The 125,138-nt window shown below is 42.7% G+C and overlaps 2 protein-coding genes across 2 annotated transcripts; both read right to left on the minus strand.

Annotated features, from left to right (window-relative positions):
- Positions 1 to 12,075: 12,075 nt before the first annotated feature.
- Positions 12,076 to 68,351, minus strand: LPCAT2 (lysophosphatidylcholine acyltransferase 2). Its single transcript, XM_006273016.4, has 14 exons — positions 68,172 to 68,351; positions 54,324 to 54,463; positions 52,044 to 52,261; positions 47,897 to 48,009; positions 45,037 to 45,097; positions 42,885 to 42,943; positions 34,817 to 34,851; positions 31,126 to 31,180; positions 25,558 to 25,640; positions 24,890 to 25,015; positions 22,068 to 22,221; positions 17,100 to 17,198; positions 14,534 to 14,675; positions 12,076 to 13,788 (listed from the first exon to the last, which is right to left on the minus strand). Exons 1-14 carry the CDS (start codon positions 68,334 to 68,336, stop codon positions 13,541 to 13,543), a joined length of 1,698 nt encoding a protein of 565 aa, XP_006273078.2. The 5' UTR covers positions 68,337 to 68,351; the 3' UTR covers positions 12,076 to 13,540.
- On the minus strand, positions 20,169 to 22,061 carry CAPNS2 (calpain small subunit 2). Its single transcript, XM_006273015.3, has one exon. The coding sequence runs from the start codon at positions 21,271 to 21,273 to the stop codon at positions 20,530 to 20,532; it is 744 nt and encodes a 247-aa protein (XP_006273077.1). The 5' UTR covers positions 21,274 to 22,061; the 3' UTR covers positions 20,169 to 20,529.
- Positions 68,352 to 125,138: the final 56,787 nt, after the last annotated feature.

Raw genomic sequence — 125,138 nt, forward strand, 5'->3', positions numbered from 1 at the left:
ATATATTTCAGTTGGCAGACTGTTCTATGACATGGTCATGAAAATTATTAACAAATTTATAAAACAATAACTCCCAATTTCACCTTGGGAAGAAAAATCCGCAGCATGCTTATAGGCTCAGCAGTGCTATGTTTGCTAGCACCATGGCTGAAAGGGACTTGGGGGTCATGACTGACCACAAGATGAATATGAGCCACCAATGTGATGCTGCAGCTGGCAAAGCAACCAAAACTCTGGCTTGCATCCATAGATGCTTCTCTAGCAAATCCCAGGATGTCATCCTCCTACTGTACTGGGCCTTGGTGAGACTGCAGCTGGAGTACTGCATCCAGTTCTGGGCTCCAGAATTTTAAAAGGATGTGGAGAAGCTTGAGAGAATCCAGAGGAGAGCCATGCGCATGATCAGAGGGCAGGAAAACAGGCCTAAGAGAGGCTGAGATCTATGGGACTCTTCAGCCTGGAAAAGCACAGGCTCGGGGGGACCTGGTGGCAGCCTGTAAGTATATAAAGGGTATACATCAGGATCTGGGGGAACGCCTGTTCATCAGAGCTCCCCATGGGATGACAAGGTCAAATAGTCACAAACTTCTCCAAGACCATTTCAGGCTGGACATGAGGAAGATCCTCTTTACAGTTTGAGCCCCCAAGACCTGGAACAGACTGCCACCAGAGATGGTGCAGGCACCTACTCTGTACTCCTTTAAGAGTCAATTGGACGTTTTTCTTGCTGTGATCCTGTGACCCCAGCTAACTTCCTGACTCCGGGGCAGGGGGCTGGACTCGATGATCTTCCAAGGTCCATTCCAGTCCTAATGTCTATGGACTCTATAAACCCCTGCACACCTGCCAGACCATGTATTGGTATGATCTAGTGCACAAGGCCTTGTCATTTATCCTGCAGGGCCCTGCATGGGTCTGGAAATTTGGCAGGAGAGGTGGCAATTAAAGCTACCATTACACTCTTGCCATCAAATTTCCAGATCTGTGGGGCACTTCACGGGCCAGGTGACAGGGCTGTGTAGGCTGGATTTGGCTCTTGGCTGGAGGCTGAGACTTCTGGTCTCAACTCTATACTATGAAAACACTTGAAGTTTTGTTACCTACCTTTGAAAACAAAAATGCTAAGATTGGAAAAACTAAGCTTACTACTTACGTTGAAGAGTAGTACTTACTTTTGAAGACTTATAAAATATATCTAGGTGGGAATCTTTTTACTCACAAAACTGAGTCTCGGAACGCAATATATTTTTAAAAAATCCATAAACTGATATCAAGGTAACACCAGAAAACAACCCGAAACAAAACCCAAAATGCTCAAGAGAAAAAAAAAATCTTAAACATCTTTTCTTTCAATGTAAGTGCAAAGTTATCAGCGTGTTTATACTCAGTCATCTTTTTTGTCCAAGGTGCTCACGTTGTCACTTTCATAGCCTTCTGGACAGATTTGGCTTCTTGCATTTGGGGCTGTTTCTGACACTGGGGTTTTACTCTTTGCAACTGGTGTATGTTTTGCTTCTGAGGACTTATAGCTATCTTCCTCTGAAGTATCTAACTGGCACCTCTGTAGTTCTAGGTATGTAGTAAATAATGTGGCATATTCTGGAGTCAGAACTAATCAAGGAATGTGTTCATACTGAACACACCAGAGTTCAAATTATACAGGGGTAAATGCTGAAACATCTCTCCCCATTGCTGTTTATATTTTGGAAAAACGTGCATGTTCCCTTCACTTTTTTGTTGCACAGGACATAGCTATGAAGCTGTCAAAGAACTGTAATTAAAGGAAGTCTTTCAAGGTTGACGTGTTTTCTTTTAAAGAGTAATGTATAGAACCTAAGCATTTAGACTACTTCTACTTTGAATAGGGGTGTACTTCAGGGATGTTTTTCTCCAGGCTGAAGAAAAAGACTTCCTGCATTGAGGAACACAGCTGCCTTTAAGCTGCCGACAGGGCTGAACTACTGGTTTTAATCTCCTACACTTTTTCCTTCCTGTTTTCTTTCTTCTTTTACATTTTAAGAAAACATTTTGAATTATTCTACAATCTTTGATATTGGGGAGGTATAAGCCTTACACAGTTTTAGGTATTTAATTGTGCACTTGGCCTTATCTTTGTCTGCAAGGCTAATGTTTACCTCTGAAGAGGAAATTGTTCTTGAACAATTACAGGCTCAAAGCAAAGCCTTTGCTTTAATTCTGTCTTTTATCATGTTTAGGACTTTGCTTGTAGATACTTAGTAAAGATTTAGTGAGGTAATGTCATAAAGCAAAAAGAAAGTCATGATCTTTTTAAAGAAAGCTACACACACCTTCTTTTTCTATATTTATCTTTCTTTAAAAATAATATATTTATTATAACTATGCTAGATATGTATCTATATCAATATGGCCTGCTTTAAATCACAGGCTCAGATCATTAATATTGTGGCCTGATCATGGTGGGGACCACCATTTTTACACTCAGATTGTGGCGCCCCCCCCCCCCCAACCCTCTGATTGGCTGAGGGGGCAGGTTTAGGGCCAGGTTTAATTGCAGCAGCAGAGGCTTTGCTCCCAAGGCCTCTGATGGCTGCTAAAAAGCCCCTGCCCTCCCCACCCCTGCCTTCCTGGAAGTAGCAGCAACAGCAGTAGTGGCTGTTTGCCCTGCATTGTTTCTGACGGGCAGGGTGGGAATTCCCTTTTCTCTCCATGTGGTTGGCCTGCTGCTGCTACTATCCATTGAAGGTAAGAGGCTTTTTCCTGGACTTGGAAGGTGCTGCTGCCTTAGGCAGAAAGCCCTGGTGCTGGGTAGGGGAGGGATTGTTTGCTCTTTCACACTTGTGTTCTCTCCCCCCACCCCTGGTGCCCCAGTTTTCCTGCCTGGAGGAGGAGACAGCCCCTCTCCTACCCAGTGCCAGGGCCATTTGCCAAGGCAGCTGTCAGGTGCCCAGGCCAACCTGTGACACCCTAGTTTTCCCACCTGAAGGAGCAAACAGGCTCTCTCCTACCCATCCCCAAGATCTCTTCTCCGTCTGTCCCTTTTGTGTTACCCCTTCCCCCCTTCTCTTGGCTGTTAGGCTTCTGTTGCTGGTTGGGGAATGCTTTCCCCAGCCTGCAGTAGCCATCCTGTTGCAATGAAATGCCATGATATGGCTGCTTGTCAGAGAACTCCCCAGCAAGTGGCCATATCTTGATGTGAGGGGATGTGGGCATTAAGATGTGGGGAGATGTGGGCGCACTAGCAGGGAGGAATAGGCTGCAATTGGACCTAGATGGGTTACAGGGGTGGGCAGATGAGAACAGGATGGGTTTCAACCCTGACAAGTACAAGGTGCTGCACCTGGGGAGGAAGAACCCGTAGCATACCTACAGGCTGGGGAACGCCCTTCTCATCAGTGCAGAGGCAGAAAAGGATCTTGGAGTCATTATTGATGCCAAAATGAACATGGGCCAACAGTGTGGGGAAGCGGTCAGGAAGGCCAACTGTACCTTGTCATGCATCCACAGATGCATCTCAAGCAGGTCCAAGGAGGTGATCCTCCCCCTCTATGCAGCACTGGTCAGGCTTCAGTTGGAGTACTGCATCCAGTTCTAGGCACTGCACCTCAGGAGGGATGTGGACAGCATTGAGAGGGTCACCTGCATGATCAGGGATCAGCAGGGCAGGCCCTATGAGGAGAGGTTAAGGGACCTGAACCTGTTCAGCCTCCACAAGAGAAGGCTGAGGGGGGATCTAGTGGCCTGTTACAAACTAGTCAGAGGGGACCAACAGGCATTGGGGGAGTCCCTGTTCCCCCGAGCACCACCAGGAGTGACTAGAAATAACGGTCACAAGCTGGCAAAGGGTAGATTCAGACTAGACATCAGGAGGCGCTACTTCACAGTTAAGGCAGCTAGGACCTGGAACCAACTTCCAAGGAAAGTGGTGCTGGCTCCTACCCTGGGAGTCTTTAAGAGGAGGTTAAATGAACACCTTGCTAGGGTCATTTGACCCCAGTACTCTTTCCTGCCACGGCAGGGGGTCGGACTTGATGATCTGCTCAGGTCCCTTCTGACCCTACCAACTATGTAACTATATTGTGGCATTTTGTTGCAAATTGTATTTTTTGTGAAAATCACTTAATTTTGTGATTTTCTTGAAAATGCAAAATTGCATTTAAACCAGGCCCCATATATAAAGATGAACTGGTCTTTGTGTTAAATATTTAGGGATCTATTGTGCCACAAGGATACAGGCAAGAAAAAACATGTCAGGGTTTCAGCTAACTCTCAGTTGTTAGAAATCAAGTCTGTATGTCACAGTATTGTGCTGTACTCCAAAGATTTTATTAGGCTATAAACTTCATCCAAAGCCACTTGAAGTAGCCTAGAGATCAGTAATATCTGCTTTGCATAAAATGGTAATTGTGGATTATACTTCATGAATTATCTGAAATAATTAGAATAATATAAACCCCTCTATCCTATTGCTGCTCCTGAAGTTGAGAAATGGTCTCCTCTTACTACGCACAGAACATGATGCTAATGATCAAAACTGATGATAGTTGATAATTTTGTATAAATATTAAAGTACTCATCATTTTACTCTTCCAAAGAATAAAAAGCTCAAGCACATTCATTCCAGAGTAGGGTGACATGTTGTTCCAACAAACATAATGTGCAAAAACACATACAGCTGGATTTTAAAGAGTGCAAACCTATTTTTAATCTGATATTACATGTAAAACGCAGAGAACATTATTCAGATAATATGAGTTTAGTAATGGAAAATTTTGACCTAACACAATGATTTGATATTTTCAGACCATCTGACTGAAACCCTGAAGAGCTAAAAGTAAAAGTCTGAAAGATTAGGAAAACTGAGATTAATTTTGGCCTTTATCTACCTTTGAAAATCTTTTGGGGGGAGAACAATCCCCAAAATACCCACCTGCTGTAATACAATATTTCTTAATCATAAGAACATCATATATTGTATTAGTCATGTTGCAGTAACTAGGAAAGATTTAAAACTAAATGGAGGAAATTATAAATCAAAATGTTGTTGGTATTCAGTCAATTAATTTACTCTTAGATTTCATAGATTTCATAGACATTTGGGCTGGAAGGGACCCCGAAGGATCATGGAGTCCAGCCCCCTGCACCAGGGGCAGGAAGTCAGCAGGGATCATAGGATCCCAGCAAGATAGACATCCAAATGTGTCTTGAAGGCATTCAAAGTAGGTGCTGGAACCACCTCCAGCGGCAGTCTATTCCAAACTTTGAGGGCTCGTACAGTAAAGAAGTTCTTCTTTATGTCCAGCCTGAATTGGTTGCAGAGGAGTTTGTGACTGTTCGATCCTGTCATCCCTTGGGGAGCTCTGGTGAACAGACATTCCCCCAGATCCTGGTGAACACCCCTGATCTGGTGGCCACCAGATCGCTCCTGAGCCTGCGCTTTTCCAGGCTGAAGAGTCCCCTTGCTCTCAGCCTCTCATTATAAGGTCTGTTTTCCTGACCTCTGATCATGCATGTGGCTCTTCTCTGCACTCTCTCAAGCTTCTCCACATCCTTTTTGAATTGTGGAGCCCAAAACTGGATGCAGTACTCCAGCTGCGGCCTCACCAAGGCCGAGTACAATGGGAGGATGAAGTCCCAGGATTTGCTTGAGAAGCATCTATGGATGCAAGCCAGCATTTTGCTTGCTTTACTAGCTGCAGCATGACATTGAAGGCTCATGTTCATCTTGTCATCAATCATGACCCCCAAGTCCCTTTCCTCTGTAATGCTAACCAGCGTAGCACTGCCGAGCCTATAAGCATGCTGCAGATTTTTCTACGCAAGGTGGAGAACCTTGCATTTTTCAGTGTTAAACACCATCAGGTTCTCATCTGCCCATTTCATGAGCCTGTCAAGATCTGCCTGGATCACCCTCCTATCCTCAGGTCTGGACGCTTTACCCCAGAGTTTGGTGTCATCAGCAAACTTGACCAGCCCGCTGCTGACACCAATGTCTACATCATTGATGAAGATGTTAAAAATTATAGGCCCTAGGACAGAGACTTGAGGGACCCCACTGGTCACTGCGCACCATGACGATTGACTTCTGTCAACCAACCACCCTCTGGGTCCTACCTCGGAACCAATTCCCCAACCAGCGGATCATGGTGTGGTTGAGGCCGCAGTTAGCCAGTTTTGCCAAGAGGTGATAATGGGATACCAGATCAAAGGCTTTTTTAAAGTCAAGATATATGATATCAATCTCTTCCCCCTTGTCCAAGTGATAGGTCACCTGGTCATAAAAGAAAATGAGATTGGTCAAGCAAGACCTACCCGCAACAAACCCGTGCTGGGTATCCCTCAAGATATTGCCGTCAGCTAGTCTGTTAAGGATGGCCTTTTTGATAATCTTTTCCAAGACCTTCCCCAGGATAGAGGTCACGCTGATGGGCCTGTAGTTTGCCAAAGCCACTTTCCTCCCTTTCTTGAAGATAGGCACCACATTGGCCTTCCAGTCTTCGGACACTTCACCAGAGCACCAGGAGTTCTCAAAGATCCGTGCCAGGGGCTGAGCTATGATGCTAGCCAGCATCCTTGAGTACTCTTGGGTATAAACCATCAGGGCCAGCTGACTTGAAGGTATCCAGCCTGTCAAGGTGTTCTTTCATGAGGTCAGCTTTGATGGAGGGTAAGGAGTCTCTCTCACCCAGGTATCCCTGACCCACAGTGAAAAACTGACACAAAGTACCCATTTAGCAAGTTTGCTTTTTCTTGGGCTTCGGTTGTCAGTTGTCCCATGGTTTAGCAAGGGTCCAATGTTGCCCTTGCTTTTCATCCAGCTCCCCACATATCTAAAAAAGGACTTTTTATTGTCCTTGATATTTGTAGCTAGCTGGAGTTCCATCACAGTCTTGGCTTTCCTGGTTTGCTCTCTGCAGGTCCGGACCAGAGCAGAGTATTCCTCCTTCGTGGTGGTTCCAGTCCTCCATCCTTTGTAGGTCTTCCTTTTAAGATGCAGGAGGTCCACTAGTTCCCTGGAGAGCCAAGGCGGCTGCTGTGCTCTTTGGTTGCCTTTCCTCTGAGACGGGATAGATTTGTTTGTGCATCCAGGATTGCTTGAGCAACCACTCATCCTGAACTCCCCCCCTCCTCTTTGTGTTGTGGCCCTTTAGGGCCTCACTGATACGCTTTCTGAGCTTGTCAAAGTCAGCTTTCCTTTAGTCAAGGACTTATGTATTACTGACTGACTTGCCAGCTTTATGGCGGATGGTGAAAGTGATCAGCTAATGGTCACTGTCACCCAGCTTCCCTTTGATCATTAGGTCGCTGATTAGGTCACCCCCGGTTGCCAGAACCAGGTTGAGCAGCATTTTACCTCTTGTCAGAGCCATAGACTTCCTGCATTAGAGGTCATCCATGCACGAGAGAAAGCTTTACGACCGCTCAGATTTGGCTAAGCGCTCCTCCCACGAGGTGTCTGGGTAGTTGAAGTTTCTCATGACAACCATGCACCGGGAGCACGTGGCCTCAGCTAATTCCCTGGCAAACTCCTGGTCAAGGTCTTGAACCTGGGTAGTGGGGTCTGTAGTAGACTCTCACCATAGTATCCCCCGTGCCCTGTTCTCCACGGATTTTAACCCAAAGGGTCTCAGGTCTTCCACTGTGGGTGCCAATGTTGAGTTGCAGGGATGCGTAGCTTTCCTTGACATGGAGAGCTACTCCCCTGCCCTTTTTGTCCACTCAATCCCTCCAGTACAGGGTATAGCCGTCTATCCCTGTCATCCAGTCATGGGTGGAGTCCCACCCGGTCTCCGTTATTCCTATGACATCATAGTTATTTGCGTTTAGCAGGAGGACAAGTTCCTCCTATTTATTCCCCAGGCTCCTGGCATTTGTGTAAAGGCAGGCAACTGTCCCCTTGGGGGCCCTAGTCTTGCCTACAGTTCATTCCAGAGCTGGGTCAGAGGTGGGTTCTCTTAAGTGCCTTGGCGTGCTGGCTTTGCAAGGGTTGCTCAGTGGGCCAGCAGTGGCAGAAGTCCCCCCCATCCCCCGGCAAGATTAGTTTAAAGCCCAGTAGAGCAGGTCAGCCAGTCTGGCTGAGAAGAGCCTCCTCCCCAGCAGTGAGAGGCGGAGGCCGTCCCTTCCCAGCAGCTCACTGCCTCTCTCACCAAAGAGCAGACTGTGGTCATGGAAGCCAAAACCTTCCTGATGACACCAGCGCCGCAGTCTTTGGTTTACTACCTGGATCCTCCTCTCCCTTCTCCACCTGTAACCTGAGACTGGGAGGATTGAAGAAAACACCACCTGCACCTCCAGACCCTTTAGCCCCACTCCCAAATCCCTGTAGTGCTTCATGACCCGGCTGGGAACGCTCCGAGCCATGTCATTGGTGCCCACATGGATAAGGAGCATGGGTAGTGGTCAGTGGGCTGGAGATGCTTAGGGATCTTATCCACAATGTCTTGGATACAGGCTCCCAAGAAGCAGCAAACTTCCCGGGCTAAGGGGTTGGGGCGGCAGACTACCCCCTGTCCCCCTCAGGGTGGAGTCTCCCACAACAAACACTTTGCGCTTTGTCTTGGAGAGAGCGTGGTTGGTAGCTACAGTAGAGCCTGTGTTGCCTGCAGGATGCTATTTTTCTGATTGTTTGTCACCATTTATAACTGCTTGTCACCACAATATTTTATATTTTGTACTTTATGGTTATGGTATACTTGAGTAAGAGCCCAATTCAGCAAAGCACCTGGTTGAAGTCAATAGGGACAAGTATATAGTTATAATAAAGCACATGCTAAAGGGTTCTGCTGAGATGGAGCCTTCTTTACATTCTCTCTCAGTGCTAACTGTACCACGCTTCTTGAACTTTATATGAGTAAGTGCTACATACAGTATTTGTCAGATTCATTTTTTTTGTTTGCATTTTGGCTTTTTGAAATGTCAGAATCAGGCTTATACTAATGAAATCTCCAAATTCCAACCAAGCTCTGAACATAGCTACTAATCCTAAGAGATGTTTACTTTCTGCCTCTCTGGCTATATATAGTAACAAAATGTCTGATGACAAACTTCACCCCACGGTTAATCAATCCTATAAATGTTATTGCATTGAAAAGGGTACTCTGGGTTTAAAATGAACTAATTAAATTTCATTATAAATGTATATATCCTCTGATTTAAGTGTGACTTTACTAAGGGCTCTTACCTATGAGGGCTTGAAAGCTTCCTGAGAATTTATAACTATCAGATGCAACACATCTGCTGAATGCTGTATCAAGGTCCTGCAGATGATGGTTGGTTATCCCTTTCTGCGTAGATTTTGGTCAGAGGAACTGGGTAAATTTCTCTTTAGCCTTAAGACTGTTTTGTATGAAATTCTGAGTATATGTGTTTCATTGTACTTGCTACTGAATGTGTCTGTTATGGAGCATGTTTAAGGAATTGTGGCCTGAACTGATGCTATTCTATTCTATTCTGCTGTCAACAGTGGATATGACAACCGGTTGTCTCTCTCTCTCAGACTGGAAGGTATTACTACTTTTAGAGTAAATCTCTGGCACTAAGTAATAACAATAGAAAAAGCCTGAGGCTGAATAAATTCAATTGATTCATTTTTTGGTTCTGGAAATGCCCCACATGCCTGCAGTGGCTCAGGCCAGAAGCTGGGGGGTACTAGAGCACGCCTCCCTTGTCTGCTGAGTCAGACAGCTTGGGCCGAGGCTAGACTGCCCACCCTGTGAGGTGGGGGGGTGGTTTGCTGGGGAGGTGCAAAGCATCCTGAGATGCTGGGGGACTCTGAATTAACTTGAATCTGGAGGGGATCTGGGACAGAAATTCAATAAACCAGTTTTACCTAAATCAGTTAAGTCTGATACTACATCCATCCAGGTTTGTCTTAAACTGGTTTCAGCTATTTTGAAAGCAGTTTATGTACACTGAACTTCTGTTGGGCTACATATTTGAACCGGTTTCCTTATACCAGTTTGCATGTAATTTTTTTCCCTAGCCTGGATGATCTAGGTGGTATCCCCCCCCCCCATTGATTTATTTACCCCTAGCCAAGGTTATAGGATTTACAGCATCGATGTCCTTTATACTACAAGAACAGTGGAAGCCTAGGTATCCTAGATAGCCAAGAAAGATAGATATTTATGACGGTATTCTGAGCTGCAACCTGTCCTCTAGAAAAGAAACTGTCTGTGGTGATTCTGAATCATCTTGGCTAGCTTGATTTATTATATGACACTTAAATTATTAATTACAGCTACTGTAGAACCAAATACAGTAATCCATAGGTTTCTGTCCTCAGCATCTACTAATACTTTTCCCTTGCATTGGTTACTGATAGACTTACAATTGTGGTTAAATTTCTTGCTAATAACATGTAACCTTGAAAGTCACGTGAAATCTAAATACTCACAAGAAGCACAACTGCAACTGCTATGTCAGTGTTTCTATACATGTAGATATTTGAGGCCTCTTACTATAGTATTTGAGGAAGGGAAATAACTCCCCTTACAGTAAGTCAGAAAAATTAAAATTACTTTCCCTAGAAGCTTGTGGTAGTGCCAGAAACAGAATCAAAGATTTGTAGACCTCAGGCTAGTGCCTTTATTCACAAGACAAGCCCTTCAAATGTAACAGTCCTATGGCACATCCTTGAAAAATAAGATCTTATTCATCAGGAGTCTGCTACTGGTAAATTCTTATCCTGTACATAAACATAACAGTGCCATGCTTCAAAGCTTGAGAATGGTTTTCTTTATTTTAGGATTTAACCTTCTTGTCCTAGCTGGTTCCCACACAGCCACTTAGATGTATTGCCCAGTTATTGTAAACTGCTTTTAGCTGCTTCTTAAAAGCACCCTGAGGCACAAGGGTGCCTAGAAATTAATTTATTCTCTGCCTGCCCATCAAGCAGATGTGCACATATTGAGTTAGCATGTCTAGTGCTTGGCTGATTCTTTCCAGTGGATAGTGGAACCATTACTACATCTTAAACCCATTTGTGTTCTTTTCCTTTTACTACAGGGCTGAGGTATCCTTTGAGTTTTTAGTTGCTGTATTCTCCCATATGTGTGCTGTGCAGATGTGTGTAAATCCATAGTTTCTATGCACTATGCTAGTGTTGTTGTTTTACATCATAGCATTCTAGGAGATTGCAAAAGCCACTCTAAGCATTTGAAGACACTGAATGGACAACACAGCTTTTACTCCAGTGTATTTATTTTCCCAACCTATCTTACCTTAGTTTTCTGGATAATGCCTTATCATAATGCTCAAATTCATTGATCATTTTTAATATTGCCTTTCCTAAAGAATTTCATTCAATTTGCAGTAAAATACATATGAGGTAATCTATAACCATGTTAGGCTGAAACAAAACATATTGGGGTGAGACCTTTTTTTTAAACCACAGGTAAGGCCTAAGGATGGAAGGGCAAGCCAAAATCTGTAACATCAGTAATGTACTTAAACAAAATTGTATGCTACTAGTCAAATGAATGCACTGGGGAAGGAGGCTCTTATGGTACTTAGATGCACATAAGAACATAACATACTAGGATCATGGATCATCTTATTACTGATAGCTTTGACTGGTCTTAGTTGTTCTGGGGTGAGAGAAAGCATTTTCCTAAAATTCAGCTTGCACATGTATGTTAAGGCTGTGAATCAAAATCATAATTCATATATAGACTCCTTTTTACCATCCATGAATTGCCCTTGTTTACTGCCAATGGACAAATGGGCATCTCAAAGACTCTGAAGTGGTAACTGAAAAATCCCTTTTCATCTGTGCCATATTTTTTTTTCTTCTGAGACAGTTGGCAGGAAAAAAAAAAATCTATGCCACTACCTGGGAAAGAAGTGACCATATCTATCTCTCTAGCCCTACAGTAAGTAAAAGCACTAAGAATGTCAGTTTCAACTTACACCATCCCATATCATGCTAAAACATTTGAATGAATGGAAATTTCCTGGAAATTTCCTGGAAATGCCCAGTAGACCAGTTTTAACAGTAGTCAGCGTTTCCTTTCTCCACTGGTAATATAGCATATCATAGATTGTTATAGAGATGTAAGGCTGGAAGGGACCTCAAGAGATCATCTACAAATAGCACTCATTAAAAAAAATATTTATTTAAAGGATACATAACATATGGCAAATTACAGTATTCTAGAAATACACAGGGAAAATTAAACATTAATGCACCATAAATAGGACATTGCAATCAGTTGTCCAAAAGTCAGAAGCCACTACTGCTCCTGAACATTTAATTAGCAGGACATGTCTTTTGTTGATATTTGCACTACACATTCCAGACTTTTCAGATTATATTCCTAAACCTCTTCATCTCCTAGCAGGTATTTTCCTATCATTTCCCCCTTGGAATCAGAGTAGTTATGCAAGTAACTCTTTCAAAGGTTTAGGATTCAGAATATAAACCTATTACAGATTTATGATAGTAAAGATACAGAGGCAAAAAAGCTGGTTCTTAAAATCACATATGCAGAATAAGGGTCTGAGGCAAAGCATTCTGAAATCAACTGAACTCTGTCCCTTGACTTCAGTGGGCCTGACCCAAATGCCAAACGAGTGCAGTAAGTAATGACATAGTAATGCAAGTGCCATTCCTAAAAACGTATTTTACAGTGGGGTTCTAACTATGGGAACCATGGCTTGACAATGCAGATAATGTTTATCTGGCAAGATAAAGCTTGCCAGAAGGGTAGTTGTGATCCTCTATTGAGAGAATTTTCACTCAAATATTCATTGAAGTCTAGTGTCCATTAGAAATAAAAGTTTTCTTATTTACCTGGTATTTTTTCACATGGAATTTGACTCGTTATTTAAAAAGGACTGTTTTTTTCACTTTCCCATTCAAATAATTATCTGCTAACTTTAAACCCTAATTAAATTTTCATAGTTACAAATACAGTCTATTATATCTTTAGTAGACTTTGTTGATTCCAATCTGTGAATCACCATATATTATGAAGTTATTTGAACTTTGACAGCAGGTTAAGGAAGGTCCCAGAACAGCAGATAAGCAATAGTAGCTTTGGCACCAATTTGTCTTGGATTTTTATATCTGATATTATTTTGAAACTTCAGTAATGGGCTTTTGTATAAGCAAAAAGAGACTGGCATTTTTACTGAAATGTTCTATTGTTTACAGTTTTTCAGGTACTTCCACTAATGGATTCCTCATCTTTGGAAAAGGTCACTTTTCCTCCTCAGTAGTCAGTAAGCTAGCCTAATAATAACTGCTACCTTTTGAAGGCTTTACCTGGAACACAGCAAGCAACATTTTTAGTCCTGAGATACTGATACCAGGGATCAAGTGGCTACAGTATTTGTTTCACTTTGATCTGGTATTATTATAAAATATACCTAGGTGGGAATCTTTTTAACCACAAAACTGTGTCAGAACACAACATATTAAAAAACCCCCATAAACTGACATTAAGGTAACACCAAAAAACAATTGTAAACAAAATCCAAAATGCTCAGCAGAAAAAAAAAAAAAATCTTAAAAATCGCTTTTTTCAACGTAAGTGCAAAGTTATCAGCATGTTTATACTCAGTCATCTTTTTTGTCCGAGGTGCTCAAGTTGTCACTTTCATAGCCTTCCGGACAGATTTGGTTTCTTGCAATTGGGGCTGTTTCTGACACTGGGGTTTTACTCTTTGCAACTGGTGTATGTTTTGCTTCTGAGGACTGATAGCTATCTTCCTCTGATGCATCTAACTGGCACCTCTGTAGTTCTAGGTATGTAGTAAATAATTTGGCATATTCTGGATGCTTGAGTGCGAAGTCTTTAAATTCATCTGAAAATAGAGACAGACACTGTAAAACATACTGTTTGGCAGGAATAATGCAAAAGACAGTATTTTATCACTGACAATGGCCAACGACAAGATGCTTCAGAAGAATGTGCAACATTGTCCAGAACAGATGATGTTGGAATTGCTACGTATATTACTACAGTCATTAATACTTAATGTAAATAATAAGACCTGCATCTGTAATGAGCACAAACTGAACCTCCAAAAGGGGAATTCACCTGGTGTGAAACTAGTTTCTTACCAGATACTTAGCAGATAGTTTAGGTTTTCCTACTATGGCAGATAGAAAGACCAGAAACTGCACTACTTTAAAAAACAAAAGTTTGATACCTGCTGTATCAAACAGTTTCCCATAAAACCGACAATTAAAGTAGAACAGAAGTGGAAGGGGAAGAGAAAAATAAGTAAATATAGCTGTGATTGCTCAAGGTTAGGACAGAAGAAGTTAGTCCTTTGGCTGCTTTTGGTGGTGATCTTTCTATAAGAAGCTGTGCTGTTATATTGATGCAGATGGTATAGAAACCAATGACAGTGAGAGTGCATGTTCTCTTAATGAGAAATGTATTAATACATCTCTTTGGTCCATGCTTCAACATATATATTCCTGCTTTTAACAATGTAAGAGCGGCCTATAATCCTCAAAAAATCAGAAATCAATACATTTTAGAGTAGCAATCTTAAAGCTCTGTGTTGACAGCAAGTGTATTAGTTTTATGTAAATACTTACTATAGGAGAGTTTTCTAGTTTCATCTGCATCTATTTCTTTGAAGAGTTTAGATACATCAAGGTCAGGCACTCCCAGAGATGACCGGAGAATACAAGCAAACTCATCTTCTGTTATAATGCCATCATCATCCATGTCAAAAAGCTGAAGACAGTGGGGAGAGAGAAGGAGAAAACAGATTTATAGAAACACCATTGTGGTAGTGTCCCTATGTGGAAGTACAGTACTTTCAAATAAAATCAGCCTTTGAGAACCTATAAGATGGTCCTTGCCATTCAAGAATGGCACAGTGACTGTCATGGTGATTTGACAAGACTAGAGTCCTACTACCTGTAAACAGGAAGGCAGGCAGGAAGAGTTAAAAGTTTGGAGGCCTGAAGTTCTGTGAAGGGTAGCAGCATATATCAGAACATTTGGGATCTATTCAAGAATATCTGGAGATGGATGCAATCAGTACGGCCTGCATATAGGGTGGTATGACCAAGCCTGAAACCATACATGCATAGGGGAGTTCATTAATCCGTAAATTGTAAAGGTGCATGGCACCACACAAGATTTATCATGAGGGAAACAGGTAGAAAGATGCAACCAAAACTGGGTCCAATAAACGTAAAGACTAAATATAATTAATCAGCAATTAGTGATATGCTATGAAGTATGCCTGATGTAAGCACTTCTAGTGTGTATGTGTATAAGTAGAATTAAAATATACTTTAGATTTGTGTTTAACCCTGCAGTATCCCTGCTGTTGGCCAGTCTGATCACCTGACTGACAGTATGAATAAAGGCTATATTGAATTTATACTCGTTGAATAGCTGCTGCATACTTATTTGAATAGTGTTGCAGTAGGACCTAACAGGTCCCTGGGTGGTCCTGTTTTCCATCAGTTTTTGTCACAAATAATGAATCCCATTTTTCCTGTAGGATAAGATGAGACAGTTCCATGAAAATACTGGATTTTCAAAAGGATGCATGGTGGACAAATGCCTAGACTGGATTTAAGCCTGCTCTACTGGAGAATGCATTCAGCAACCTTTAATGGAAAATACCACTGAATTAGCTTCTTCAAAAACAGGGCCTAGACTTTTATGTTTCTTGTCAAAAAGAGCTACATTGAAAATGGAAGTTACATTCTATAAACATGTTCCACGTCTCGCACCAAAATATAATCCCAGGAGCACTAGTCTTGTCACTTCTTCCAAGTGAAATGCCTTTATGAGACCTGCTGAACTTGCAACTGTTTCCACTAGGATATTATGTAGTCTGACAGAGGAAAAAACAAAACAAAACAAAAAAATCCCCAAAGCTGTGTGCACACAAATTACAGAGTGATGCATCATTTACAAGGAATTTTACTGACTTTGGGTGGTGTGGATGGTAATGCAAAAGGACTGTTTCATTCTTTCTGGCATGGTGGTGGTGAGGAGCTACACTAAAATCACCCACCTGCGAAATGCATTAGAATCAGAAATGAAAGGAAGAATGGCTTTAATCCTGCAAAAAAGGTTGCCATGAATAACATCATGGCGTCCAGGTGGGACAACTGCAAATGAAATTGTCTTCAATGGAAGCCAACAGAAAACTCACTGCAGTCAAAATAAGGCCTTAGTGAAAAGAACAGAATATTTTCTACTGAGGACAGTAATAATCTCCCAATTATGTACTTTGAAGTAAATGCAACTGTTAATACACTATTGCTAATTGCTCTGGTTTGGAAGCCAAAGACAAAGTGTTTTTTTTAGTTTTGCTTCAGACAATCTTGAGCAACAGAACAACTCTGAGAAGTATAGCTTAGTTACTGGAACATGGCTGAAGGAGCTAATTTGCTGGAATACTCTATTAATACACAGAAGCAATAGGATATAACAGTTTTAACACAGGAAAAAATACTGGCTCTTTTTGAATGAACACAGGTATTTCTTATGAGAATCCTGTTCGGGGTAAAAGTACATCAAGTTCCAGTGTACTGCTAATACGTAAACAGCTGAACTGCAGACATAACGGATGGACATTGAAAACTGTATGTCTATGATCTTAAAAAACAACAGACAAAAATGCCTGATAACTATGTATGGATTTACTAGCCTTGCTCAGCAATACCATTTGGTTTTGAGAACAGCTAGACCAAGGTAGAGCTGATAGACTGAAGCCATACTGGACTATAGACCTCTGTATCACCCAGTCTTCGGGCACACAAATAAGATACTACCAAGTAACCTTGGGGTACCACCTTATGTTAACTTGCTTTTTTGCCCAAGCTTTCATTTGCTACCCTAGAATATTGGCAAAAGCACTTTGAAAAAAAAAATACAGTTGCTGCCGACTCATTCTTGGAGTTAGTTAGCCAGTTTTCAGTGGATTCCTTAGCACCATTGTGGTTTCTGAAGATTTCTCTGAGATTGACAGCTCTTTTCTTTTTCTGCTCTAAATGTCAATTGGTTTGATAGCATTACTCACATTTGCATGACAGATTGAATCTATAAATTCATGTTTGGATTTAGAAGATAACTTATTTACAGTCAGTCTTGATTTGTCAGGTTTCCAGTCCTGTACTAAATTGAACTTACCTTAAATGCCATCTGAATAGTCTCTTCTGTGTTGGCAGGATTACAAATAACAGACAAACCAATCACATATTCTCTGAAATCTATAGTGCCATCTCCATTCTGTAACCAACAAGGCAGATAGAAATAGTTGAAGTTAAAAGGTCCATTGTATAATTCAGCTATACAATATGTAATAAAGCTTAGTTTAGTGTTTTTTCAGAAAAAATAAAAATAGTAATTTTGTACAATATAAAGAAAAAGATCTTCAATAGTGTAGTTTGAGAAACCATTTCTACAGATACATAAATAGGAACCAAAATTCAATTTTTAGGTGCCAGGTCACAAAAGGGTTACCAACTAAGAATAGACAGGTTTATTAGCAGGTTATCAACTGAAATTATTTTTCAGTATCAAAAGGGGACTTCCTCAAAATAAATGCAACAGTCAATATACTTCAGGCATTTGCCATCCTTTGAAGACCAACACAATGTCTTTGAACAGAAAATCAAAACTGTAAGAGCATTGCTTTTTTGAGCCAATTGTTTCCTGGAAGTGTTAACAACATAACAGTTTTCAGCAAGCACAAAATAGTCAAGAAGTTAGTCCCCTTTCATTACCATGGTTTGAAGTAGGTTCTATATTCTATATCATGAGCTAAACTATAGAGATACTGAAATTAAAAGATAAGGTTCTATTTTATATTTGCAATTTTAGTCTACAATTAATCAGAATGATGGTATTATTAATTTAATTATTCATCAGAGGTCCTCTAAATATTCTTACTGCACACAGGACTATAGACTATATCACCAAGTGAAGAACTGCTTACAATTTCACTGTAACTATTATTTCCAGAAATTTATAATGGAATGAGTTTAACTTCAGTATGACTTGGCTATTTTTAAAGCTTATTTAAGAATGAAAGCTGATTTAGGAAAGATCCAAAGGTGGAGAGTATGAATGAAAGAATTGTCAGGTTATGGAAAAGGAAAGTACTGTAAATCTATTTTAAAGTAAATATAGACCGAGTTGTAAAAAATGGAATCAGAAATGGTTCATAAAAAATGGTTCATAAAGGGATTAATGCTTTAATTTTAAGTTGTGAACGACAGTGTTAATAGGTTGTAAATTATTTCCAACCATGTGCAAACAAACAAGAATTAAAATTCTTTGCAATTAGAAACATCTGATTTTAACCATTTGAAGTGTAGGTAAATACAAATATTTTTTTCTTGTGACTCTGTCATACTAACCCCCACGATGCTGTATAATTTCCAGGTGTTTGGGGATTTTGTTGGTGACAGGAGAAACAGGAAATATATTGTTTAGGAAACTAAAAGGAGCTGAAAATACAAGATGTCTGTGGTTGCTGACCAGGGAATGGCCAAGAGGAAAAGGTGTATTTGGATAGTAACAGTCAGCATCATTGGTCACAAGTACAAATTAGTAACCCCCTTTTTTACATCTGAGATTTAATTTTGCATGTCATGGTAGAAAGCAGAAACTCTTTACCTTACCTATTCCTAGAGGGGACTTGTGAACCAAACCTCAAATGCCTAAATAGCAAATTATGACATTTAACAGATGCAAAATATATCAAATTTCATCTGTCCTGCTTTTAAACCAAACGTTTTCATTCCACTGATGCTGCCATTTTCAACATATAGTATTCTATATTCAACAAGTATTTCCATATTTGGGTTACAGGCATGAGTGAAAATACATCCATGGTTAATCTTGGACATGAGGAAAAGTGAATCTTTTACCAACATACATGATCTCCTTAGAATTCCATTACGGGGTAAAACCATTTCATTGGCAGAGATGAATGTGGCACTGGATAGCAAGTTTAAGGTGCCACTGTATCTGTATTGTGTATTATATGAAGGCACTATAGCCAAAGGGAAAAATGTCCTTGTTACAATTATTTCTAGCTCTAAAAAAATGTTTCATGCTTGTCAAAGGAAAATCATTATTAGTCACATATGTTGCAACGGAGAGAAGCTCCTGCCAGATTCATCAAGAGAAGACTTGCCATTACCTGCCTTACTTTCATAAGATGATCATGCAAGAGGTTGTTTGTTGTATTTTCTTTCCTGCCCCTTCCCACACCTGAGATCTGATTGGCCTGAAGGAGATAAATTCTGAAGCAAAAAGCAATGTGGCAATAAAAGGTGTACTCTCTCATACTCCATCTTCTAACTTCTAGCCATCATGCTTCCCAAGGTAACAGCAGGATACTCAGATTTATGACTTGTGGAAAAATAGCACATGCTATTTGTATGTAGTTAGCCTATTCTAACAATCTGGACAAATTAAAATATTTTAAGTCACTGTGTTTCAGCCTGCAATATACACTATACAAGGGGAAAAAACTGAATTGGTGATTTAAACAATTTTGGGTCCCACATAGCAAAGTCATGTGATCTAGTGATGTGACCTCAGTGATTTGCAGAGCTACTTAGTAAACCAAAACTTACTCCAGTTCATCATCATAAGTCCTACTGCTATACTGTTGTTTTTAAATTAGCTGCTTATAGTCTTTCCTCAGAAGGGGTGGAAATGTGAATTTTTTGTAATCAGAGATAGAAAATGGGCCATGTACATTAGCCAGCCTGTTCAACTCATTTTTCCCCATTTCATTCATCTAACACATACACAGATTTTTTTTTCTGTAGGGTGGCAAAACCTAATAGAGAAATCTTGCATGTTTCAAGGCAGTGCAAGATATAACAAGAGCTGGCAAATGTTAAATAGGCAATGCCTGCGTAAAAAAGCGCTGCTTTACAACAGCTAAAGACACTCTGAACTGAAGAAACACACCAACAGTTCATGCTGCTTCTTGTCTTCTAACTCAAGGGCAAGAATCTTTCCCCTAACAGGAATGGAAATAACCTAGTTGGAGAGAGTGTGGGTCATATTAATTCTGGTAAAATTCAGTTTCAATGGAGATAAAAAAATCAGGCTGACTGGCTCACTGTACTACACATTTGCTATATATTTATGATATACATATTCATTACAAGGCTTCAGGAAAAAAAAAACACTACCATGAGGCTCCTAGGAATCATGTTTCATGCCAGCAGGAAATAATGAAGCAGCAATTTATTGCTAATAATCAATGGATTTTCATTATCATAACAACACAAATTACTCTTCCTTCTTACAAATAACTTCTTACAAATTAGAAAGTTAGTTCACCTGTATTTGGTAGCAATATCGGCAGTCTGGAAATATTTTCTGTTTCCAGCAAAATATGCAATTATAAACATATAAAAATTATGACACATAAATAAAAGACTTATGTACTTTCTGATAGCAATAAAACTTAGTCTGGCATACAGACAAGTGCTGTGAAAACAAGGAAAAAGGCTATGGTTAGTCAACAGAGGCAAAAGTTTAAGTCTGCAGAATGTAGATCAAGTGGCGGGGCCCATTTCAGCGTTCTCTCTTAGGAGTACATGGTCATCTGCAGCCACTCTTCAAGGCTCATTTTGATCTGTCCATTTCCATCTCGATCCAGGGACTTAAAGGCACGGAACATGGCATCTAGCCGCACCAGGCAGCTGATAAAATTATTGAAATCCATACTCCCATTCTCATCGGAGTATCTACGGACGATCAACTGGTAAAGCTGTTCATTCAGCTGAAATCCTGCAGCCTTCAAGGCATCTGGCATCTGAACTCTCCCAACAGTCCCTGACTGGTCAGTGTCAAACTGCTTGTAAACACACTGCCACTTCTTGATGTTGTTCCACAGATACTTGAATTCCTCAAAGTCCAGTTTGCCTGTTGCGTCACTGTCCATGACTGCCACCATGCTCCGGCAAGTGTCCAGGCTGAAGCCCTCTGTTTTTAGGTCTTGATGTCTAGCAACAACCTTGTTCAGTATGTTCATTAGCTCTGTGGCACAGACCTCCATGTCATCTCCAGCTAGCTGGGCAAAGAGTCGACGAAACTGACTGACCTCTTCACTCTCACCAGCTTCCACATTTATAAAATGGCTGCGAGGAGGTGGAGGTGGCTCTGGAGTATACTGAGCCGCTGCTTCACTGATGAGGTTCACGAGTCCTCCAACAAGCCCTCCAAGATTCCCTGCTCCTTGTCCACCGCCTCCTAGAAGACCCCCAAGGCCACGTACAAGGTCCCCTCCACCACCACCTCCTCCACCTAGTAAAGCTTTAGCAAGGAACATGTCAGTGGTTCAAAGTTGTTGGTAGATTATCCAAGTGAGAGCAGAAAATCCTGCTCCCTCTGACAGCTGTAAACGAGTCTGTACTGGGTGTAGGCAGACTAGAGTTTGTGTGTCTAAGACTAGAACTTGCCATGCCCATGCATGTCTCTTAGAGGTTTTAAATTGCCTGAATTCCCTCAGGTGTGAGCAGCTGCCCCCAGTTTCTAACAAGCCACAAAATGTTTATCTCCCCAGAACCAGTTTTCTTCTTTTATTTTGCAAAATCAGATGCATTTTCTTTGGTGTAAAATTGTTTTAGAGAGACTGAAAACCATACTGCAGATATTCCAACGTTTCCTGGGAGATCTTTTTTAAGTACAGCATTTGCAGTATAAGTACTACAACACTGGAACAACCCACAGTCAAGGTTAGCCTAAATTCTAACTCTGAAGGTGTGCAGTTTAGGTTACTGGCACTGTATCTGTATCTACACTGCCCCTGCCTGGTATGCCTTTGACCTTGTCATTGAGTTAAGTCCGGCTCTGAGAATATGAGACACTAAAGTTCTCCATCCAGGTAAAGGCTGTATGGCCATCAGCAATACAAGATTCCCCAATGAGATCTGCCAATGGACCTTGGCCGTCATCTAGGATAGCCACAACCAAAACATTACTGGAAAGTTTTATATGTGACTAAACATACCCATAGCCTCTCTGCTCAGACTGAGTCCACTGTGATGCCCATTTCCCCTGCCAACATTTTAAATGGAATGTTAGAAACATATTCCCATATCCTCCAACGCAATAAATACTTACCCTATCAAAAAGTAAGAACAGCTCTCTGAGAACATCTGAAACAGGCAGCTTCAAGTAGTCTGCAAACTCCTCAATTCCAATTCTCCCCCCTTTGGAGGCACCTGCAATAGCAGCATATGTATCCAACTGGTCCCTGATATGATCCCATTTTAGACTATAAAAAAAAAGGGGGCACATCATTAATTCACCTGCAACAAATAGGTAGAATTTTATCAGCAAGAGAGTGATGTGCAGTTTTCTAAATAGAACACTGCATAGAGCAGGAGTAGACTACCCCTGAACACGTGCCACGGCACGCAAAAACATTTTGGTGCTTGCACCTCAGGAAGGAGCAAGGGCTGTGCTGCCACAACAATTTTGCATGTCATGGTAGAAAGCAGAAACTCTTTACCTAAACTGTTCCTAGAGGGGACTTGTGAACCAAACCTCAAATGCCTAAATAGCAAATTATGACATTTAACAGATGCAAAATAAATCAAATTTATGTTCTGCTTTTAAACCAAACTTTTTCATTCCACTGATGCTGCCATTTTCAACACATAGTATTCTATATTCAATGGCTCCCTCATGGCTCCCCTGCCATTCACCCCTGGCATACCAACATCTTACAAGTCAAGGTCTCAGGTATTTTTGGCACTCTGCCCAAAAATGTTGCAAACCTCTGGGTTAGAGTATGAAAGCCATTAAAAATACTGTGCTTCCAATCTGATGATTCAAACTGAAATGGAATTAACCTTCCACCCTACAAATGTCATCCCTTTTCAGGGCAAATATCTTTTTATTGGACCAATCGCATGATTGGGATAGATGTAGACAAGCTTGTGAACACAATGGAATGGATTTTATTTGAGATCTTTTGTATTTAAGACCTTTTCTAAGTCTCTCTCATCCATGCAGTTGGTCCAATAAGAGATCACTCACAGAAATCCTTGCCTCTTGTGTTGGCTATAAAGGACCAACTCACAGGATCATAATAAATTCTAGTTTATTGGATGGGATGTGAAGTTACTAATAAAATCATAAATGCAAACTTTGAGTTATGGGTGGTACTGGTCACCCTAGCCCATACACACACACACACACACACACACACACACACATACACTCACTCATTCAAACCCATGTAGTGATAGTGAGCACTGGTGTCAGTATATCTACCTATCCAAGGCCCTGAAGTCTGCTGTTGATGGTCAGCTTCCTTCAAGGTGATGTCTTCTCCAGAAGGGGGTTGCCTGCTTGTCCTGTCTCAGCAAGTCAGGTGCTGGATGAGAGGGCACCACTGAGGGTCATGCTTCCCTGCCTTTTATACCTTTCTGGCAGACTTGTATGTTCCCCCAGCATCATCTTGGCTGCCCAATCCAGAGGTCACTGTCCCATGTGGGTCTTGAGTAGTACCTGACAGCTGTTAGTTACAGGGGTCTCTGCCTGCTGGTACCTGAAGTTTTGGGAGTGCACCCTTGACTTATTGACTTAATGGCTGTATTGTCATGGGTTACAGGAATAGTCCATATGGTGAGTGCTCACTTCCAGGAATCAGTTCTTTAGCTTGATTAGCTTAAAATGGAGTTCCTTTGGCTAGGCTGATGATCATCATTCACTTGCATTCACTCAACAGATTTTATCATTTTACAATTACAATTTCAGTTTTAGCAATGGTCCAGGGTGTAACTTCATTCTACAGGGAGTACATCCCTTAAGAGTTTAAAAGTATAAAATATAAAATGCAAAATGCCATGGTAAAGATGAGACAGATGAAATATGAAAATGCACTGTGAGAAATACATAAAAATGCAATGTGAGGTTGTGAGGATCAAAGGCTACTGGGGACAGTAAGTGAGTTAGGTTAGCAAAGGATATATTTACAGTCTTTGCAGTGAATATTTTAGTTCTTTTGTTTTCTTTAGTGACACTGATCTTAATTGATATGTGGATGTAGTTTCTAGGTTTCTCCAACAGAAAGCCACTTCAGCTTTCTGGCTTGCTCCAAGCCTTGCCACACCCAGGCCAGAAGGGAAATGTACAAAGGGGGCTTTCTGCTACACTTGCATATTTCTTCAACCATCATGGCATTTGAACACAATCTTTTTTCAGGGTAATTATTATCTCAATACAGTATCTAGCACGAGCACTAAGGCAGCATTTTGAATCCAATTATCCTTCACTGCTTCATGTCAAAGCATTAACATATTAACTTTCCAAATGGAAGAGAGACACTCTGTAACTAACATTCAGGTAAAGTTTTGATATTAACACAATCTAGAAACTATCTTGTTTAGTTGGCAGAAGTTAAAGCATTCCACCCCAAAAGTAGGCCAGTAGCTAGGACATTAGTCTGGGGTTAGAGGAAGCTGGGTTCAATCCTCTGCTCTTTGACAGACTTTCAATATGACACACAGCAATTTCTCACTTGTATAGCAGGGTGCTGGGAGGGTACGTTAAGGACCCTGAGGCACTCTGGGTATTTCTACACTGTGTCAATAGCTCTCAGAGACAGATGCCCCCATACACATCCCAAACTCAGAAATGTGATGGTGAAGATACTTTGGGTCTATCTTCATCATCCACTCTTGAAACCTCTTTGTCCAGTGTGCTTGAGAGTGCTTGCAGGGGATGTATCTGGCATATTTCTGAGTTTGGCTCACACAAGTGGCACCAGGTGGGCAGGGCAGGCTTGGAGTCTCCATCCTCAAGAGCACTGGGATGCAGCATAGACATATCTTGACATGCTAGTGTAACAGGGCTAGTAGCTGGAGAACCTGACACCACTATGTTGTACAGCTCTGCAATAATTAGTGAACTACAAGAAGAAAAACCTTTCTTACTTCAACTTCTTGCTAATTTTGGTAAATTCTACCAGCCCAGCATCCATAGGTAAGGTCAGCTGTCCTGCTGAAATCATTAGTCTGCAGTCTTCAAAAGTGTGGTCTGTAGTTGGCACATTCAGGGCACTGAAGTATAGCAGAACATACAAAAATATTAACAAAGCGAATTTTAAATGGATTTTTTTCTCTTCTCATCATGCCCTCAAATGCTGGATTAAACAATGCATAAATGCCAAGATTTTCATTATGGAAAGCTGGTTACTGGAACATTCTGTTCACATGTATAATCAGATTCAATCCAGAAATAGTACAAAAGTGTCAAAAGAGATGTTTGGGATTCTGCTCTCAATCATTTTCACCCAATAGCCACAGCAGAGAAATGCATCTGTCAATTCTGTATGAAGGAGTCAACAATTTACTGCAGCTTGATTACCGATTACAATTCGATTACCATATGCTTAACCAAATAGGAACTCCTGGTTACAGAACCCTTTATACCCCTTATACCTAACTGTAAGATTCAAATAATTGTCCTACAGTTCTGAAATGACCTAGGACTCCTTGAATTATTTTAAATCCCTAAACTATTTAACATATTTTTGAATCGGTGCCCAATATTTATATGCAAACTTTTTTTGTTGTGCTGGGGTGTTATTTTAGAGACATACGTAGCCATGTTGTTACGGACTCTGTTGGCAAAAAGAACAGGATCCTTCTTCTCTTCCTCAGTAGGAATGTGGACAGACAGAAACTGAAAGATACAATTTATTCTGTAAATCCATATAGTTACTAACTTCTTACTGACAGAATCCTATGAATCACAGGTGCTGACTTATTTTTGCAGGGGGAGGAGGAGAGGGGAAGGGCAGCTAAGATGATGGACATGTGGAACATTTTATGCATTTTAGGTGACATCCCTCTTCCCGAGGGGCCCAGGGCCCTTGTGCCCCCACATACTTGGCACCTCTGCCATGAATAAACTTTATGTAAACAAAAAGTTAAAATTGTCATTCCTGCAATTAAAGCAACAGCCACTAGAGGTCTCCACAACCCTAAAAACAGTGTTTTTTTTCTTTTCCCAAGAAGCCATTACATAGACCAGTGCTTCTCAATCTTTTAACTAGGAAGTACCCCCTAATTTTCAAAAGTACCCCAACACTCAATTTTCCAGGGGATTTTATATTTACAGACTAATGTGTGCCATATGTTGGAAAAAGGGCTGTGTATATAAGGCCGTGCGTGATATGACAGATGTCTGATCTGGTGTAGGTAGGGTTGCCACCTTTTACACCGGGGTGCACAACTCAGATATGTACCTGGGCTAGAGGTGATGTTGGCCAAAGCTAGGAGGGATGAACCAAATTATTACTGGGGAATTTAAAGCACTGTGCAATATGTGGAGCACCATTTTTTTTTTGCCATAGTTTCGAGGAAAAGAGGGCGAGAGAGAAAGTGTTGGGGTACCTGCGTACCCCCTGCCCGTGTGTTGCATAACCCCAGGGGTACATGTACCACAGGTTGAGAAACTATGACAGACTATTAGATTTCTTCCACAGTTAAAACAAAGCTTGGTAAGATTTGTTGTAGCTGTTTCAATAAAAAAGCAGAACACAAAAGGAAAATGGGCTAAATATACACTTCATTAAAAAGTTGGACTCTAATAACATTTTGATTTCACAGACCCAATGATATATTTCTGAAATATTAGTGCCCTTACTACATAAACTCCTGGTATTAGACACAACCTAAATAAAACCCCTATTAAGTTACTGGAAACACACCAATGCTGTAGTTAGTTTGTAAAAAATGTTTGTCACAGTAGGTTATTACTCACTTGGTGAAAAACATTATTCAGAATTAGAGGCATGGCAAACAACTGCTAATGAATGTAAAAAAAAGAAGAAAATAACTCTATAAATGGGATGAAGTATAACACGTTCAAATTCCAAAGATGGTAAACAGAATAAATACATGAATGGTAACAGGTTCTGGATAAGCAAATGACTTTTTAAAAGTAAAAGTAAAACAGAGGATGATATGAATAAGATGCTTGTATAGAAAGTTCACATACGTTGTTAACTCTCCTGAATCATAACATTTACATAATTATTTGTATTTTTGAGATGTTAATATTGTAACTAAAGAAGAGTTTTGCTGTGAAATGATCTATTTTGGCATAAAGTTCTGTCTCCTTAGTCATATCTCATACAAGTTAGTTGTCCCCTTTCTGATGCCTGTGCATTGTAGTACCCTCTTACTTCCTGTGGTCACACTTTGGTTAAGTGGTTATCAAACTATGCTGATGACACCTAAAGTTTTCTATCAAATGGAAGAAAAGTAACAGAATACTATACTTTGGCACCAAAGGCCCTAGATTTCAATTCCTGCTATGAACATATGTTCACTTTATTCTGAAGTCCCCCCTATGCCCATTATTAACTTTCTTCCATCTGTTACTGATGGCGTTAATTATTGCCTGTCTTGGACCAGTGCAGTAGAACATAAGTACCGTTTACAGTCAGCAGTTGACAATATGAGTCATCACTGGGAGTAAGAACTGGACTGGGATGAAGTAAAAACACTACTAGAACAAACCAAGAATATTCATTCCTGACACTGTTGGTCTACGTAAGCCAGCCCTGGGGTCTTCCATGTTATTGTAGTATAACTTGAGTTCCATGTCTTGTTAAGATCAAGCTTATTTTTCATCAGCTATAACTACCTCTCTGCTTCTTCTGATTTGCCAGTGACCAAAGCTGATGACTGTTTCTGAAACCCACTTCATCTGACTTGCCATGTGGTTGGCCATATGCTAGGGAGGAGAACTTGATTTCATGTTGTCTTAGGACCTGGAGGTAGCAAAACTGTTTTTCAGTTGATGATTAATACATACTCCCTCCATGTCCAAAATTCCTAAGCCTGACAGAGGGAACTTTCAGCCCTACAAAATTAAGTTCTTTAAATTCCCCTCAGATGATGAAAATGACTTCTTGACCCATTTTTGGCATGTTCCTTCCTACACTACTTGCCATGTGCTACTTTTGTAAACCAGCCACCAGTCACATTCACCTTAACTGTTTCATGTCCAATATACAAAAAACTTCATGGATGTATACTGAATCATTTTCAGTGGTGCATCACTATTCAAGAACCTTGTGAATGGAGCTTGTTTGTTCATGCTGCATGAACTACTAGTTTGTCTGGTCTATTTTAGTTCACACTCTCTCGTCTGTCTAAAATTCAGTTTAATTTTATTTTACTGTTTGGTACTTGAGGATTTGTTTGTTTTACTACACTTGGGAGATTTAAATGCTTGCAACCCAAGCTACACTTGCTTGTTGTAACTGTTCCCCACTTTCAGTAATTTTATATAGATATACTTGTGTCACGCATTACTCTTGTAACAAACCCAAGTAAGAAGAGAGTAAATATGCATGTGACAGCCAGAACCAAAGAAATTAATAAGCAATAAATGTGTGCTTCTTAGAGGCATTTGGAATTTTTGTCTAATATAAAGCTTGTATTTTTATAGCCCACAATGTAACTTGTAACTGTTTGTGGAACTGACTAGGCCTCAAAGACAAAGCTATAGCTGTAAAATTAGCTGACTTAATGGTTTTTTCTTGCTCAGAATTCAGCCTTGATAATGATAAAAAACTGGATTCAACTGCCTAGCTTACCCAGCACATTCCAGGAAAGTATCTCTCAAAGAAGCATAGTCAGAGAGTTCTAAAGGGGTTGGATTTAGGTGGAGTAATTAAATTTCAAACCTGAGGATACTGCATTGTAATTTGCTTATTGGATAAACCCAAGTTTGGGTAGTAACCTTTTATAATAGCTTTAACACCTTTTAATCCCATAGGGCAATAGCAATGAAACAAGATTGTGAATGGCCCTGAGGCCAGTAGATTTAGCATAAAACTAGGTATAAAAAGCGCATGTGTCAGGTGACCAACAGGAAGGAAGGAACAGGATGGAAATTGCTGTTCTAAGCCTGGACTCCGGACTCCTGGTGTGAGTGAGGATCGGATCCCGATCAGGGGACCTTCCCTGGTAACCCTTCGGAAGCGTTAATAGGGGACGCCTGACTTCGCTGGAATCACCTGGCACGTGCCTGGTATTGAGGGACTATCGATAAGTTGCCAACCCATGTCTGTCTATTTGTTGTTTTAAACAACCCAGGGGTTGATACCCTCACAGTGCCTAGCTGGCCTGCGACAGATTGATCTATTTATCTGTTGTTATTATTTACTACTGGCTCTTTAATACTGCATCATCTGCTTATTGTATTTATCTTTCTGTTAACTGTTGTGTGTGCGTGTAAGCTATAATAAATTTGCCATTGCCTTACCCCCAACTCTGCCTCCTCGATCCTGAACCACACAGCTGAGTGGCTAAATTGATATATTCACAGTACCAGCTGGCCTGTGACATGCATATGCAAATATATGCAATGTACTCTCTAAAAGACTACACAGAGAGGAATTTATTTGTTTGGATTATGGCACAGAGCATATTGCATTTCTTATTGACAAGAACAAACCTCAGCAAGTTGTACCATTGGTGGGGAGAGCTAGGGCTAAGACTTGAATTTTGCAAATGAAGAAATGAGAGAGGGAGGAGAGACCTTTCTATTCTCCAAAACAACTCTGTCTTATTATTAGACAAACACAGTTTAGCTTTGCTATTTGTTAATACTGCCTAGCATGTTACTAAGCATAGAATCCTTTGGCAAAGCAATTAAACTTTAATATTCATCCATACTACTGCATCCAGTTATCAAATCTTTGCTGAGAAATGAGTTACTGTTTACCTCAAGTTTTTAAATAGGCATGCATTTTTATCCTTACCAGATATACCCATATTTGTACTGGCCTGTTTTTTCTTACTGTTAACAAAGTTAACAAATTCATTAGGCCCAGCCCAGCTTTTCCAAGAACAATCAGTTAGTCTAATGATCAAATTCCTTAAAAGTAGCTAGCTCTCAGCTGTGAAAAACCATTAGTGTAAACATAGCAGCTGCCATGCAGTGTATGTCAATACAATTAACATTCAACTGCTGCTCTTTGGAAGGGTAGAAAATGTTACTTTTTCACTCAGCCTACTCCATCTTCAGAGGAACAGTCAGCCAAATATTTGCCAGCCGCACGATACCAGTCATTTTGTACCCTAATACTGTATAAATGGAATCGCAATCTCTCATAACCACTTTCATATATGGGCTCTTGTCAGGTTAACAAATATGTCAGTACTATCAGCAGGGGTAAATCCATACCCACAAAGTTTCCCTGAAGCATAAGCTAACATGTTAAGCCATTTGCTATAAGGCTGTGTGAAGCTTTGGTCACTGATTCAATTCGGCAGATGTGGACCGATTCGGCAGCTGAATCTCCGAATCCAAATCAAATCAGGAGACCTTTTAATATCTCTGAATCAAATTGGAACCCTCCGAATCAATTCGGAGAGATTCGATGATACGGATATAGACAGTTTTAAATGTTTTTTCTACACATTTCAAGGTACCAGGCAGCTCGTGAATGCTGAGATGGTGGGCCGGATGAAATGTTCCACGGGAGCACAGGGGAGTCCCCATTGTGCTTGGCGACAGCCCCGGAAGCGGACCAGAAGCAATTCCGGTCCATTTCTGGGTCTGCCGCAGAGTGTGCGGGGGGGAACCCCCGCCTGGCTCAGCAATTGGTGTGTCTCAGGTTGCGGGGGGGGGGGGGGGGGGGGCGGCACCCGGTGTCCTTCTGCGGCTGATTGGAGGTATGGGGAGGGAGGGGGTCCCCTGCACGCTCGGTACTTCCAGTTCACTTCTGGCTCTGCTGCCGAGCATGTGGGGAGCCCCCCTGCACTCCTGTAGGACACTCCATTTGCCCCACAATCGCAGCATTCATGCTGAGATGCCTGGTACCTCGAGGTATGTAGAAAAAACATTTAAAGTTGTGTCTATGGCCGAATCACTGATTCTCCAAATTAGCATCAAATCTTCAGATTTGGATTCGGCTGAATCGAATTGGGACAGTGATCTGAATCAACAAATCGAATCACTGTCCCCCGTTTTGGGCCATATCTGAAACCAAATTGAATATGACCCATTTCACACCCCACTAATTTCCTACACTTGTTGCCAAAAAAAATGTTTGCTCAATGGTACGTACTGGGAAAAGATGCTGGAAATAATAAATTTATCTAAACCAACAAACAAAAGGTGGCAATATCACCACAGTTCTTACCTCAACTTCTACTCTTGTGAATGGCTGGCACATAGTCATTGCACAAAGTTGTTTGCTGGGGGTAGGAATAAAAAAAAATTATTAAAAACATAAGTCATTTAATCTGTTTTCAGCTGATTTGTAAATAGTATGCTATTTTGACAATGTCTCCACACCCTGCACTGGCATTTTTTTGGACTTCTGCCATACAGTCAGCCCTATGAAAAAGATGACCCATTTATTACTTACTCCTATTAAATTTAATATCAAATTTTCAGTAATTATCCTTCAAGATAATTAGGGCACAGATCTGGCAATTTTCCAGGGCTGCAGAGGTGTACAGCTTACATATGTGTATATGTACATGTATACACACAGATATACACACCCTGTTACTCACACAGACATTCACCATTCTCTCTATAAAATGAAATTATTTTACATCTTGGTAGCACTTGTTGGTTGTTTAAATCACAAAGTGAAGACCCCATGGACTTAAAACAGTCTCAAGAGATGGAGAAAGATGATGAAATACTTTTCTGGAAGACAGGGTTCACTAAAACACAAATTATTTGCCTTAAAATATAGGATTTACTGGCTTATGAGGCATGTCTTCTACAGCAAGTCAGACCGGATGCTAAGTTCTCCTTCTGACCTTAACCTCTATGAATGTCTCAGAAGTGAAGGCTAGTAGCATGACAAACAGGAAATCTTTAGTCCTAATCTCTGCCCTAAGGTCATAGAGGATGTTCAAGGTGTTTTATGTCTCCAAATTATCTCAGATGCAAAGTGGCGCTAATACTCATGTTCCTTCCAGGTGTAGAGAGACTTGATAGGCATTTTGTTTAACAGCGCCATACAAATATTGTCATAATAAGGAAATGGCAATGTGTTTAGGCAGTCCATACAGTTTTAACATGGTATGGGAAGTTGGGAAATGAGATGCACATAACTACTTCCACATCTGACTGCAAGCATGTGCATTTTGTCATTAGTTTAAAGCTAAGTGAGACAGCCTTAAAAATAGAGTAATAAAGTCAATTCCATCCTTGAGTGGAATTAATCCTGTTTGGGAAGATTTTTTTTTCAGGAGGATTAGAGGGACAGAGTTGGGGGAGCTAAATAAATCTCTCTCATGAGTAAAGTGAAATACAAAAATCCACTCAAATTTTGATTTCAAGCACATAGCCCTAGCCCCAGCCCCATAATACATGGGACACAAAACAATACAAAAAAGGTAGGTGAAATTAGGATCAAGGCCAAGAGCTTTTCAGACTTGCATGGTAATACTTTGTAAAACAGCACTAGCAGCATGTTGATGCTGCCTGTTACAATTAGGGGACATTGATTTAGATTTTGTGGTCCTATATCCAGACTGAGAAAGAAGGCAGACATTATTCACAGCTTCATATTTCATTCAAGGGTCTACATATTTTAAACCCACCTCCACCTCTGTTCTCATCTTTTCTCCTCTGCATCCTTGTCTTGCTTCCCCTTATCTTCTACTCTCAAACTCTGCTTCAGCATATTCCTTATGCTTCATACAAGCTACATTGTATGACCTCTTCCTTTCTCCAGGAATCCTCCCTATCTTGTCCTTTTCTTTGCTAATACCTGCTAAATCTGATCTATTTTCCTACTACATCTAGGGGTGAATCCTTAAGCCAGATACAAATGTCAGTATGTTGAAGGTTAAAATGACATGCAGAAAAGATGAAACTAAATACTATTCAGGAAATTGCTCATGTCTGTGGTTTTTCAATGTTGATGTTCTCAAAGAGATAGGCAATAGAACAGTAAGAAATTCATATCCACGTCTGCTAAAGCACAACACATGTCAAAAAGGAAAATACAGGAGAAAGGATAAGTAAGGGCCTTGCTACATATTAATTTTAGGTGGCTCCTAGAGCTCTTAACTAGGGCTGTGCAAAGCTTTAGTCGGCGATTCGATTCGGCATTGATTCAGCAGCTGAATCTCCAAATTGAATCAGGAGACCCTTTAATCTCTCCGAATAGAGGCGGAACCCTCTGAATTGATTTGGAGAGATTCAGAGAGATTTTATGCTTCAGACATTGACACCACTTTAAATGTTTTTTCTACATACCTCAAGGTACAAGGCAGCTTGTGAACAGAGATGGTAGGGCAGATGGAGCGTCCCTGGAAAGCATGGGGGGGTCCCCAGTGCACTTGGCGGAGGACCCAGAAAGGGACCAGAAGCACTTCCAGTCCACTTCTGGGTCCACTGCGGAGTGCATGGGGGACCCCCCCGGTGCACCCGGGCCACCCCACAGCTGGTTGCTGAACCGGGGGGGGGGGGGGGTGCTGCGTGCTCGGCAGTGGAACTGGAGTGGACTGGAAGTACTTCTGTGGGACGCTCCATCTGCCCCACCATGTCAGTGTTAACAAGCCATGCCTGGTACCTCGAGTTATGTAGAAAAAACATTTAAAGCTGTGTCTATGGCCAAATCGCCGATTCTCTGAATCAGCACTGAATCTTCGGATTTGGCCAAATCGAATCAGGACAGTGATCCAAATCAAATCGCTGTCCCCCAAATCGGGCCGAATCCAAATCCGAATCAAATACGGCCCACTTTGCACACCCCTAATCTTAACGCCTGGGCTGTCCACACGCTAACACCTGAAACTAGTTTTAAGCACGCTTTAGGCAGCTTAAAAGTTATGCCACTCCAGGGCAGGTTTCTCTCTGCTCTGTGTTACCCAGCTCAAGTTCCATTAATGTGTAGCCACTCTCCATAGAGGAGCCGCCAGCATCCCAAGATGTGATTTACCCTCCCCAGCCCTCCTATTCTGTGTGGACAAAGTTTCCACCCCCTGAATTTCATTGCTACAGGGAAGGCATGTTCTGGCACCATGCCAACTCCTCCTTCTGCCCCCAGGGGTGCAACCACATGCAAACAGCCTACAGAGCATATGCCAACTAGCCAGCTCACAGGGTACACACATCCAGGAGTTGGCTCTGGGGGGATGGAAGAGGGGGAAAAAAAAAGGGAGGGGCCCAACTGGGTCCCCCATTAACTGGGGCTTCCTTCATGGGGCAGGGGCAGTAACTCCCTTTACAAGCACCTTCCCTCAACACTCCCTCCTCCCAGCCACGATGCATGACCAGCATCCCCCACACCCAATCCCAAATCCCATTTAATTAAAACATAAGACCTTTAATTTACTTCGCCTTTATGTATTTAACAAGGTTTTTTACTTCTTATTTTATCCTTCAGTAGCTGACTTCCTTCATTTCACCATCGTTCTCCCATCTCCATTTCCACTCCCCCATTTTCTTATCCATTCCCAGCTTCATGTTCCTGCCCTCCCTCTCCCTCCCAGAGATGACCTGAGCAAGGTGCACGGCCTGGGGCAACAGCCTGTGAGGTGCCCCACCCCTGCACCCCCCAGACGCAAAGAAGCTGGTGGCAGATTCAGTGGGGGGGGAGGGGGGGTGCTGAACAGCTGGATGCAAAGCTGGTGCTGAGTTGCTGCGACTGCTGCTGCTTTGCCTGGCTCTGCGGGGCCCCGGGCAGTTGCCCCGATTGCCCCCCCCCTAAGGACGGCCCTGCCCACTCCCCAACCAATCTTTCACACACCTTCACCTAAAGCAGGGATACAAACCTGTCCTGGCTCATCAGTCCTCTACTAGCAACTCACAGCTGTAGCAGGGGAGGTTTAGTAATTACAGGTTAAAAGTGTTAAACTTACAATGAATAGCCCTGCCACGTCCAAGTCACAGTATCCTATAGGGGAAAATCCAAAACAAAACATGTTACATGACAAAAACAGAACAGACAAGATACAAGTGCAGATATTAGGAATAACATTTGGTGAAGTAGAGGCTGTTTTACAATCTTAAGGTTCTCTCCAACACATAGCACAGCACCACCCCAACAGAACTTGACTAGAATTCCTTAGCTTATTATATCATCACTGGACATGTCTACACATTCAAATGCTGCATGGTGGGTTTACTCTATAGTAGATTACTCTACAATAAATTCACCCCAGGAAAGCATCTACACATGCTGGGAGGCAGGAACAGATCTGCTGCCCCTGCCCCCTCTAGCCCTGCAATGGCTCCCTGTAACAGCCAGGGGAAGCACTAGGCTTCACCTGGGTGCTAGCTCAGGGACTTGCAGGGAGCATAGGACCAGGAGACAGCTGTTTCTTGGCAGGAGCTGGGAGATTGCTCCCTGCCCCCAGGAGCTGCCTGCTGCCGGGGCAGGCTCTGCCACTGGAGCTGGGGCAGAGACAATGTTCTCCTGCCCCAGCAACAGGGAGCTCGTGGCCCCAGCACCCCAATCAGGGGCAGGCAGCTTGGAAAGAGTAGCAGGGGCGGGGCAGGTTCCAGCCCCCTGCCCCAATCCACTAGTGGGGCAACCAGCAGATCAGGGCAGCGGACTAGGACCTGCTCCTCTCCTGCAGCTCTTAAGTCCCACACCTTGATCACCCCATTGGGGCATAGGACTGGGACAGTTCCCAGCCCCAGCTCCATGATTGCGGACTTGGGGCTGGGGAGCCTGTCCCCAGCCCCTGCTCTGCAAATGAGGAGCGAGGCCTTGGAGCTCCCTGTTGCATGGGGACATTATCCACACCTTAGCTCTGGTGGCAGAGTCTATCCTGGGAGAAGGCAACTGCCAGGGGCAGGGAGCAATCTCTCACAACCTGCTGCCTGGCTCAGCAGCAAGTTTGCTCACTGTTGGCTGTCTACACATGCCTTAAGGTGCAGTAACTAATCATAAATAAATTTGCTACTTGTATTTACAGGTAGCAAATTTACTCACAATTACAGCAAATTACTGCACAGTAAGCATCTGCATGTGTAGACAGTGACACTTAAGTGTGCATAAATTTGCTCTCATCTGATCATGATATTTTCTGAAAGACTGTGTGTGCAGCCCTAAATAGCTCACCAAAACTCATTAAGTGGCCTGCCGGTCAAAATAACTGTCCAGCTGTGATTTAGGCTATATTTTAACTCCCATGAAGGTCGGTGGAAAAGCTTTACCTGGCCTGGGGACTGGCTCTTGTAGAGCTACAAAAAAGTAAGTGTACAGCTGTACAAGCTGTCATTAGTGCTACAAAGACACTTTAAGGGCTACAAAATAGTAGCACTTTCAGAAAGTAACTTCTTGACAGTATCCCAGTGTTTCAAGACCACGCCCCCACAAAGGGCCAACAGAGTCTGGTATGAAGTAACTTCAGCATATATTTGTCTATATTTTAAAAGATATATTAGTTCCTGTTAAATGTGATACTGCAGATCTCTTAGCCATGATAAGAAAGCAGTCTTAAAGCTGAAGTTATGCAATACAATCCCTTTTAAATTGCTTGCTTCAGCTTTTAAATGCTTTTGTAGGTTGAACTTTCCAAAAAGGGCAGTGGGAGGAAGGATATCTTGTACTCCTTTAAGACTGGAATGGACTTCTTTAAAAATAAATTAAAGAAAGCCAATTCTGCTTGTTTTTTATCTTTAAAATTTTGGGAATGTGAAGTCTGAACTTTTCTGGTTTTGTTGAAGGATCAGCAGGAAGCAGCAAGGATATTTATCATGAGCTCTTATCACCTTAATTGATGGAATGTGGGTATTGGATTTTAAACCAAAGCTCCATTTATTTAAAAATGTATCAGAAGTCTATATAGAGCTCTACACTCACTCTTTTAGCAAGTGTGATCTCATCACATACTTGAGCTCTCCAGTCATCATTGAGTCTAGACATTGACAGGCATGTTCACAAACAAGTAAGAAAATTAAAAGAAATAATCCAACCACCACTTTCAGGACTTCTTTCACATGGCACAACATGATCTAGAGGCATCAGGCCATATTTCTCCCCCCAAAAATAAATGCACAGGGGATAATCAGGTCAGATTAAATTATTGTTTTGTTAAATAGTTGCTGGTGATGGTTCCTTTCTTTCTATCATTACATTCACTCCAGCAATGAGTATAAGGGACAGATGGTCCGAGTAAAAACAAAATGGGTGTACTTACCCAAGTTCTTATAAAAAAAAGACTAATAATAAGTATGGCATGCATTTAATTTTGCCTTCGCAAATCTAAAGTACTTCAATTTAGCAATTAAATTTCTTAGTACATTTTAAAATATTTTCACATCTGAATGATTTACTCTATTGATATTCTGTAGATAACTTTGAAAATTGGTACCATAGTTTCAACATTACAAACTACTGCCTTCTTAAGCCATTTCTTATATCTTTAGCTTCTTCTCAGTCATTAGTGCAGGGTCTGCTGCTTTTGATGTCCTTTTCTCTTTGAGAATTATTTTTTTAAGTTTAAATCTTTAATAATAGTCATCTCTATCCATAGATTAAACACTTTACAGAATCATAACTGCTGTTCTCATTACACTTCTGAGCAGGCAGAACTTAGGAAAGATGCTATTATAACACAAGGTCAGCAGTATGACAGTGGTAGAGGCAGATAGAGAACAGCCATTTCAGTTATCCAATCCTGTACTCTACCCAATGGACATGCTGCTTCCATATATAAAGTTTTCTGTGGTTCAGCATAGTTTTAAAAAGCTGGTTATGAAGGTGTCTCCAGACTCAGATTATAGTCGAACAAGATTCTGGTCTACTACTATACCAATATGGCATTAATGACTAAATCAACAGCTTAGACTGGGGCGGGCAATTATTTTGGGCAGAAGGCCACTTACTGAGTTTTGGCAAGCCATCGAGGGCCGCATGACAGGCAGCCCAGGGCAGATTAATATTAATTTTCTAAATTTTTAGGGGCCCCGTGGGCCAGACAGAATGGCCTGGTAGGCTGCATCTGGCCCCTGGGCCACATTTTGCCCACCCCTGGCATAGACAGTACCAATCTTTTGTACTTAAAGAACAGCTTAAAAGACTCTCTAACTGGAAAAAAGGGGGAAGCTGCAGCAAGAAGAACCACCCACAACTTGCATTTCATTTTTAGCCTTTGAATTGAGACAGTAGGAAGTGGGGGTAGTGGATAGACTGTCTGGTTTTTGTAACTGTATGGTCCCCCTAGAGTAATTCCCGAATAGTTTTAATTATCCTGAAATTAACCTTACTTAATTTGTCATCTGCAAAGCCAGTCTGGGTCATTCTCTCTTTTACATGATGAGTGAGTATTTACTAAAGATGCAACAACTAGAACACCAGGTCCACTGAAGCTTGCTGAATAGAAACCTGCTCTTATGCCTAAAGTCATACTGGTGCTGTAGGGTTAACAGGAATAGAAAAGGAATTTGGCCAAAACTAAATATATGTACAATGATGCATAATCAAACAAACTTTTTGTAGTTACCTCCTGTTAGGTCCCAGTACAATGCTGCTGTTTATTCAGCACGTATAAACTCAATGCAGCCTTTATTCAAGCTATCAGCTATGTGATTGGACTGGCAGCGATACAGCAAGCATCAAACACAAAATAAAGTGTATTTCTATTCTACTGTTGTACAGCTTAGGGGAGAAGTTTAGAAGTAAAGCAAAAGAGTGTGTTTGCAATTAAAACACAAACTAGAAGTCAGAAGATCAAGGTTTTAATACCAGCTCTACTCTTCACCACCAGTATCCTCGTTCCCTATGTTTCTCCACCTGTGCAACTGAGTTAGTGTCTGTTCTGCCTTCCTTACAGTGTGCTGCAAAAGGAAATCCATTAGTATATAGATTCATAGATGTTAAGGTCGGAAGGGACCTCAGTAGATCATCGAGTCCACCCCCTGCATAAGCAGGAAAGAGTGCTGGGTCTAGATGACCCCAGCTAGATACTCATCTAACCTCCTCTTGAAGACCCCCAAGGTAGGGGAGAGCACCACCTCCCTTGGGAGCCTGTTCTAGACCTTGGCCACTCGAACTGTGAAGTTCTTCGTAATGTCCAATCTAAATCTGCTCTCTGCTAGTTTGTGGCCATTGTTTCTTGTAACCCCCGGGGGTGCCTTGGTGAATATATACTCACCAATTCCCTTCTGTGCCCCCGTGATGAACTTATAGGCAGCCACAAGGTCACCTCTCAACCTTCTCTTGCGGAGGCTGAAAAGGTCCAGTTTCTCTAGTCTCTCCTCGTAGGGCTTGGTCTGCAGGCCCTTAACCATACGACTGGCCCTTCTCTGGACCCTCTCCAGGTTATCCGCATCCTTCTTGAAGTGTGGTGCCCAGAATTGCACGCAGTACTCCAACTGCGGTCTGACCAGCGCCCGATAGAGGGGAAGTATCACCTCCTTGGACCTATTTGTCATGCATCTGCTGATGCACGATAAAGTGCCATTGGCTTTTCTGATGGCTTCGTCACACTGCCGACTCATGTTCATCTTGGAGTCCACTAGGACTCCAAGATCCCTTTCCACCTCTGTGCCACCCAGCAGGTCATTTCCTAGGCTGTAGGTGTGCTGGACATTTTTCCTCCCTAGGTGCAGCACTTTGCATTTCTCCTTGTTGAACTGCATTCTGTTGGTTTCTGCCCACTTGTCCAACTTGTCCAGGTCTGCCTGCAGCTGTTCCCTGCCCTCCGGCATGTCCACTTCTCCCCATAGCTTTGTGTCATCTGCAAACTTGGACAGAGTACATTTCACTCCCTCGTCCAAGTCACTGATGAAGACATTAAAGAGTATCAGTCCAAGGACCGAGCCCTGCGGGACCCCACTGCCCACACCCTTCCAGGTCGAAACCGACCCATCTACCACAACTCTCTGGGTGCGACCCTCCAGCCAATTCGCCACCCACCGGACTGTGTAGTCATCCAAGTCACAGCCTCTTAACTTGTTCACCAGTTTGGGGTGGGATACCGTATCGAAGGCCTTCCTGAAGTCTAAGTATACGACATCCACCCCTCCTCCTGTGTCCAGGCGTTTCGTAACCTGGTCATAAAAAGAGACTAGATTGGTCAGGCACGATCTGCCTGCCACGAAATATGCCTTGCAATTCATTAGTAAAATACTCCAAGTTTCTTTGATGCAGTGTAACCTAATTGCAAACCCCCAGATGTCCTTTCTATATGGCTACAAAAATGAACACATACAGGGTTTTTTTTATTCTAGCCAAAATTCACTGCTATGTTCCTTTTTGGGGTTCTCTCTTTATTAGTAGGCATGAAATGAAAAGGTGAATTTGAAACATCAAGCTGTTTGGATTAAACTTTTCTAACATTCTTTGCCACATTTGACCAAAATTTGTGAACAGTTATGTGATTCTGGTATCTTACATTATTTTCAAAAAAATATATTTTTTTATCTAAATGGGCAGCATTGGTGGAGCATTTTTCTTCATGCAGAGGTAGAAAGAAAATTTAGTTTATTAGAATGATTCTAGGAGATTAAATACACACACCATCACAATTATCAGTTACAGATGCATTTTCATTGGATGGAAACAGATGGACAATCCATGACAATGAATCAGAACTGCCCAGAATTTAAGAAATGTATTGTGTGTGTGTGGGGGGGGGGGGGTGCATGCACTCTGCATCTCTTAATTATCTTATGAATCCATTTCTGAGGGTTTTTAATGGCTGCACAACATTAGAATGTAAAGCTACATAAACACAATTTAACACAAAGCTTTAGGACCAGAGAGAGATGGGCAATTATTTCGGGCAGAGGGCTGCTTACTGAGTTTGGCAAGCCATCAAGGGCTGCATGACAGGCAACCAGGGGCAGATCAATATTAGTTTTCTAAATTTTTTAGGGACCCCGTGGGCTGGATAGACTGGCCTGGTGGGCTGCATCCAGCCCGCAGGCCGCATTTTGTATTTAACTTTAGGCTAAGTACAGACGATCAGAAAGCCCAAGGCGGAGATTGAATCAGTCTTTGCAGGTCAGTCTAAACTGTGTAGATTGAACCAATAAGCAACTAAATAGACATTCACTTTTGATTCAGGAAATGCAGCCACATGTCTGCAGTGGCCTAGGCCAGAAGGCGGTGGTTTGGGGGTAATAGAGCAGACCTCCCTGCTCAGCTGAAGCAGACAGCTTGGGCTAAGGCTAGCTCACCCACCTGAGAAGGGAGGTTTGGGGGAGAGGTGCAAAGCACCGTGGGATGCTGGGGAACTGTGAGTTAATTTGAATCTGGAGGGGCTCTGGGGCAGAAGTTCAACAGACCAATTTAACCTAGATCAGTTAAGTCCGATACCACATGCACCCAGGTTTATCTGAAACTGGTTTTGGCCGTTTTGCAAGCAGTTTATGTGCACTAAACTTCTGTTGTGTTACAGATCTGAACTGGTATCTGATCACTTATACTGGTTTAAGTGTAATTTCTGTCCCTAGTCTTAGAGAATAGTGAGGCAGTGACTCTCTCCTCTAAGCCAATCAAATTAGAACATTTTACAAGTATAGACATGCGAGACAAAAATCAAAAACCCCAGAAATGTATTTTTGTGGAAAACTTAATTATGCTGGATACATGAAATAACTAGGGTTTGATTTTTCAGTTGTCTGCGACTGGGATTTGGGAAATGTGTTAATGGTAGTTGGATGGTTGTTTTTCACAAGACACTGGAATACTACCACACATTACTACTGAAAGCACAGCAGTCTGAAATGCTAAACAATGTGGAATGCTTCAGGAAGAAAGAGGATTGCTTTGGGGGAGCAGGTAATACTAGTAGAAAGAACGTACAACTCTAAAAAAGCAGAGGAAGAACCATGACAAACCTAGACTAAATACCAAGACAAAGAACAAGGGCAGCAAACATTTCAGATTTGGGATACTGCTACTACTTTATAAAGAGAGTGTGCTATTGTACGTAAGTGCTACTCACTTGCCTTTTTACATATTAAAAGAAAAATATAGCAAGCGTGTATTTAAACCAGGATTTCATTTCTTATGCCCTTTCTAATGTATTATATTACTAACACAAGTCAGCCTTTCAGGTGCAAACGTGGGTTGTAAACACAAGTTCACATGATCTGAGAGAATTCTCCCTTTTTTTTTTTTTCTTCTTGCTGGTAGAAAAACTTATCCAGAGACCCCTGGACAGACATTCAAGTGCCAAGCTGCTGAGCACCCAAGGGCCCCTGTGCATGCCTAACAGCATGCTCTGCAAACTCCCCAGTCTGCTTAGCAACAAATGACAGCAGTGCACTGGGCAGCCCTGATTGGCTGACTCAGACTGCCTTTCAAGCTGTCTTTTCCTGCAGTACAATGTAAGGGCGGTGAAGGAGCTTCCTGCTTGGCTGGAGCAGTAGAGTCCAGGCCAAGTAATGCATTGTTTCCTCGCACCTGTGGAGGAAGAGGGAGAGGTTGGGAGCAAAGCACACTGGGAAACTGGACTATTGTACTGTAGCTTGTCAGAAGGTAAGTATACAGAAGTTGGATCTCCCAGGAGCTATTTAATTCTGGTTGTTCTCTTGGAATGGCCGTTTTTGCTTTGAAAGAAAAATCCTGAATGTCTGTAATCTTGTGATTTCTAGTAGGAAAGCAGCAAGTCTCCTACTAGAAACAGAATGTCTATGTATGACCTTGGTTTAGCTTTGGGAAAGAAGTCTAAGTCACCTTTCTGCCTAAACCCATTATACTAATAGTATTCCTGGAAATCCTGGCACACCCCGACTACATGGAGGAGGGGGAACAAATACTGCAGATCTCACTGAGGTAGAGGATATTTTTGTATCAATAGGGAATCCTTGGCTACCCCTTTAGATCAAAGCAACTGGGCCCATTAGGCATAGATTTAAAATGGATAACAGCAGAATCCCTAGTGATAAAGAGTCAGAGCAACTATGTCTAGATATTTTTTTTTATTATTTCTAGAGCTGTAAGCTGCTGAAGAATTATCTACTTACTATCCTGTTCGGGTATCGGAGCAGCACTGGCTGTACAGGAACTCCTGGAATGAAGGCACCTGAAACCATAAATCACTCTTTAAAAAATAAATATATGACTGGGAAATGTTAATTGATTAAGACAATGGGGAGCTGTAGCTGTGGGAAAGAAAAACAAACGAACGGTACAATCATAAACCCAACCAACTAAAAAAAGAACCCCAAAACTAAGAGCTTTTTTAAAGTAAAACAGGATAAGCGATATAAGAAAAGCCCTTTCTTCAGTGTGGCTGAGCTCCAGAAAAGGGTTTAGATCAACAGCGACTCCCTCAGATTTCTCAATTCCTTTCAGAATTGGTGATACTAAGCTCTTCAACTCATTACCTACAGTAGATCATACGTTATCTACTGCAAGTATGTTTTTCCTTCCTTCAGTCATGTGTAACAGCACACATATACCATCTGTCTCTATCAGTTGTGGTACAAGGCTTACCCCTTTGAAAGTATTTTCTCTTGCTGAATTGTGCAAATGTTAACTAACGTATTGTAGTTTTTTTTATTTTGCTACAATTCACTTAGATGTACACATGTTGTTACAGCTCTTTGGTCAACGCTGCTAAACATGTAGCTTCAGGGGCCATCACACTTCCTGAACTATTTCTAGGTATCACACTTTCTGAACTATTTTTCTCCCTCTGAATAAATGTCAGTCATTAAGAAAATACCATGGCCTAGGTATTCATATGACCCTTAAGCAGAATACCATAAGAGATGATTAGGCAAGATCTAATTCAGCTAAACAAGGGCTAGAAGCAAATCACCACCTTGCGGATTCCTAAACTGCCTTACGGCAACACCTGGAAGGCCTGTAGAGCTTTCATTGGCAAGCAGCAGCAGAGGCTGCTTTCTGACAGACACTGCCATTTTAAATCCTCTTTTCTGTCTGGCAAATAATCCATTATGCTAATCCCACTAAACACTAGACTGAGTAGATTTCATAAATCAGCTACTAAACCCTGTGCAGCAAAGATTTACATTGAAGTGTTAATATTAGACCTGAGCAACTAACAGGTATAAATTGCACAAAAAGACTATCTGAATGCTCTCAGGATAATTGCAACTGTTAATTATCCTATATGACACAATACAGTTCAGAGGTGCTTCTGCGTTTGAACCAATACCAATTTAAATATTAGAGGTTTGCCAGATAAAACCTAAATGCTTCTCAAACTAAAGGAATTTGATTGGGTGAAAATGAGTCTCTCTCTCCAATCTCTCAGTCCTGATTCTCAAAGGAAACCTACAAAACACTTCCCAGAGACGAGCCTATGAGCTCCATTTCATCAACCTCCTGGATACTAGAGATCATGGACTAAATACAGACATTGGATTTATGACACATTATAACCTGCCTGACATCTGACTCCCCAGGTATCTCTCCACTTTCATCCCCCTTCTCTCCCTTCCCCACCCCAGCCTGTCTCTCACCCATTGACTCCTCAATCTACATTTTCACTGACTACCTGTCTTGTATGCAGACCACCCCAGCCGCTGGCTTCTTTACTTTTCATTCCATCCAGGAAGAGCACACACCAACTGCTGAAACTTCCTTAGCCTGATGAAGGGTTTTTGAACCCGAAAGCTTGCTTAATAACTATTCTCCAACTATTTGGGTTGGTCTAATAAAAGATATCAGATTCACCCAAGAAACCTTGTCTGCCAATGAGTTTCCTATAACATTTTTATAAAAATTTAGTATAATAGAAGAGGTTCTATCAGTTAATTTTTAATTCTCAATGAAGACTCTTTATATAAAATGAGTGGACATCCTTTAGTCCTTCATGACCACAGCATAAGATAGAAAGAAAGTGAAACAGATTAGTCCAACTTCAGTCTGCAAGCTTCTGGAAACTGAAAAAGTGAATCAACTGCAAACAATATAAAATTAAGTATACGGTTTCAAACTACTGTAATGCAAATAATCTAAAATGTTACAACTAAATACCCTAGTTATGAAAATCTGGATTTTTAGAAGAGTTAGTAACTGGATGGGACCATCATAGATGATAGGTAAATAAATGACACCCCACTCCAAATTAATTGACTTTTCAAAACACATGTCACACTTGTCCATGATATTTTAACAACAAGCATACAACAAAATAACTCTCACCTTGTTTAAAGGTGATGAGGCAAGAACGATTTGTACAGGTGCCTTCTGGGAAAATCAGGATCTTGGATAAGGAAAAAATGTATGTAAGTTTATAGCTGGGATATACTTTAGCATTAGCAGTTACATAGTCTGAATTCTCATTTAGATCCTTTGATCGTTGATGAGCCTTTATACTGCACCACAAGGTTATCACTTTGTCATCCAGGAAATGAAAGCAGTAGTGTAGGACAACTGCAGTGCCAGCGATTCAATTCATCTGGATTTGGAAACCTTGTAAAAGAGCGAATTTGGGGAATGGCCTTTATCAACTCTGAGATACAGTACGAAAAACTTCCAATGCTTCCCTTGAAATATCTCCTGTCGGTATTAATATGAAATTGTTCCTACCTCCTTACAGAACTGTAAGCGATATAAACAGAAATTTGGACTGACACCAAGTACATATAAGACAACACTCAAGCACTTACAGATACAGATGCTATCAACATGAAACTAGATGCCAACTGTGATGAGATGATCATGGGTGAAGGGGAAGCAGCAAAAGACAGACTCGGAGTGGGTGCATTGATGAATCACGCGCCAAATACCCAGGAGGTTTTAGAATAATCTTCTAAAAGCAATTAGATCAGCAGGAGTTACAATATGACACACTGCAAACTCCTTATGGACTGCATAGCACTCCAACAATGTTGCCCTTTCAGAATGCTGAAGCAGGGCAAGGACAAGTGACTTGGGAAAAGCATTGTTGTAACAATTCTTTAAGAGCTGCTCTTGCTCCACCTTCTTCTTTTGCACAGGCAATTGCTGCAATAAAAGAGTATATGCTCTAATAACTGCTGGCTTTAGGAACAGCCCCTTGGAGAGACAGGCGGGTGCACAGAAGTTAAAGCAACTCTGAGACTCTTTTAATTAATGATCTAGGGACAGCAGCAGACACAAAAGGTGGTATATACACAACCATTCTGCTACCAAGAGACATACAACCAGAATGTGGTTATATAGGCACAAAAAGCAACTCAAAAGACCAGGGGCTGATAGCTGAAGAAATCCACATAATTTTGCCTCCAGAATCTCATAGGTAAAACCTAGTCAGCCATTCTCTAGACTGGAGATAACGGTCCTCTGAGAAACAAATAAAAACATGCCCCAAGTGCTCCTAAGCACTTAGTAGAGGTTGAACAAGTGATAACCAACATATGCCTCATATATGTTGTAGCCTGTTTGTGGAAGCAACAGGACCCTGGTGCTGCTAGGAGAGATTGCTGAGCGCTGGACTGTTCAGTATGCTCTGTTTTAGGGAAAAAGAGTGGGGAAATCTACTGGCTCTTTCCTTTCTGTTGTATACTTTGAATGCTGGCAATACTTTCCCCTCAGGCATTAATAGAGTCTGTGACTTTAAAAAAAAAAATTATAACCTTTCCCCTCGCCAAATTTTTTTATGATCAAATGGGAAAAGAAAACCACGTGGCTAATGCATAGGATCAGAAGTTACAGAGCCTGGGTTACATGTTGTAACCTAGGAATCTCCAAGGCTGTTCTAATTTAGGCCACAACCACAACCCTAAGCAGCCCCTGATACGCAAGAGATTATTTTTGTATAAAACCACCTCTGTATCCTTTCTCTTGAGTGGAAGGCTGACAAACCCGGGCTATGTTCGGTCTTCTTACATGGAATCATTTTTAAGTGTGTAAAAAATAACCACACAGGCTCACTCACATGTCACTTTCTATGCACTTTATTAGAAGCCTGTCCTAGACTTGATATTTGTATTTGTTTAAAATACTTGCATGACAAACACTTGACAAACAGGGAAATAATGAAGGAGGCCATAAAAATTTATAAGATAGCTCTGAGTATGTGTTCATAAGCCAAATTTAAGAAATCTAAATTCTAACTAAAGAGCTTTGTATAAGCGCCATGTGAAATGAAAATAAGTTTAGGAAATCCTACGCTAGGGAGAAAGTGCCTGCCATGGTATCTGTGAAGCTGCTCCTCCAACACTGTTTTTCTACAGAAGAGCCTGACATTCAGAGGATTCTTCCTTCAGGGGACCCAGACTAGAAAGCTGATGTAGTGCTAGAAGCACAAAACCCAGCTTGGTGCTGAAGACTTACCCAAGGCAAGTTAGAGAACACAGCTAAGACCAGGCTCAACTTGGGCAAAATTGGTGAAGTGGCTTCCAAGATGCAGGTAAAGCTACATGTCTATTTAGGGTTTGTCTTCACTGCATCGTTAGCTTGCGGTATAATCCAGAGTTCTACCACTAATGTGACTCCTATCCACAAAGATAAGTGGTGGTTTAAGCTTGAATGAGCCAACCTTTCATGGGGCCTGAGGGCAGCCCGAGTCCTGCTAATACTAGTGCTAACAAGGAAGTGGACATAGAGTATCTTAGGTTACAACAACTCTTCAAATGGTAATTCAGTCACTGTGCATGAAGCATTATTTTACAGGGTGAAAGTGCTCACTGGAGCCTAAGCCGAGTGAATTAACTCAAGTGTCCAAACTGGAGCCAACTGCTTCAGTGAAGACAACCCCCGAGTTTCAAGGGGTGATTGACACACTTAGATCCCAAAGTGGGAAAAAAGAAAAAAACTTCGAGTTCTTTGCACACATTTGTAATAAGCTGTTAGTAAGTTTTGATTTTAAAAGTAATTCCTTCGTAACTCAAGGGTAATCATGCTGGAAACCCCCTTTCCTTTTCTAAAGGCTGTGATGCACCCAAAGTCAGGCACAGTCTCTTCTAGCTTCAGTGTTATAGCTACAAGTATATGCCCAAATGAAAAGACCTTTGATACTTAAACTTCACAGTTTACTTGGAAAGATGCCACTTTGCAGAACTGAATAAGCCCATTTCACCTGTGGCCATTGGCCTGCTGATGTTGCTCGTTTTGTTATTTCATTGATTGTATTCCTTCGAGAATCAGGGTCTTGACGTGATACCAGTACAGGCTGAAGGGAACTTAAAATTCCTGTGACAGAGAGATTCAAGTTACTCATATCATATTAGCACCTGAGATCAAGGAGTCATTTTAACAGGCACTTTATCACTAGGCCTGTGCAAATAGGGAAGTATTTGATTTAGATTCAGGCAATTCAGAGAAAAGTGATTTGATTTGGAGATTCAGATCACAGTCCTGAACTGATTTGGCCGAATCAGCTTCAGAAGATTCATCTAGATTCAGTGATTCGGATTGGCTGGGGAGAGGCAGGCACAGCCAGGCAGCTGCAGGTTCTCTTGCGGCTCCTCCAGCTGTGCCTGCCTCTCTCTGGGGAGGGGGAGCCATGGGAGAAGCCCCCAGGGTTGACCTGCCCAGCCCCAGCCTCCTGACACGTTAAAAAAAATAAATAAATAAGAAAAGAAAAAAAAGCTCCACACTCACCAGCTGTACAGGGACTGTGGGGGCTCTGGGCACTCATGGCAGAGCGCCCATTCCCCGATCAGCCCCCATTGATTTTTTGATTCCCCGTGCAGCCCCCATTCCCCGATCACCCTCTCCCTCCCAGCCCCTGCACCCGGCCCCAGCTGTCTGGGAATCAAAAAACCACAAAAAAGAAACCCACACTCACTGGCAGTAACAGTGGCTGTGGGGGCTCTCGAGCCATGTGGCAGAGTCCCCCCAACACATCCTCTGCTCCCCAATCTCCCCCCTGACTTGGCACCAGCATCCTGGCAAGTAAAATGAAAAGCTGTGCACTCACCGGCTCTGGCAATGGCAACTGGGGCCTCTGGGCACTCGTGGCAGAACACCCCTGTGCAGTGTGGGGCAAAGGGGGGAAGCAGGGATCACCCACCCCCCCCAGCACTCACACAGCAGCTACCCCATGGTGCGGGTGCAGTGCAGCTCGGCAAGGTGTCGTGCACTGTCTGGGAGCTGGGGCCACTGGGGCCGAGTGCTGTGAGGCTCCAGCTGACATGTGGAGCTGTCCAAGCTCCCAGGCAATGCGCAGCACCCTGCTGAGCCGTGCTGCACCTGCACAATGCGACAGCTGCCATGTGGGTGCCAGGCGGGAGAGGCAATCCCCCACTGCCCATCACTGCCCTGCGCTGCATGGGGGGGGGGCTTTAGTATGAGCTCCCAGAGGCCCCCAATTGCCAAGGCCAGAGCCAGTGAGCGCAGGGCTTTTTTTTAAGCACCAGGAGGCTGGGCCGGGTGGCAGATGGGGCTGGACAGGGCAGCCACGGAGGCTTTTCCTGTGGCTCCTCCAGCTGTGCCTGCCTCTGCCCCGGTGGGGTGAGTTGCGGGGGTTCTGCGCTGCTGCTGTTTACCCAGGCAGCAGATGCAAGCACAGCTCGCTCCGGGCAGCAGCAGGGTATAGCCTCTGCTCCCAATCCTGATGTGGACGTGACAGCGCTGGGAGCAGGGGCTATGCACTGCCACTTGCCCCCTTCCACCCAGAGCAAGCTGCACTCACATCCCACCCCCACCCCAGCTGGGCAAGCAGCAGCAGCAGGGCAGAGCCCTGCCATGCCCACTTCCCCCCGCCCCCTTCCCCAAGTAATTCCGCCCCCCCCCCCCCCCCCCGGCTGTGGCTGGGCAGCTTGTCCCAGCCCTAATCCTTCCCTCCCTCCCTCCCCCACACCTCTTTCCTCTCCACTCCCTTCCCCAACAGACTTACCAGTTGGAGGCAGCTGTCAGTTGCCCGTTTGGTCTATGGCCAAATCTCCAAATCAGTCAAACCTTTTCTGAAGCTTTTCCAAATCAATTCAGATGCTTCGAATCGATTCGGAGCTTTTAATTTTTCTCCCAATTTGATTCCGATCAGAGATTCAGCCCCTGAATCGAGCCAAATCTCCTCCAAATCGAATCAGCTACTGAAGCTTTGCACAGCCCTATTATAACCATGTATTTAGAGAGAGGCCCTTACCTGAATAGTATCCGGGCTAAAAAGACAAGACAAAAGATGGGAGGAAAATGAAATATATATTCCTGTCCTCCATTTTATAGGGGGGGAAACAAAGACAGAAATTAAAAGCTGTGCGTCTGACCACAGAAGAGGTTTGTGGCAAAGACAGAAACTGAATCCAGATTTGCCAAGGCTTGGTCCAGTACCTGTACCATAAGACTGTCCTTTCTGCCATGAGAATTTAAATAATACTTGTTGTAAAAGACATTGATAGTGTAACTGCATTTTGTAAAGTCTCCTGTGTTGTTTTGTAGGGTTTTGGCTTTGAGGTATATAGCTTATGAAGAACACTGTAGCCTTCAGGCCAATCCCCATGGAAAGAAAAAAGAAAGTGCTGTTATACAAGATATCTGTAAAAAGGCTATAGCCTGTGTCCACCTGCAGAAATAAAATGGGTTGGATATTTTATTCTGTATTCATGCGGGGGTGGAAGAATCAGAGGATGGAAAAGTAAAAAGTGCTATTGCTTTCCTTTATAAAGTTTCCTGATATGAGAGAGAGAAGACTTGAGTGAACTCCAAGAGTTTAATCACAGAAAGCAGTACAGGAAGCATAATTTCCTTAATTAAGGCCTGTTCTGCACTTTTTCCAATAACTCTCCCTAACTACTTGATGTCTAAAATAATTTATATATTTGTGAATCAAACCCTTTGACACACCCATTTGCTCCCACCCCAGAAGACATTTTTCCTGAGAAAAGGCATTTGTTTCTACAGAACAAACTCCTGTTTAACAAAAAAATGAAGTTTCTTGTTGTAGGAATTGTGAAGGCAGCCTTTTCAATGGGAAGCAGGTTTAACCAATGCTGTGTCCCCTATCAGCACGTGAAGACACCAAAAAGAAGGTCTAAAATCTGGCTCCTCACAACCAGAGGAGCCAAAATTGGGGTGGAAAGCAGGGAGAAAGAATTCAGCCTCTGTAAACTACTCTACAATACAGCCCATTCTAGCCTCTGGGCCAAAGGGGTCTCATTGCAACTTTCCAGTCCTATAAATGAGTTGCGAATCTACACAGCAACTTTCAACTTCACTGCTTCCTCAAAGTCTCCTTAGCATAGTAACATGCAAGGAGTCTGTGAGGAGCAAGCCACTTGCATGTCAAATTCCCTCTGCACGGGCTCCTTAGCTCCAGTCCTGTTGGAAGAATGCATTTCCTCTATCCTAATGGGAGTGATCATCCTAAATATTCTGTCTCCCTAGTTCCTTTCCCAAAAAGGAGCCTGAAAATTCCAAGATGATTAAAATACATTCAGAGTGATTTAATAATTTTAAGAGCTATTTTTGTGCATCTTAACTGAATTCCAATTTTCATCCAAATACAGCTTGACACAAGTCATAGTTAAAAATGAATCATAATTAGAAAAAAAAGCATCACTCAATAATTTCTAATGTAATAAACCAAAACATGAAAAACCAGAATACATGGAAGTTGTTCTGTTATGTTAGATATAAAAGAAACTTATGTCACTTATGAGATGAATTGATCATGTATTCAAATGAAGACATTAGTTCTGGTTTAAAGTGATTCAGTGGGAATAACTTGCTACAAGATTCACTTACTGACATGGAAGCCTATGTTCTATTTACTTTCAAAGACACTAACACATATAAGTGTGTCCTTTCAAAGGTATCTAAGTGCCCAGAGATGTAGGTAGGTACTTCCTGGGATTTTAAAAGTGCATAAGCAAGTTAGGTGCCTAATTCATATTGATTTCAAAGGGAATTTCATGTCTAGTAGCTGTAGTAGATATTACAAGGTATCTCGACACTTAGATGCTTTAAATCAGTGTTTCTCAATGCTTTCAAAGGTTGTGTAGGTGGAACTTCAGCTCACTGCCCAATTTAAAAAAATCTAAGTTGTTTGCACTTCAAACAGATGAATCAAATGATCTCTCAGACAGTGGGGTTTTGTTTTAATCATGGTGGGACCAAGGTTTTTTGACAAAATGGTTGGTGAGATGTTTCTCAAAAGGTTGAGAACCACTGCTTTAAATACTTAAAAACCTGACCCTCAGTCACTTTTGAAAATGAAACTTGAACTCCTCAGTTGGGAGGACTCTGATAATTGTATCCCTTGTCAATGATTCCACTTTACTTACTGCCAAAGATTGGGGCCGCCAGGTTCTCTGGTCTGGATACCATTGATGGCAGGCCAGCCAAGACACAGACTATCCCATCAAAGAAGCTTGAATGTGGAGCTACAGCAAAGATGGGGGCCTCCAACGGACTTGCTACTTTCCCCTTCACTGTAACTTGGAAGCCCATCGAAAAGAACATGGAACGTCCTAGGCCCTTGAGGATGATTTGAATCATTCTCCTTTAAAAGGAAAAAGCAACAGCATATGTAAGTTCATTACCTTCCTTAGTCACCAAGGACATTGTTTTCTTCACACTGTTAAAACTAAAATAAAACCATAAGAATAGGGTTTCTTTGGCTGTACATTAGAGGTCCCTGACATAAGCAGCAGTAGTCAGAAAGAAACAGACTTTAATGTTCTTTTGTACTGTAAACAGTAATTATGAATTCTAGTTTGAATCAAAAGTAGTCACTGAAACAACTTCAATCCTATATTTTTAAACAATCAGATTTAATAAAAAAAACCCAGTTAGAATGGAAAGAGATAAGGTTCCTCTACCCAGGAATTCTGACCTATTTCCTGATCTTGCTGCAATTCACTTCCTGTTGGTTTTCACTCTCTAGTGTTATGCAGCTGCAGAGGAGGAAGAACCTGGACTGCATCCAAGGACTGAAAGACCAGGGACTAAATCAAGAATCCCTCACTGTAATGGACACAGCTATGAAACAGTGCTTGGAATTCCAAACTTCAACTTGCTACAGTTGCTACAGCTATTTTTACAGTAGTGTTGTAGTGGTAACAACAAATATTACCAATTCAATCCTGCTTCTCAAGGTGTGTGTGTTACATGAACACAGCACCATCATTTATATATATTTTTCTGTCACCATCATTCTCAAAAGTTCCAAGGCTATTTGTGAACTTTTCTTCACGAGCAGCTCTTCCTAAAGATTCAATCTGGCATCATTTCTAAGGCAAGGCCTGACTTGCATATACAGTAAAAGCTTTGTTATCCAGCATGAGTGGGGTAAAGGGGGTGCTAGTTATCTAAAAATTCTGGTTAGCTGAGGCAGGGATTTGGGGCCGGACGCGGAGCGGGGGGCGAGGGGATGGAGGATGGCAGTGGCTGCATGTGGAGCGGGAGGGGGTGGGGGAGGTGGTGGCAGCCACACACACAGCAGGTGGTGGGTGGTGGTAGCAGTTGCCACGTGCAAGCTCTCTTCTCCATGCATCTCGATGGCTGGCCAGAAATTCTAGTTAATAGAGTATTTCAACTACTAGAATACTGGTTGACACAGCTTTTACTGTAGTTATCTTCTTAACAAACCAGTTTAACAAGGTGTTTGTTGAATTAAGTTTAAAAGCACACATTAACTTGGTCTGTCCCCATAGATAAACTTTCTGATGTTTGCAAGACTGCAGAAATCTCATTAATTTTGTTTCAAACATGTGAAGCAGACATTCCCCACAATACGTTTGCAATTTCTTTGATATTGTAAATAACTAAAGATAATTCTCAAAAAGAAGGCAGGGAAAAGAGAAACAAAACTATTTTTGTTTGGAGTTAGCATCAAAGAATCATAGAAAAACAGGGCTGGAAAAGACCTCAGCAGGTCATCAGATCCAACACCCTGCTCAAGGCAGGATCATCTCGGTCTCAACTCCCTCATCCAAGCGTTTAATCTAACTTGCAGTCTCTCTAGGTAGCCTGGTCCTGTGTTTAACTAGTTAGAAAACTATTTTCAATATCCAACCTACATTTCCCGTGCTGCAATTTAAGACCATTACTTCTTGGCCTGCACTTTGCAGCCACAAAGTATAGTTTATCACCTTCCTCTTTAAAAACACCCTTCAGATATTGAAAACCACTATCAAATCCCACCTCTGTCTTCCCTTCTGCACATTCTGTGATCCCAACGCTTTCAACCTTTCCGTACAGAAACATAACTAGGGTAGGTGACGGGGCCAATTGTCCTAGGCGTTGACTAGGAGGAGGTGGGGAAAAAAAGCAGTGGCACAGTCACAACTGGAAGCTAATCTGTGCAACTGCAGCCCTTGGAAAAAGAGGCATGACAACATGGTCAGGTGCCTTTGAAGTCATGTTTTCTATGCCTCTAATGATTTTTGTTGCTCTCCATCAGACTTACCCCCCCACCCCTGCAATTTGTTTACATCTTTCTTGAAATGCAGTGCACAAAACAGGACACACAATACTCCAGTCCTGAATGGAAGAATTATCAAAGGGAGGGGCTTTTGAATATTGTGATAAAATTTACCAGAAATTTGATAGTAATTTTTTACCTCTTCCATTCCTTGAGTGGTACAGACCCTCCTGGAGGCTGGGAATAAGTTGCAATTGCTGCAAAAGGCCATGCTAGAAGCAAAATTATTGCAATGCATATGATCCGCAGTGGTAGCAGAATAATTCCCAAAAAGATAGTCTGTAAAAAAAAGAAAGAAAAAAAAAAAAAAGCATAATGAAAATGTATCAAAATTCCTTTGAAAATTGATCTGTCAATTACATAGTGTGTACTTTAAATTACTAATGTCAGTACTATGTGATTTAAAAAAAAAAAGAAATCAGAAGTGCATTATGGGTTTCTAACAAGACATGGTGCTTACATAAATGGAAGGGAATACCTCCTACCCCTTGTTGTGGAGCATTTCATAATCAGTGTTTGGACAAGTGCTGTAATAAAATTTCAGATTCCTGGATCCTCAGAGGAATGAAATGCCACAAGACACTCACTTTTAGGGGAGAAATCATACGCAGCCTAAGACTAATAAAAGGTTGCTACCAGCCAATGCCCCCATGATTTTCTGCTAATTCTATTTTCTAGTGAGCACATATCCACACCATAAAGCTTGCTGTGAACAGGTTTATTCTGCAGTTTCAGTCTAATCAGAAACATCAAGAACCAAATAGGCCATGATCCCAATTAAGATGGTTCTGCCAACTTGGAGATGAGGCACTGTGCAAGAGGACTTGTCACTAGTGATGTCTAGACTGTACCTGCTCTATAAACAACAAGGACCAAATTTTATTCCATCTATTAGGCTCGTAAAGGACTTAGGTGCCTAAGTGCAATTATATTCCACCCTGCTCTAATATCTGAAAAACAATGGATCCTGATTTTTTTGCTCAGTCTTAATGGCAAGATGACCGGGTATTACAGAAGTACATGCATTAATGATTTTCAGGGATGTGAACAGGGTGGAAGAAAATCAGACTTAGGTGTCTAAATGGATTTAGGAACCTAATAGATGGAACACAATCTGTTCCTAAAGGTCTTCAGTCCCCAGGGTTACTCTGGAATCTTTCACAAGCAAAGTCTTGAAAATATTAAAACATAGATTAATTTGGCTTAAGAATGGTGACCATACAATCAATATGTTCTCATCTTTGAAAATCTCACACCAGTATTTTTGCATTCTTCAGAATAACAATTTTATGTTTCTTAAAGTTTGAAAAAATTGTCATCAACATGCTAAAATTCAGTGTACAAGCAACTAAACTAAACTGAAGTGGAAGAGCTATTGAAAAAAGAGAGGACAATGTTTCATTATACCCAGGAGACCAGTTAATAAGGAGACTCAATATTTATATACCACAATACTCACAAAATTAACTTCTCATTGTCAATTTTTTCTTGGACTCTGCCCTTAACTCTCTCAAAATTGGTAAGTAAATACATTATAAATATCCTAGGAAAACATAGATGGCCTATTCTACCCATTTAAAAATGGTCATAAAACCATTCATCCAGTAGCATAATAAAGCATGTGTGGGGGGGCCGGGGAGTGGAAATCGACTATCTCTCACTCATTCCTATAGTATATTCATAGATTCATATTGCAAGGTTAGATGTGGTCACACATTAACAGAAAAAAATAAATATTAAGTGCTGGGGCAAATTATGTGAACTCTAATGCAAATAATTTTTCACAATAGTAAAAACTACGACAGTATAACAATATCCTTTTACACAGAATCATAGAAGATTAGGTTTGGAAGGGACCTCAGGAGGTCATCTAATCCAATCCCCTGCTCAATGCAGGACCATCGCCAACTAGATAATCCCAGCCAGGGCTTTGTCTAGTTGAGTCTTTAAAACCTCCAAGAATGGAGACTCCACAGCCGCTCTGGGTACCCTGTTCCAGTGTTTTATTACCCTACTAGTCAGAAAGTTTTTCCTAATAACTAACCAAACTTCCCTTGCTGCAGCCATTGCTCCTTGTTCTGTCACACGCCACCAGAGAACAGTTTAGCTCCATCCTCTTCAGAACCCCCCTTCAGGTAGTAGGTTGCTATTAAATTCCCTCTCAGTCATCTCCTGCCTAGACTAAATAAGCCCAACTCCCCGAGCCTCTCTCCATAAATCATGTGCCCCAGCCCCCTAACCTTTTTCATTGCCTTCTGCTGGACTCTCTCCAATTTGTCCACATCCTTTCTTTCTGTAGTGGGAGGCCCAAAACTGAGCACAATACTCCAGATGTGGCCTCACCAGTACCAAATAGAGGGGACACAGTGGTCCAGATGTGGCCTCACCACTGCTGGTAGAGGGGACTAATCACTTCCCTCGATCTGCTACCAACGCTCCTACTAATGCAGCCCAGCATGCCATTACCCTTCTTGGCAATAAGGGCACACTGTTGGCTCATATTCATCTTATTGTCCATTGTAACCCCCAGGTCCTTTTCTGCAGAGTTGCTGCTCCCAACCTCTCCCCACCAACCTGTACCAGGCACACAGGATTGTTCCATCCTAAGTGCAGGACTTTGCACTGGTCTTTGTTGAATCCCATGAGATTTCTTTTGGTCCAATTTTCCCATCTGTTGAGGTCTCTCCGAATCCTAACCCTATCCTCCAGCATATCTACTACTCCCACCGAGCTTGATATCATTTACAAACCTGCCAAGGGTGCACTGCATCCCATCTTCCAGGTTGTTGATGAAGATATTGAACAAAACCAGTCCTAGAACCAACCCCTGGCACATCCCACTTAATAGTGACTCCTAATTAGACATTGAGCCATTGATTACTACCCTTTCAGCCTGACAATCTAGTCACTTTTTTATCCACCTTACAGTCCATTTATCCAATTCCTAGCTTGCTTACAAGAATGTTGTGGGAGACCATATCAAAAGCCTTGCTAAAGTCAAGGTATATCATATCCACTACTCTCTCCACATCCACAGAGCCAGTCATCTCATAACAGAAGGAAATCAAGTTGGTCAAGCATGACTTTCCATTGGTGAATCCATGTTGACTGTTCCTAATAGGGTGGCCATAATATAGGACAGTCCAGCTGTCCTCTATTGATACGAAACTCTTGAAGAGAAAAATAGAGGACATAAAGGTGTCAGGTTTCATATCAATAGAGGACAGAGTAGCAGAAAACCGGAATGTCCTCTATGATGGCCACCCTAGGTCCAAGTCGCCTTCTCCTCCAGGTGCTTAATAATTAGAGGTGCACCGATAAAGATTTTCTTGGCTGACATTGATTATCCACCAGGCATACCAACCAATACCAATCTGATAACTGGCTTACAGGAATGCAGCTGAGCAGTGTGGAAAGCAGTGCCTTGCAGGTAAGTCTCTGGAGGAGAAGGACAGCTTGAAGCCTCCACAGTGAGACAGGGGTAGGGGCAGGGGCTGGGCGGTGAATGGGACTCCAGGGCCAGAGCAAGGAGTGGAACGGAGCAGCAGGCAGCTTGTCCAGGGGATCAGCATCCTAACACTTAAAAATGGCAGCAGGGACACTTTAAATCAAGCTCATCAAATGGCGGCAGTGGCAGCAGCAAGCTGTGCCTCCAGCTGCTAGATGCACAGGAGGCGCTGTGCAGCCAGCACACAGCTCCCAGAGCAAAGGCAGCAAGGCAAAGAGAGCCCACAGTGAGCAGCCTGTCTCTGCCCCACTCCGGTTAAAAGCATCCTGGCGCTTAAAAATGGTGGCAGTGGAGTTTGAACTAAAGCTCTTTTGATGATCTTTAGTTCAAGCACCCCTGCTGCCATTTTTAAGTGCCGAGATGCTGATCCCCTGGAAAGCTGACCATGGGCTCCATCCCATTCCCCCAGGATCCCATTCATCACTCTGCCCCAGCCCCACTCCCTCCCTCACCTTGGGGGGCCTTGATTTCCCCCCCCCATGCCCTTTCCCTCCCCCATGCCCCTTTTCTTCCACAGACTTACCTCCAAGATGCTGTCTTCCTGGCTGCATTCCTAGCTGGTGCATGCATGTGCCTGCATGCATGCACATGGTGTCTGGGAGCCCTGGCTGGAAGGCATATTTATCAGTCCATTAATTGGCTACACTGGCCAAGAGTCCGATAGCTAATAATGTTAATTTTCCTTTTATCAGTGGCCTCGATATATTGGTGCAACTTTATTGGCAATGGATGCTTTTTGTGCTGCTGTTAACAAGACATGCTGTATTTATATAGTGAACCTATTTAAAATCTTGAAGAAGTATTCTAAAGGCTGCTGGTATTAATTGACCTAACTAATGACAATGCAAGATGGGCTTAATGCATTGGTTTGAGTTTTGAAATAATGCTCAACTGAGTATTAACTAGAATTCATTTTGAGGAACACCTCCCTTACTTCCATTTTAAAAAGCTGTATCTAACTGGTATTACATCCATATCCACAAATCAAATTTCCAGAATTAGGAAGTTACACTGCAGCAAGTGCCTTACAGGGGCCAAACAAGTTTTTTATATATTTAATGCTAGAATGGATGCGGCACTGTCTCCATCCTGTAAGCTTTTTTATTTTTAATTTTTTTAATCTGTAGCAAAGAAAAGTGTTCCTCTGTTGAAGACAGACCACCTAACCTGTTCCTTACAAATGGCTACTTGCTGTTCAGTAAAAGCAAGGCTCCAAACAAGAGAAAACTTCTGGAAAGTAGTTTCCAAATTGCACAGCTTGATTAGCAATATAATAGAATTTGATGTATCTTTTCTCTTTCATTAAAATGAACTAATAATTACTGGGCACTATGGATATAAAAAGGATTTAAGAATCATTCATCCATTACTCCACATACTATATTGGCTGTAATTTTCCTTGTGTCTCTGTCACCCGTGTCACCATTTCTTCAGTATTGTCCTAGACCCTCTACTGCACTGTCTATCGAAAAGTATATTTACCCTTTTTTGCAGTTCATAGACTGTAGTCAGGAATTGTGGTTGCGTTGTGCTAGTTGCTGAACCACAGACACCTAGCAAAATGAGATACCTTGCAAAAGCTCTTGTGCCACAGATATGAGTGTGTGCTCCAGAGCACAAGAGGAAGCACAATAAAAATGCACAGAATTTGTGAGCCTCACAGTAGTGAGAAGTCTGAAGAAGAGCTATGAAGGATGACAACAAATCGCCTTTGTAGATGCTCAGGAGGAGCCCTCTCCACATGTACGGATATGGCGAATCAAGTATTAAAGTTCCTGCCTGAAAAACTTTGCATTAGGGGGCCAAAAATGTGCATGGTTTCCTCAAAGAACACATTCCTTATTTCTTGGCTGTTATTTCAATATAATGAAGCTACAGCTAGGAAGGAACACCATGGTCCACAGCTTTATTAAAAGGTTTTATATTTAAAAGTCAGAAACATGTGGTCTAAGGAAACCTTCTTTTTTCTACAGGCTGACATTCAACATGTGAACAATTAGCCTGTAAATAAGTATTATTAGCTGAAGACAAGTGAAAAGACTCACAAGATATTCTACAAACCATATAATACAATACCCATACATAGCAGTATATATGGGGCCTAGGAAACTTTAAATCTCTCTCTTTCCTCTTTCCCTTTACACTTAATTGTGCCTAACCTCCGTTGTGCCCTCAAGTCTTCTGTCCTTCCATATCCTATTGTGCAGCTGATATAGCACAAACTGATTCAACTTATTTATACAGTGACCCAGAAAGCACATACCTGGCATCAGTATAACCTGCACATCTGCCTAAAAATACATTTATCAAAAAGTCTCTGAAGTCTCTTTTTTTGCTACTTCATTCTTTTATCTTTACAACAGACAAATGCACAAGACTTTCAGTTTTACCTTCAGTAATTCAAGCCAAAGTGCAAGTAAAGCTCGATTACTATTAAGACCCAGAACTAGGCATTTATATAGTGCTCCGGGAGTGGGGGAGAGGCACTTTAATTAGAGCACCTGGAGCATCTCATGCATCAGTGTTTCTGTGCTGAAAAATGGTGGCAGGGGCACTTTAACTACAGCTCATCTAACGAGCATCTGTGCATCTAATGAGCTTTAGTTAAAGCACCCCTGCCACCATATTTCAGTGCAGGGACACCAATACATGAACCACTGGAGTCTGCTTGAACATGGTAAGGCTTTTGATATGGTAAGCAAGGTTTTTGATATGGTAATTACCACACTCCAGCAGACTCAGTTAATCAAGTCTGTTCCGATGCAGTCCCGCTGCTCATGTATAGGCGCCCAGTAGCATCAAGTGAGATGCTTCATTTCAGGGGCAGATAATAGACAAAGTTCATAAAAGGAAAATATCCCTACTGTAGTTCTTCATCCAATACTGAGAACCTGGTAGGATCTCTGGTTTAAATAAATCTGTCCATATGGACCAATTAGTTTCATAATGACTACAGTCAAATGAGGGGCTGAGTGATCAAACTCCAAATGTTACGTTTTCAAAGTTGAACATTGAGCTGGCAAGTCAAGGTATGCCACCAACTGCTTAACCTGGGCAAGGATTCCATATTCTTCCTCTAAAAGAGAAGGAAGAGTAACTGCCCTTCCTCCAGTTATGCAATACTGTTGACAATACAATTCCCCATATCACTGTACAGCAAACACATTTAGGTTGTATGTAATTGCTGCTTTCTTCTTTATAACCTTTCCATTAACCACCTGATGATTCCAGATAGGACCACACCATCTTCCATTTGGATTACCACACCACTTCTCTTCTTCTCTGGGCCCCTCCAATAGAAATGCTGCCTTCATTCCTTCCAATCCATTATACCTCCTCTAAACCCCCTTAGAAAAGCTATTTCTTGTCCATCACTCCGATTACCATACCTCCCCCTGAATCTTTTTAAGTTTCCTGGACTTACTACCAAAATTCTTCATGATTCTTCCACACCTTAACACACCTCCTTACCTTGTGTCACATTTCCCCCACACTTTCTTCACTCCATCAGTTTTGCTGACTTTACATGTCCATAGCTCTGTGTCTCCAACAGGTGCGTCTGCTCCTTTCCTTACTGGGCACATCTATACGAATACTTTAGTGCGCAGTCACCTATTTTACTGTGCATTAAAACATCACGTAAAAAACGGTGTTAATATGCAGTAAATAGGCTACTGTGCATTAAGTGTCACTGAAAAAGCGTGCACTTTCACTTCTGTGCAGTAGGGCAGCCTAATGCATTTATTTGGTATCTCACATTAGACGTAATAAATTTAATGTGCATTAGGAAAAGCACATTAATGAACATATAGACGTGCCCACTAACCCTTATAAAGACACATAACCCACTGGTCACTGTTTGTTGCATTCCCATTTGTGCCCAATTTACAGCAGGTGAGTCTGTTAGTCTGTAGCTCAATAGACAGCAGCTTTTAGTTCTGGATTTATTGAATTAATTCTCTACTACGTCAACCAAGATAGAGACTTACACATGGAACACTCATTCTGAATTAATCTAGGATGCTACCATGTCCTCAAGATGCACTTATCATGTTAGAATTGCTAGAAACAAAAAGATATAGCTACAGATATCAATCAACTTGTGTGCAGTCAGGATGGACTGCTTTAAATACAAGTAACTTACATCAATTTGTTTTTATTGTGGTTTAAACCAAAAGTTGGAAACCTTTATTCAAAAGATTAATTAGTTGCATTTGTACTTTTCAGTTATTTTTGTAAAGAAAAGGTGATTCTCCTTGGTGAATAACCAGTAGAACAAATTTATCATAAGATTGCATGCAGTTGCATATCAGTATTTTCAACCTGAAGAATATGCTATTATGCACTATAGCAAAATATTCATTTAAGCACACATTTGTTTATTTCAAATTTTTACCATTCTCAACATTTTTTTATTTTAGAAGTGTCATTTACCATATTTTCCTTTTTTTAAACCCAAAGTAAATTAATCATTTGTTTAAATGTCAAGCTTTATCTTAGTGAAGATTGAAATAAACTTTGAGAAAAATAGCTTTAAAACTTGTTTTTATTTATTAGATAAACCTTATAACCTAAAGGTGATGAGTGCATAATTTTTCCCTTATCAAAATGTATTCATTTCATTGATTTCATAGACATTAGGGCTGGAAGGGACCTCAGAAGATCATCGAGTCCAGCCCCCTGCCCCAGAGGCAGGAAGTCAGCTGGGGTCATAGGATCCCAGCAAGATAAGCATCCAGTTTGCTCTTGAAGGTGTTCAATGTAGGCACTTGAACCACCTCCGGCGGCAGGCTGTTCCAGACCTTGGGGGCTCGGACAGTAAAGAAATTCTTCCTTATGTCCAACCTGAAACGGTCTTGTAGTAGTTTATGACCATTCGACCTAGTCGTCATCCCTTGGGGCGCTCTGGTGAACAAACGTTCCCCAGATACTGGTGGTCACCCCTGATAGACTTATAGGTGGCCATCAGATCACCCCTGAGCCTGTGCTATTCCAGGCTAAAGAGCCCCAGGGCTCTCAGCATGTCATCGTAGGGTCTGCTTCCCTGACCTCTGATCATGCACATGGCTCTTCTCTGGACTCTCTCAAGCTTCTCCACATCCTTTTTGAATTGTGGAGCCCAAAACTGGACGCAGTACTCCAGCTGCGGCCTCACTAAGGCCGAGTACAAGGGGAGAATGACGTCCCGGGATTTGCTTGAGAAGCATCTATGGATGCAAGCCAGCGTTTTGGTCGCTTTACTAGCCGCAGCATCGCACTGCAGGCTCATGTTCATCTTGTGGTCAATGATGACCCCCAAGTCTCTTTCTTGCATAGTGCTAGCCAACATAGCACTGCTGAGCCTATAACGATGCTGCGGGTTTTTCTTCCCAAGGTGGAGAACTTTGCATTTATCAGTGTTGAACACCATCAGATTCTCGTCCGCCCACTTGCTGAGCCTGTCCAGGTCAGCCTGGATCACCCGCCTGTCTTCTGGTGTGGATGCTTTGCCCCAAAGTTTGGTGTCATCGGCGAACTTGGCCAGTCCGCTTCTGACTCCAGTGTCCACATCATTAATGAAGATGTCGAACAGTATGGGTCCAAGGACAGAGCCTTGGGGGACCTCACTGGTCACAGGACACCATGATGAGTGACTTCCATCAATTACTACCCTCTGGGTCCGACCCCGGAGCCAATTTTCCAGCCAGTAGATCGTGGAGGACCCAAGGCGACAATTGGCCAGTTTCTCCAAGAGGTGATCATGGGAAACAAGATCAAAGGCTTTTTTGAAGTCAAGATATATGACATCAATCTCTTCTCCCTTGTCCAGGTGATAGGTCACCTGGTCGTAGAAGGAAATGAGATTGGTCAAGCAAGACCTACCCGCAACAAACCCGTGCTGGCTATCCCTTAAGATGTTGGCGTCGGCCAGTCCATTAAGGATGGCCTCTTTAATAAACTTTTCTAAGATCTTCCCCGGGATAGAAGTCAGGCTAACGGGCCTATAGTTGGCCGAATCCACTTTCCTTCCTTTCTTGAAGATAGGCACCACATTGGCCTTCTTCCAGTCTTCGGGCACTACACCAGAGCGCCAAGAGTTTTCAAAGATCCGTGCTAGAGGCTGGGCTATGATGGTCGCCAGCTCCTTGAGTACCCTGGGGTGAAGATTGTCAGGGCCAGCTGACTTGAAGGTATCCAGCTTCTCAAGATGTTCCTTCACAAAGTCAGCATCAATGAAGGGCAGGGGATCACCCTCACCCGGACTTCCCTGTCCCGTAGCGGGCATGGGCGTCCCATGGGACTGATGAAAGACCGACGCAAAGTACCTATTTAATAGGTTGGCTTTTTCCTGGGTGTCAGTTTTAAGTTGCCCCATCTGGTTCAGCAGGGGTCCAACGTTGCCCTTGCTTTTCCTCCGGTTCCCCACATATATGAAAAAGGACTTTTTATTGTCCTTGATGCTCAAAGCCAGTTGGAGTTCAGTTGCAGCCTTGGCTTTCCTGGTATGCTCCCTGTAGGACCGGACCAGTGCAGAATAATCCTCCTTGGAGGGGACTCCCATCCTCCATCCTTTGTAGGCCTTTCTTTTTAGCCTCAGGAGGTCTGCTAGGTCCCTGGAGAGCCAGGGGGGGCTGCTGTGCCCTCTTGCTGCCTTTCCTCCGAGATGGAATAGACTTAGTTTGTGCTTTGAGGATTGCTCCCTTGAGGGACAACCACTCTTCTTGAACTCCCCTCTCCCCGTGGTCATGGTCCCTTAGGGCCTCACTGACAAGCCTCCTGAGCTTGTCGAAGTCGGCTTTCCTGAAGTCAAGGACTTCCGTGTTGCTGACTGACTTGCCAGCTTTTCGGCGGATGGTGAAGGTGATCAGCTCGTGGTCGCTGTCACCCAGCTTCCCATCGATCACTAGGTCACCGACTAGGTCATCCCCAGTAGCCAGTACCAGGTTGAGCAGCGCTTTGCCTCTCGTTGGCCCATAGACTTCTTGAGTCAGGTAGAGGTCATCCACGCATGAGAGGAAGCTTTGTAACCGCTCAGATTTTGCTGAGCGATCCTCCCACGAGATGTCCGGGTAATTGAAGTCACCCATGACAACCATGGTCCTGGAGCATGCGGCCTCAGCCAGTTCCCGGGCAAACTCCTGGTCAAGCTCAGGACTTTGGGTGGGAGGTCTGTAGTAGACTCCCACCATTGCGTCCCCTGTGCCGTGTTCCCCACGGATTTTAACCCAGAGGGTCTCCAGCCATCCACCCTGGTCACCAATATCGGCTTGCAGGGACGCGTAGCTTTCCTTAACATAGAGAGCTACACCCCTGCCCCTTTTCTCTACACGATCCCTCCTGTACAGGGTATAGCCATCTATATCTATGGTCCAGTCATAGGTGGAGTCCCACCAGGTCTCTGTTATCCCTATGACATCATAATTATTTGCATTGAGCAGGAGGATGACTTCCTTCTGCTTATTCCCCAAGCTCCTGGCATTTGTGTACAGGCAAGCAAGTGCCCCCTGGGGGGCTCCTTCCTTGCCCACAGATTTTACCAGGGCAGGGGCAGGGGTGGGCTCCCTTAAGTGCCTTGAACTGCTGGCTTTGCAAGGATTGCTCAGCGGGCCAGCAGTGGCGGTAGTCCCCCCGCCACTGTATAAATCAGTTATTTTACTACTAACTGATTTATGGTGGGATTATTCAATAGTTAGCACATTTTCCTGGTCACCATGTCTTATAAATATTTTTAAACTAATAGATCTTGTCATTTCACAACTTGTATTCATAGCTCAGAAGAGGAAAACAGGTTTTTCAGCTTTCTCCACACTCAATTGGAATCTCAACTTTGAGTAAACAGAACTAGATGTGCTAAATAACCCCCACCTGCAGACAGAGTTGGTGTTGTCAAAAGCTGATTTAGAAGTTCAGCAAACCCAGGTGCTTAGGCAATGATTTCCACCAGTTCAGTGATTCAACTTTCTGTAAGATTTTGGCAGCAGTTTTGTAATGCTTGAATATTAGTTAATTAGTATTATTTTAATATTTTTGACTGTTCCTTTACTTTATCATCCTTACTCATTATCTCCATGTTATATTTGATTATAAGATATCAGGGGCAGACTGTCTTGGTAAGACCTCAGCCTAATGCAGTCTAGCTAGGACCAGAATAGGAATTACTATCCTTTTGAGGTGCTGAACTACCTTAGTACAACACATAGGGTGGCCATCATAGAGGACAGTCCAGTTGTCCTCTACTGATACGAAACCAGACGTCTTCATGTCCTCTATTTTTCTCTTGAAGTTCTTGAAGAGAAAAATAGAGAACATAAAGGAGTCCAGTTTCATATCAACAGAGGACAGAGTAGCAGAAAACTGGAATGTCCTCTATGATGGCCACCCTAACAACACATCTCTAATGTTTGTATAATGCACAAACATGTTAACTGGAGACATGTGATATTTTAATATAAAATCCTAACAAATAACTATGATTTCCTTAATCACTAACATCACGTGTGTGAGAGAGAGAACTAAAATAGTTGATGGTTAGGGTAGAAACAATTGCCTATCCAAGTTTTTTCTCTTTGTGGCATTTGACCAGGCCAATCTAGTCCAGGTATGACTGGATATATTGAAGGATGCAAGGCAAATATTTATTCATTTTCTTTAAACAGTTATTTATTATTAATTTTTATTAAAAAGAATCTACTTTATTTCACCAGCGTTACAGGAACTGTAAGAGAAATGTCACATGTTTGCAGGTCACAGCTCCAAAAATGAAAGCAGACTGGTCTATTTCAACTTTCTGGTTCCCCTGTATTAGCATTCTGGTACAACCTTTGAGCTTAAATGCTACAAGAAAATGCTGAAATTCATCGTAAGTTTTGTAAACCAGGAAGATAAAATAAAACCACCCCTAAGTTTAGAGGCATAGGGAAGTATCAGATCTGACTAAAACGGAACTAGGGAAATCCGAAGCTAAAATGACAACATTTTAGTCTCCCTCATGATCAAAAGAGAGAAGACTGAAATAATGGCAGAAGACCGAAACAATCTGTCTGAGAAGTAGACCGACTCAAATTCCACTGACTCTGGCTTTGATCTCTTTCCTGGCAGGGACAGCATATAAACAGAATCATACGTTCACACAAAACCCGGCAGACTGCAGGTGAGCATCAAGCTCACCATATGCTGCCTTTTGCAGGACCATGGCCTTAAAGTCTGCCATTGTACAATCCCTCAAAAACTCTTTCAGCTGAGAGCACTGATGATTGTAGTCGACCATAATTTAAAACAATAGGGTTTTCTCCTGTATCAGGATCTGCTATCATAGAAAGCTTGCTTGTTAAGAAGATGCCCAGGGTATGTTGCAGACCACCTGTGCAGATTCTGTTTGTATTTAAATGCATTTGAGATAAATCAGTAAGGCACAAAAAAGTAAATAAGATCCCAAGTTATCATGCAAGTCTCTCTCAGTTCCTCCATGCTGTTTGTTTGTTACTTAGTATTTAATAGCAGTTGGTATAGAACCTCTTCAAATTCAATTGCACCCCAATCCCAAATATTAAAGTATCAGCAGAAAACAGGAGCTGATTAATTCGTTAATTCATGCCGTGTTGATTATCATTACTGAGAAAAGGTCAAGGCAAATTTGGCTCAGTCTAGAATTTATAAATAAGATTTCTTTTTGAACTCTAAGCTTAGCAAAAGTTTGCCTTCTTTTAAAAAGGCCTTGATATGATTGAAAGGAAGGTCTGCTATCTACCCTACCCACCTGCAGTGCTTCCAGGCTTCTTATGCAGGATTTTTGTTATTTCAGTTCAATAAGTAAATGAAATGCATTGGTGACAAAGTGAAGCTGGCATCTCTATTGTCCAAACTAACAGAGAAGCAAGAAGCAAAAACCCCCAAATATTTAAGGCTCATAAAGATAAATAAGAATTAATTTAAAAGGTAGTGTTTAACTCGAGTTCTTGTGAAATCAAAGTATCATTTTTCTTGATGTCCCAGCATCTCAAGGTGCTGAAAATCCTCAAACGGTGGGGTAAATAAATATGCTTCCTGCTTTATAAAGCTCGCCTTAGCCCTGACACTGCAAGCTGAAGTCAAGGGAGCAGCTTGTGCCCGTGCAGTCAGACACCTGTAGCCGCCACGGCAGGAAGGATCATTACACGGACAGGCTTGAAACTCTCCGCAGAAGCAAGACAATGACCCGCTTCTGCCCGTCTCAGCTCTGACATCAGAAGTGCCCTGTTCACGTTGGCCGGGAGGAGCTGCACTGACGCCGGGCAGGAGGAAGGATGCGGCGTTGGCAGCAGAAACGCACCCAGGAAAGATGGGCAGCTTCCTCTGGCTGTGAACAGGGCTCTTCCTGGCAGAGCCTTGGTGCCGCAACGGGATCTAATGACAAGCTGGGGCCCACACTAAGGGCCAGGTCTGACCTCACCGGGGGCCAAGATACTGCTGGGATCCCCGCCCCAGCCCTGGAGACCCGCACGCGGCGGCTGCCGGCCTTACCCGCGCTTTGTCGGCCGCACTCAGGCGCTGCCGGTGCACGAAGGGGTTGAGGACGCTGGGCGGGTACAGGGACTGCTGCCTGGGCAGGGTGAAGACCCGCTGCGCCATGCCTGCGCCCGCCTCCGCTGCTGCAGCCGCCGCCGCCGCCGCCGTGCACAGAGTCATGTCCCCCCGCCCGCCAGTGCGCATGAGCCGGCCGCGGGCCGCCCCCTCCGCTGAGCCTGCCCTCGGGGCCGGCGGCGCTGCCCGCCCCAGCGCTGGCCCCCAGGTGCTGGGCTAGGGGGAGCAGCCTTCCCGGGGCCGGCATTCCGCTTGTGCCACGGGCCGCGGCCGAGGCTGGACGGGGAGCCCCGCTGGGACGCGCAGTTGCACCTCCCTGCCCCTACCTGCTCGCTGCCTTCTCCAAGGAAGTTGGCACGGAGCTGGGCTGCCTCCCTTCTTGGTCGTGGCTTGTATTGGGATAGCACCTCCCTGACACGTGGAGCTCAACGATGCCAGTCCAAGCGATGAGTTTCTGGGCCAGTCCAAGGCCAGCATCCCCAAGGCCTCTGGGACTGAAAAACTGCTGCCAGTCGGGCAGGGCTCATGCAAACCATGCCCCTGAACTGGCTTGCCAAAGTCATTGTCACAGGTGCTAATAGCCACCCATAGAGCTGCATCCCAGATTTGGTTTCTTGAAACTTGGTTGGTCGTGTCAGCTCTCGGGCAGAATCAGAGCTGATTGCCAGTCCCTACCCCAGGGAGCCTTCTTTCCCACTTCCCCTCCGGTTGTCTTGGTATGAAAACACAACTCAGCTGCAAAAGGCACCACTGATTGAAAAGGAAAAAAGACTGGCATGAGTCATTTAGGATGGTAGACTAGAAGGGACCAGTTCAGTCCCTGCAATTGCACTTGACTAGATAACACACAGCCCAAAAGGGCCCCCAAGAACATCCATTTAAGTATTGCCCCTGCCCCAACCCACACAAGCCATCAAATACTCCTCATCAGGGACAAAGTAGAAGACTGTGAACACTACTAATGCCTTGAGCCTCTACAATGGCAGATAATTTCTTAGAAGTGATATGCCCAGTTGGTCTATTCCCTTAATATCCATGCAGCTTGTTTTTAAATTATGTCATTTTTGTTCCTTCATATTTCATCATCATCATTTCTGATGGGATCTACAATGTGTATGCACCTAGGATAAAAAAGAGCATAAAATAAATGGTATATTTTGTAATGAGCTTTCAAGATACTATGTGGTTATTAGGAGATATAGGAGATAAATGTCTACTTACTGCCTAAAAAGCTGTGTGAGGGGGAGGTACTTTTGAGTAGGGATCCTTTTAAGGTTATCCTTTACCCAGTGTTTGAGGCTGAGTGTTGCTGTAACTTCCTGTGCCTTCAAACTTAATAACACTGGTTCCCTTTCTAACCCCATGTGTTGATTTCAGCCTCACTTTGAGGAACTCTATTTTGGAGCTTCATGCTACACTATTAACCGATCATTCATTCTTTCCTGACTACATTTTTGGATTTTCACCTTAGTCTTTCTCTTTTCATCTTCTTTTGGACTGTCCTGTCTCCTCTCACTGTATTTACTTGTCCAGTGCGGAGCACATACCATATCTATCTTGGTCTGGCTTTCTGGCTTTTTTAACAATGTTCCTCCCCCCAGTAATTTTTCTAATGTCTTCTTTGTATCTATCTCAGAGCGAAACATCTCACATCAACTTTAGCATCTTTATCTCAGTTTGTATGTGTGTGAGAACATTTACACATGATAGGAATGCTATAGAGGCTTATTGTGCATTAAACTACTGCGCAGTAAGCCTTCCCTGGAAGCATGTCTACATGTGCTCTGCTCCCAACGCCCACATCCAGTTGAGTGCAGATGTTTGGTTCCCCAGAGAGAACTAGCAGTGATGCACCTTGTATCTCCCTGCCCGGTGCACATGGAGACAAGCCCCATGCCCAGCAGGGCTTCCCTGTGCAGCCAGGGGCTGGCCAAGAACTGTCCCACTTTTGGGGCTGCTTCCAACTAGTTATCTTCCCCCCCACCCCCCTGGACAAGGATTTCCTGGGCCGTCCAGAAGCAGGACAGCTCCCAGCCAGCCTCTGGCTGCTCAGAGAAATCCTCAACCAGCCTGGGGATTTGTTTTCAACAGGGAGCATGTGTAGACATGCTCCCAGGGAAGGCTTACTGCGCAGTAAGCCTTTATAGCATTAACAGTATGTGTAGACATACCAAGTGCATATTTACATATTGATTTCAACATTTCTCCCCTTTAAGCAACATTTTAGAATTATTGAAAGGAGAGACAAAATCATGTGTAGGGCAGTATTTTTGTACAGAGAAACAGGGCTTATATTTCTTAAGATTATTTTCTGTAATATATTCTATCATTTTAGGAATTAGAAGACACCATTCCTACCCTTCTAAAATGACTGTGTGGAGAAAGTTGTAAGAGAAATTTTCTGATGAATATGCTACAAATAAATAGCCTATAAAAATGGAGTGGCAAGTTCATTGGAACTGCAGTTTTAAAGTTATGAGAACTGCATATACAGGTCAATGTTTTCTCTTATCTCCTCTTCACAGTTGCTTTCATCATTTAATGAAGATCCCAATTACTTAAGTGACCATACCTTACATAGAGAATTCTTTTCTCCATCTTTCTCTACTATGTCTTCCCACCCATCTCTGCTATCACCATTACTGGTTTCTACTGCAGCTTATTTTTAAGCCACCTTAATGTTTCTACCCATCCATACATCTTTTCTGAAACATCTCTTCCCTCTCTGTTTATAACAAGGTCACTTGCCAATAGTAGCTTCCACAGTAAGGATCAATAGGCCTCTTCATTCAGTAAGTCCATCATTATTATAAAAAGTATTTTATGTACCTTTATTCTTTGTCTTAGTCATTCATCCATGATCCTGTCAAAGACTTTCATTAGATGCGCTGCAAGGATTTTTCCTTTGTTAGCAGGGGAATACTTTGTTTACCAATCAAATTTTATCATGATTCACATTTAAATAAGAGGTATGTGTGTATTTCTGAAAGCAGTAATTGGATTGTGCAGCATTTTATTTATTTATTCTGAGGTATCTTGTTCACTGTAAATGCCACTTGCTACTGGGTGACACAGAAAGAATGATGGGGAGAAGTGTTCTTATAGCTGGTAACTTTGTTCAGCCTCCTGAAGACATGGAGAATCATGGAGAGGGCACTTGTACATGTGAGGGAGGTTTAGTCATTAGGGTTGCATTCTCTGCCCCCTAAAGTGAAACAGTGGGTTTTTAATTGACACCCACCATTTTAGTTTAGGGGATTCTGTCACTGTTACAGAAAGGGGCCTGATCCTTTTTTTTTTCAGCAGAGCTTGACTGCAGCTGGGGGGTGAGCTGCTGGTAGGCTGAGCAGCCCCTGAGCTGCAGCAGGTCCCAGTCCTTCCCTCCACAGTTGCAGCACACCCAGGGCACCCAGGTAGGTTGCTGGTGGGCTGGGTGCTGCCCCAGCTTGGAGGCAGTACCTGGCCTGATCCAACTCTTCCCTGACACCTGGGCAGGCTCCACAAAAAAAGAAGAAAGGGTTGGGCCACTCACTGCTTTTGCCTTCAGCAGGCACCTGCTACAGGCACAAGCAGCAATGGGCTTAATCCTTTTTTTCTGAGGAGCCTGCCTGCCTCTCCTGCGGTCAGAGGGTGAGCTGACTAATAGCTGCAATGCATTCTTGCAAACTAAACTACATCAGAATATAGTTTAGTTTGCAGCGATGCAAACTCAGAACACCCAAAACTCCTGCACGTGTACAGTGTAATGCCATTAAGGCACACAAAGTGACATTTTCATCATGTGTATATGGTAATGGTGTCATGTGTACAAGAGCCCTCTATGTGCAACTTAAGAATTCTGATTATTTTTAGGAGCTTTTAGCATGTACGAAAACAGATGTTTGCTAACCCGGACTATATCACTTAGCATTACATCCTGAAAGCAATTCAGAGACAATCAAGTTGATAACACAAAATGCCTTTATCCTGGCAACACAAAGTGCTTGCTAAAGAGAATGGCCAGGATGAGAGTAACTGCCTAAATTCTCATACAGTTGGGGAGTAGATGCAGAAATTCCCCCACAGTAAAAACAGAACAAAAAAGCCAAGGGATTAGAACTATCTTTTAAAAACTCAGCCACTTGAGATAGTCAGAGAACACTGAGGCCATGTCTAGACAACAAACTTACAGGACCTAGCAAGCTGAGCTGCTACACACGTACTTCTCCTTCCCCCCACCCTGCATTAAAACAATAGCTATGCCTATATGGTGCCAAGAGCAGGCTAATTGTCACTGTCATTCTAATTAGTCCACCCTGACCTGTACATGGATGCTTCTGGTCAAAAAGCTAGTTCGTGGAGCAGGTTTGAGTGTGCTGTTGCCCTAGCACGTAAGTTTATAGGTTAGATGCGGTCAAAGGCTTTCCCATCTGAAGAAGTCAGCTGAGCTGACCACTGAAGCTAGCTAGAATCAGCTTGTTTCGAGAAAGAGACTAAACAGAAAGTGAAAAGAGTTTTGTGGTCTTGAAAGGACTGGCCAAAAAACCAAGGGCACTCTCAAAATAGAAAGAGTACCAGAGGGAAGGGTTTGCATACAGGTTGTGCTGGCTTTGCATGGATCTGTAAGCCTGTGTGCTTTCTGTATAAATAAAGGGTGTATAAACTGAACAAATTACTTGGCACAGCATCTGAGTTCTTTGTTGTTGCTGTTACCTGTTTCCTGACGGGTAAATCTCTAGGCAAAGGTATGCGTAGGCAGTAGGGAGATTTGGGTGGAGGTTTCAGTCTTGGGACTGAGGGCAACTAGACTTCTAGGTTCCACTTTCAGAAAGTCTGCCCATAGGTATCAAGCCTGATAGGACAGGAGTAATACATAGACAGTAGGGCTGTGTGAAACAGCATCATTTTGTTTCGACTTCCGTTTTGCCATTTTGACGAGACAGTGTTTTGTTTTGAATTTTGTTTCATTTTGAAAGCACTATTCTGTTTAGCTTCGTCAAAACTGTTTCACTGTTTCAACGCTGTTTAGACATTTCGTCCATAGGCTATAATGGGGAAGCATGAGGCTGCCTATAACTTTGTCATTTCTGCCTGATTCTGATGAAACTTGCAGAGATGGTATCCCCTGCTGAGGCCATGAAGCCTGCCAAGTTCCAAGGAGATAGGTTCAGGGGTTTCTGGGAAACTGCACCTCAAGCTGCTGACAAGCAAAACTCATAATGCGTGACTGTGTGTGTGTTAAGGTGTGCCCTCACTAGTGCTGGGGCCTCTACACAAAATGGGCCCCAGTGAGGTCTCCTCCTCCCCTACAGCCTCAGCCTGGTCCACCACTTTAAATGACAACAGGTAGTAACTTAGTAAGCAGCACAGTAGTACTAGCAGCATCTCAGGCAGCCAAACGGTCACAGTCAATCTCAGAGCAGTCCTTCCCCCCTCTTCCCCCTCTCTCTCCTTACTTCCTGTTTCTCTGCAGACAAGCCCAGCTTCATCTTCGAAACTTGAAATGTTTCAAAACTTTCAAAACATTTTGACTACCCTCGTTTAATTTTGAGACTGTTTCAAAGCCCTTCGTTTCATTTCATTTTTGCTGTTTTGAGCTCAACATGAGTCGAAACAGCATCAAAATGAAACAGCCAGCAAAATTTCACACAGCCCTAATAGTGCTAAGGCTTAGAAGCATCTAGGAGTGAGTTTGTGTCTGAACAAACCAGTCTAGTAAGTGCTCAGAAGAGGGAGTCTGAAATAGTCTGCCACCGGCCATTAGTCTTAGAACAGAAATCATTTTTAAAATCCTCATCTTGGCAAGAATTTCCCAAAGAAGGCACCTACTCTGATGTTGCCTGTTGCTTACAGATGTCACATGCTAAATATGATGTCACATGCTAAATATGCAAATACAGTGTGTGTGTGTGTGTGTGTCTACACATGCGTATGTGTGCAGATCTACAAGACAAACAAGCAGGCAGATTTATTTCTTCTCCTCCTCTGAATTCTTCCCTGCCTTGATTTTCATCGATAAGAAATAACCTGTATCTTAATTTTCCTGATGCTAGCCTACCACTATTCTCCCAGGCTTCGTTGTGCAACAGTTTAATTTCAGAAGTAGCTATATCTCTGTTTAGAGAGAGGAGGAGATGCTTCTAGCAGTGCTAGTGAAAGACAACCAATCACCAATAACTTTAAAGTCCTAGCATTATTCCATTCATAGGTGTTCATGCAGCTAATTCATCTTCTATATTGTGACAGCACTATGGTCCCGTTGTGTGAAACATTGTACAAGTATATGTCAAAAAGACACAACCTGCCCAAGAGAATTTATCATTCAAGTTTAAGACAAGAGCCAGCAGGGGGGCATGATAAACAGAAAAGAAGGAGAAGCAAAGGGAACAGTAAGATAGTTGTGGACAGTAATAAGTTCGCAGCTCATCAGCTGCCCAACCATCTCTCTCTCGCATATTGTCATCTTCACATGTGAAGGACTTTTGGTGACACCAGTGGGAGTTCCATGCATGCAGTGAATGCAACAGAGATCCACAATGCAGGTTAGAAAGGGGAATACTGCTCATATTGTTTAAACTCCCATTTGGGGCACAGGATAAAACTTTAAGAAAAAAATGGAAGAAACAATTTGCATGTCTGGTTTTTGGGCTGGCTTGCTTGCCTGCCTGCCTGCCTTCCTTTCCTTATTATTATAAGGGAGAAAATTCCTTTTTCAATAATGCCACTGAGCTCATTGTCATCACTACTCACTGCCAATTGGTCAGGAGTCTGGCAAGAGCAGAGCAGCATTTTTTAAAAGGGAATTCCCTCCCTGCCTGTCAGAAATAACATGGGGCAGATGGCTGCTCCTGCTGCTCCTGCTCTCTCAGGCATCTCCTCCTCTCTCTAAACAGAGATACAGCTACTTCTGAAATTAAACTGTTGCACAACGAAGCCTGGGAGAATAGTGGTAGGCTAGCATCAGGAAAATTAAGATACAGGTTATTTCTTATCGATGAAAATCAAGGCAGGGAAGAATTCAGAGGAGGAGAAGAAATAAATCTGCCTGCTTGTTTGTCTTGTAGATCTGCACACATACACGTGTGTAGACACACACACACACACACACACTGTATTTGCATATTTAGCATGTGACATCTGTAAGCAACAGGCAACATCAGAGTAGGTGCCTTCTTTGGGAAGTTCTTGCCAAGATGAGGATTTTAAAAATTATTTGTGTTCTAAGACTAATGGCCGGTGGCAGACTTCCCAGGAAGGTAGTCCTTGCCCCTCCCTTGGGCAAATTCAAGAGGAGGTTGGACAATTACCTGTCTGGGGTCTTGTGAACCCAGCATTCATTCCTGTCTGTGGCAGGGGGTCAGGCTAGATGATCTGTTCAGGTCCCTCCTGACCCTAGCTACTATGAAACTCTGAACTATGAGAGGGGCTGTGGGCTTTTCAGCAGCAATCAGAGGCTTTGGGAGCAAGGCTTCTGCCTTCAATTAAACCCAGCTCTTGGCCATGTGCTCCCAAGGCCAGGCCGGCCTCATTGTAGCCCGGACGACGGGAAGCCCGGCTTCAGCCCATCCTGCCCCAGCAGGTACCTCCAGCCCCTGCCCTGGCTATAAAGGCACTGTGCTCATCAGCATGTGCTGACAGTTGCCCCCCACCCTGCCCGCCACACACACGCGCACGCATTGATTGAATGCCAGCACGCTGCACACCACAACAGTGGCAGGGTTCATTGACTGCCTTGGTGGGCCCTGGCACTGGGTAGGGGAGGGACTGTTTGCTCTTCCACCAATGTGTTCTCTCCCCCCGCAGCCCAGTTTTCCCACCCAGAGAAGTAAACACCCACTCTCCTACCCATCCCCAAGATCTCTTCTCCCCCTGTCCTTTTGCAACTCCTTCCTGCTTCACCTGAGCTGCTAGGCTTTTGCTCCTGGCTGGGGAATCCTTTCCCCAGCCTGTAGCAGCCATGTTGTTACAACAAAATGCCACAATATGGCTTGTTGCTGTGGATCCCCCAGCAAGTGGCCATATTATGGAAATTTGTTGCAAATCACATTTTTTGTAAAAATCACTTAATTTTCTGATTTTCACGAAAAATGCAAATTCATGATTTAAACCAGGCCCTACTTATTATCAGTTAATTAGCCTTGGTTGGAGCACAGTGCTGATGGGACTATGCAGCATTTGGCCATGTAGACTTATTGGAAGTTCAATGTTTACTTCCTGTACTCAGCTATTTTGAGCAACAATTCCTCTTCTCATAATGTGACCTTTATGCAGGAAGCAAAAATGTGGAAGTTAAATAAACAGAATGAGGCCATTTGCAACAGCTCAAGTCAGTTCTCTGTTGTTTGCTCTGTCAACCATACATCCAGAGCAAAGCAGAGATAGACTGCTGGCTTTTATGATAGAATCAATTAGGTCCTGTTTTTTCCACAGTCACTGAATTATCAGCACAGCTGAAACTCTGGCTTATTTGCCCATAACAAAGTAATTTTTAACTACTATTTGAGTTCATGTTTTATATTTAAAATATTTTATGGTCATGTCTTTGAGATAAATGGCATCTCTTAGGTATCTTTGACCATCCCCTCTTTATTCAGCCCACTAATCCAGCCCCAGTGGATCTATCTGTAACTCCACTGAGCAACAGTATACTGAAGATCTGGCCAGGGAAATTTTTCTTTTTGAACAGAGGAAATTCCAGCTTTCTGTTTATTAGTAACAAAGTACTGGAAGCTAAGTCATCAAATCCAGCTGCTTGCACTCACCCATCATGCTGTCCACCAAAGCAGTTCCTAGTAATGACAAAGTTAGGATATTTAGTATAAAAACCTGCCAGAGCCTCAATAATCTCCAGTTTATTATAGGAAGAGAGCAGGATAAAGCAAGTACCTTTTGGACAGTCCAAAGATATGCCTACTATAATTTTGTACATTTTTAAAAATACAGGTTATGCTTAGCCTATCCCTTAGAACCTGGTGCAGTTGGATTTCTGTCATTAGGTCCACTTGGCTTTGCAGACACGTAGAAACACATAGTGGAAATAAAAGTTTGTTATGCTCTTGAAAACCTTTCTGTAAATATGAAGCTTATCAAACATATCATAAAGTTGTGAGGCAAAAAGACTCCCTGGCATGCCTTTGAAAGTTAGCCATTTGAATTCATGTCAGTGAGATACTACTGAACATACAACACATTTACATGGGCATAATCAGCTTTTACACAAGTGTAAACAAAGAGTGGATGTACAAACCATTGTAAAATTATCCTGGAAAAATCAAGAGTAAAACTAAATCTTTGTAAACTACATTGATGTAAGTGTAATCACCCTGTCACCTATTGCAAAACCACAATTTATAGCACCTGCTGCTAGCACAGGGATTCTCAAAAAGGGTGACCTGAGATCCTTTCAAGGGTGCCATGAAATGTTAGTGCTGGGAGGTGTGTACAAACATGATCTACAGCATAAATCCAGAGATTTCAAATAGGAATCCATGGTGTTAAAAACATTTTGACCTGTTGTGGTCTTTCTGAGTTCTTGACAACAGAAGAATTGATCTATTATTTTTCTGTAGTCCAAAAACAAGTAAAAACCAGAGCTGGTATTTTCTGAGGGGTGCTCTAAAATTGTTGAGAAATGCTGTGATAGCAGGTGCTGGCAGGTGCTACCTGCTAGTACCCTGAAAGAGCCAACAGTCTGTCTATACATTATAATTTGTATTGGTGTACAAAACTAATGTGAATGACACTGGTGTAAATGTGTTGTGTGTAGAGACTCTTAGTGTGTAAACTCTTTTGTGCAGGGAGCATATTTTGTTTGGTGTCTCTAGGGGACAATGCTTCTCATCCAGAACTAGGTCTCTAAGCATTGCCACAGAACTAATAACAATAATAATAGCAATAATAACATCATTTTAAGTCTGTGGGTATGTTTTTTACTGTACTTTACCAGAATGAGCAAGTACATATATGTCATTATATATGATCACTGTGTGTATAGTTACTATTCATATACATTTATAGGGTGTTTTTACACATGCTCTGGGGGTTGGGGGGGGGGGCACTTTAATTAGAGTGGCTTCCACAGCCATTCTAACTAAAGTTCCCAGAGCGTCTCATGTATCGGTGTCCCTATGCTTCAAAATGGCAGCGGGAATGCTTTATCTAAAACTCACTGAATGAGCTTTCGTTAAAGCATCCCCACTGCCTTTTTGAAGTGTTGGGACACTGATAGACAAGATGTGGAGGCTGGTACAGTAATTACCATGCTTCAGCACACTTGATTAATTGAGTCTGCTCTGACGCACTGTAATTACAACGTGTTGAAGCAGCCTCCCAGCTTGTGTACAGGCACCCATAATTATCCAATTTTTGTCAAAGCCAAGTAGCTATTGTAATGTACAATTATTAACTTTCCCTCAGTATTTGTTTTGGAAAAAATTTACTTTTTTTTCTTTCAGCACCTAAAATTCATTCCTAAGTATCTTACTATCATAATAAAAGTAAATAAAACTTCAGAAACTTGTTTTTACATTTGTTACTTCCCTATAAATGTATAAATGGATGCACATGCTTTTGAAAATGGTAGTCAGCTATTGCTTGAGAATTGTCTGAAAATGTGAGATGGAGGGCAATTTGAGTGACAGTGATCATGAAATGATAACATTCATGATCATAAGGAAAGGAGGAAAGGAAAACAGTGGAATACAAGCCTTAGAATACAGAAAAGCAGATTTTAACAAACTCAAAGAACTGGTAGGCAGGACCACACAGGAAGCAAATGGAAGAAAAAAAAAACAGTCCAGAAACTTAAAAATGAATCTTACAAAAAGTGGGAACTTGGCCATATTACACAGGGATGATACAAATGTATAGGTCGCACATTTGGGAACAAATCAGAAAGGCCAAGACTTAAATTGAAATGCATATATCATGGGACATAAAAGGTAAGAATAAAAGCTTCTATAAATACATTATAAATAAGAGGAAGACCAAAGAAAGTGTAAATCTTTTATTGAATTGAGAATTGAAATTAATAGGGTAATGCATTTAATGCCTTTTTCACTTCATGGAAAAGGTTAGCTGTCAGATGACAAGCACAATTAACATCAAGAACAGCAGGGCTCATATTCTGCATGGAGTAGGAAAAGAACTAGGGAGAGATTACTTAGATAAACAAGTTGTTTTCTGATAAGTAGGGCGTGGCAATATTTATCCCATACTACTCAAGAAATTGGCTGAAGTAATTGCAGAGCTATTGGCTGTTTTCCTTGAAAACTCAATGGAGGCCAGGTGAAATTTCAGAAGAAAGAAAAAGGGCAAATATAGCTTTCATCTTTAAACAACAGGAAAAGGAGGACCCAGGGAATTATAAACCATTCAGTTTAGCTTCCATACCTGGAAAGATATTGAAGGATATCATCAACCAGTTGATAATCACCTAAATTAAAACAAGGCGATAAGTAACAGCCAATATGGATTTACCAAGAGCAAATCACGCTAACCAACTTGATGTCTGCCTTGGACAAGGTGATGGGCCTTTTGGATGGGAAGGAGCAGTGCATGTGACATACCATAGCTTTAGTAAGGCTTTTGATCTACAAGTGTGATCTACAAGTGCATATTAATGTGCAGCAATAAACTGTGCCACATATTGTGTAGGAGTTTATTGCTCCCAGGTGCCACATTTACATGTGTCCCTGGGAGTGCAGCACACTGAGTCAGGTCGGAGCAGCCCCAACTGGCAAGGGGTCCATACGGTCAGCTCAACATGCTTCAGAGGGGTTGGCTAAGGCATGAGGGTGCTCCAGTGGGGGGTTAGCCAGCAGGCAGGCCTCACACTGAAGCATCCTTGTGCCCCAGCCAGCTGGGTCGGCATCTACACGTGTTGAAGAGCATGAAAAAATTCTGTAGCAGGATAGTACTTGCATTCATAAGTACTTACCTGTTGCAGAGTTTATTAGTTTCCTGCAGCCTAAGCATGTCTAGGTGCCGAGATGTTTACTAAGGAGTTAATTAGGCAACTGCAGTAAACAACTCATGTAGGTACGTTTAGTGTCTCCCATAATAATCTCATAAATAAACTGATGAAATTATCTGGAAGAAACAGTTTTAAGATGAATGCTTAGCTCATTGGAAAATTATACTCTAACATTAGTCATTAGTGGCCTAATGTCAAAATAGGAGGAAATATCCAGTGAGGTTTCTAAAGGTTGATCCTACATCCGGTTACGTTCAATACTAGCTGAAGTACCCATTCTTTGCCCGGGTTGTTATTTTTGTAATTGCAGTGTTTGTTTATTTTCAAAGAACTTAGTATAACATTTTTAGGTAAAAAATATGATTTATTTTTAAAGAACATAGTACAACATATTTAACATTTGATATTTAATGGGGAGGAAAAAAAGGCAAGCATCAATATAATAATGACAATTGAACTGAATTTACTGCATCCAAAATGGAGTGGTACCAATTTGTTACCTGAGAAGTGAAGTAATCCTAGTTCATTTTGACCCCAAAAAGGGTCAAGTGAAAAATAACCCACCTATAATTTTCTTTGGGTTGTATTCAGTAATTTTGGAGGGTTTAGAGTAGATGGGACTAGCCATTCTCATGTTATAAGCGAACATACATACATACATACACTTCATTTTATATATATATAGATATATTCACTAACAACTTGAAGGAACTGGATGTGCTTTTAGAAAATCTGCAGATGTTACTAAGCTGGATAAAGTAGCAAATACTATAGAGGTTAGGCTTGGGATTCAAAATGACTTTGATCAATTGGAAAACTGGAATGGTCTGAATAAAATTCAGTATACAGAAGTGAAAAGTACTAATCTTAGAAAGGAAAAAAAAATTCACAAATACAAAGTTCAGAAGACTGATTAGGCTTCAATATTACAGAAAAATACTAAAGGGTTATAATGGATCACAAACTGAATAGGGATCAGCAATGTAAAAAGCTAATAGCAATACAGAACAGAGATGTCCTATATATAAACACAATAGTGAGGCTTTGTCTTCAGTATTATGTCCCATGTGGGGCACCATAAACCAAGAAAAATAAGGAGAAATTGGAAAGAATCCAAAGGATCATTCTACAAATCATTAGACGTCTAGAAAACTTGAAAACTTGATGTATGAGGAAAGACTGGAAGAATTGTGTATTTATTTAGTTTGGAGAAGAAAAGTTAGAGGCGGGTTTGATAATGGTCTACCAATCCAAAAAAAAAAAAAAAAAAGAGTGTTATGAAGAGGATGGTGATCAGTTCTCTGAGCTCACAGGGTATAGAATAAAAAATAGGCTTAAATTGCAGCAAGGGAGCTGTAAGTTTGATATTAGGAAGAACTTTGTAACTGTGAGGATGATTAAGCATGGCAACAGAGTACGGTAAAAGCTCTGTTATCTGGCATCCATGGGAAATGGGGGGAGTCGGTAAATCAAACGTGCCAGTTATCTGAGAGTTATGCTTATCTCCAGCCCAGCAGGTTGGAGGCGTCTTTGCCTGTTTGGCCGCTGCCCCTCCTGCTGTGTCTGGTGTGCTAGGGCTTTCACTCCCTGGCATCAGTGTGCCAGAGGACAGGGAGAGGGGCACCATGCAGGCTGCTTTGCCCTGGGCCATGGTCTATGAGGAAGAAGTGGGACTCGGCTCACAGCAGCAAAACCGGAAATGCCACGGTAGGACAGATGCCGATTAATAGAGCATTCCAGATGGAAAAATGCTGGATAACACAGCTTTTACTGTATTTAGAGAGATTGTCATGTTTGTCAGAGGAAGTTTTTAAGTGTAGGCTACATAAACATTTGTTTGAGATTGCTTAGACAGGGATAATTCTGCCTTCAATTGGGGTTTGGATTAGACGACCTCTTTTACGATACTCCTGCATATCAGAGGCTAATAGTTGATGACCTTGATCACCTTTTACTGTTTAAGACTCCTAAATCTCCTTGTGTGATTTTATAAAAAACACAAAATAATTTTTGACATGTAAATTGAAAAGCCATGTTAGTTTTTAACTGGATTTCCTGCTTGGTTTTGAAAAATGAGCCCCATCTAGTGGTCACAAATCTCTAACCCCAAAACCACAGCAAGTTGCATGTTAAATAAAGGGCAGCATCTGTTAGGCTCTTGAAGAAACAAGGAAGATACAGAACTTTCTCAAGTCTTGCTAAATAACTCTGTGAGAGAGTGACATAAGGAAGGGCACTTGATGCCCAAAAGCTTGTTCTGCAGCTCTTCCAATTGGCCAATAAAAGATATTACAAAAATCGTTCTCACTGGTATAAGTGTTTATCCATTTGATGGACCTGGTTTTCTTCTTATTACATTTACATACATTTGAAATAATTCAGTCAAAGCTACTGTAGTTAAACTGGTATAAAATTCATTTGGGAGGAAAACCATGTGTAAAAATGATCTATTGTTAAGTAACAGAAATACTGATTGAGCAAGAGAATTCAGAAGCACAATCTATTGATCAAAGGTGCATAATAATAAAGCTAGAATTTCAATGGCAGAGCTAGGAATTAGAAAGGGGTTACATTATGGAGGAAACTAAAACTTATCTGGAGTTGCCAGTTTTTAGGGATAGTATATCTATTTACGAATAATAAATATTTTTCAGTGGAGCTCTCAAATGGCCAGATACTTAGCTGATATAAATCATCATATTTTAAGCAATGGATTATATTAGTTTACTATTTGGCCCAAAGTGTGTGAGTGTATTTCACTCCATTAAAATGGTTTTTGAGTTGATTTTTCCCCCTTTCACTCAGCTTTTTAAAAATAATCACATGCAGATAGAAACCAGGTCTAAAATATTTTAGCTGCTCAAGTTCTTCTTATCTGACTTAAAACAGAGTTACAAGTAAATAGTAACCAGGCCATGCCCCTAATACCACACACACACATGCACACATGTGCATACACAGTGGTTGCATTTGCATGTACCTTTGGGCTCCTATAGATCTGCACAGAGCCAGCTCTGATGCATTGAAAATCCAGCGCATCGGAGCAGACTTGATTAATCGAGTCTACTCGAGTGTGGAAATAAATGCACTCCAGCAGACTCTGATGTCACCTTGTCACAGGGCACAAAGGTGCCCTGCTCCTAGAAGGGCAGAAACTGCCTAGGGAAAAGCCCAAAGAGAGACAGAAGCCCAGGTGCAGGTTACCAGGGCAACAAGCCAGAGGGTAAATTAGCCTGCACATGCACATGGTCAGCTGACCAGAAGGGGAAAGGCTCTGGGTCCATATAAACCCCAGGACTAGGCCCAGGGAGGGCAGTTCCCTGCCAGCAGCCAAGGGGGAAGGAGCTCTCCCTGAGCAAGCAAAGGGGGAGAGGCCTGTCTGCAGGAGCAGCTTCTGACTGTTAAGGGATGGAGCATTCCCTGGTAGGGTTTGAATGAGATTATAGCCAAGCAGCTTGAATTTGTTACAGCCCAGGGGCTGGTGTTTTGTTTATTGTTGTATAATACCGGTGGTTTGGGTGAGGCTATTGGGGGAAGGAGGAGGCCTTGCAGGGGACCCATGGCAGCATGGGACCAGCAGGGGTGCAGCACTTGGGGCACACTGATCCCCAGCACCAGAGGGTGGTGCACAGACCCTCAGTGCCAGAGCACTTTGCGGGGCGTGTAGGGCCCAGGGAGGACAAGGGGGCCAAATTATAACCAGGCCCAGACTAAACAATGTCAGTACCATCAGTAAGGCTTGGGGTATGGTAAAGGGGTGGTTGGAGCCATGAATATAGCCCATAAGGCTAGGGTGCCCTGAGATACCCATTGCAAACGTGACCCACAAGGGGTCCAGGAGTCCACAGGGTCAGAGAGTACAGCAAACCACGTCCAAGAGGACATAAAGGCAGCCTCCCTACTATATATTTTCCATCAAAGATGTGGTGGGTGAGAATCGAGGGTGCCCATTGGGCCAACTTGTCACAGTAAGGGGGCCTTGGGGAAATTACGGCCATCCTGCAGGACCCCATCCCATGACATGCCTGTATCAGCATCCCTATGTCAAATGGCAGTGGGGCACTTTGAATTAAAGCTCATTCAATGAGCTTTATTTCAAATTGCCCCGCTGCCATTTTTCAGTACGGGGGATGCTGATACATGTGAAGATTGGGTGTTTTAATTATTATGGCTCACTAATTAAAGCACCCCCACTCCCCTGTGCCTCCTGGAGAACATGTAAAAAGGCCCTTCATTGTGAGGTACTAAAGAAGTGCACATTAACCTGTCTTAATGCGCATTAATTAAATAGCACTGTTTTTTAGTGATGCTTTAATGAACATTTAAAAGCTCTCATGTAGACATGCCAGCTGTCTAAATACCTACTGGTATTAGGGTGCAGTAAACTAATTAACTCTGTCTCCAACAGCACTATCTTATGGCAGAATAATTAACTGTGATGAAATGCTCATGTAGTGTAGATAGTGACCACAGGCACAACTTGCACCCAAGCAGCAGGGAGCCAGACTCCTGCCTGCTGCCTAGCCACATAGTTTCACACTTTCAGCACTCTCGCACCCCAGCCAGCCCCTCTGCTGCCCAACACTGCCACCTGGAGCCTGTTGCCAGCCCAGGCCTGTTCCACTCTGGCTTAAAGAGCTGCTGTCCCAGGTGTACATGTTGACACTGCCCAGGATCAGTGTACTCTGGCTAAAAGGGCCCTGGGGTTTATCTCATCACATTAATTGCATGTGTAGCTGTACCCACGAAGTAGTGATTTGAATTTAATCCAGATTTACCTAGTACCTGAGGTTTTCCTTTCCTGTTTAAGAATAGTAAAATAAATCTAAGCCTAAGCTTTCTCCTGAATGTGACTGTGACTGTTTCTACTATTAATTCTATATAGAAATGCTTGTCTTAATCTTCATCTTAATCATGTATTTGTCCCTTTTTTTTTTTCTCCCTAGTTTCAACTCTCAAATCTCTTCTTGCTCCTGGGTGGTGGGATCACCATAATCATGCTGCCTGGATGACTTAGGAAAGTAAGACTATCTATATATGAGATGAGCACTAGCTATTAGAGGTAAAATGGCTTTACGTAGCCTCCTGGGCCCACCAGAGTCAGCCTAGTCCCGAGTCTTAGTGTAGCCTAGAGTGTCTTTGTGCCTTGGGCCATTTTAGAACAGCTGGAGTACGGTGGTTTTGAGGCTTGTTCTCTTGGTTGCACACAGAGCTGGATGTGGGGGTGGGGAGAGAGAGAGCAGTGGTGCAGTTGCACCCCTCTGTGTTAACAACCTTCTCTCATTTTCTAATGGTATTAATGTCCCATTAATCAACCTATTCTTTTGTTTGCAATTCTGCAGCTAGCTGCTTCTCTTAATGTACCTCCTATTTCAAAGCCCTGCAGACTATTTCCACATCTGAGCTACTGTTTGTAGCTAAGGTTAAAAATAACTTTTCACTGCAGCATTGGGTGCATTTTCAAGAAGCTCAAGAAAGCTTTATTTTGTTTTATAAATGTGAAAGATGTACATTTAATCCAAATGACCACAGGACTAAAGAAACACTTTCTAAGTATTTTTTGCCTAGTTTGTTGTGTTTGATATAGCAAATGTACATTCCAATAAAGTTATATTTGTTCTTGTTTTGAACTGAATAATATAGTCCCAGGCCCCTAGCATATTAGTAAAGCTTCTAGTTTCTTTTTACCTAGAGAAGAATATGTTGTGTTATACATGAGAATGCACTGCACCATCTGCACCTGCCTCTTCAAAATCCTAGATCTGCATATGGCTGCACACTCTTCTCAGAGGGGTTCCCCCTATCTGAGAGAATTCCCAGATAACTGATTAAACTATCTTTCCTTCTTTTTTGTACCACTCACATGTCATGAAATGGGATAATAACAGGAACCATCACAGGGTCCACTATGTTTACAAAGTGCAAATTGGGCATTTATACAAATGCTCCAGGAGTTGGGGTGGGTGGGGGGGGGGAGCGATTTAATTAGAACAGCTCTGAGAGCCGTTTTAATGAAAGCACCCAGAGCATTACGTGTATCAGAGTCCCGTGCTGAAAAATGGTGGCAGATACGCTTTAACTAAAGCTCTTTGAATGCCCTGCTGCCATTTTTCAGTGTGGGGACACTGATACACAAGATACTGGAGTCTGCTGGAGCATGGTAATTACCATCCTCCATCAGACTCAATTAATAGAGTGCTCTGATGCACTGTAATTACTGTGCACCAGAGCAGCCTCACTGCACATGTATAGGCACCCCTTATGAGGACCTCTGCAAAGCAGAGTAATTCTGCACAGGCTTAGCTTGCACATGCTCAGTTCTATTGAAGTTTAATAGGGCTGGAGGGTGAAGCATTTGCTCAAGTGCTTTGCTGGATTGGAGCCTAACTAGATACATTAAATAGATGTGGGGGAGGGGGAACAAAACATCAGATCTTAAATGAAAGCAAAGTAAGCATTAAAGGATGCAGCCCATATGGAGCTCTCATTTTACATCTAAGAGTTCCCTGACCCAAGGGGTTACAGAATTAGACACCTTGGCAGGAATTTCTCTCATGTTTCCTTGGGTATGAGGGATTCCAAACTCATGGAGAACTACATATCCAGCTCCCAGTGCTCTCAAACTGGCACCTTTCATGATCACTGAATTCATTTGAAAACAAAAGAAAAAAAGAAGATTTACAAGAAAAGAGAGACTCCAGTGAATTGCATGAGTAGGAGATATAAAATTAGCAAAATAATTTTTTTCTTTGAACTGCACCCAGGAGCAACAGTGAAGTTTACCCTATTTAAAACATTAATTAGGGAGCTGACTGTACATAAAGATAAAAAAGAAGTCTTAAAGAAATCTCCAGGGACAAAAAAAGCTCAGTTTTGTCTACATGAGGCAAAAGAATTTTAATTAGAAGCAACTGAATTGAAGTGAACTGATATGAGGAACAAAAAGAGAATTTATCCCACAATGTATTCATGGAACATAATTGAATGTTCATTAGCTGGGAGTTATTAACTGACTGTTAATGAGCAGAAATGAATATGTATTTTTTTTCTTATTAAGTTGGAAATGTATGGAACTAATTGTATTTAAATATAGGAGCTATAAAACTGTGGCTATTAAGTGTCACTACTAAGACCAGGACAGACTTGTAGGTGATTTTTGTCTTTACTGTAATATAATTTTAAATATTTATTAAGTTAAATGGTAATAATATACTATTTGTAGTGATGAGTAGGCATTGCGAGGTACTGGCAACACTTGACAAAGACTACATTTGGATAGGATCTATGCATGTTTCCTTGGAATCAGGAAGGCAGCATCCCCAGTGCTGCAAAATTATAAGCAACAGGCTTATGTAAGAGGTTGTTATAGTTCTTGCCCCTCGTGATGAGTCCTCTGTTACTTATACTCAAATAATAACTAGGGTATTGCTATTATAACTTGGTACTTATAATATCTATTATAGGTAGGCATGGGTGACTGGTAGAGAGGGTACTGGGGGCACCTGCCGCCACTGCCACCAGCAGCTTCTGCAGGTGCTTGCCAGCCCCGTCCCCACCACCATCAGCTTCTGCGGGTGCCCCCCCAGACTTAGGAGGCACCAGTCACCCATGTAAGTAGGTAGATATTATAACTTGCAAAAAGACTTCTGGTGAGAATTCTCCATGAGCTCTACAAAAGTAGGTCACTATTTATTAGTAGTAGTATTAAATAAATAGTAGTAGTAGTAATGGTGGTGGTGGTAATAGTAATTCATATTGACATCATGCCTAGAAGCCCAATCTAAGCACAATATGCCAAGCAAAGAATAAGAGACTATCCTTGCCTTAAGGAGCCTGTACTTAAAATAGACAAGACAGATAGAGGGTAAGAGAAAATTAGTAGTTGTTGCTACCAACTAATGCAGATCATTAGTTTAGAAGGGAGAATACTGGGAAATATGGGAAAAGTAAAAAGGTGGTGGTAATGGTGGTGGTATGTGGGAATGGTAAGGGCAATGGAAATGGAAGATGAGATGTGGAAAGGCAGTGACAGAATGGAAGCTGAGAGAAATGAAAAATACCAGAGATTGTCTTAAATGGGTGATGTGTACAGCGGAGAGACAAGTGCAGCCGGGGGAAAAAACGTGTAATAATTACTGTGCATAGCTCACTGGGGTCCTCATAGTGGAGGGTGGGGGGGTGTCATGATTTCTGGTGAAGCTGCTAGGGAATTGTAGGCACCAGGAACAGCTAGGACAGCCTGTGAAGAAATCCAGGGCTCAGAGTATGACTAATAAAAAGGTGTTTGCCCAGTTGGGTCTGTAAAATTGCCAGGTATTGCTGATCATCAGTTACAAATCACAGTTCTCTTTAAGAGGTATCCTTCACTGATAATGGTTAAGCAAAACCTGACCTTGCAAGGTGTTAGCCACCACAAACTTTCAGTGATCTCAGTGGAGTTGGAGGTTCTCAGGGGCAGGGGTGTGCAGTATAGACTCAGACTCCAAATTTGTTTATGCATTTAGAAAGATAGCTTTACTGCAGTAACAGAATGCATGTTTTCACTTTCATAGCCAGATCTTACTCCATTTGAAATCAACAGATTTATGTAAGGTGAATATATCTTAGGGCTGGCTAGTGTCATTATAGGCATGGACTGTAAACAATACCAATCTTCACAGTTTTGGAAAGCTTAATTTGTTTTCTATTCAGCTTTTTAAACAAACTCCCATTTGACTTAATCCCTCTGAAATCTCCCATTAGTAGGTTTTTATTTTTAAAGTTAGTATTTCTCTTTTATATATAATTATTATAGTCTGGTAGTAAGAATAGTAAGAATTTTTTTCAGCATTACCTATAAGCAACCATCACATGCATCCATTTTCCTAGAAAACTGTAATTTTTTCCCCTTTTCACAAGGGGGCAATAAATCACTAGGCATTACTTAGCCTTGGTACTACTTGAACAGTGTGCTATTGTAAAATGTCATCAAAAGCAGTTTCTAATCAGGTAACTTTTCTGTTTTAATAACATTTGTACCTCTTTTTTTTGTTAGGATTTATTAAATCTTTGGGGTGAGCTTTTTGTCAGTTATGCAACCTCAGTGTCTAGTGCCTACAGAAATCAGACATGAGAAGGCCTTACTAATATTCCCCGTAGCAGTCAACTAGTATTGGATTCATGAGTCTTAAATGTCTCAAATTATGTGCTTCCAGCATACCCCTTAAGAGGCTATGCCATGGAAAGAAACAGTAGTTTCTGTTTTTATTTACTGACAGAGGTTTCGTTCTGCTTTTATTTATTGGCCACACTTCCTGCTGGCAATAATCTACATGGTCCCTATGATCTCCCACTCTCAACAAGCCTCAGAATGCTGCCCCTCCCCCCCCCCCCCCCCCCCCCCGCACACACACACACAGAAGGACAGAACTGGCAAAACTGACCCTTATGTTGGCATTGAAGGTCCCAGCAGTGGTGTTATTCACTGGGGGAAATCTAAGGCAACGCTAAATCTCTGTACGTGCAAGTGGAGCCAAATTCTGAATGCAGTTACACTGAGAGATCATAATCTCTGCCATTCTTTTCTTACTTGCTAAACAGAAGTTGCAACCACTTAACTTTACTGTGCATTACAAGCTTGAAAGTTGAGAGAAGTCTAATTGCTGTATTTCTAAGTAAAACCCTCAGACCTCTTTGCTGTGATGGCCAGTCTCCTGTCATCTGGAAGGCAGAGGGCACAGCCCACACCCAGCCCTGGGAAGATTGGTGCTGCTGCTGGCTCCAGCCAGCAGCACTAGCCTCCTGTCATCCAGCAGGCAGATTGGGGATTGCTCACATCCCTGGGAGGGCTGCGGGGCTGTGCCGGACTACTCCCAGGGGTGCAGGCCCCTGATTGGTCTCCCAGATCACAGGAAGCTGGTGCTGCCACCTGGAGCCAGCCCAGGTGGGCTGAGGGCAAATCAGATTGTGCAGGGACCTGCCTCCACCCCAGGATTGGGGCAGGGGCCAGGCCCGTATGAGTTGATTTGCCCTAGTCCTGAACCCTCCTTGGGCCTGCTCTGATATGGGGCCTGGGGCATATAAGTTTGTGCGGGGACCTGCCACAGCCCCAATCCCAGAGTGGTGGAGGGTCCCTGCATGAGCTGATTTTGCCCCAGGTCCTGCACCCTCCTCAGGCCAGCTCTGGTACGGGGCCCAAGGCATATCAGCTGGTGCAGGTACCCACTGCCACCCTGATCACAGGGCAGAGGAGGGTCCCCACATAAGCTGATTTGCCCTGGGCCCTGCACCCTTCTTCGGCTGGCTCCAGTATGGGGCAGTGGTGGATCCTGGGATCAGGGTGGTGGCGGATCCCTGCATGAGCTGATATGCCCTGGGCCCCAAACTGGAGCCAGCCCAAGGAGGGTGCGGGGCAAATCAGCTCATGCGGGGATCCTCCTCCTCCACCCTGGGAGTGGGGCAGCAGCAGGTCCCTGCACAAGCTGATATGTCCCAGGCCCCGTACTGGAGCCGGCCCATGGAGGGTGCGGGACAAAGGGAAAATCAGCTCATGCGGGGTCGGCCCCTGCCCCAATCCCGGGGTGGGGGCAGGGACCCACACGAGCTGATTTGCCCTGGGCCTGCCTGCCACTGGTCCCAGGCAGCAGCGCCAGCCTCCTGTGATCCAGGAGGCAGATCAAAGGCCTGAAATCCTGGGACTAGCCTGGCACAGCCCCTGCAGCCCTCCCAGGGGTGTGGGCAATCCCCAATCTGCCTGCTGGATGACAGGAGGCTGGTGCTGCTGGTTGGGGCCAGCAGCAGCACTGATCTTCCTGGCGCTGGGTGCAAGCTGTGCCCTAGGTGGCAGGAGCAGTCTCCTGTGATCTGGCAGGCTGATCAGGGCTCCCTGCACCCCCAGGAGGGCTGTGGGGCTCTGCCAACTCTTGCACTGCCAACTGCCACTGAAGTGCAATTATAGAGAGGATGGAAATGAGCTTTTCTCTGTGGCCACGGGGGCAGGACTAGGAACAAGGGCCTCAAGCTGCAGCATGGGAAATTTAGACTGGAGATTAGGAGGAACTTGCTGATTGATGGCTATCTATAGAAGTTGTAGAATCTCCACCCTTGGAAATTTTTAAGAGGAGGTTGGACAGATACTTGGCTGGGATGGCTTAATCAGGGATCATCCTGCCTAGAGCAGGGACCTCATGAATTCCCTTCCAGCCTTACTTTCCTATGTGTCGCAGGGCACCTCAGTGCTCTGCTCCTAGGGAGTAGAAACTGTCAGGGAGAGAGAGAGAGAGAGAGAGAGAGAGAGAGAGTGAGTGCCCTGGCAGGATGAGCCCAGCTGAGGGTTGCCAGGGTAACGAGCACAGCTGCAGGTTGCCGGGGCAACTAAGGAGAGCCAGCTGCCTGTAGGAGGCAGGGCCTGGCCCTTATAAAGCCCAGGGCTAAGGCCAGGCTGGGAGTTTCCTGCCAGCAGCCTGAGGGGCAGGAGCTTCTGAAGCTAGGAGGCGAGAATAATAGGAATTGCTCTAGCTGAGTGAAGGATGGCAGCTAGGAGAGGTTTGAGCACCATGGTTCTGCCAGGAGGCTTTATGTTTGAGTTATAGCCAGGAGGCTCGAGTTTGTTTGGCGTTGATATTACACCGCTAGTTTGGGTGAGGCTATAGGGGTTGGAGGAGGCCTCATAGGGACCCACAGGGGATGGGGCCCTAGTGCCAGTGAGGGCGCAGTATTCTCAGGGGGAACCCCAGTGGTATGGGAACCCCGGCGCCAGTGAAGGCATAGCGCCAGTGAGGGCGCAGCTTGTAGGGTGTAGACCTCAGCCCTGGAGAGGGGCGGCTTTGAGAAGCCCCAGCGTGGGCACGACGAGCCCCAGAGAGGGGGGCAATATTATTAGGAAGCCCAGTAGGGGCACAGGAAGCCCCAGAGAGGGGGGCAATATTATTAGGAAGCCCAGTAGGGGCACAGCAAGCCCTAGAGAGGGGGGCAATATTATTAGGAAGCCTAGTAGGGGCACAGCATGCCCTAGAGAGGGGGCAATATTATTAGGAAGCCCAGTGCGGGCGCGGTGAGCCTCTGAAGAAGGGCTAGTGCTGCGACAAACCCCGGAGCAGGGTAGAGTGCTGCGGTTGCCCCGGCGAGAGGGGGTAGTGGCACGCTGAGCCCTGGGAAAAGGGGGCAGCAGCGCGGTGGGCCCGAGAGTCAGGGGGCGTTACTGAGAAGTCCCCAGAGTGGGCGCAGAGAGCCCCAGATGGGGGGCTGTACTTTAGAAGCCTGAGTTCGGGTGACATAGTAGGGAAAGCCCCAGGAGGGGGCACTATTGTAAAAGCCCTAGACAGGGGGCGACACTGTAGAGAAGGCCCCAGAAAGGGGCAACATTACAGGGAGGCCCCGAGTGGGCTGGGGGGGGGAGGGGGAGATACCAGCGTCTATCCCATCATCGAGGCTTGGGGCGTGGTATTAGGGGTTGGTAGGAGCCACACGTAGCCCATAAGGCTAGGGTGCCTGGGGAGCACCCATCATACTGGGAGACCCCCAGGGGGTCCGGGAACACACGAGGACAGAGGTCCCAGCTAACCGTGCCCAGGGAGTCATAAGGCAGCCTCCCAACTTTATCTAACCATCAAAGATGTGGCGGGCGGGAATTTGAGGGTGCCCTTGGGCCGACTTGGCACGGTGAGGGGGCCGTAAGGAGATCACGGCCCTCCTGAAGGACCCTGCTGTGACACTATGCTCCTATGTTTCTACAGTAATGTATTGAAACCAGCTGTCCCATCCAGGAAAGGTGGCTGGTATGGTGTTGAAGGACTAACGTTGAGAGGCGGGCTAGGTGGAAGTCAGAGAATTGTATCGGTACCTAAACTAGTTGCAATCCGACCATAACAATATGGCCACAGACAAACTGTTAAGTACTGGTTGATTTATGTTGCTGAGAAGCTCATGCTGAGATCCATGATTGTAGTGGCCAGATTTACATCTTTGCTTGAGCTAACCAGTTGGAAGGTAGCTTAAATGCCCAATTGTGCAAGCATTAGGAGGCCTTAAATCTCCTCCCAAATGGCACGCCTGATATAAGGACCCCTCTAGTCATGCAGGTAAAGGCACAATGGGATCTGATGCATGATCCACACAGTTGTGCTTCTTGCCATCCCACGTGCATGGCAGGAGGTGTGACTGTAGGATTGCGCATCAGATACTGTCATGTCTTTTTATTAGTTCAGGGGGAGCCTGGGATCACAATCACAATTCTGGGCTCCCCCTGCACCAGCAAATAGCAAGCTCCCACAGCTAGGATTCCAGATCACTTGAAGTAGGCTCCCCGCTGAGGGGCCACACCATGCATCCCTGGGGCTGGGAGCCTGGCTCAGCTGACAGGACTCTGACAGGGCGTAGCAGCTGGGAGCCCTGTAAGCTGATGGGGCTCCCAGCTATGAGACCACATGGCCCCATGGCTGGGAGTCCCATCAGCTGTATGCTCCCAGGCTCAGGGGTACATGGTGTGCCACACCTGGCTGGGAGTCCCTTCTGGGCATGTGCAGGGCTCAGCACAGGAATGTACCAAATTTAAAGTGCTTTTTTGGGGGAGGGGAGATTTAAAATCTGCAAGCACCCAAGGTTATTACACATTGTTGGTAGAATAACTTTGTTGCTTATTCCTCTCTTTATTAATTTATTAAATGTCCAGCTGGGTCACAACTGAAGACCAGATTAACTGGTTAATCACATTTTAAGTATAACATGTAAGAGGAGGTGTTCTAACTTAGAAGAAGACCAGGTCAACTGGATCTGGGAAAGTTTTAACCTGATCTCCCAAACACCTGTACATGTTTGCGGCACATCTCCAGAGCCCAGCTTCTCATCCCAGCCTTATGACAGTGTTATTCCCATCCCTTCTGACCTTGACTGAGCTATTTTTAGTCCATTGTCAGGCCATGGCTTTGAAACCAGAGCCTGGCACAGTGGCTCACCCTGGTCTGCCACCTCTCCAGTGGAACACTAGGGCAGACACACCTGTGTCTTGTCCAGAACCCTCTATCTGGGCCTAGGCATACACACACCTCCTGCCACTGGAGTGTCCAGCCAACATCAGCTGACTTCTTACCCCTTCCCATATGCACCCCTAACCTAGAAGGGGAAGTGTCTGGGCAAGAAGGCTCAACCTTGTACCTAGGCTGCTGCACCCTTGGCTTACTCTGCTATTGACTGGATACCTGATCTGACTAACATCCTGACCTTACTCTCTGCCTGATCCTTCAGGTACCTGGCCTGGGTCTGTTCTGACCTCGCAGATCCTCAACCTGGCTAGCTTCCTGACCCCTTGCTTTGCCTGACCTTCTGGATCCTTGACTTAGTTCCCCAGACAGATCTCCTTGCTTTTGATTGGGCTTCTTTTGACCCTAAGGTGATACCCAATCTTGACTGCCCATGGCCTTGCATGATACCCCCTGACCTGTATACCTGCCAGCCCCTCTGATTCTGCCAAACTCCCCCCAGATGCATCAAACTCTGCTGCAGACTCATCCACCCCCTCCCTGAGTTACTTACATTGGGGTCCCCACATGGCTCCTGGGACCAGCAAATGCTGTATGTGCTGCTCTCCTTTTAGGTTTAGGTGGTTTAAAGTAAGCCACATGACTGTTGACTGGGTGCAGCAAATGGCTGTATGCACACTCAGGCTACTGACTTTGAATCGCTCTCAATTTCTGGCCCATTCCTTTCATATGTCTTTTCTATGCAAGGCACCACAAATAGGGTCATGCTACCATGATTAGGGCAGAGGACTGGAGCTTCACAATGGAGCCCATAGCAGAGACAAGTGATGCTTTTTGCTGGAGGACTGGTCATTACCTCAGCACTTGTTAGGAATGGAAGCCAGAAGAAATTCTGCACATCCTGAAACACTGGCGTACAGACCAGCAGAAAGATGTGAATTCAGACTAGGGAATGATGTATTTCAGGACTCTATTTTCAAAGACATGCAACTCTCAAAGGCCTTGGGAGTAAGGTTTCTGAGATTAAGAATTTTTTTGATAAGCCTGTATTCCTTACTGTCCTGCCATATTGTCCCCAGAGAAACTAGAAACCCAAAGTGTCCAAAGCCTACATACGTAGAGGCAATTGACAGATCTCAGGAAGCATCAGATGCTAATTCCAGAATCTAGGCTATAAAACTTCTTCAGCCCAAAAAGGGCTGTCACCATGTCAGACAAGAAACTTGAACTTGGAAGTGTGCCCTGTAATCCAACAGCTCTACTCAGACCCATCTTATTTGGAAGCAGATGAAAATGAAGGATAACATATGCCCTCAATAGTTTGGCAACCACAGTATAGCATGGTGGATCAGGTTGCTACAAGACTGCATACAATATTATAATTCCCTTTTCTAAGGCACCAGTCACATATTTTATAGTTAAAGAATGATTTTGAAGTTGTGCCTCAGCTGCCAAATATAAAACTGTACAACAGGGAAGTAATTAGGAGAGGAGACCTGTGAGTCCACAGCAGAAGAAACTGTACAGACTAAGGGGGAGAGCAAAGAACCACAAGTTACTCCCACCTGTATGTTCTAATGCTACACAGCTGGGAACAACTCACCCTCTCTGTGTCTGTTTCCCAGTCTGTAATAGGCTGTAGTTATTCTGCAGTGAGTCTGAAAGGAATAATACATTCTTTGTAAAGTGTTTTGAAATAGGCTCATAGGAAAGCAGGGGGCTGGAAAGCATCTCCTCACAAGATCTTCCCTTGCTCAGTGCAGGGTCATCTCTTACTGAACTGTCCCTGCCAAGTTTTTATCTAACAGGTTCTTGAAAATTTCCAAGGAGGGAGATTACACATTTTCTTTAGTAAACTTGTTCCAATGCTTGACTGTCTTCATAGTCATAAAGTTCCTCCTAATCTCCAGTCTAAATTTCCTCTGCTGCAGGGGGGGCCATTGCTCCTAGTTCTGTCCCTTACAGTCGCAAAGAAAAGCCCCTTCTATAAAAGCCCTTCAGGTACTTGAAGACTTTTATCAAATCACCCTCAATCTTCTCTTTTCCAGACTAAACAACCCTAGTCTATTTAGTCTTTTCTCATAAATCTTGCTTTCCAGGCCCTAATCAGTTTTGTCATTCTCTACTGGGCTCTTTTCTATCTGTCCACAACCTTCTTGAAGTGTAGGGCCCAAAACTAGACACAGGTACTATATTAATGCAAATGTTTTTATCAGTTACTGTATACACAGAGAGTTTGAATATATTTTGGAGACAGATTCCTTAACTCCTGCTAGTTGTTCTGAAACACCCAAAATATCAAAGCCTTGTATTATTGGATTGGGAGTCCTGCTCCTATTCACATCAATGGCAAGTCTTTCAGTGATTTAAATGGAAACAAAATCAAATCCTTCCTGTAGCAGAAACCTATCTTTGTTATTCATAGGGAAGCAAGAGGCAAGGGCAGAAGCTTCAGAAATCTGCTCCTGATGGGTCAAATTGCTCACAAGATCTGTTTCTTACTGAGAAATACAGAGATAATAAAGTGGGTGTGATATAGGCCTGTGTGAATAGGGAAGTATTCAATTCGGATTCAGCTGATTCAGAGGACAGTGACTCAATTTGGAGATTTGGATCACTGTCCTGAAGCTGATTCAGAAAGATTCAGTAATTCAGATTGGCCAGAGAGAGGCAGGTACAGCTGGGCTGGGGAGCAGCAGGTGGAGCCGTGGGAGAAGCCTCCTTGGCTGCTCTGCCCAGCCCCATCCCCTGCCTGTCCCAGCACTTAAAAAAAAATAAATAAATAAAAATAAAAAGGCAGCCCCATGCTCATCAGCTGCAGGAGCAGTGATTGGGGCCTCTGGGTTCTCGTGGTAGAGCCCCCCATGCAGCATGGGGCAGTGGGGATCATCCCTTCCCCCTGCCTGGCACAGGTACCGCACGGCTCAGAAGGGCACTGGGGACTGCCTGGGAGCTGTGGCTGCTGGGACTGAGCACTGCCAAGCTCTGGCTGACTGCTGGAGCCACCCCAGTGCCCTGCCAAGCCTTATTGCACCTGCACCATGGGGCAGCTGGCTCATGGATGCCAGGCGGGACGGGCAATCCCCACCGCCCCGCACTGAATGGAGGAGCTCTGCCATGAGTACCCAGAGGCCACAATCCCTGCTGTCAGAGCTGGTGGGTGTGGTGCTTTTTTCTTTTTCTTTATTTATTTTACTTTAAGTGCTGGGAGGCTGCGGCTGGGCAGGGAATGGGGCCAGGCAGGGCAGCCATAGGGGCTTCTCCCATGACTCCCCTGTCTGTGCCTGTCTGCCCCAGTGTGGGGAGCTGCAAGGGCTATGCCCTGCCACTTGCCCCCTTCTGCCTGGAGCGAGCTGCACCTACATCCTGCCCCCCATGCTCTGGCTGGGCAAGTGGCAGCAGGGCAGAGCCCTCACTCCCAGTGCTGCCATGCCTGCATCCCATGTCCCCCCCTGCCCACCTCCCCAGTCATGTGCCCTTCACCCTGGCTGGGTAACTTGTCCTAGCCTCAGCCCTAATCCTTCCCTCTTCCATGCCCCTTCCCACCCCGCTCCCCCAACTTCAACAGACTTAGCAGCTGGAGGCAGCTGTCAGCTGCCTGTTTATCCTATGGCCAAATCTCCAAATTGGATAATATTTTCTGAAGCTTTTCCAAATTGATTCAGATGCTTCAAATCAATTTGGAGCTTTTAATTGGTCTTGCAATTTGATTCAGATTCGGAGATTCAGTCCCCAAATCAGGCTGAATCTTTTCCGAATTAGATCGGCTACCAAAGCTTCACACAGCCCTGGTGTGATATTTCTCAATTAATTACTTAGTATATTATTAACTTGTGATTTTTATGGTGATTGCTAATTTTACTGCTCCCTAAAATCAAGGAGGCCTTGATGTAAAAGATTTGAATAGCCTGAGGACTTCAGCAGGAAAGGAACAGAAGCTGAACCATGTTATTGAATACAGAAGTGCAATTAGAAAGGGTGTGTTCCATTAAATCCAGGTATCATGTGATGCTTGACATAAGTTATAAGCATCCAGTTCCCCATATACTTCTCATACTGAGATATGGAGGGAAAGTTTATGGAAAAAAAGGGAAGCCTAAAATGTCTCTCTGAGTTTAGGTTGAAGAGCACTCAACCTTGAAAATGCAGCCCTAATGTTTGTGGCTAAACTGAGCTATGTGAGAAGAAAAATTCTTGCTCTTAGGAGATTTGGAGAGTATAAATATGCCAACATTTTTTATGTAAGCAGCTGAAAGAGAGAGCAGGAAATCAGCCAGCATCAGAAAAAAAATCGACTTAGGATGAACTACTGCTAGGGACAACTCTCAAAGTATGATTACAAGGGGAAACAGGAATCTCTTTAAACTCAGACTTGGTTTTGTTGAGTTGATTCACTGATTTCCTGAAATAAGTATAGAAAGAAAATCATTCCAACACTTCAGCTGAGGCCTATACAACTTTAGACATATGGCATAACTAGAAATCTAAGAGTTGATTTCTGCCTTCATTGTTTTTAAAGCCTTGCTCCAGCCTTGAATTATTACCACAGGAAACCTGCATAAGGGGTAATGTACATGTTTGCTCCAATGCATTTCTCATTATTAGAAATTAAAGCACCTCTCTCTCTCTAGCTGTGCTGTGTTTGTTCTGAAGGAACCGTGCTTTCACTTTGTGAACTCATATAAGACCTCTGTGTTTATCTCTTACTTTGGAAAGGAGGCTCTTTTAATAATGTTTAGCATGGTAGAAAACCCATCAATTTGTGCTGCTCTGGAAAAAGCCGCATTCTTCTGCACAAGCTCATAACATGCTGTATGAAATGTCAAGAACGATAAGGCAAAACAAAGAACCTCTCAGAAGAAAAAATGCTACCATAAATATCTGAAATCTACTGAACCGCTGGCTTGTTATACGTAAATTTCAATAAACGCTTTGAAGAAAAGCATGTATTTCAGCAGAAAGAAAATGTGTTTACTTTGTAAATAGCAGTGTTTGTCTCCCCTGAAAAAGAAGTCTGGTAAATCTTACAAATAGGCCAAACCACAGATTTTAGGTCATGAGATGTGAAATAAAATCTCCCATGTTCTTGTTGGATAGCTATTCATCACAGTGGAACTAAAAGGAATGAGAGACCTGATTCCATGATGCATCATTAATGTATGCTGACATTTGAAAAGTAAGTTGGCAATGAGGGGAATCCAGTGTCTTTGAAAAAAGTTCTATTAGACTAGGTTTTGCTTCTTAACTTGTTTTATATTTCTCTCCAAATTTTATAGCTTCATTCTTAGAAAGATGCACAAGATCTATTTTTAAGTGCTAGTCACACCTCAGTATAAAGGGTGAATTTTTTTATCTGTAAGAATGTTTTCTGTTCACCTTGCCCTTGGTGAGTTTTTGGTTTTAGCCTTGTTGGTCTAAGGACCTAGGCAGGTAAGGTTCTTTGGTTAGATGTGTTATCTTTTATTAGACTGACTAGTTGGAAAAAAGTTCTTAGCAAGCTTTCTGACACAGTCACCCTTCATCAGGCATAGGGAGTCTCCTTGAAGTTTCAGACCAGCAGAATGAGAGAAGCTAAACATGTAGTAGGATGATAGTGAAAATGTAAATAAGTAGAGAAAAGCAAGACAAAAGGTAAAGCAGGGGAGTGGAGATAGAAAGAGGAGAAAAAAAAGGTCAGAAAGAGACAACAGTGATAAAATACAAGGTGGAAAAGACGCTGCCTGTGAAAAAGGGAATAGTTGGAGATCAGGAAAGTAGGAATGGGAGAAGCTAAAATGTGACAGGATGTCAGTGAAAATATAAAGGGTTAGAAATTAGAAAAAACAAAAGGTAAAGCAGGGGACAAAAAAGGCCTTCAGGTGGGTTAGTGTCTTTACTGGCCTTTGGCTTCTTTTGTCCACTTTTTCTTCGCCCTCCCTTCTCTGCTTCTCTGAGGTTGACTAGAGTTCATCTACCTATGAGTTAATTAAACTTGAACACTGGAGGTGCTAATGCTTTGATACTAGTTGCATTTCACTACTACATACCTTTAGTATCAAAGGACTTCCTACCGTAAACTCAAGGCTAGCATTGACCTCCCTGAAATCTCCCTCAGTGACTTAGCTGAACTCTTCTTGATTACTACATTTAGGAAGGTGGATTTATAATGGTGATGATTTTAACAGCTTTGAACAGATGCATGCAACTATGTTGATGGGTGAAATAAAGAAAAGAAATATTTGCACCAAATTATTTGGACTAATTTGAAGACTGAAATTATGTTAGTGAAGAGTGAGAGTGCAGGTATGGAAGGAGATATGTCATTCATCACTAGGAACTCATTTTTTGTCCAGATGTTGCCTGAATAATGGGAGCTTCAGAATAATGATCAACATGTCTCCTCTACTTCTATATCACTTTCAGATTCTTGTACTGCCCTCACGAGTGAAATATTTTAGGGCCTTCCATTAATTTATGAAGTAATGTGACTGATATCTGTTATGTGTAACTATTTCTTCATTGCATTTTCCAAGACGGAACATTTTATTAGTTTTCTTTATAAATGTACCCTTAATTTTTATTGGGGATTTTGTGTCTGCTGTACTGTGTCAATCTACATCTTGCCCTTGGAGTGGTGACGGATGAAGTTTGTACTGGTTCTTCCATCCTCTGACAATTCATTCCACAGCCTTGAAATAGGCTGCAAAAAAGAACAGTCTTCAGCATAGTTAAGCTTTCCCCTTATGAAAAACACCTTTGCTATGCTTAAGAAGCTGAGCTGTCAAACTGTAGTCCTCATCACAGAGTTTTAAAGTGATCTTTTAGGAATTCTGGGTCTAGCTTATTGAACTGAAGACAAACAATCCAACTTACTGCAATATTTTAAAGAAGGAGGGGTGGGGAAGTATGGTGAGTTCTCTGATTTTTTGGAGAACTGTTACCTGGGTGTTCAGGATCCACCAAAATGCCGAGGAAGATTGCACAATAGAGCCCCCAAGGCTTTAAACATCCTTGAGCTGCATAGAATGTGGGTATTCTGAACCAAGACTTCATCCTGACGTCTGTGCTTTGCAAAGATTCTACTTGTGTGCAAATGGTCTTCAGTAAATTCCTCTTTAGGAGATTTTGAGAGAATAGGGCTATTACTTTTTAAATTTGTGCATATATATTTTTATTTACATTAGACTCTCCCAGTGAAGTGTAACCGGCTTTGCATATCAGTGCTATTCTTGGAGGTTTACCAGTCATACAATTATATTCTAGCCTGGTGTGTTTCATCAGAGTGAAAATGGCATCATACAGGTCTCTTGATGAAATGTAGCTCACACCACTGATCACAGGCACTACCTCAGTAACCAATTTAGGGAAACCCAAGTTGAGGCAGGGAAGGCTAATTTGAACAAATTGATTTTTTTCTGGCTATGTTGCCTGTATCATTGACAATAAGTTACATTTTATAATATCCTGAACCATGTTGTCAGGAGGAACTGGGATTTCCAGCACTTTTCATTATGTCAGAGAGAAGACGCATACTAACCTGCACGAGTAATGTAGTTGAATGGTACATATGATAATCGCTGTCCATCATATCTTTATTGAAAGAGAGGTACCTCCTGTTTTTCTTGTACAGATTCTGCAGAGAAAGAGCTGGATGGATACTTGTGTGCTCCTGGCCTTGGGAATGTTCTTGTTTATGGCTGCTTTGCATTGGAACTGAAGCTTCTTGACTATGGCACAGTTAAAATTCTGAGCACTGTGTTCATACCGCTCTCACCCTACATTCTTTTCCCCCTACTCCCACAAGCTATATAAGAGTCTGTAAAGGGAAGAGTGATGTAGAATCACTATGACATTTTAGCTCTTATCTAAACCCGTCAGAGAACATGAGATCTTGGGTTAGATATGTGCTTTCCCTGTGGCATCCAAAAGTGCTTTCTATATTAACTTTTCACACAAGTTGATAAAAAACCTACAAGTTTGAAAGTGGTGGCCTTTAAAGTTACACTAACACTCCTAAAACACAATAGAGATGTGCTTAATAGACTTTAATTACAAAAATTGTATGTTGACAAACATAATCCCATTGTCAGAATGCCATGTTTTCCCTGGTGGTTTCTGACTGTCATCCAGTAGATTCTGGTGAATATTTGACTGACTGGATAGATATCTTCTGATGTGAAAACATTTTAGATGTTTGTTTCTTCTTTTAAATCACATATGACCTGCTTTGATTGGAAATGCTTAGGGCTGACAATCCACATGCTCGTATACATTTGTATTTGTGTTCAGCATTTCAGAAAACCATGTATTTGCCTCTGTTGCTCAGTGGCAGCAAATGAAAACAACTTTTCATATAGAAAATCCAATGATAGGCACTTGGGGAAGAATACTTCAGACTTCCAAGAAAAAAAGTGTAAATCAATTTGCACAATAGCAACATTGTTTGTGGCCTGATCCAGTTCACCACATCACAAACCTTGAGAAAACTGGTAGTATCTCTGGCAACCAAAATACTAGCTGATTAATAATATGGCCTTTGGGGATTAATAGTAATTTATTTACTTCATCTCTCCTTTTGAAGTTATTCAGTCTACTGCCAATTCATCACACACAACTATTGCAATTTGATTTTGCAAGATGATGAAAGTGAGCCCTTCATTGTACTTCTTCCTTTAATGAGCACTCTTCATTTCTTCTTGAGCTCACGGAGTACAAACCCAAGCCTCAAGTAAATCTTTCAACAAATAAGTAGGAAGAAAGGCATAATCTGTGAGCAGAGAATTTTTACAATAACAATGGCAAAATTTTAATAAGTTTTAATGTGAATAGTAGCTAATATAATTGAAATTATTATCCTTTATGCATAGAAGAATAATATGAGTATATATGTAAATATGACTAGTCATTGTGCATTACATCGCTAAGGATTATGAAGTGCTGATGACAGCAAACTGATAAACAGTACTATCTTCAGGATGCAAGGACACTAACCATTAAAGACACTAACTAATTGGTGAACAGCACACTAGCCAACAGTGACATCTTTTAAACCCAAGGGCCGCCTCCCCACAAGCAGGGACATGCGGTTGTCATGGCGTTAGAGCAGCAGCACAATTTTTCCAAGAGCTTTTTGCCCTGGTGCATACCCCTGCACTTGGGGTTAGCATGAGGTAAAATGCTGGGTTAGGGGTGCATTAAACAAGAAAACCCTGTACTACAGTAAATCGTATGATCACTTAGATAGGAGCTGGACTTAAGGAATATAGCATCCTTGGCAAATTTGTATTTTGGTGCCCCCCAGCTCCTGGCACACCCATACCTGCTTCTTCCTCAAGTCACTGTCACTGCTGCAGGCAGGCAGGGGTGTGGGGCATAGTGCAGTGGGAGGCTGATTGGCATAGTGCACCAGGCTGCTGCTGCCAATACTGCCTGGCTTGGCTCCTCTTGAGCAGCAGCTGGAGGCAGGGAGTGAGCTGGACTGGGCACCGCTCCTCCTGCCTGGGGTGAAGGAAAGTACTGCTGTGAATGTAGGCTGCTCACAAGTGTGTGTGTGTGTGTGTGTGTGTGTGTGTGTGTGTGTGTGTGTTAGTTATGCTCCCCCCAACTGTGGCACCATGGACAGTCACCCATATTGCCCACCCTAAAGCTGGCTCTGCCTGGACTGTCATGTAGATAGAACCTGTTCATATAAATAGCATTTAACTTTCCCATCAGGAAAATGGTGAAGCCTTGCCAATATAGATTCATTTTTGAGGGATATTAAATGGTAAGTGAGTGCAGATTAATCTATATAAATGTGAAATATTTCATAGTAGTTTTCAGATAATGAAATACCAGAGAGGTACCATTAAATTCCTGTTTATTGATAAACACCTGCTACAAGAAAGAGCCTGTTAGTAACATGGCATCTGATTTTTGGACTGAATTCCTATTCTGATAATTTTACATTGTTTTGGGAAACATCCCATAGTGCTGGAATAGAATTCTGTAAGTCTGCCTACAATGACTTATTTACTGATGTGACAATTCCTCTTAATGTTGAACAACAACCTAATTGTTATTGCAAAGTGTTCTTGCTAGGGCATGCAGCAGCAAAAGCAAGATTTGTTTCTCTTTCTTATTGCACAAAATCTGAATTCAGACCTTTGCTTCATATCATAGTTTGTGCTTTTCAGTAGATTCTTTTATCCAGTCATCGGTTGTTTTTGAAAGTCTGTGATACTTCTAATGAATAGTTACATGAGTGTACCAAAAGTGCCAAATGACAGATGCCATTTGGTTGAAAGAGAACTTTTCTTGACTCTTTTAACCAAACGGCTCAGTGGACTTTGTGGCAGGCCAGTAGGGGGTGCTCCTGCACTGAGCCACCTATCTCCCTGTGCCTGACCATCTTCCAGGCTCCAAGTGCCTCCTTGGGGGCACCTCACATCTGGCTAACCCCCTTCCTGGAGCACACCCACTAGCCTGGAGGTAGTGCTGACACCACCCAGGGTCTGGCCTGATCCTGGCACTGTGCCCCCTGGGAAACACAGGCCTAGTAGCCCTTGAGGGTACTCAACCCACTTCAAGAACTTGGGGTGCTTCCCTCAGACTGACGCACAAATTGTGGTTTCCCTTAGTCAGCCGAACCAAGGGGTCCCCAAGGCATAATCTAGCCCCTCTCCCAATAAGTCTCCCGTGGTACCTAGGTACAAAGGAGAACTGTACTGGTTACAAGGAGTAGGTTTGGAATAGGGTACAGGGTTGAGCAATATCAGAGAAATCCCATAGAGCAAACAGGGTGGCTGGGTAGCCTTTGATCATGCATCTGAGTTACTGCAAGCTATATATCTAATTAGATCTCAGGCAGTTTACTCATGAGTATCATCCAGAGGCAGGTGGAGATTCCCTCTGGAAGCAGGTAGTTCATTGATCATGAGTTTCAAGAGAGAGCAAGTTTCAGATGGTCCAGCTCTTCTCTCTCTGAGTTTTCATCATGGCTACTTCCCTCCTCCTGGGCAGTCCTTAACTTATATAGGCCTTATGACCTCATTTACCTGGTCCAATGGAGACCAGCCAACCAATTTGAAATGCATCACTGGTGGCCGGGTAGACTGGCAGGGTCTCTAGCCCCCTCCCAGTCAGGTTGGCATTGCTCTGAACAATAGGGAGTGTAAGCCCCTCACCCAGGTATGTGATGCCAGTCACATAGGCAGAAGAAGCTGGTTTAGCCCCTCCCTCAGGAATGTAGCCAACTCAGGTTACCTAAAGAGATGGGATGTCTGCTCTCTGCAGGGCCCATGCTAACCAAATTGTCACAGAGCAGAGTTTTTGGGGGGAGACAGAGGTGGCATTCTGCCACAGGCTTTGTGTCAGCACCTTTGTCTGGGGACAGTTTCAGAGCAGGACATTTATATGCCCTTTTCATATCAGGGGAAGGTGAAAGTCTGGACCTAGCAGCAGGCCCCAGAGACTGCTCCATGATTGGTTCCCAATAATATTATATTTCATTTTATTGGATGGGTGTTATTTCCTGGGTTAACTACTGTAGTTTATTGCTAATGTGGTACAATGTGCCTAAGAAGAAAAGGAGATCTGAGGGAGCTGGAGTGAGGAGAAAGCAGGAGACCGAGGGAATATGGATCTTCTTCTTGTGTCCTGTCATCACATTCAAATTTGAGCCCCAAAACAGTCACATAGCTGTAGGGAGGTCCGCACTGGTACATGGTTCCCTTATACATGGGCAAGCCAATAGGGGTTCTATAGTGTGAAAGTTTCCTGTACACTTGCACATGGTGTTTGAATCATTAGAGTGCCACCACAATTTCATGGTAACTTTAGTCTTGCTGATCCCTGTCTGGTGATGGTTCAAGTTTCTCCATGTTTACCAATCAAGCTCTGCGGCTGCAGGTAGATGTTTGGCAGTTTTGATGATCATCCTAACTCTCTCATGGGTGATCTCTAGTTGTGACTGCCACATTTTAAATTTCATGGCTGTCAGTGTTTCATCCAGTGACCGCATACTAAAGAGGAAACATTTTTACTTTACTTCTAGTCTACTGGGAGCCACAGTGTGGCCATCTAATGAGTGCCTCTTATCTTTGATTTTCTGGGTGCACTCTATTGTGCTTAGTACTGCTCTTCTGGGGTCTGGTGGGAAGATTCCAGCACCAGAGGGTGCAGTGACAGGGGGTGAGCATCCCCCCCAGTGCCAGAGGGCACAGTTACTGAGGCTGGACTAAACTGAAGCCTCAACATGAGAAGACAACATCTACATACCATCTGCAAGGCATGGGGTGTGATAAAGGGGTGGTTTTGGAGTCACACGTCTAGTCCATAAGGCTTGGGGGTATCATAAGGCACCTCCTGAGTCTGGGGCCCAATAAAGGGGTCCCTTGGCTGCTAACAGAAAACTAACCCTCTAGTCCCAGCCCTGGGGTTTATATGTGCCCAGGGCTCTGCCTTCTTCCAGTCAGCTGACCAGGTGCAGGTGCGGGCTAATTCCTCATTAGCCTGCTGCCACAGTAACCTGCACCTGTGGGGTTTCTGCCTGGCTGCTGCCCTTAAAGGAGCAGCCTGCCCTGCAATACTCACGTCCAATTAAGTTGTTGATGGGCTGTGGGCATGTTCTGCCCCCTTGTCATGTTGCACTTGGCCTATTCACCCACCATGGCTTTGTTTCTGCTGGGTGAACCTTCATTTGCCTGGAGGTAGTATCCGTGGTTCTCTGGTGGTCTAGGTGCAACTGTGGTGGCAAAACATATGTCGTACTCCTCCTCCCCTAAACCCCTACCCCTTCCTACTTCGATGTTGTAGTCAGCCCTGGTGATGAGTTAGCATAACAATGTGGCCTTGTCCTCAACGCTAGGTATTTGACAGTGATTGAGTCCACATGGATCCTGCTGCCACCTTTTGTTTACAAAACCATGACTAAACAGGTAACACAACTTAAATAGCTCAGGCCTGGTGGTGAGGCAGGGCAGTGATGCCTCACCACACCAAGCTGTTCCTTTCCTGGGATGTGGGTTGGTCTGATGTCTTGTGCACCCCTCTTCCACCCACAGACAGGCCCCTATGCTTCCAGGTGGACTTCCCTTCTTGTGTGGGCTCTTCCTGCTCTGGTGCTAGGCCAGATAGAGCACCATCCTGTGGCAGCCACCATCATGCCTCAGTGAGGCCTGCTCTCCTACCAGCCTCTTGCTGGGACACTCCTGGTCCATGGGTGTACCCATTGTGCCGGCTATATTGGAAAGCCTCTTTGCTGGTGCTGCCTTTTCTCTGCCACACTTGACCTGAGTCCTACGGTGTGGGCTCCAGGGCAAGGGTCTGGTCCCTGCTGCATGCAAGGTGGGGCACTCCCCAGCTCCATTGGCAGGTAGAGCATCCGGCTGGGTCCCCGGTGCACCAGCAGTGGGGAGGGCATATGGCACTTCCCTGGGCATTATGACCTCAGGGGAAGCAGCCAGATAACTTTCAGCAGTAAGGACAGCATTCAGCTCTTCCCCAAGTGCTCCAGCAGTGGGGAGAGCATCCAGACCTGTTTGCAGTCCCAGCACACGTTCCCTTTCTCCTGCATTCTGAATTCTGGACTACTTTTAGCTCATTGCCTCTGGGCTCTGGGCCAATCAGTGGGGCTCTTTTGGCTGGCATGGTACTGGCCAACTTGATTGCAGCCTGGCCACCTGTGCCTTGATACAGAGGCAGGTCGGGCATGTACCTGTTACAAACCTCAAGGCAGAATTTCCTCCGAAAGTGGGTATCCATGACACATCCACAGATATAGTCTCTTTCTAACCTAGCCACTGACCATGGAATTTCTTTGAGGCTTGTTAAAGACATTGGGAATCAGACATAATTGAAAGCTGGTAGAAATTTTAAAAAATTCTATTAAATTTTAAATACATTTTAAAAATAGAAAAGAAATGGTGAATTTTTCTTAAGAGTGAAATTCTTAGACATTGGAGGTGCATAGTGGGGCTGCTTACCTCAAATGCCCATATTTCTGGCTCTACTGCTGTTTTTAACTCTTCTTCCATTTTTCTTCTCTTTTAGGCTCTGTATACTTTTTAGGGACTATAAGTTAATGCTTTTGTTATTTACCCAGTGTATGGAACAGTTACAAGAGTTTGAAAGTTGGGTTTGCTCTTAGTGTTTCACTTGACAGCCTAGTAAAAGGCTGATGCTATAATATTTTAATGGCTTCTCTTCCACAGTTCCAAGATTAGTGAAATGTTTGATGCTAATTCATGTTTCAAAGATGTGTGTAGCAGTGAGAATATATGGCAATCATCACTTCTAATTATTATGATTTCTCACTAAACTGTATGGCCGATTTATAGAAAGAAATTCCTGCATATATTTGCACTGTGATACTTTTATAAAAGTTGAATAAAGACATGGAATGACTCTGCGCAGTTGTCCTTGTATTCACTTTCTCTGCCAGTAGTGTTTGAAGTCTATGCAAGTTTTCACATTAACTAAAATAGTTTTTGTATCATGCCCTCAGTAAACTCACTGGAGTACTTTCTAAGAACAAATGGAATAAAAATAATACAAAAAATTCTAAAAATACTTTGGAATTTTATTGCTCTTGGGTTTTTTTCAAGAATGCCGATGGGAAGTGTAAAGTCAAGCTATTTTCAAAAGTGCCTCTTTTACATGCAGTTTTATTACATGATGTTTCTTGTTATTGTTATTAAGTACATAGATTCATAGAATGTAGGCTGGAAGGAACCTTGGAAGATCATTGGGTCCAGCCCCCCTGTACCAAGCAAAAAAGACACCTGAGGGCAAGTGACTCCAGAAAAGTGACCATCCAGTCTCCTCTTGAAGATATCCAGGGTAGGCAATTGCACCACATCTGGAGGGAGCTTATTGCACAATCTGGACACCCTGGCTGTGAAGAGATTTTTCTGAATGTTGAGCCTGAAATGGTCTTCCAGGAGTTTGTGACCATTGCTCCTGGTTTTCCCCAAGGGTGCCCTGGTGAACAGTTGTTCACCGAGCCCTTGATGTGTGTCCCTGATGTAGCAGTAAGCTGCTACCAAGTCCCCTCTCAGCCTTCTTTTCTTCAGGCTGAAGAGTCCCAGGTCCCTCATCCATGAATGACAGGTGCCTCCCGAGACTGGGGGCAGGAGGGTGGCAAACAGTGAGTGGTGAGTGGGAACTGCCCACAGACACCAGCGGTGGTGGTGAGGGTGGAGCGGGTGATGAGCAGCAATTGCCAACAGATGCCTGTGGTGGTTTCGGTGGTGGCCAATCTCTGGTGGGGAACATACCACCGCTACATGTTGCCTATGCCCTCAGCTTTACCTTGTATGGCTTGCTGTGGAAGTTTCTGATCTTATGGGTGGCCCTTCTCTGGACTTCCTTGAGCTTTTCCATGCCCTTGTTGAAATGCAGCACCCAGAACTGGATGCAGTACTCCAGCTGCTCCAAAACTTTAATCCTGCTGTCTGGTTTGTCTGCATTGTGATGGACAGTGAACATGATGGTTTCATGGATGCTGTTGCCCAGGCTGCCCTCTGTTTAAGTTGGTCACCAGGTTGTATCCTTTGGCCAGGACAGTCTAGAAGGGCATTACCTCTGGTTGGTCCTCACACCTCCTGAGTCAAGAAAACCTCTTTGATGCAGGTTAGAAAGGAACATGATGGATCTGACTTGGCTGAGTGTTCCTCCCAAGAGATGTCTGGGTACTTGAACTCCCCCATGACGACCATGTTCCATGCATGCAGGTCCTCTGCCAGTTCTCAGGTTAACTCTAGCTTGAGTTTGGTGGTCTGTAGTACACACCTACAGTTAGGTCTTTTTTGCTTGCCCTCCCTCCGCAGCAGTTTGACCCAGAGGGTTTTGAGTTGTTTTTTTTTGGAGCTGATGTCAGCCTCCAAGGAGGTGTACTGCTCCTTTATATAGAGCACCACATCCCCACCTTTCTTTCCTTCTATGCAGGGTGTAACCATCTATGGCTATGCTCCAATCAAGTGAGCAGTCCCACCAGGTCTCTGTAATCCCTACTAGATCATAACGCCCACTGAAGAGTAGGAGGGCTATCTCCTCCTGCTTGTTCCCCATGCTCCTGGCATCAGTATACAGGCACCTGAGTCCTCTTTCTGAGGCCCTCAACTTCCTGTCATGGAAAACTACTCCCTCAGCTCCCACAAGAGTGGCTCTCCTAGTGTCCATATCTACAGAGCTTTCTTGTGTGTCAGTCTCCAGGCATGCTCCAGTCTGTGTTTCCCTGTCCCCCAGCAGTCTTCGTTTAAAGCCCTATCTAGAAGATTGGCCATCCTGGCCAAGAACAGGGACTTACCTCTCCACATGAGGTGGATATTGTCTCTTCCCAGGAGTCCTCTCTCCCTGAAATATGTGCTGTGGTTGAGGAAACTGAAGCCCTGTTGGGGGCACCCTCGTCAGAGATGTCAGTTTACTTCCTCTATGCATCCTTCCCTCCTAGGGCCATGGCCTACAACAAGGAGTAGAGAATAAAAGACTACATGAGCCCCAGACCCCTTGAGCCCAGCCCCCAGAGCTCTGTAGTCACTCATGACCTGGTCCGAATTACTTCTGGCTGTGCCATTCATTCCCAAGTGGATGAGGAGCGTAGGATAGTAGTTGGAGTAATAGTAGTCTTGGATGCGAGCCCTAGAGAGGCAGCAGATCTCACGGGCTAGCGGATCCAGATGGCAGATGGGTCCTTCAGCACCCCGCAGGAGGGAGTCCCTCCCTCCCCTCACCACGTTACTGCTTCTCTTGGGGGTGGCAGCATGCTGCTTACCTTCCTCCTCCTTCAGTGTCCCCATTGGAGCCGCCTCATGCACAGGGAGGGGAACGTACCTGTTGTGCAGGGTCAGGGGAGGAGCACCCCTGGCCCTGTATTTCCTGGAGTGTGAGGTGACTGTCTTCCAGATCACTCCAAGTGGGTCCTTTTGGTTAGCCATCTCATTGGCCACCATCTCTGTCTCATTTTCCTATTCCTTCTTCTGGAGAAGGGTCTGGCTGTAGCCACTGATGAAGTCTTCGTAGTTCCACATAATGGTTCCACACAGTGGACTGCTACAATGTAGTGTCAAGAACCCATTTACAGACAATTAGGTCCAAAGTCCACTTTTCATAAAACAAGCTCTGAAAAATTTGTTCTATGGGCTCTAACCAACCTTTTTAGAAACTTAAGAGGATTGTGTTTAATAAAGTTCACTTAAAAAAAATGGGAGCTTAGAAGACAAATAGTGCATGGCTTAAACATTACTGAAATGTGGGTCAGGCACATAGTTTATTGGCAACACGCTCTGCTGCTACAGAGAAGATCTTTGCTTCTCATACTGGCCAAACGTACTGAGAGTCAAGGCAAAACCTCAAGTTTGTTAGAGGAAGAAGTGGTTTGAATCTAACTCAAGTGCCCCTCCTCATTCCTTTTTGGCTGGTGCAGTTGGTGGCTTTGGAGAGGGTTAGCTCTCTGGTTGAAGGGTTGTTCACTAAAATATAGTGCACTATGCACTATATTTGCATATAGTTAATTATGAAAATGTCGCTTTTTTTCACTTTCATATGTTTAAGATGTTTTAAGTTCCAAAAAGCAAATCTTGTACCTAATCATAGAGTCATAGAGATGTAGACTTACAAGGAATCTCAAGAGAGCTTTTATTCCAAACACCATTGGGGCAGAATCTAATATCATTTCCAGCATAATCTATTCTTATAAATTCCAGTCAGGGATCCCTAAGAAACCTGTTCCAGTGTATCGGGATGAAAACATTAATTAGGTTTTTCTGTTGTCACACCTCAGCTGGCTTTATCAAAAAAGACAGTTTAACAGATGGTCTGAAAAATAGTTTTTTACTGTTGTTTCTCTCATGGTATTGGGATGGGTCAAACTGGGATGGAGGAGATACTGTGTACTTTCAATTTGTGTGTCTGTACTTTGGAAAACTGTCCAGTGTAAATATGTGTAACTGTTTCTGCAAATGTGCAGTTCATGATTTTGGCAGCTTTCACTTCCTTTGTTTCAGATTGGCCATGGTCAGGCATGATTCAGAGAGTGTTTTTGAGGTAAGGGTTTTTTCATGCATGATTTCAGTGAGGGAGTGGTAAGAATTTGGGCTGGTGCAAGTCATTTGGGTTTTGACTTAGTTCCATGGGTTTTTAACACATTGCTGCAGTGATTTATTTTGGCCTGCAAGTGGCATTGTTTGTCCAGTTACTGGACTTTGCCATCTATTTTATCCCAAACCCACACATAGGCTAGAACATTTCAAAATCCCTCGAGCTTTTCAAGCCTGTTTGCTGACTGAAAATAAGAGCAATCTAGAAACAACACTGTTTCAGTCTCAGGAATGCCGACTAGCTATTCTCTAGAGCAACCCATTACAAAGTCAGTTTTATGCACTGCTAAAGCACTTCTCTCCCTGACAATCCTTAAGAATTTCTTCATTTTAAAGTTTTCATTTCAAAATTCTTATTTCTCAGGTCTAGTGAATAAATTGAATCTGTGGGGATCAAAACTGGATGTGCAATGAAGATCTAATTTAGCTACAAACTTAGCAGAAGATGGGGCTATAGCAGTCATGTAGGTTGTGATTATCATTATTTCCATTGTAATTTCCATACGAGTTACTCTGTAATTTTCGCAACTTGCTATGTGGTATTTGCAGTAGCTGTTACTCATGCTACAATTATTCAAGGTCTACTCCCTTAAATATCCTTAAAGCCTTCAAAAAGTAACAGGGAACATTCCATTTTCTATCAAAGTGCATTGAATATACAAAGAGCACTTGTGTCCTGGCTAATTAATTTAACTGTTGCAACTCTTAAAAGGGCAATGTTTGAAAAGGTCCTGAATAGTTTGTTAGTAGCAGACAAATATTGCATAAATGGATGCAATTCGTTTATGAAAATGACAGCAATGCTTTTCATCAGATCTTTTGGGGTGATCTTAAATTCCCTAAAATTAAAAAAAAGAAACTGTTTCAGTAAAGAATGTGGAAGCCTAACCCTTCCTCTCCCCACTTGCTCATAAAAGTGAGGTGGTGGGTGGCACCTCTTTAGAGACCCCATTGTACAGTGGAATGAGCATATAGTACTAGAAGGGCATGTCTACATGTCAGTGTATGGCAATGTTGCTGTGGCTCAGTGCTTTACTACATCCTTTTGGAAGCCTGGTCTTCTGGAAATAATAAAGCATGGCACAGTATGAGTGGTTACTGAGCCATGCACACAGCAATGGGTAGATTTCACAGCTATGTTGCTCCCCCACTATAGCTAGCTGCTAGGGCATGCTGCTATGGCAGCATAGCTGACAATTGCATGTAGACCCTATGTAGATTGCTGTTGCTGTAGCACACTGTACAGCAATGTAGTGCACCACTACGTCACCATAGGGCAACATGTAGATCCGCCTATTGACTATATATTTATACTACCTAACATACCTTAATCTTTTGGAGTTACGTAGTGCAGTATTCATTTAAGCTTCATGATGTGATTCTAAAGTAGACTTTTGTTATAGTCTCATTTAAGTTCAGCGACTGAGAAATTGGCTCTATCCTACATGTGCCAAAATGAAACAAAGTTTCAAAATTGGGTACACTGTATATATGTAACTTTAACTTCTTAAACAGTATCAGTTTACTAATATACAGCCTTTGTCAAGTGAGATTAAAATCCTAATAAAAAGGCATAAAATATCCTATAAAGCAGGAATCAAGTGACTCTTAAGGCATGTCCAGATGAGTGTGCACATATGGTATGTGATACCACAGAACCATCTGTGGTGCCATACACCACACATACTGCACATGCAGGCATTCCCTGCACTGCTAATTTGCAGAGTGGAGGTGGCAGGGGGGAGAGGGTTGACATAAGGTCCTGTTGTCAAAAAAACCTGCAGTGGAAAAAAGCAGGGTCGCACACATGGCAGGAGTGTGCACTGCCCGAAACTGGAGCCTAGCCGGCCAGAGCCACACTCCAGCTGCCAGCCAGGCTCCCTGATGCCAGATTGCTGCTGCTGGAGCAGTGGTAAAGCCTCTAGGACCCCAGGCAAAGCTGCTGGAGCCAGCCCAGATGCTGGCCCCAGCATCCCCTACATCATCCAGGGCAAAGTGCTGTGCACCAGAGTGCACGTGCACAGGCATTCCCCAGGGACAAGAAGCAGCAGCGCACATTGTGCCACTGCTGTTTGTGTCCAGGGAAACACATGCCTGCACATCTGGATCCAGCCTTACCTGTTTACATGTAAGGTTCAAAATGGTAAGAAGGATGCTGCCCCCTTGTCTCCAGAACAGTTATGCACTTTATAAATATAAAAGGTGTTAATGAGTTTTTAGGACTTCTGTGCCTGAATATAGTGGTCCTTAAACTTGAAGCCTGTTAGAAGAAAGGCTAGTAACTTGTGTCTTGGCAGTACAAGTTACCTAACCTGTGTTTTTTCCCAGTGCATTGTTTCTTAGCAATATTTGTTATGAAGATAGTTACAATTTTCAGAGGCAAAGTTGAGGCTTTCAAGATTAGTGTTTGTAGATGAAAGCTACAAGTCTTTCCAATGACTAGAATTATTTAATAAGAAATACTTTAAGTTTCCAGACCACAAAAGTCCTGCAAGGCAGCAAAATCCATGAAAACCTCAGTTTTGGGGACTATGCTGTGTTTGCACAGACCTTCCACAATCTGAATGCCAGTTAATTGAATCCAGGCTTCATGCTAGAGATTCATATGTCACAAGTAAATAAGTTATCCAAAATTACTGTATTTAGTGGGTGAAAATAGTCTACTTAGCTCAGTTGGAAGATGCCGCCTACAGTGTGTTTAGTAGTTTGTACCCCACAGGGTGCTGTGACAATAAGGTTTGGAAATCTTCCCTAGATGTTTGGATAAAAAGGAGTTTCTATAGGCAAAGCATGCTGAATGGCACCAATGAATAGCTATGCTCAGCAGGCATTCAGGATGCACTCCAGGATGAAATCTAGGGTGTGTTTGCATCAGGGACTTTCATCTGTTTTGCTGTCAGTAATATTGCTTCCTCCACTACTGGTATATGTCTGGAATAAAGTAATCCAGAATCTTAGGCACCCCATAATATAGGCCCTTCTATGTAGTTTTCCCTCCACTTATAGCTGTGGTAACAGAGGCCCCTTGCTATATTATTTGTCTAGATGGTTTTTTTCAGGTTCTCCAAAGCAGTGGGTCTTGAAGTTATATCTGCCAAATGAGATGCATGTCGGTGGAGTGCAATATGTGCTTACCACCTAGAAGTATTTTTTCAGGCTCTCTGCAAATTCAGACACTTCATTGGCTTCACTTGGTTCACATTTGCAAAGTTTTCTTGGCAACTACAGGGGACAAACTCATTTTTACACACACACACACACACACACACACACACACACACACACACACACACACACTCAGATTGTGATATAATTACACAGTTCTAGGATATGGAACCTTAAAGGACAAAAGTCTCTTCAGATGTAATTTTGGTGGAACCTCACTATATAGTATTAGGTAAATTCAAGGGTGACTTTATCTTTCTGTTGTATGAGAATAACACAATGATATTAAAATTACTGGGGCCCTGTCTGTACCAAAATGATAGTCATTATTATCACCACTGGAGTTGTGTCAGCTATGAAGAGTGGTGGGAACAGTGTGTTTAAACTTGCCAGAAAAAAATGAAATGACTTCTGAAGATGAGTTGCATTCTCTCCGGTCACATGGCTAGTTTTCTTTTCATAGCAGCTTCTAATGAAGAAGAGTTAAGTATTTCTGCAAAGTTTGCATTAGCTTGCATCTAGGTGAAAAGACTATACTGGGTTAAAATTCACTGCAATACTTACTTCAAGTGAAATAAAGATTTCAAAGTATTGTAAGAAATCTATATTTAATAGCTTTCTGGAAGTATTGATGAGAGTGGATTTCAATAATTTAATGTGATGAATTGCTAACAGTGGAAAAATCAATTGCAGTTATTGTGCTGAAGGTAGTCTGATAAGGACATCTTATGGTGGTGTTGGAGTAATGTAGCAGTGATGGTCCAGGAATTATGCAAGAGGCAAGGATTGTTTTTTAGGTGATAGCTTTTATTATCACAACACCCTGTATCCCTCTGAAATATCTCTATTATCCAAAGGCCTGAATTTCTGCCACGAGAAACAATCTGACAAGATACCAATATGTGAAGAGTTAGAAAAATTATTTTGCAGACTTCTGCTGAAAGAATACTTCCACAACCATGATAGAATCACCTCTGACATGCTTCCCGCCATAACTGATAAAGCAAACAACAGTAAAACATTGGATTGGACACCACCTAGTGGATATAACCATATACTGGACTACTACATCATGTGTTTCAGGAAGAAGCTATTAGTAACATTCTCAATCAAAGCCAGGACCGCAACATCCTGTGTCCCACAGATAAAAAAAAAAAACAAGACAAAACATACAGTCCCTAAGATGTAACAATGAAACAGTATTCAAACCAGCTAAGCAAGGTGGAGCTAGAGCCATCTTCAACTGCCAAGGAAACATCCATGTGTTCAACAGGCACCTCTCTGACACTAAATACTATACAGAACTTGGTGAGGACCCCACACTAGTATTCAGTCTGGAACTGGAAAATATAAACTCCTTCCCATGCTAGCTTCAGGAAAAAAAATACTTCCACAAATTATTGACTCTCTCCCACCTCAGGAACTTTCTTCTTGCTCCCAGAGATTTACAAACAAGGTAGCCCTGGCAGACTCATCATTACCAAATGCAGCACCCTCACTGAAGAGCTAGTGTTCCAAAGAAAAGCAGAGTATCCAAGTCTCCCTGATGCTGTCGTCTTCCATTGAAGGGTAACGCATCTGTTAAGATCCTTAGCACAAAGTGTGACAGATTTTTCTCCTGACTGTATACTCATTCTTAATGGTCAGTGGGCTGCCTTGTGTGAATAAAGGCTATAAGGCTAGCTAGGAAATGTGCATCTCTAAATATAACATACTTCGTAATTTTGCTGGCCTTTTTTTCCATAGGGTTGGACATTCGTAATGTTTTCTGAGATTCCTTATTTAAATCCTTAAGCATCTTTCAGAAGAGTGGGTTTGCAAGCAAATTCTCTTTATTATGAGGTATCTTTGTGGTATTATGCAGATTGCTTGTTGTGGTTTGTATCATTTGAACAGATGATTTAAAGGTGAAATGACTAGTGATGATGTGAGTATTCCAAATAGATGGGGAAGACTCATACTTTGTTAGGCAAGCAGTGAAGTTGGTCATTGGCCCTATTTGAAATGCGCATTCATTCGGAAATCACAGCCAGAAGAAAAGATGGCAGCCTGTTGAAACGTGAACCTTAGGGTATCCTCCCTGCTGAAGCTGTTGTGAAATTGTCCTATTGTTGTTTTACTACAACTTCAAATGGCATACATGGCAGAGCCTGAACAGATTGAGAGTGGCTCAAGGAAGATGTATCTTTCTCATGAAATCATGGGGCCCCTATGCAACCAACCAGTGCGTTTGTCAGGAGAAGCAAACCATGGATCATCTCCTGAGATGCCCTGTAGCACCATAATGTAACCCATAAGATCTGGCAACACCAACACCAGAAGCAGTGGCCTGTGCAGAATATTGGGAACAGACCATATAGAAAGGTTGGATTGGAGAAACCACTAAAAAGAAGCATTAACAGTACCAGAAAGTGCACCAGCATAGATTAGGCACTTTAATTTTTATCACCATATTGATTATCTCTGTTCAGAATGTTAGGGTGACTATATTTGGATCTTGGGGAGCACTGGATTTGCAGCTGAATAAAGGCTTAAATCTATGGCCCAGCAAAAGCTGCTGACCACAAGGCAGAATGATATATTAAAAGTAACATTGAGAGATGCTTAAGCAAGTAGGTTTAACCATATCGTAGTGTTGTAAAATATATAAGAAAGCAGATTTTGCTTATGAATGCTTATAAGCTAGGCATTTGCTCATGCTAAGTAACCATCTTAACTGTGTCAACCATTTTCAAGTGAGTCTGGGTACTGTGAATGAGGTGAAGCCTTAGGAATGTGGAGATGGTATAATATTGGACAGAAAAACAGATTGGAATGTGAAAGATAACATGTAATTGGTAACAGAATCCAAGATGAACATATGCAAAAGGGTAAATGGTGACCTGGTGAAAAAGCTTCCAGGTTTTAGTCAAAGTCTGCCTATTGACCGAAGAAGTAAGTTCATGGCCTTGGACATTCGCTCATAGCAAAAAGGCATGTAAATGAGTAAAATGCATAGGCAATTCCATGTTAATGAAATAAACGGTAAACAGAGGTGGAGCTTGAGATAGGAGGAAAAATGGATGGAAGAGAAGGAGGGACAGGGTGGAATAAATGGTAATGAGCATGAACCAAAGTGTATAAAATGTGGAAAAAAACTATTGTTCAAGGTGGCTCCCTGTATTCACAGGCTGTGTCTGTGAGGGAGCTAGTCCGAAGCTGCTTTCATTTTTAATAAAGCTGTTGCGAGCAACGTGTGCAAGTAGTGTTTGATCCCTGCTTGCTCTGGCTAATGAATAACAGGATTCATGAGTGATTGGATCATCATCTCCCTGGTCATTGGGTGCCACATGGAATCGGGGTCTAACACAGTATATCAATGGTTCATTGATATTTTTGGGGAAAGGGGCTATTAAATAGAGTTTTAGAGTTTGATTTTTGGAAGCACATTGTGTTTTTAAAATAATCTCTTGTACATATGCATAAAGATTAAAAGTAGTTGCTTCAATAAAAGTTGGTCCATTAGAAGATATAAACATCCTTGCCACTTGAAGATTAATAAAAATTTACATATTTTGCTTTAGTTTGTGAAGTTATATTATCAAATACTATGTAAAGACTTCATCACATTAAAAATTAAAAGGCATTTTCAGAGATTAATAGATTTTAATGAGAGAGAGAACCATTAGATCATGTAATCTGACTTCCTGTATAATGCAGGCAGATAATTTCACAATATTATCCTGTACTGAGTCCAATAATTTCTGTATTACTAAAACATATCTTCTAGAAAAGCATCATCTCTTTAGAGATGGAGACAGAGAATTCAACAGTTCTCTGGTGGTTAGTTATGTTGGTTAATCATTTCTGGTGTAGTCTGCCTGATTTCAAATTTTAATTTTCTCTGGAGAGTGGTCTTGATAAGTAAGCATTTCTTTGCTACATTATGGAGTCCTTTTAATATTTCACATTTTTGAATGATCTTTCTCAAATATTTATATGAAATCACTTTAATATTTGTTGATTTTTCTCCTTTAGATTATTGAATGCTCTAAGATTTAAAGTTGCATTTTTACAATTTCAACAGATACATACTTGTCTGAGCAAAAGTCTGAGCACCTATCTACATGGGAATGAAATCATAATAAAAATTCTTAACCACTCCATTAACAATGCTTAACCTACAATGCCATTTTTGCTGCTCCCTTTGCTCTCCTTTCATTTCTGAATCACAGTCCCAGAAGGTGATGTTTTTCAAATAACAGCATATGGCTTCTTGGCAGACTGTGGTATTCAGTAAGGTATGATGGCAGGACTGGAGATGCTGTCAGGTATGCCTGATTCTGCAGTATTCTTTTATTTTTTTGCCCTGGTACTCAATAGATTTCTCTATTCTAAGTGTTCTTACTTCTTTTTGATATTAGCGTTCTATGTAGCCAATAATGAGCAGAGTGCTTTCTCTTTGTATGCTTAGATATCAATCCACATGTTTGGCTTCCAAGATCCCACAGAGCCTAGTCCATGGTCATTTGTTACCCTGAATCTTTTCACAGAGCAGAGGAATGCTTGCTTTCCTATTCTTTCACTGTTAAAAACACGTGTTTCTGTCTCCATGTGGTGAATTCATTTGTCCAAAGTGTACCCAAAGGACCCAGTGGCTGCTGATTTATAGAATAGTACACTTAAGAGCAGGTAATTTTAAATTCACAGGAAACTGTTGCTTTGTAAAATTGCAACAAAATAGCAAGACATTTGTTTATTAAATACAGAGTATTAACACGACATCCACAGTTAAGTGCAGTTTCTAGTTAGGCATTTTGTGTTTATTACGTATTTAAACTGTGTCATTTGAATATAACCTCAGCTCTGTTGTATGTGTTGTAATAGAGTGGCTAGTTAACTGCTACCATTATTTAAAAAAGATTGGAACTGTCCCAGTGGCCTTGTTAACAGAATAGCTGGCCTAAACTTTGGCACAGAAGTATCTGGGGTCTACTTTCATTCCTGCTAACAGCTGGGTATAGGCTATAGCTTATAACTTGTGCCTGTACCCAGACACACAAGCTCCCCCTTAACTAAGCTATTGGCTGGCCCATCAGGAAGAAACAAGGCTTAAAGCCCAAGTATCTCAACTCACTAGCTGCCAAAATGTCCACTTTAATACAGACACAGACTAGCTCCACTATAGTGCCACTACTCTTCCAGTGTCTTCCCACAATTCCCTCTGCTTTCTTCTTCCGTGCCCACAAAACAGGTTCTTTTATAAGTCCCAAGGGAAAAAAAATCATGGAGTATCTCTATATACAGTCATGGAAGAGCGTCTAGAAGTGTTATCATCGCATACAAGTGACTGTGACTTCTACTGCTGTGCCACCTGGACTGGGTTATGTCAATGTGGGGCTGTCTCAGTTGAGTTAGGCCAGTGGTTCTCAACCTTTTAGACATGAGACATCCCTTGGAAAAATCAACTCTTAGTTTTCACTCAGTTTTTTACTACAGAAGGATAATAAAACAATTCTGGTGTAAAAACAAAAGACCACCACAGGTCAGAATGTTTCTAACGGTGTGGATTCCTATTTTAAATCTCTGGGTTAATTTTGTGAAGCCTGTTTGCACACCTAGCAGTAGTCATATCTATGCAAGATGCTGACTGTGCAGTAGCCAGATAATACTATGCAATAGCATGTCACAGCACGGGCAGTGCTAATATGCTACTGCTCAGTATTATTAGGGTACTGTGCAGTAGCATCACTTTAAAGACAATTGCCAGTACTACTGTGCAGTAACTCTGGTTACTGCACATTTTTTTTAGTACTTGTTTATACAAGTACAAAAAAAATGCACAGTAACCACTGCACAATAGTGTCTTGTGTAGACATGCCCAGTGTCAACCTTGTGTGACCACAGCACCCTGGTTAAGAATAACTAGACTAGGCCAACATGAGAAAAATAGGCTAACAAGGGAGAAAAACTTGTGTTGATACCTTTTTTTTAGTGAGCTCTGCAATGAAGATGTACACTTATTGTATTTTTAAGGTATTAAAATTATAACAAGATCCTAATCAGTGGTGTGAATCAGAAGAAAGTCTATTTTAATCATTGGGGCTGCCCTGATGTGAAGATCCCAATGAGAGAAGAATCAAATTACCAGGACTCCACAGAAATGGGGAAGAAACTCTCTGACTGAGGGTTTTAGAATGGTTGTGGCCCTAAGCTCTGGAAATAGGGTCCTACATATGTAAATTATAGAAGATGTCCTTTGATTTTTACAAGTAATGTTTCTGTGAAAAATGTATTTTTCCTCAATTAAGTAGATGAGGGTTGTTTATGAGTCAGCTAATTTCTTTCCACTGAGGAAATAAACCATGTTGAAGCTCAAACCTAGCTTATAACAAAACGACTGATTCCACTTGCAAATTGATCACTGAGGAGATCAAATGAGTCAATATTGTCAATGCATTCTTGAAGTCATAAAATGCTTTTTTCTTTCTTTGTTTTGTTTGTTTGTTTCCTTTTTTCTTTTTTTTTTTTTTAAAGAAAAGCCAGGCCAGAAAAGCTATTTCATAGAAAATAGTTTCTGGCTATCAGATTTCTGGTCACCCCATTGTGATCCCTCTTGCCCAGGGGGAAAAAAAATCCTAAGAAATAGAAGAATAGCAAGATGGTCAACTATGGTTGCAAAATGAAAGCAGCATGTGACAAGATACTGTGACCTGAGGATCGTTGTCGTGGCATGGTGCATCTCTTGAGATATAAAGCCTTCTCTTCCCTCTTGTTTATCCAAAAATATCTTGTTTGCAGCCCAAAGCAGTTTATATAGTGCCCTTCTTCCTGGAGTCCAGTTTATTCATCTTTTACACAATAGTCTTTCTTCATCTCTGAGTCCCAGACCCTTCTTTCTTCATTTGGTCATTTCATAGCCCACCCTCCTGTGATTGTGCTATTCAAGTAGGCTTTCTCAAACCAACGTCCTGCACTCTATTTCTTCTTGGTTTAGGATCTTCATGGTCCTCCCTCTTAGGGATTTTGTGGTTTCCACCTTGGCTAAGGTTCCTTCACTTATGGGGTGAGCATTTGCTTAATCCAGCTTCTCCAACCTGTTTAGGTTGCAGCCATGTTCTACAAAATATACTTTCTCTCTAGTCTACTGGCTTCTGTCTTACTCTTACATAAGAAAGTCTGACTTGCTTATCACATGTCTATGTTCATTTTCTTCTTCTGTGGAAGGCCAACTAAGTATTTGTAGGTAGGACTGCTGGTATAGAAAAAAGCTATATGGGGGAAAAGGTAATTGTGAGCTTCCAGAGTCTTTCTATTAGAATTGCTTCAAAGCAATGTTGTGCATCTAATTGAGTAACACCAGAAAGGTTTCACATACTCTTGGTAGGAAGCCAGAGGGTTTTTCTTTTTGTTCCTTGATTTAATACGTTTATATTGTACTGTGGTAGTCTGGCATTATATTCATGCTGGGGAAAGGTAGTCTATCAAACAAACTCCTTAGTATTACCAGAGAGGAATGACTTTACAAGCCATTGAAGAAATGTATCAGGAAGCAATAACTGACCCTGCCACTAGTTTTTGGGCCCCTCCCATAGTTATGGTTAAGAAAAAAAGACACTTTATGTACTATGGAAAACTCAGTGAAGTCATTTTAAATAATTCCATACATTATCATGAATAAAGGATATCCTGGATTGCTGTATCAGATTCAGTCTGGTTTTCCCCACTGAATCTTATAAGTGATTGTTGGCAAATGGAAGTGGATTTAAAGTGAATACCAAAAATTATTTTGTTTTCATGGCAGGACAAGACGTGCAGCAATTTTACAGGGTGTCTTTTGGCCTGTGCAGTGTTCCAGCCAGCTTTGAAAAAGGCATTGGGGAGTATATAGTGCAGCCTGTTTTGCTATGCCTGTTTGTTATAGCTGGAAGATCTCCTAGTATATGCTAAAACTTTTGAACAAGATTTGATACACTTACAATTATTTTCTATGATAAGCTTAAGGCTACCAATCTGAAATGGACCCCAAAGAAATGTGAGTTGCATCAACAGGAGGTGATTTACCTTGTGCACACCATCACCAAGAGAGTCAATTTTACTGCCAGAAAGAAAATTGAGTCTGTGCAGAGCTGGCATCTGCCCAGATAATCTGATGTGCAGAGTTTTGTAGGACTCTTTTATTACAGAAGGGTCATTTATGGGCTTGCCAATATTGCAAAACCATTACATAGGTTGGGTGAGAAAAGGAAACTATTTTGGTGGTTCATACATTGTGATTTAATATTTGCAAAGTTAAAAAAGGCTCTTGTGAACGATCCTGTCTGTCTATATTTCAAAAGCCCTTTTGTATTGAACACAGATGCTAGTGCTCACATTTTGGGCAGCAATATTGACACAAGAACACAAAGGACTTGAGAGGATGCTTGCTGCTTATGGCAAGATCCTGAACTCTTAGGGATAAATTATTGCACCATCCAAAAGGCACTTCTGGTAATGGTTAAATCTATAAAACATTTTCATCACTGTTATGATGGAAGGAAGTTTACACTCAAGAAAGGTATCAGTGGCTCTTCAGATATAAGAATCGTTCAGGGAAACCTGCCAGGTAGTTAGAAAAAAATGAAGTATTATAATTTGACAATTACACATACACCTGGGCACAACCATGATGATGTTAATGCCATATCCAGATGGTATTGTTGGAAGGTTAGTTGCAAATGCTACTCTAAAGAGCTCAATTAAGTGATTGGGTAAGAGGAAATGAGTCTTCTCAGAGCTAGATGTCTGTCTCCTTGTAACTGCCTGCACCCATTGGAAAATATGGATGTAGGATTACAAGAATAGATCTCCAGAATAGCTAAATTTTTCCAGGTGCATATCTTGATATGAAGACATTGGGTAATTAAAAAAAAAGAAGGCAGCCACCTTGGAAAATGTCCCTCAGGTAATGACAATATAAGATTTCTGGTCATACCAGCTAGAAATAGAAGCAGACCAGTTGTGCCTCAAGTCCTAGGAGTGCCTGCTGGGATGTGTCCCACACAACTGATTCACTTCACTGGGTGAAAAACATGACACCCTTTGTCCAGCCTGTTGATCTGCAGAACCATAGGCGAGGTATACTCCTAGGGCTTGAGGGGCCTGATCTTCTGTGCTCCAGGAATTTCCATGATGGATTGAGTGCCTGGAAGCACCTGCCTGACTTTCCCAACCTACCAAGACATGTTCCCAGCTTCTCTGGGAAAATATTTTAGTATGAGGAGAAAGTTGGGATTCATCCCCAGTGCTGAATGGATACATTTTAGCAGATGCTTTATGGCTTATGGATTTATTAAAGCAGAGAAGTGAAAAGTTTTACCTAGCAGCTGCTATGCTAAAGTGAGAAATTGCAGCTCTGTTCTGGCCTCTTTGGAAATTATGACACGTTTCTAAGCCATTTTCCTCATACTGACTGGTACATGACCGCTGATTGGTGAAGTCAACCATTCTAGTTTTCAGTTTTACTTTTGCATCCCCTGATTATGAAGTGGGGAGGGGGCTCCTTACACTTTTTGCCACTTACTTCTATGTGATATTTTTTGTACCACAATACCATAAATGAATTACGGGCAATCTGTTCATGATGATGTTACAGATATGATTATCATGTTGATAACTGGACTCAGTGTGTTTCTTTTTCTTTTTCAAGGACTTTCCCATTTGAACAAAGTTAACCTTAAAACTACTCTCTCCTTGTGGCCTGCCTTTCAGAATGGGGCTTGGAGCTTGTATTGCTTTGTACTGAGGAGGGAGAAGAGGC

This window comes from Alligator mississippiensis, chromosome 10 (genome assembly GCF_030867095.1).
Source record: "Alligator mississippiensis isolate rAllMis1 chromosome 10, rAllMis1, whole genome shotgun sequence".
NCBI classification, from domain to species: Eukaryota; Metazoa; Chordata; order Crocodylia; family Alligatoridae; genus Alligator; species Alligator mississippiensis.

Coding starts and splice junctions, on each gene's coding strand:
- CAPNS2 (XM_006273015.3), bottom strand. CDS start 21,273: ATGTTCCTTGCTAAAGCTTTACTAGGTGGAGGAGGTGGTGGTGGAGGG.
- LPCAT2 (XM_006273016.4), bottom strand. CDS start 68,336: ATGACTCTGTGCACGGCGGCGGCGGCGGCGGCTGCAGCAGCGGAGGCG. Junction 34,852..42,884: donor TCCGATACCCGAACAGGATA/GTAAGTAGATAA, acceptor TTTCCCCTATAG/GATACTGTGACTTGGACGTG. Junction 17,199..22,067: donor TGTTCTTACTTTTTGATAGG/GTAAGTATTTAT, acceptor TGTTGGTTACAG/AATGGAGATGGCACTATAGA.